The sequence below is a fragment of the Poecilia mexicana genome, unplaced genomic scaffold (genome assembly GCF_051168715.1).
Source record: "Poecilia mexicana isolate PSO_F unplaced genomic scaffold, ASM5116871v1 scaffold_5, whole genome shotgun sequence".
Classification (NCBI taxonomy): Eukaryota; Metazoa; Chordata; class Actinopteri; order Cyprinodontiformes; family Poeciliidae; genus Poecilia; species Poecilia mexicana.
The window spans coordinates 32,498,161-32,614,541 of NW_028263374.1; the positions used below are offsets into that span (position 1 = coordinate 32,498,161).

At 41.1% G+C, this 116,381-nt stretch overlaps 1 protein-coding gene and 2 long non-coding RNA genes across 3 annotated transcripts; 2 read left to right on the forward strand and 1 right to left on the reverse strand.

Moving 5' to 3' along the window:
• Positions 1-15,407: 15,407 nt before the first annotated feature.
• On the reverse strand, positions 15,408-56,242 carry LOC106912176 (uncharacterized). Its single transcript, XM_088006005.1, has 3 exons — positions 55,852-56,242; positions 16,129-16,260; positions 15,408-16,048 (listed from the first exon to the last, which is right to left on the reverse strand). The coding sequence occupies exons 1-3, from the start codon at positions 56,240-56,242 to the stop codon at positions 15,408-15,410; spliced, it is 1,164 nt and encodes a 387-aa protein (XP_087862131.1).
• A 4,497-nt stretch (positions 56,243-60,739) lies between these two features.
• On the forward strand, positions 60,740-61,274 carry LOC148159844 (uncharacterized). The gene is made up of 3 exons (XR_015762968.1): positions 60,740-60,859; positions 60,953-61,106; positions 61,183-61,274. It is a non-coding gene; the product is annotated as an uncharacterized LOC148159844 (long non-coding RNA).
• Positions 61,275-87,324: 26,050 nt separating this feature from the next.
• Positions 87,325-91,195, forward strand: LOC148159845 (uncharacterized). Its single transcript, XR_015762938.1, has 2 exons — positions 87,325-88,000; positions 89,430-91,195. It is a non-coding gene; the product is annotated as an uncharacterized LOC148159845 (long non-coding RNA).
• The last annotated feature ends 25,186 nt before the right edge of the window (positions 91,196-116,381 follow it).

Genomic DNA, 116,381 nt, shown 5'->3' on the forward strand with positions numbered 1-116,381 from the left:
CTCCACTTGATGATGACGACAGTCTTCACAGTGTTCCATGGTATATTTAATGAACTGGAAATTCTTTTGTAGCCTTCACCTGACTGATATCTTTGAATAATGAAATCCCTCTGATGCTGTGGCAGCTCTTTGTGGACCATGGGTTGTGCTGGATGATGTGGCTACAAAAATGTCAGGACAAGCCTACTAGAACAGCTGAACTTTATCAGAGGCACTTTAATCGGTGACAGGTGTGTGCTGACTCCAATTTAACATGAGTTTGAATGTAATTGGTTAAATCTGAACACAGCCACACCCCCAGTTCTAAAAGGGTGTGCACACTTATGCAACCAAATTTTCTCAGTTGTTTATTTTTACTTCACCTCCCTGGAAGATTTCTGTTTGTTTTTCAATTGCATTGAACAGGTTATAGGTCACATTAAAGGTGGAAAAAGTTGGGAAAATGTTTGTCTTGCTGTCATTTTTTTACATCACAAAACCCTGGTATTTGAACTGGGGTGTGTAGACTTTTTATATCCACTGTATCTCATGCATATGCAACCAGTGAGTTCTAAGCCACATCTCCTCTGTTCCTCAATCCCAGCTGCATTCTCAGAAAGCACACACTGCAACAAGCTCTTCTTTGATTGATTAGGGTTCATTTACACCAGCTCTGTGTAGTCTGCTTTAATTGGTCTCTAGTTCGTTTGCCTAAAAAGTCTGGTTTCTTTTGGGAGGTGTGATTTTGCTCTGTCACACAAACATACAAATAAAATACACCAACACTTGTGATTGTAGCATGAGAACAATGTTAAACAGTCCAAGTTGTGTGAATACGGTCTCAAATGCCAAACTTTGAAATATGGGAATTGCATCTTGCAATGTAAGGTATAACGATTCCATCAGCCTCAATGTCAATGTCAAATTTATTTATATAGCACTTTAAAAACAGGTGTAAAACTGCACCAAAGTGCTGTACAGGAATGACAATAACACAAACTGATAAAAACAGAGTATCAAAACACTTCTTCAAATAAATATCAAAGAATAAAAATTAGTTTTCAGAAGCAATTTAAAATGATCCAGGCTGTTGGCAAATCTAATCTGGAAAGGTAAATTGTTACATAGAATAGGAGCCACTACAGAAAAAGCCCGATCTCCTTTCCTCTTAACTCGAGTTCGAGGAACTGTCAGTAATAGCTGATTGTTTGATCCTAGGGTTCTGGACACAGACTGAAATTTTAAAAGGTCCCGAAGATATGGGGGGCCTAACCCATTTAAGACTTTATAAGTTAATAAAAGAGTCTGAAAATCTATTCAATAAAAGACAGGCAGCCAGTGAAGGCTTTATATGGTCATTCTTCCTGGTTCCTGTAAGAAGCTGTGCCGCTGCATTCTGTATCATTTGAAGTCACTGCATCTGTGATTTATTCATGCCTCTTTATAATGAATTGCAATAATCCAAATGAGTTATAATGAAGGTTTGGATAAGTCCTTCAAAGTCCTTAAAACAAAAACAAGATTTAACTTTTGCTAAAATCCACAGGTGATAAAAACTTGATTTGATGACAGAGCTAACTTGTTTATCTAGCTTTAAAGAGCTATCAAAAGTGAAACCAAGATTCCTAGCAGAGGTCTGAAAAGCCAGTCTCCACAACTCCAGTCTGATTGGTTCTGTCTCTTTCTGTTCACAGCCCCGAACATCTGCTTTAATCTCCCCGTACTTAGAGGTACATGTGTGTACGTGTTTTTCAGAGCAGGATGAATTGGGGGGCAGGGTTGATCTGCCTCTGTGTAATCCCATGCAGTCTCTTATCACCTCTCGCCAGGAAAGCAGCGGTTTGGGGAACAAAAGGTCCCGATCCTCCTTGCATCAGCAGAGCTCATCTTCTTACATTATAAAACATTCATATTTCCATATTTAATTGAGCCCCCACCGCTTCTGCAAATCACAGGCTACTTAGTATTCATACGAGAATGGGATTTGCTTAATGGGTATTAGATTTGTAGATGGTTATCCTGTGGCTATGTCTTTAGTATGCCAAGCCGGTCGATAAGTCAACCGCCATGCCTCTTTCCGAGTGAGGCGGCAATACCGATCAGTTTGTAGTTTGATGTCTCTTTCTCTCTTCTCAATCTGAATTGTCAATGCAGAAACTCTGCTTTTAAAACTTCTTTCTTTTTCTTGGTAATCTCAGTTCCAAGAAGATGTTGGAGTTGGCCAGTATGCTGCAACACACCTTGCTTCAGAAGAAAGATTTGGAGCTGGAGCTTGATGAACTTGAGAGTGCGGCGAGGATCGTGGTGGAGGAAGAAGAACAAGCTTCTACAGAGAGCAGCAGCAGTGATTCATCCAGCGAGAGCGAAGAGTCTGTAGCTGAAGAACAGGGCTGCTCTGACTCCAAGCAGGGAGGTGGAGAAACATGTAAAGACAGCCCCTCGGAGCCCAGCTCCTCCCCCTCCTCTCCCATCCCCGCCTTATCCTCCGTTGCGCTCTCCCCATCAGTAAACAGGAAAGCAGGCGTTGAGAGTTCAGACTCACAGGGCCGCAGGCAGCTGATCCAGGATCTGGGGAGACAGATGACAGAGGAGATGAGGATCTCTGCAGATTCCTGCTCCTCTGGAGCAGGAGAGATGTTGTTCGCTGATGAGTGACGCTGCAGCGGAGGCAGAGGAACCATCTGGGAGCAGCAGCAGCTGTAGTAGTTGGACTTTATTAGAGGAGAGTCCTTGCAAAACCCCCCTGCTCATCATTTAGACCAAGGCTTCATTAGCTAGATACAAAACCATAAGGAAGTTCAAATCTTCAAGAATTAGTTCTGTTCTTGTAAAGAAAGTTATTTTTGTTAAATTCTTTCATATTTTATTGCTATACATATTTGACTTAATGCAGTAAAAATATAATGTTGTAACTTACATACTTCGGACTTTATGTGCTTCAAACAAGAAATTCATAATGACTTACATTTGATGTGTGTTTGTAAATACCAAATGTATCCAATCTAGAACTTCATCAGCTTCATGCAAAGTTATGTCAGATTTGATGAATTTTGGACTCTTCTAATAAAGAACTTTGGAATTTCAATGTCCTATAAATTTTTTGTTGTAGTTTAGATTTTATGCAATAATTCATCTTAGAGGGTTATATTCCACTGTGAAAATACTAATATATTTAGCATAGCTGTCAATTCATTCATAAGTCATTTGAAATAAATCCTTATTGTGCGTGCATTGGCTGACTTAATTTGGTTAGAAGTAGAGATGCGCTAATCAGAACTTTGTGGCTGATTTTAAATAACCAGTCACTGGTTGTTGTAAAGGTTTGTTTGACCAAAGACAATTTTTGCTGAAAACATAAAAAGAAATCAACTTTGCAATCCGGTGAGCGGACACTGGCCAGAAAGAGAGTTGGAATCGGTGCTTCCTAGGTTTCAGCTGGGCCAACGCTCCCGCCCGCTTCCCCCTCTTCTGTTTTTGGACACAATGTTTCTGTTTGACCGTCGGTCCTCGTACTCTGCTATGCCAGTCCGTTGTCCTCAGGAGCCGCTGTCTACCAAGTGCGTTTAACAGCCGAACTGTCTTCAATAGACATCATTCAGTTAGGCGGAGCTGTACTTTAGCCGTGAATTAAAATAAGGCTTAATTCTGGGAGCTGGAGAAGCCTCTGTACCTTCTCCTTATATATGTAACCGAATCCTTTCTGCGTTATGCTGGTTTTATTGATTGATCAGGCCGTGACACAGTTTGTCTTTAAAAGGATGATTCTCGGTTTATTCTGACAAGAACAACATATAGAAAACGACTGTGTTATAGGCTGCCCGCTCCAAGTACTACATAAAAACACATAACAAAAATTAACTTAATAAATCTATAAATAAACTGGATGTATTTAGATGAAAAATAAACAGCACACACCTCTCCCGCAGAACATGACAAAAGGGGAGGATCTAAGGGGCGTAAACAATTTAAAGACAATACCACAGAAGAAGAAATAAAAAGGAGGGGCTTCTGATCTTAAAGTAACATTACAAATACCCCCCCAAAAAAAGAGATTTTGTGTACCGTATTTTCCGCACTCTAAGGGCACCCCATTATAAGGCGCATAGAATAGACGCTATAGTAGAGGCTGGAGTTACGTTATGCATTCACTAGATGGAGCTGTACTAAAAGGAACAAAACAGTCTGACTCCGGTCGGCGAGGAGAGCCTTCCGGACTGGGCCGGGGCGTGGCCGGACGATGGTCACCCTTCTCCATTCCGCACAGCATGTTTGTGGAGAACGTGGTGCTAAATGACCTGCAGACGACCTGATTCTAGACGCTAGATAGGTAGATAGGTCCATAGACATAATATAAGCATAGACGCCTCATGGACCGCTCCGGCGCAGGAAATACGGCGGCCATCTTGGAGCGGTATACCCTCCTACTTTGCTCAATCAAAACAGCAGAAGATGCCTCAGCACTGAGGGATATTGTTGTTCGGATCGATGGATTATTGATGCGAGGGCTCCACAGACAACATTTCACAAGTAAGATGGACATATTATTGTGTATATTTTGTGATTAGAATATTACTTTACTGTATTTATGTCCACCGGCGAGATACCAGCTAATATTAGCTACAGTGCTTGGTGTAATACGGGTTCAGCCCCGCTATGAAGGCTGACTGAGATTCTGTAAATCTAAAAAAATTAATTATTCTCTAACATTGAGTTAGATTATCTGACACAAGGGCCTATATTAGAAATGAAACAATATAACACATATTATAAAACTTATATTATGTGTTATAACATTCACCGGCAAAGTTTACACAGGTGGTAAAGACTATTATTTATATTCTTTCACTCTGTCAAAAGTAAGATACATCCTAAATCTTCCGTTTTTGTTTTGAAAGTTTCATAAAGACACGATGTGAGGAAGAAGAGGGAGAAATCTATAAAGACAGACGGATTCACTGCAGCATGGATGAATCTCACATCGGATTTTGGACTCCTCGGCTGGAAAATTTATATATATATATATATATATATATATATATATATATATACTGCTCAAAAAAATAAAGGGAACATTTCACTTTAATTTTGTGTGTGGCTCCAAATCCAGGCCTCCATTGGTTAATAAATTTGATTTCCATTGATTATTTTTGTGTGATTTTGTTGTCAGCACATTCAACTTTGTACAGAACAAAGTATTCAATGAGAATATTTCATTCATTCAGATCTAGGATATGTTATTTCAGTGTTCCCTTTATTTTTTTGAGCAGTGTATATAAAATTCAGTATTAATCATTATTTATTTGTGCCATTATTAATTTTTATTTATTAGTGTTTGTATAGTTATATAAAATATGTATTGATATTACTACATAATTTATTAAATAAATTATGAACGGCTGTGTGCTTTGTAATATGCTCTTCATACATCGATATCAGAATATTCCATTCCTATTCTATTGTTATAGCCACTAAGCATATTTAAATATGATGAACTATGTATTAAAAACATACTTAAAAAATACAATTGTTTATAAATGTTGCTTTGATAGATGTTTGAATATGGTTTACAGTAACAAAAAAGTGTGTTATGATCGATTAAATGCGCTGATACATCATTGTGCTGCTAAACACATAACGCTGAGTGGAGGGGTGTACCGCTCCAAGATGGCCGCCCTAAATCTCGTCAGCGACAATAGGCGAGAGCGGTCCATGAGGCGTCTATCCTTATATTATGTCTATGGATAGGTCAGTCAAACTTTATTAATAGATTACAAACCAGCGTTCTAACAACTATCCCAGCATGCACCAAGCGCTTCTTCTTCTACGGGAGAAAATGAAGTCGGCGGCTGCTTACCGTAGTTGCTAGACCTGTTGTGGCTCAATATTGGTCCATATATAAGGTGCACCAGATTATAAGCTCACTGTCGGCTTTTGAGGAAATTGAAGGATTTTAGGTGCGCCTTATAGTGTGGAAAATACGGTAATTATAACAAAAGAGAAATACAACCAGGTTACATCTAGTAATCTGCCTCCATAGTAATAGTAATATCAACCTCAGGAGATGAGTGAGGGATGAAGAGACTGATTTCTGATTCTGCAGTTCCCCTCCCGATCCATTCTGTCTATCATACAGCAGCACACTGCGCCACAACACACTTTTTTTTTTGTCGATCGATGTACACACTATCCATCCTAGCTGACATTGTTCGACTTATAATGCGAGTCTTTTCACTCACGTCTGTATTTTTGAAAGTGTTTTTTCCTCTAAGGACATGTAATCGGGTTTTAAAAAGACGCGGGTTAATAGCAGCTCACCGTGGCTGCGTAGTGTCCGTCTCTGGGCAACCGTGAGGGCAGTGTCGGTTCGTCTGGGGGTCCAAGCCATTTTAACATAAATTCGGTTTCATCTGTCTACCCATAATTACATTCCAGATATCTAAAAATGCATTTTGACTAGACAAAACTACATTTTGACAATTCGGAATGATAATTTAAGATATCTGTATTTACATTCTGACTAGTAAGAATAATAATTCAAGATATCTTCAATTACATTTTGACTAGTCAAAATTCCTTTCAAGATATTTCAGATGACGTCACTGGATCTGTCATTTGACGGGACACAGATCCGTAATTAAGATTTAAGATATCTTCAACACAATTATGACTAGTCAAAATTACAATTTTAGATATCTGAATTAAGAATGACGTGGAAGCCCCTTTGTGGTGTCCAAACAGTTGCCTGCAGATGTTTCCTGCACAAAATTGTCAGTAAATGCTACAAATTAGAAAGAGCTCGACAATGTTGGAAATGCAGAGATATCAAAACTTTATAAACTATAAGTCTGCTTCTGATATCTGCAAATAATTTCCTGTTTATTCATTTCCGACGAACCGAATGCACTTAACAACAGTTTTGAAAAGCTAAAATTGCTATTGTCAAACCATTTTCAACATGAAAGTAATGCATTTTCTAACATCTTTTTTGTTTTCTCTTTTTTTCATTGTTTTATTAAACTTTGAAATTGCTATCTAAGTCAGGGACGTTTTGACTAGACAGAACACTAAGTCAAGATATCAGCATTGTCATTCTGACTAGTCGGAATGTCCATTTAAGATATCTTAAATAGAAAAACTGTGTAATTCAAGATATCTCTAACTCAGATATCTTAAAAGGAATTTTAACTAGTCAAAATTACAATTCAATATATCTTTAATTTAGTTTTGTCTAGTCATTATTTGCTTTTAAGATATCTATAATTTAGTTTTCACTAGTCAACAAATCTCCTATCCAAAAATACATTTAAGATATCTTGAATTATGGACTCATTAGAGATATCTTTAATTAGAATTATGACTAGTCAAAACCAAAATCGAGATATCTTGAATTTTCTTTATGACTAGTCATAATTTAATTGTATGGAGAGCCATTTCAGCCAAAATTAAATAAATAAATAAATGGGTGACCCAACATCAGCAGGTAAAGTGGGTGGTGTGTCTTGCCCAGGGTCACAAAACGAGAGCAGCCAGACCAGGAATCAAACCTCTGAAGCACCGATTGCAGGGCGAACTCCTGTCGCTATCATCCCCTGAAAAATATACTATTTCTGTGCTGAACTTTACATAAGCTGTATTAATACACTAATTCTTCAGATTGAGATATTTAAAAATACACAAAAAGTGCAAGAATAAAACATTTATTTATTATACTGGGAACACTGGTCACAGGCAGGGCTTCAGTCTGCTGGTCACTGAACTCAATGACTTCTGAGACGTCCTGGTTCACAGGCTAAAGCCAAGGATAAAAGAGAAATTATCCAAAAGTGTAATAGAAAATATACGTTTCCTCCACATTCATAAAAAGACATTTTCAGCATGTTGGGCTCTGACTCGTAGCATCTTTATAGCTAAATACCGACATGGTGAAGCTGAGCTGGAAACAGACTGAAGAACAGCAGCTCCAGCTCTGATCCTGACTGATCTTTCCTCACTAAATCCTCTGGTTTCTAATGAACTTCTCCTCTAACAGCGGTTTCTCATCATCTCTCTCTCATTAGAAAACAGTATGAAAACATTAGCTGCTAAGCTAACAATCAGCGGTTACTTCGGGCCAATTTAACTACATAGGAAATATTTTTCAGTTGTTTAGAAGCGAATTTCTGGCTTTAAAGTCAAGTAATTCTGATCTTTCATCCTTACCTGTGAAAGGTAATGTGAATGAATCCAGTTTGTTTCGTAAAACGGTTGAAACAAGTCCTCACAGCACAGGACTTAAGGAGCTCCGATCGCTCTGCTGCCACATAGAAGATGGCGGACGCTGTTACGTACAATTCAGCGCTCCATGAGTCGCGGCGGTAAACGGCAAGCCGTTTTACCGCCCTTACATTCCAGATAATTGTTTTGCAACTCAAACTCTAATCAGAGTAAAATCAACTCTGAAAAGTTAACACTGAGAGCAGTGTAACTTTAACACTGTACAGGGTGAGAGTACATGCTCCCGGGCTCAGTTTTGAAATGGACTCTGTTAGTGTTTTGACACTGCTCATTTTACTGTGTAGGAAGGCAATCTCTCAGCTAAATATTAGACAGATTTTTTCATCCAGGTTCATTTCTAAACACCTCACAGATACCAAAACTTTTAACTTTGGGTCCTTCAAAGTTAGCTATAGCATCCCATGTGGATGCCATTACTGAAGGAAGAGGGAAGAAGTGACGAGTGTCTTTGTGGGACCACTTACTATACCATGTTCATACAACATGCTTAATTAGGCCCCGTCTGTGAATATGTGTTTTAGTTCACCATGCAAGCTGCATCTCCAGGCTGTTTGAATAAACAGAAGAAGCTGCTGCAGATGGCTTTACACACATTAGCTTTACTCATTCCTCCATGCCACTCAGCACTCTGAATGTGCAGAAGACACAACCACTTTAAAGGAACCATTCTTTACCTAATAAATAGCAAGAAAAGCACTAACCCTTTCCTAAAGCCCAAGCAGTGATTGAAGTGGCAAAGACTCTGCACTAAACAGGGGAGCGGAGCACCCAGGGTGATTGATTCATCTGGAGCGAACGGAGAAGCGCCGCCGACACAGCTCAATATCATTGGCCGTGTCTAACAGGCGAGAGAAAACAAACATGGGAGCACATGTCAGGCAGATATATGAGGGCTGCAAGCGAGGTGTTTGTCTGAGAGATAAGAGTACCCGGGGGTGAAGGCAGCTGCCAGATAGGGTGACGGACGCCCCGCAGAGACATATTGACCAGCTCAAGCATGGATGTTTCTGTCTTACCCAGGGGTGAAAGTAGGGGGTAAGGTAGGGTACTGCATACCCCTAAAAGATTTAGCGGGGGTACGCAGTACCTGTTTAAGAAGGGAGCAGTTGGCTGCTGTAAAAAATTAACAGGTTCACTGTGCAGCTGTGAGTGATTAGTTTTTCAAGAACAATCTAAAACACGACTTAATCAGTTAATAACTTTTCCCCCCCATTTTATATTGTTTCTGAACTGTTCGTGCTTTACTAGAGCAGGGCGCAATATGCCGATCGCGGAAGGTTTTGAGTCGATCTCGGCGGTAGGTGACGCCGCCAGGATGCTGAGACCAGCACGTCCTCCTCTGACTCGCTTAAAACGTTCGTAACTTTATTATAGAACAACAAAAAAATCTACAAAATGTGTTCAAATTAATGACCCAACAACAATAATAGGAGTAACCCCTTGGGTTCCCAGGAATATAAGTTGCTATTGTTGTTTTGTTTTTTTTAAAATAACATTTAATGTATACAACTTCATATCTTAAAATAAGATATAACAATTTCCAAATCTTTTGGTAGAAGATTGAAATGAGCAAGAGTTCATTAAAAAGAAAATAAACAGTTGGAGTAAAACTTCTGTTAAAATATTGTGTTATGTCACTTTAAGAACAAACAATATTGTGTAGTTTGTATGTAATGTACAGCTCAACACCAGGTGTGACAGACTATAGTGCTGTGTATATATTTTTATTGGTTGTTCCATAGACATAATATAAGCATATTATATATTATATTATGTTATGGAGTAAAGCTTCTTCTCAAACAAGACGGAGGCTCGTATTTCTTTTACTGAACCTTTCTGTTCAGTATTTATTGAAGAGGAAAACAACAGTGTCAGCTGGTAACAGGCAACAGCTGTTCGTAACCAATAGCAATCAAAAGTCAACAAAGCAAGATAGTGACAAAACAGTAACAGATCCTTAAGCATTCTTCAAAATAAAAGACTTCCTCTATTCAAATAAATCATGTCTTGCACTGAAATATATTTCACTTCACCTTTGTAATTATATACAATCATGTTCAATACAATTAATAATAATCATCATGTAAATTATGCTTAACATATGATTGTAAATCAGTCACTTATCATGCAAATATACCGAACAACATAAGTGTAAAAAAGTCACAACATATTATATTATGTCTATGGGTTGTTCTGCCTAAGGTCAGTTGATTACACTTGATTACACTTTACCTGAATTCTGATTGACTGGGGGGCGGGACTAATCTGAAGGACGGAGGGAGAGGAGAGAGAGACGACAGGGAGACTCCGTGGAGAATGCTGGAACTTTGGTAACTCGTTTTGGGGACAAAACATCTAAAAAGTGCAACAACGTAAATATGCACTAGCGCCAAGGGACAGTTGAAGGACCAAAGAAGAAGCATTTGGTGAGCTGGATGCCAAAAGTCTACACAGGAGCCGGTGGAGAGGAAGAGGCTAGCTACGCCTGCGCTGGGCCCGCTGTTTTGGACTTGGCTGCGTTTCCTCCGCCTTTACCGAGAAAGGCGTGGATTAGCTGACTGTTATCTGGAGAGACAGTCACCAGGACCTTATAAAAACCAGCCACTGTGGATCTTGGACCAGTGGTGAGTGTCGTCAGAATCAGGCCTGCAACGGGGGTTTGAATGACTATAATGCCGGCTTTTATTTGTTTTATTTAATGGTGGGCCCACTAAGGGGTGGGCCCTCATTTATTTTAAATGTATTTTGTTCAGACTAAAGGACTCTTATGTGTTCGGGACTGTTCAGAATAAGTCAGTGTAGAACTCTATAAGCGTTTAAAAGACAGTGAAAGTCCCTACCAGGTATTTGTCAAAGCCTGTTGTATTTTTATTTGTATTTTCCTGGTTAGTAGGAGGTTAAAGAACAAACACTTTAGGCTATTCATTCAGGCAGACATAAGGTCTGCTGGTGACCATATTCAGTATGTTTTCACATGTGGTCTACTTTAATTTGCATTCTGAAGTTTGGTAAATAAAAGCTTTGCCTTTATGAAGTCTCCTTATTCATGGGTCAGACATCTGCAGTTAACTAAGATGAATGCTTTATAACAGTGGTTCATGGGAAATGTAGTGAAACCAGTTTCTTGGGGTGTAACCGTAAATAGATAGAACCCAGAGCGCTAGATCTAGCCTTAGACACCAGAAAGCGCTACATAGGTAACACTTTATTTGAAGGGGGGGGGGGTGAATAAGACTGACACCACACTGTCATAAAAACCTGTCATGAACATGAATAAGCTTTCATGAATATTTATGACTGGTAGACTGGATGTTCTGTTTTAGTGTTTTTGCTACTTTTTGTGTGGGAAATGTTTGCTTTTTGGTTTTGATTCCCCTGATTGGTAATCTCTGCTCTATCTGCTCTTTGAGCTGTTGTTTGTCGGTTGCCATGGCAACGGGTCGTGCGTAATACCGACATACAGAGCGACAAAAGGCAGAATAGAAGTTGTTCGAGCAATTTTTTCTTTATTTCTTTATCCATTTGAATTTTGTTACTTTATTCTTAAAATTCAACCAATAGGCGACCTATAGGCGCTGTCCAGTCCAGTAATATGTATCAATTAGCAGGAGTATGAAAGACGTAAAAATAATTAACTATTATTTGGTCAACAACAGAAAAAGACAAAATAGTGATTTGAGTCTTGTTTAATTCTCAGTGTCTTCCAACAAAACCAAAAATCGAATGAATAACAACCGTTGGTGTCTTCACACCTCACCTTCTCCCCTTCACAATAAAAGCATACATTCTGGTGTGAAATATATACATTGTATCCGGCACAATATATACATTGTATCCGGCACAATATATATATTGTATCCGCCACACAGGCCCCCCCTGAACACACAGAATGTCACAAACACAAAAAACCATAACATGCAAAACAACATCACCAGTATATAAAGAAAACAGACACACAACGGAAAAACTAAACAGCAGTGACAAACAAAACAATTGAACTACCTAACGGTAACGGTTAGGGAGCTTAATAAGTCGGCCACCACGGCTTCTCTTCACAGGAACAGGGGTTGAAAGTGAAAAAGACTCTCCAGATCGACTGCTACTGAGCTGTCCATCTGAGGGGGACAAACCAGCTGTAAGGGAAGGATCCGGAAGAGTGGGTAAAGAAACTGGGGGACCACCACGGCGAGGTGGCTCAGCCAACTCAACTGGGTCCCCTGGTAACATGTGAGCTGGCTTCAAATGGTCCACAGAAATACTCTCCTGATTACCCCCCAACTCCACCAAAAAATCTTTAGGTCCCCTTTCCAAAACATGGAATGGACCATCGTAAGGAGGCTGAAGTGGTGAGCGGTGTGAGTCATGGCGGATAAATACATACTCAGCAGACATAAGGTCCTTTGGCACAAACACCTGTGGAAGGCAGTGATGTGCTGCTAACGGGGCAAAAGATCTAGCTTCCCATTTAGAACCGTTCTCTTCCCCTGGGAATCAATCGAACCGGACAGACCGGGAAGAAACTCCCCTGGTACCCGTAAGGGCTGGCCCAGGACCAACTCAGCTGAAGAAAACCGTAGGTCCTCTTTTGGGGCCGAACGCAGGCCCAACAAAACCCAAGGCATGCAATCTATCCAACTATTATCCACCAATAAGGCCCGCAATGCAGCCTTCATTGTGCGGTGGAACCTCTCACAAAGACCATTGGCCTGCAGATGGTAGGCAGCAGTATGGTGGAGTTTAACCTCAAGGCTCTCTGCCACTGCAGTCCACAACTCCGAAGTGAACTGGGGACCTCTGTCAGAGGTCAAGTCCAATAGCACACCAAACCGGGACACCCAGGAGGAGATAAACGCTCGAGCCACATCAGCTGAAGTGGTTGATGACAGAGGAACTGCCTCCGGCCACCGAGTAGTTCTGTCCACCATCGTCAGGAGATAGGCAAAACCTCTGGAAGGTGGAAGCGGCCCCACTAAGTCCACATGCACATGTTCAAACTTCCGTTGCAGAACAGGAAAGTGCTCCAGTGGAGCCTTAGTGTGCTGTTGGACCTTGGCACGCTGGCAAGCCAAACAGGAAGCCGTCCATGTCCGTACATCTTTCCGGAGTCCCGGCCACACAAACTTTGCCCCTACCAATTTAACAGAAGCTTTGACGCCCGGGTGTGAAAGGGAATGAACTGCCTCAAAAACCTGCTGACGCCAACTAGAAGAGACCAAAAGCCGAGGTTTGCCAGTCTAGACATCGCAAAGAAGGGTTGCGCCACACTCATGAAAGGAGACCTCCTCTAAATGCAAACTGGATTCAGCTGCTTTAAAGGCCAGAATATCCTGGTCGGTCAGTTGGTCTGTGGCCATGGCGAGGTAGTCCACACCTAAATGCACAGAAGCAACCCTTGCTCTGGACAGACAGTCAGCCACCAGATTAGTCTTGCCAGCCACATGTTGAATGTCAGTGGTAAACTCTGAAATGGCAGACAAATGTCTTTGTTGTCGAGCTGACCACGGTTCAGAAACTTTTGCCATAGCAAAAGTGAGAGGCTTGTGGTCAACAAAAGCAGTAAAGTCCATGCCCTCCAACATGAAGTGGAAATGGCGTGTTGCCAGAAAAAGGGCAAGCAGTTCTCTGTCAAATGTGCTATATTTTTTTTCAGCATCCCGGAGTTTCCTGCTAAAAAAAAGCAAGGGGTTGCCAGGCACCATCCACCCATTGCTCACAAACTGCCCCAACTGCATAATCAGAGGCGTCAGTTGTTAGAGCCACAGGAGCAACTGGAGATGGATGGGCCAAAAGCACAGCATTAGCCAAGGCCTTCTTGGCATCATCGAATGCCTGCACCCTCTCGGGGGTCCACTCTATCTGCTGGTCCCCTTTTTTGCCTCGAAGTGCTTCATACAAGGGGTGCATGAGGTGAGCTGCCCGTGGGATGAAACGGTTATAAAAGTTAATCATCCCCAAAAACCCCTGCAGGGGCTTCACTGAGGGAGGGCGGGGAAAAGCGGAAACTGCTTCAACCTTTGCAGGCAGGGGAACCGCCCCTTGAGAAGACACTTTGTGACCCAGGAACTCAACAGCAGGCAGTCCAAATTGGCATTTAGCTGGGTTCACGATCAGGCCATGTTCACTGAGCCTAACAAACAGCTGATGAAGGTACACCATGTGTTCTTCCACAGAGGGACTAGCCACCAGTATGTCGTCCAAATAGACAAACAAAAACAGGACCGAATCCATAAGCCACTGGAAAGTCTGCGCTGTGCCTTTAAGACCGAAGGGCATCCGTAAAAACTCAAAAAGACTAAAAGGCGTGATAACTGCGGTTTTGAGTACATCTAAGGGATGCACTGGAACCTGATGGTAGCCTCGCACCAAGTCCACCTTAGAGAACATGATTGCTCCAGCCAGGCGGGCAGAAAAGTCCTGAATGTGAGGAACTGGGTACCTGTCATTACTGGTTGCGTTGTTAAGGTGCCTAAAATCCCCACAGGGTCGCCAACCCCCGTCTGCTTTGGGAACCATGTGCAGCGGAGATGCCCATGGACTTTCGGAGCGCCGTACAATGCCAAGACGCTCCATGTTTGCAAACTCCTCCTTCGCTATCGCTAACTTAGCGATGTCTAGGCGGCGCACTCGCGCAAAAACCGGTGGACCGACAGTAGTTATACAATGCTCCACTCCATGCTTAGCCACGGTAGCAGAAAATGTGGGAACCGTTAAAGATGGGAACTCTGCTAACAAACGCTGATACTCATCACCTGTGGCAAGCATGTTGGCGAGAGGTCGTTGGCTGGGACCACCAAGTTTACAGGGGTATGTATCAAAAGACACAGCATCTATTAAGCATCTATTAGCAACATGCACCAATAACCTAAAAGCACACAAAAAATCTGCACCCAAAATAGGTAAAGACACAGAAGCTATCACAAAGTCCCACTGAAACTGACGTCCGTTGAAACACACAGTCACCAACCTCGAGCCAAAAGTGCGAATCGGGGTGCCGTTAGCTGCGTCCAGTGGCGGTCCGTTACTTTTGCACAAAACGTCCGCTGCCAAAACTGGCATGATGCTCTGCTGTGCACCTGAGTCCACCAGGAAACGTCGTCCCGAGACCTTATCCATGATGAAAAGCAGCTTGTCCGAGCTGCCAGCACACACAGCTGCTAACGAGCACCGGCTCTGTTGTTTCCCTGATGCACGAACGAACATGGAGGAATGCAGCGCTTTGCCTTCACTCCGAACCGGCGATGGTAGAAACAGAGAACGTTGTCCTTCCGTCGCTCTGTCACCGCAGCCACGGCATCAACAGGCTCCGACTCTCCTTGAGTCAGAACTGGTAGAAGTGCATTCATACTGTAGTGCCTGGAAGCCAACAAAATCCGGTCCGCTTCTTCAGCCAGGGAGCGATAATCCTTGGTGCGGATCAGCGGGGAGCTGGCCAGCGCGGTGCAAACAGGTGGGGGAAGCTGGCGCAGAAACAGATGTGTAAAAAGGAAAGAGACATCTCCCGAGCCAAGTAATGCCAGCATGTTCTCCATCAGCTCGGAGGGTTTGTGATCCCCCAAGCCATTCAGAGAGAGCAAGTGATCGGCCCGCTCCGCGTCTGACAGTTGGTAGAGCCGAAGCAGATTCTCCTTGAGAGCGCCGTATTTGTTAGCAGTTGGTGGGTTCCTCAGCAGACCCATCAGACGGTGCATTGAAACGGAATCCAATGCAGCAACTACATGGAAGTACTTGGTCTCATCTGTGGTTATCCTCCGGAGATGGAACTGGGCTTCCACATGCTGGAACCATGGTTCTGGGTCTTCTTGGTCAGGCAGGCCAGGGTCAGAACCAGGGAATCCAAATCAGGGTGGCAATTCCAGATCTCAGGGTCAGACAGACAGGGGGTCAGAGCCAACAGGTCCAAATCCAGATCAAAACGGGTTCCAGATCTCCGGGTCAGACAGACAGGGGGTCGAAGCCGGAAGGTCCAAAGCCAGTGGTGGGGGTCAGGATCGGGGACAGGAGAGGCAACTAGGCAGAAGGAAGAGACAGACAGGTTAGTTACTGGGCAGTTAGCTCAAGTCACTACAGCAGGCCTGAAAGTGTTACCGCTGAGGGTTTCACAACAATCTGACGCCGTGCAGGGGGAAGATCCGTCCTTATATAGCAGCAGCTGGGGATCAAGGTGATGATTATCAGGTGTGAGTGGTCACAGCTCAGCAGCAGCTGTGACAAACAGAGCAATAATCACCAAGCACATTTTAAGTTGTTGAAATAAACTAAAAAATAACATTTAAACAACCAGTTCACACTTTAGAATCCCTCATGTTTGTGCCTTGGAAGGACTTTTTGTGCTTCCACAACTTCATTTAATAACAGTACATATTTGGCCCTGCAGCACAGACATTTTATACAGATCAGTTTTAGGGTTGATAAATTCACAGAAAATGTATCCATTCTTAAAATGGAAATTGTTAAATACAACACAAAGTTTATTTTTTGTCAGCCATTTTTTTTCAGTTGAATTTTTTAAAAAAGACCACAATCCTCCAGCATCTTTCATGGAAGAGTGGATTTGGACGCATCTGTTCATTCCACTTGCCAAAATACTGCACGCTCATTCAAAGACTGAGTGACTTATATTTGTTTCTTGTTGAAAGAACAGTTTAAACCCCTTTTGTTCTGATCAAGCAGTCTATCTCCAGTGGTCATTGGGTACACCCTGGACAGGTCTGCAGTCCCGGATGTTAGCCTGTAATGACAGGCTAACACAAATACATACAACCATTCAAACTAAGCTACACAAAGAACAATTTAGAGAGATCAGTTAACCTAAGTCATGTTTTTGGACTCTGGGAATGAAAAAAATGTCCCCCATAAAGACATTTCAACCAACAAATGTAGCCCATGTGGCAAAAAGTTTGAACACAACCACTCTAAAGTAAATGTGACTGAGACTTTTTTTTTTACAGGGCAATTTTATGTAGTATTGTTCGGGCACCTGGTGTCATTTTATAACAACATTAAGTGACTATTGCCCCTTTTCCACTGACTCTACATTGGTCGTTGATTTTAACTACTCATTATGTTTAATTATGATTCATCTGAGGTTCAGATTATCCTGAACATTAATAAAGCTGTGTTCCTTCCAATCTGACTGATGGTTCTAGTTTTGATCAATGTTGTCACATATTAGCCAATAAGACTCGATTGGGGGCTTAAAAGTTTATACTCATAATCTTCAAATAACAAAATAACAAAATGAAATCCAGTAATGAGTTCAAGGTTTGGACACATTTTCTCACTTAGGGGCTGTTAGAGATTTTTTGGTATTATCATTTTGTTATTACTTTAGTTAATCAATAGTTAATCAACATTCAGTATTATTGTGATTTTCAATTTAAAGTGTTCTCTTCCTTATGTGTGTATAAACTGACCTGGAGGACACATCTGCCTGTTCGTCTTCCTGTGAAACAGTTATCTGTGTGTTTCCCAGACCTTAAATTACTTTCCACAGGTGCCTCCTTATCAACCGGAATACTCCCTATTTTAGAAACTGTCTGTGTGCAGTAGTATTTTTTGTCTCTGCTGTCTTCCTTACCTGTCCTCCCCGTTTTTGCTTGATAATAAAAGACAAGCTGTAACCAAGAGTCTTTAGAACACTCAGTGAACGGCTCGGAGGAGCAGTTTGCTGAGACTTCTCCTTTTGCAAAAGCTTGGTCATAAAATTCATATACGTTGTCTGTGGTTCTTTTAATGAAGGTTCGAGGAAAATACCCATCATCACTTGGTGCCGAAACCCGGGATCTCTCATGCCCCCGCTGTCAGGCAGAGGAAGACACGCTGAATCCATGCATGGCCAGAGTCAACTGGACCTGGAAAGAAAGACCCAGGAAGCAAAGTTCTACGCTGGGCCAGCGACGTAGGTCCGACTTTGTCTGCCAACGGCAGAGTGACGAGATCCAACTGGACAACCTGAAAACTACAGAAACGTAGGTGAATTTTAAAACTAAAGAAGTTATAAAGTCATTCTAAGCACACGGAATGCTGTAGCCGTGCAGGGAGTACAAGCTCCAGCAGCCACCCCTCTCCCCGCCGCTGCAGCAGCTCTGTCTGCCCCAGTATCAGCTGCTGCAGTCCCAGCAGCACGACTGTACCCCTCATTAGAGGAAGGTGCACAAAACATATATGTTTTTACACCCTGGACCTTAGAAGAGGTCATTAAGGCTGTGAAAGGATTAGATGTTTTTCACCTGGATGAATTTGGAGCTTTAGAAACCTCTGCTTTTTCCAGCGGCCAGACGAAAGGACGCGGAAGAAGCAGAGGCAGAGGAGGTCACAATAGGCGACGACCCCAAAATAACACCCCACAAAATCCACGGCATTTAAATAGCTGCTGGACTTGTGGCAATACTGGCCACTGGTCAAGAAACTGCCCTTCAAAGAATGCTGCACAGGGCGACAAGAGGGGTGATGGAGTGAGGGGACCACAAACAGGAGAAATCCTCAGCACTCTACCACACCCCAAAAAGACACACCACCAGACTAAATTGATGAAATGGTGGACACATGTTCAGCTTGTTACACGTTAAGTAAAAAATAAATAAATAAATAAAAGAAATTGAATTTCGGTACAAAACCAGTGCATGCAAAATAATTTTTAATGTTACTAAAAATTAGGTTTAAACCTCACAAGTCAGAAATAATTAATTTTAAGAAACACTGGTGTTTGTTTTGTTTTGTTTTTTTTAGCATTCCTACACGTTCAAAGAAAAACCAGTTGAGAGACGTCTCACTGAAATAAAAACATGGGAACAACCTTTTTGTATGCTAAAAGTGGAATTATGACTTTCCTGAAGGAGGAGAAGCTGAAAGATAAAACTAAATAATAAAATTCTCCTCAGAGAACAATGTTTAATGTATTGTGTCGTAATTAGATTATAACACCAACTTGGTGAAACGATCCTTTGGCTGTATAACTGGAGGGGTCAGAGGTCAGAGTAAGGTACCGACCTGGACATTATCCAGCCTCATGTCTTTCTTAGGCTTTGAGAGGAGGGCTGCCCGCTGACCTCACAGTCTGCAGTACTAAGATCAACGAATTTATAGAAATCCATTGTTCCTCTGTCTGAGCCTCACTGCGGTGCATCTGACCTGCGACCTCAACTCAGACCTGTCCGGCCGATCAGATGACGTCCCTCCTTCATCACCAGCCAATGACAGTTGATAAAGAAGCGAAAAAGAACAGGTTGATTTCTGCCACCTGGGTACCGAAGGCACTGACGTGTCCGCTGATCCTGATTCCTGGACATCTGGGAACTGCTATGCAGCAGACTACTGTATGGAGTCCTGCTTGACGTTTGGACTGGAACTAAATCTCTGTGTTTGACTGCAACTGAAGTTTTACAACCCCCGCTGGTTTACTCTTTCCAGCGTAGAGAAGGAAAATAATGTGTTTGAAAGAAAATGCTGTGCTTCAGAGACAAAGACAGCAAACTGAACTGTTTTTTGCTTGTTTCATTGGTGGACAACCCGGACATTCACTAAGGGACGGTCTGGACAACTTATAAATAATCCAACACCAGAGCTAGTTGGACGGACAGGGAACTGGAGGAGAGACGGAGGGAGGACCAGCTGCAGCGACGCCAGCAGCAGGAGGGGGAAGCGAGAAGCGAGACAGAAAGGATAAATACGAGATAAGTTATACACACACTGCTGTGATAAAGAATGTGCTTAATAATCCTGTTTGCATATAGGAATTATCTACCCAGAAAATAACATTTTAAAGGTTTTTAGGTACAATGTTAGACAAAATCATTCACTTTGTACCCGTTAACTCAGTCCTTAACAGAAGGACCAGTGATCCTCTTAGGGCCCGAGCCATAGGTTGGGAAACTGTGAAGGAAAAAACTGTAATGACTAAAAGTTAAGAAAGAAAAAAAAAAACTGATAGTGTGATACGGCTAAATTACAACCAACTAAAAATTATTACAGATTCAAAGCTAATAATGATTTGCAAATGTTTTATTTTATTTTTTCCTTTAAAAGAGATACTAGTTTGGAACTAAATTAAACATCTTTAAGTGTTGAAAACAATTGATATTGCAATGTTGAAATATTATGAAATATTTTGTTGAATTTAACTGAAAGATTTAATTTAGAGTTTAATTCTATAAAGAATCTACAAATCGATTGTTTTTGTGGGATTTTTAATATTGGAATGAATGAAAATTATTATGAGAAGAGAGAAATGTTACTACATAATTGAGTAACGGATGAAACTATTGACCATTTAATTTAAAATATAAAAAACTTATGTTGTTAACTTGTCTGAAATGCAAGGTTAAGTGAAAGTCTGAGACTTTAAGCAACTTGGTAGATATAAATGGCTACTAAAAATTGATGATTGTGAATAAAAGCAACATTTTTTAGATTTCAGTCTAAAACATTTTAATCTAGATTTGATAGTCAATAAATTCAAAAAGAAAAATCTTGAATTAGAGGATTTGAGATTTGGTTTAAATTAAAGATGGTCATTTTTATTTTAGAGAAATTAAATAGAAATGTTGAAAGCTGCTGAGTTTAACAAAGAAAAACCAAAAGATAAACCTGCAATTAAAAGACGTGTCTGCTAAAAGATCATCTAAAAGCAATAAACCTGTGAGTTCACCTGAATTAACTATTAATCCTCCCAAATTCTTACATAAAATTTTTTGTTATGAACTTTTGAGTTAACAAATACTTTTAGATAATGATTGATGTTTTTTCTAAATGGGTTGAAATAGTTCCAGCAAAGCATGCAGATGCTTTGACGGTAGCTAAGGCTATCTGCAAAACTATTATCCCAACACACGGTATTCCACAGACTGTTTATAGTGACAATGGACCGCATTTTGTAAACCAAGTGATACAAAACATGGCTACTCACTTGGGAATGACATTGAAAAACCACTGTGCCTATCACCCTCAGAGTGCAGGGCTAGTGGAAAGAACAAATGATACTGTGAAAAGCAGATTAAGAGAGTGCATGGAAGACACTGGCCAATCCTGGCCAGAATGTCTGGACTTGGTGAAGCTCTTTATGAGAATCACCCCGACAGCTGATGGTCTAACACCTTTTGAAATAATTCATGGGAGAGCTTACAGATTGCCTCTGTTTGCTGCAGACTTATAGAAAGCTGATGAAGAACAGACATTAGCAGATTATATGATCAGGACTCTTAAACTGAAGGAAGTATCCAGAGCAGAGAGCAAGTTCTGGCTACACAGGGGTTCCATTTTTTTTAGGGTGGTTGGTCTCAACGCCAGTGAAGAAACTCGACACATCCTCACTCTTTAGTTTGGGGGTTCTGACATCTCTGCGTGCCGAGCAGCAATGGGGACTTCATATGCCAGATGGATCTTCTACTGCGCTGCAGCATGTCTGATGTTTGGAGGAGGAAGTGACCTCACTTTTCACCCACATGACTACAGCACCAACCTGTGGTGGCAGCTGATGAACAGGACTGCTCACAAGGAGAACGAGGTGAACTGCTATGTGTGTGTGCAGCTGCCATTTGCCACACACAACTCAGGTCTGCACCCAGGGAGCATCACTGATGACAAACAGATGTGTCTCTATGGCCTGAGCACACAACCACGACTCAGCGTCCCCATGCCAAAGGGATGCAAATGGTGCAAAAAGGACTATTCTGTTCTACTTCGGACAGGAGATGTCGCGAAAGGACTTTTTGGATCTATGAACTGTTAATTTAATGCTGACATACTTCCATTTCCACCGTTTCCACAAACCGTATGGAAAATACCAGAGACCATTTCTTTAGCAGGAGCTAAACCCGGGTCTCTGAGGAGCTGTGTGTACAACAACGGACACGTTCCTTTTGGGATGTTACCTTGGAACCTGTGTAACAAAGTTTACACCTATTGCGAAACGACACCGGATTACATCAACTGCATCGCCTGCAGGGGTCAGAGGGCGACCCCCGACTGTAGAGTCTGGAAGGACAACCCAGACTGTGACAACTTGCTTTGGGAGAAAAAGTTATGCAAGGCATGTTTTCATGGGTTGGAGTAGGTGAGATTCGAAGTCACGTTGAGATCAACAGATACAACTCAGCATCAGTGATCATGCTATCATGGCTATAAGAGCAACCATGAGACCCAATATCCACCATGGAAAAGACGGTTAGAGGCTAAGATCAAGATAACAAGGAGGGAAGTGAGCCAACTGTCTGAGCTCCAAAGGGGTGCAATGAAAAGATCAGTACCTAAGAAGTACAGCCAGATGCCCATACCTAAAGCACTCGAAACAGCCAAACAAAGACTCCAAGCCTTGGCCAGCTACACATGAGAGAATGAAGCCAGGAGGATTAACCGGCTCTTCTCCACCCAACCAGCTAAAGTGTACTCTCAATGGCAGGGTACTAACAACAGAGCAGACCCACCAAGGCTGGAGACTGAACAATACTGGAAAGGCATATGGGAAAAGGAGGCGTCCCACAACAGCAATGCACAATGGCTAACCTCTCTACGAGAGGACCACAGCAACCTCCCTGAACAAGCCCCAGTAACCATCACTGTGGCAGATGTCCAAGAAAGAGTCTCGGGTATGAAAAACTGGACAGCACCAGGACCGGACATGATCCATGCCTACTGGCTAAAGAAACTCACTGCCCTCCATAAGCGACTGGCAGCTCAACTGAACCAGCTGCTACAGAATGGGACTCACCCTGAATGGTTAACTGAAGGGCGCACAATCCTGATACAGAAGGATCACTCAAAGAGTTCAGTCCCATCCAACTATCGGCCGATAACCTGTCTCTCTACAACATGGAAGCTCATATCAGGCATCATAGCAGCTAAGATAAGTGGACACATGGATAAATAAATACATGAGCACGGCACAGAAGGGCATTGGCATAAATAGCAAAGGAGCCAAACACCAACTCCTTGTAGACCACACAGTCGCCCGAGACTGCAAAACCCGACACACCAACCTGTGCACCGCTTGGATTGATTACAAGAAAGCCTATGACTCAATGCCACATACCTGGATCATTGAATGCTTAGAGATGTACAACATCAATAGGACTCTAAGAGCCTTTATTGCAAACTCGATGGGGCTGTGGAAAACCACCGTTGAAGACAACTGCAAACCACTTGCACAAGTGTCCATCAAATGTAGCATATACCAAGGAGATGCTCTGTCCCCACTGCTGTTCTGCATAGGCCTGAACCCCCTCAGCCAAATCATCAATAAGACTGGCTACGGATACCTACTCAAGAATGCGGCCACAATCAGTCACCTCCTCTACATGGATGACATCAAGCTGTACGCCAAGAGCGAGCGAGACATCGACTCACTGATCCACACCACCAGGATCTACAGCACTGACATTGGGATGTCATTCAGACTAGAGAAGTGTGGCCGGATGGTTACAAAGAGAGGGAAGGTCGACCACACAGAAGGGGTCTCACTCCCAGAAGGAACAATAGCAGACATAGAGCACAGTTACAAGTACCTGGGAATACCACAAGCAAATGGCAACCTCGATGAGGTCACAAGGAAAGGAGCCACATCCAAATACCTCCAACGAATAAGGCAAGTCCTGAGAAGCCAGCTCAATGGCAAGAACAAGATCCGTGCAATAAACAGCTATGCCTTACCAGTAATCAGATACCCTACCGGAATAATTAGCTGGCCAATGGAAGAGATAAAGGCCATGGATGTTAAGACTCGGAAGCTACTAACCATGCATGGAGGGTTCCACCCCAAATCCAGCACCCTGAGACTGTACACAAGCCGTAAGGAAGGAGGCAGAGGACTAGTGAGTGTGAGAGCCACTGTCCAGGATGAAACATCCAAGATCCATAAATACATCGAGGACAAAGCCTCAACGGATGATGTACTCAGCGAATGTCTCAGACAATGGGGAACAGAGGACGAGGTGCTGGAGGAACCATCATGGGAGGACAAGCCCCTACATGGATGTACCACTGTCAAATAACTGAAGTGGCTGATATCAGGAAATCCTACCAATGGTTGGAAAAAGCTGGACTCAAGGACAGCAGAGAGGCCCTCATCCTGGCCGCCCAGGAACAGGCCCTAAACACCAGAGCAATAGAGGCTCAGATCTACCACACCAGACAAGACCCAAGGTGTAGGTTGTGCAAGGAGGCCTCTGAGACAGTCCAGCACATAACAGCAGGGTGCAAGATGCTGGCAGGGAAAGCGTACATGGAACGACATAACCAAGTGGCAGGCATAGTGTACAGAAACATCTGTGCAGAATATGGACTGGAATTCCCGAGATCAAAGTGGGGGACACCCCCAAAGGTGGTAGAGAATGACCGAGCTAAGATCCTGTTGGACTTCCAGATCCAGACAGACAAGATGGTAATGGCGAACCAACTGGACATTGTGGTGGAGGATGAACAACAGAGGAAAGCCATTGTGGTGGATGTAGCAATACCAAGTGACTACAACATCAGGAAAAAGGAGCACGAGAAACTGGAGAAATACCAAGCTCCCAGGCCTCTGGTAGAGGACCTGAGCTCAGAGGATGAAAAAAGAGAGCACCCGCGGAGGGTGAGAAGGGAATTTTATATATATATATATATATATATATATATATATATATATATATATATATATATATATATATATATATATATATATATATATATAGCATTATTTTAACATTGTCTCTAAAGTACAGAGGCCTTTTGGGAGGCTTGTACTAGGAGCTCTTTTCCATACAAACTACAGTATGTACAATAATGTGCAGAGTGGGTATAAAAAAGAGACTTTGTTCATTTGAGAACAAAACGGCATTTATTTTTCATCTCTTGTTTGCCTCAACTCTTCTAAATGGAGCTCTGCCATCTCAGTGCTGGTCGCTGCTTCCTCCTGAAGGAGATCCATCCAGGACTTGCTGTATGTTGCTGATGGTTCTCCTCATCGTTCACCATCATGTCAGCATGTTCCTCCTCTTCTGTTCCCTGGGAAAATCAGATGTTATAGTATATAGCACATATATAGATCAATAACATACTTATGTGTAAAATACGGAATCGTCCTGTATTTGTCTGTTAAATGTTGCGTCCCATATTGAACCGATATGGGATGCCATTTGTTCCGTATTTCTATAACTTTCCGCTAGACATCTCTATCGCACACATATCAACACTAACAATGAGCAAAATAAAATACAGGAAATATTAACGTCAGCTAAATTGTTATGGTGGGACATAAATTAGATCGTTCCAGAAAGCTACGAACCTGTGCTAGAGACGGACACTATGCTGCCAAGGCCACTAATATATATGGAAGGTGACATAAATCTTCATTGACATCACATGGTCAAAAAAGTAAACATGTTGAATTTGCTAAACTTCACTATGCCCATTTTTAAGTATGGTGGAGGATTTGTAATGCTGTGGGATTACAAATCCCACAGCATAAAGAATATTGTAACCTTGCCCATGCAATTCCACATGACTAAACAAATGTAACCAGTAAAATATCAGCAAATGTGGATATTTCATAAAGCACTAAGCTGCTTATTTGGTCAGATCCTGCTACAACTTAGGAAACTTATTCAACTGGTTAATCACACACAAATTCCTGAAAAACTAATCCACTGCTAATTGCTGGGTTTCAGACATGTGACCAGGATGACGCGCGAAATTCAGATGGAGGTCCGGAAGTGAATTTCTCCGGTCGGTTCAAAGCAAAGCAAAATGGATCACAACGAGTAGCTAATTCATTAAATAGGCTGGAACAAATGAGGTATCTCAAAAAAAACATGCATATATTTAAGATATGATCCTTATTATCTCAGTAAAAAAGACTTCCCTTATATCTTGAGGATTTACCAGGTGTCGAAGCGATCCACATAACTAACTGTCTGGTGCTGCAGAGTTCATATTATACGACAAGCCAGAAGAAAGTTTTCAAAAGCCTGGAGCATACAATTATTTAGTTTCAAGTTGGGTCAAGCATTTAGGATCAAAATAAGCATTAAATGACTGTCGACTTGTTTCTGCCAGGTGAATAGTGAGCTGTGCAACTTTAAGTAATTAGTTTATGATAACAATGCTAATACTAACAACAAACTAACCCATGTTATTTCTATGAGCTTGAATGTCTTGGTAAATTATTTAGCTTCTGTAAACCCAAATTCATGCTGGAGTTGTATGTTAATGTTGAGTCAGGATGCTGGAATCAGGTCCAATGTAGGTCAACTATTTGCTGCGATCTACAGAAACCCCTTGCTCATGTCTGGCCATGAATATAGTTTGTGTCCAGACACAAACCATGTGGGGGAATAGTCACTGTGACTGTATGGCTGGACAGGTTATATTTAATTTATTTAGCTTTTTCTTTTAGCATGAAAATCCCACTGAATGAACATTAGATTTTCTGTCTGGGACTCGGCACTGAGTTAACATTAGCACTCGGGAACTACCAAGCTAACTGTCCAATAAAATATCTGAAAATACATTATTACAAAATAAATTATGCGATTGTTACCTGTTAGAAAGTGGGTGCTGCAAACTCTGGCATTGTTAGTTTCCGTTCCTGATTTTAGCCGTAGATTATTGATCCATTTTTCACCTCTTTTTTTCGGCACGTTTTTTAAAATGAAAAACGTACCAAAAAACGTGCTGCGATCTATAGATCTTCGAAACACAAAAATATTGTTTATCTTTCTCTCTACTAGAACGGTTGGGACAACCGTACAGGACACAGACTTTAGACATTTTGATGCTGGATCAACAGAAGTAAATGGGCTGCGTTTACTTCCCACCCTCCATCTACATTGGGTGACATTGGTGCTAAGTCATCTGAAACCCAGCAATAAGGTTAAGAATGCCTCTGAAGATAAATTTAATCTACGATGGATCAAGGATCGATCAAGGACACATGAACCGATTTGAAATAGTTAACCGTCTTTATTTCACAAATGACCCATAACAGAATATGTATTTGTGACCTTCGTCATCTTGCTGTGAATAGAAATTTTACAGGCTTCTCACCATGCAATAATGGATCCTCCCTCTTGTTTTTGCTTAAATTGGGAAAGGTAGCTCCAAGGACAGTGCCATAGACACCCTCCAGCATGTTGTCGGCATGCTGCACTCAGCCTCTGCTTGATTGTAATAGAAAACTCAATCTCCTGGCCATTCCTGAGAGGCAAAGTGATTCTGGTGCTTGAAATGATTAATAGCCCTCTAGAAGAAATGAATCAGGTGCTTTTTCAGGGCCTGACTCCTCAATGGGCGTGCAAATAGAAATTCCCTTTGTGTGCCATCTCTGTTGCCTTGGCCGTTTCGCTGCTGCATGGCGCGACGCAGCTCTTGTCTTTTGTGTCCTCCATTCTGTGTCATGTTACTCCAGGTTTGGGTGGGTTAGATTCTCACAAGTGAAGCAGGTGGCGGCATCCATCAGCGCAGTCTTTGGCCTTTGTTGTTGGGAATTCTTGAGGTGAGTGGCGTATGATAATGTGGGAGTGAGTGCGTGGGATACATCATTGCCTCTAGGGCTGACAGTGTTGACAGGGAGGGATTATCTAAATGGACTATTTTCATGCCCTTAATCACAAAAGAAACAGTGAAATGCACCCTTTCTGGCAGTGTGTGGGAGTATTTGCTCACATGTATGGCTGAGTGTAGACAGTGGCGGCATCCACTAACGTCGTCAGCACTTACGTCTGCTTGATTCACTCAAATTGGTGTGAGCAATGTCCGTTAAATCACTCCCTAGCTCTCAGTGGACTTGAGATGTACAGCATCTTGATGCAAATTCCCTTCACCACGCTGCTGGAGCTGTGGTAGAATGTGCTGGATCACTAGGAGCTTGTTAGGTGGGCTGCAGTTGTAGGGATATTGTTCGAGTGTTAAGGCGGAGGAATGGTTTCTGGAAGAGTAGCTAAGAGGGGCTAAAGTCTAAAGTCTGAGTTAAGGTGCAGTACACTGCCCAACTTTATTGATTTTTAGGAGGATTGTATGTGATAGACCAACATAAAGTAAGGCATTACTATGAATTATTGTTGATGTTAGTAAGAGACCATTTGACATGTAAAAAAGCCAAGTGGTCAACAGAAGTTATGCAATGCATCATTGGATCTAGGAAGTAGATGGATAGACAAACAAGAAACCTGTCAGCCTTGGCTGACGAGGGGAAGGACAACATTAATCAGTGAAGCAGTCAGGAAGTCCATTGTGGCTCTGGAGGAGCTACAGAGAGCCACATCTGAGAGGGTAGAATTTGTTGGCAGAACAGCCACAAATCCAGCTTTTATGAAGGGATAGCAAGAACAGGACCTTGGTTAATAAAATAAACAAGAATTCCTGTTTAGAGTTCCCTACCAGCTATGATGGGGATACAAACTGGATGTGGAGAGTTATTTCCTTAAAACAGTGACAGTGACTGGTCACATAACTGAGGGGAAGATGGCTGGAGTTAAATACGACAGTCCTTGAGGAAAACTCATTATGGTACGTTTTCACTAGAACCTGTCAATGTGGCTTGACTTGGCACAACTCTGGTCTTTACATTACAGGCAGTTTTCTTTTTCAATTGAGTAACAGCTCTAGTGGGTTACGTCATCATTTACTTGGGCAGCCACAGAGTCTAAAAGGTGGTCATGGAAGCTCTGTTGCCAACATTCTGATTGGTCTGTGGTTTTCTGTCAGACTCGGTTGCTGTTGTGTGTTTTTACAAATGATAGGGTGGATTATTGTAAGAGAGTTGAACTTGTGATGCAACCAGTGGCTCTATCCACTAGCCAGTCAATGACTGACGGTCTGCGGGTGTTGCATTTTCAGCTTGAGTCCACATGCTCATGTTATGTGCTTCAGGGACATAATTATTTTTGACTATTTTTATATACATTGTTTTGTCTATAGACTTTAGTTAAATTATTTTCTTTGTATATATTGCCGTTTGGATAATTCCTTATATTTTGTAATTAACATTTGATTGCTTTAAGCTGTGGCACTGTTCTCCGTCCGCCACAGCCTAAAACAAGGGAACCTTGGCAGGAGTTTGGGACCCTTGTGTAGACCTGCCTTTTCACCTGTCTTGCTTCCGCTTGATCCACCACAACCGTGATGTGTCCTGCCGACGTGTGCTCACATAGCCATTGGCTGTAAGCCACAGCTGCTTTCTCCAGCAGTCAGGAAGTCCATTGTGGCTCTGGAGGAGCTACAGAGAGCCATATCTGAGAGGGTAGAATTTGTTGGCAGAACAGCCACAAATCCAGCTTTTATGAAGGGATAGCAAGAACAGGACCTTGGTTAATAAAACAAACAAGAATTCCTGTTTAGAGTTCCCTACCAGCTATGTTGGGGATACAAACTGCCATGCAGTAGTTTTCGTTAACCTTTGTTTGTTTTTTCATTGTGATTTTGGCACGGTAGGACCGGTTGTCCTGTTTTCACTTCTTTCTTTTGCAGTAGGTTCTTTTTTTTACTTTTTTGCTTTAACCTGGTACTAGCAGGGGTTTCGACAGAGTTGGTCCCATGCTGTGCCTTTTTTGTTCTTTTTAACTGAGGGAAAATACTGAAGGAAAATATTTGAAAATATCAGTTTCTGGGTGTGCAAGCTAGTAGAGAAATACACAAAAAGATTAGTAGCTGTCATTGCAGCTACAATTGAATCAGAGAGGCGGAAAATGAATGCGTGCCCTAAGTATTCTTCATGACATCATTGTGCTCCACTTTGTCTGGGTCTCACAAAAAATCCTAATATACATTTGTGGTTGTAATCTGAAGGCATAAATACTTTAATCTACATCCTCCTCTTCGTAGTGCACAGTATCCCTCTCTCTCCTCCTTTTGCATGGCAGCTTGTCATTACTTCGCACTCTACAACAGTACCTTCTTAATGAGCATGATCCATGTTGTGCTGTCATGAGTTGTGACGCATCTTTTGTCTACAACAGTTGTTTCTTATTTGAGCCAGTCCATGCTCCGCCTTATGTTTCAGTACTTTCGCAAAAAGCTCTAGTCAAATGTCTCTCCTCAAATAGGAGAGCTGTCAAACATGATTAATATTTCACTGAGAAACTGTACTGGAGGGAACATCCAAGTGCTAAGGGAGCTGCCAACAACAAACCAACACTGTAGCTTCCTTTAGTTCTCCCTCTTCTCTGGAGTTCCCTCTTTGCAGACCTGCTTTTATGACCAGAGTGGAAAACTACACCGTGTCAGAAGTAAACAAACACAGTTCCGTTACAGAAGTTTAGGGTATTTTCACACCTGATAATCTAGTAGGCTCGGTTTGATTGAGGACAAAAATTGCATTTGATTTAGTGGTGTGGTTCACTTTCCCACTGCACTGTGTTATATGTACCAATAAGCCTGTCACAATAACAAATTTTGCTGGACGATTAATTGTCTCAAGAATTATTGCGATAAACGATAATATTGTTTGAAGACCATTTTAAACTGATGTAATGGTAATGACATAATAATGCAAGCACATCCTGCCAAAAATAAATACACCTCATTTTCAAATAAATACTAAAAACTGGAACTGGTAAACAAAATAAAACAATCAAAAACAAAAATAAAATGGACTCTCAGTGTCCATTAACAAAAAATGCAATTGAATAAAAACTAAACACAAAATAAGATCAAAGTGGAAATAAAAACTACATTCAACTAAACGAGTGCAGATTATGAAGTCTGTATACTACATTGCCCTTCAATAATCAATAGATTTAGATGGAGAAGACAGGTATATCCGACTACCTAATGCAACAGTTCACCCCTCCCTTAAGCCCAGTTCACGCTACACAATTTTTTTGCTCCAATTTCCTCCCTTACAACAATCTTAGAAAGTCCAACGGTCGTAACAGATCATCCTACAGGATGATCTGTTACGACTACAGATCATCCTAGTACCAGGTTAAGTCGTAACACACTACAGTGTGTTACGACTGTAGTGTACTACAGTGTAACACACTGTAGTGTAACACAGTGTGTTACACTACAGTGTAGTGTAACACTGTGTTAACTGTGTTAACTGTTACACTGTGTTACACAGTGTGTAACACTGTGTTAACTGTTACACTGTGTAACACTGTGTGTTACACAGTGTAACAGTGTAACACACTGTTACACTGTAGTATTGTAGTGACTACAACACTACAGTGTGTAGTCGTGTGTTACGACTACACACTGTAGTCGTAACACACTACAGTGTGTTACGACTGATTGGTCCAGTCAGGCCGCTCTGATCAGGCATATTCAACATGTTGGATTGTCTTGGCCCCATTATCGCAGCGTGTGGAGTTTTCCCAGATTGGGAGCGAGATCGCAGCCTGTTGAATGTGACAGGTAGCCAATCAGAAAGCGTGGAATCCCCTTCGTGCTTTCTGAGGGGAAATTACGAAGGGGAATCCCAAACAGCAGACACAGCTCAACCCAAAATCCAGCGGACATCGGAGATGATATGTGGAAACATCAATTCAACATTTTGTGAGAGGAATATCCACAGAAATGACAAGGAGTGGGGTTGGAGCAAAATTGCTACCGCAGTTGATAAACCCGGTAACTTTTCAGCTGTTCATCGTTAACGTGACATAAATAGGTTACAATGATAAGGCTATAAATGCACCCGCGTTCGTTTACTTTAAATTCATGTCTGATATAGTGGGTTTTTACGGAATCTTAAATCTGAAATTTGGGGAGAGAAATCGGTTCATGTGTGGTGTGTTGCTCTTGTCGTGTGGCTGGACACACGGCATGATTAAACCCGATCGAACCCGTTATACTTACGACTTTTTTGTCCGCTAGTGTGTCTCTCAGGTTTTGAAAACGGGCCAACGATCGGCCAACAATTCCAAAATCGTGTAGTGTGAGCTGAGCATTACACTAAGGAAATGAGGAAGGGAGGGTCAGTGGAGAGCACCAGAGTTGAGCTTTATTCATTCACTGTCATCAATACAAAGAGAAAAAGGCAGGAAGAAACGATAAAGCAGATAAATTAAAATGAGGTCGATAATTTTCTTTTATCGTGCGATTAATTGATTTATTGTTCATCACGACAGGCCTATACCAAACCATTTGAAGAACCTGTTCAACGAAGAGGACACTGAGCGCAACTTCTTTCACCGCAAAAAGTAAACAAAAATGGAGTAGCTTCAGGTTTTAGCAGTTGTAGGATGACTCTTTTGTCTTTGGAAAACGACCACAAGCCATGTCTCCCTCTCAAACTAGACTCTCATGTTTATTTCGGTTATATCTACCCAGATTTCCCTGTGCTATATTTCACTTCCAGCTTTTAGAGCAGTTCACTTTGATCAAACTGAGACCTAGCATTTTAAGGCAGACAAGAGTTTACTTTTTTGTTGCACATCAGAGTTTGATTGCACATTCACATCTCCCCAAACAAACAGTTTGATTAAAACAAACTAAACAGGGCTGGTGTGAATGCAGACTTAGATTACTCCGGTATGTATGTCAGAATTACTCTATCTGGTTTCACAATGAGAAACTCTATGTGGGGCTTAGGAGTTCAAGGGCTCCTGGTCAAGAAATAATTCCAGGAATCAGAATCAGAAGTTTTTAAAGTTGAGTTGCAGCTGCTTGCAAGGACATGGAGAAAAGAATCTTCTGGATGAATGTCAATAAAGATTTGTCAGTCATCCCTAGGAATACTGTGTGAAATGTAAATCAAATTATCAATAGCACTGTAAAAGAAACTGTGCAGCAGAGTACACAGTAAGAGTAACAAACCCTTCATAGATTGTTGATACCTATTTCTTGCTACAGAGTTTTAATGTAGGAATGGGTTCATAAGCTTCACAAGTAATTCTTAGTTTTTTTAAAGCCTATTGGCCAATGTGAGAGGCTGCAGCTCAATGGGAAGAATAGTCATTGTATAATCTGAAATTTGTGGTAGCAATTCTAGCTTCCTGGCACTTGTTGCTGTGCTATACGTCACTGTGCACCTGGGCACCTAACCCTAAGTTGCCTACCGATCACTCTATTGGTGTATGAATATGTATGTAAGCACTCTATTTCCCTTTTTTCTTACTATTCATTCTCACAAAGACAAACATGTACGCTGCCTAACCCAAACCATATATGACTCCCTTTCTGGCTAGCCTCTGTCCTTTCAGAATGCCTCCCCTGTTCTCTCCTGTCATAACTCCACAAAATTTAAATCCACATTCCTCTTAATCTCATGTCCTCAAAAGTGTGTCTCCCATATCTGTGTCTCTAACACCTCTCATCCATATCAGAAAACTCCCTGCCTCCTCCCCCTGAAAGCAAACACCCATGTATCACTACACCAGCTCTGTCAGCACGTCACAGATCAAGTGCTCAACATGATTCAATTGCAGCTCTTTGGCACACCGAGGTGGAGATTACATCTACATGTTACAGTGCCTTGCCTCCCAGCAAGCGTCAGCAGAGAGAATCATGGCAGTTATGGGAGGGGTGAGGGGAGATGTGAGGGAAAATCAGTTTAAAGAGAAGGAATGGAGCAAAATCACAGTGTGACTTCAAAGAAAGGTGGCTGTCTGAAATTCCCACAGATGCTTTCTTTAAATGTCTTCATCAAAGAACTCAACCCCAAACCATCCAGAAAGCATGTTAACATCGTCAGAAAGGGCCTGCAAAAAATTTCGTTAGGTTTGCAGAAAGTGGCAACCGGGTTCCTGCATCCACTTCACACGAGTGACAGCGCATTGAATCGTCTTGACATCAGAGCAACTAAATATGCATGTCGTATGTTAATGCAATGACAAAGCTGAGAAGGGTGTCAGATCAGATAAGAAACGATCATTTGGATAGTGTTATCTGCAGGCCAACAGCATGCGTGACTCAGCATGCGAGAGCACAGGAGAAGAGTCAGAAAGCACATTTCTTCTTGGATCCACTTACTTGTACACAAGGACGCTGGTGACTTTTGAACCTTTGAAAAGTGGCTGCTTGTTGTTCTTTTTCTGACCTTTAGCTGGTTCTTACAGTGCAGGATGATGATACAGAGCGAGCACTCACTGAGTGTGGACTTTGATCGCTTTGAAACTGCTGAAGAATTAATCAAGCAGAAGCTGAAGACGTTGCGTGGGTTTCTCAATTACCTGACTAATTGAGCAGAAGCTTGGCTAAAAGAATTGTTGCCAGTTTGTTGAAAAGGGCAGAGGAATGTGATTAAATGTATTTAGGGTCACCCACATATCTCGCCCATGCTTTTCCACGGTCTTGCAAAAGGAAAGAGAAATTAGACACAATTAATGTTGCTTCTTCAATTTGTACAAATTTTTTTCTCATTTCTCATTGCTTCTGCAGGATCTTTAAGACCTTTGAATACCACGGCTTGGGTGGTAAAATCTGTTCACATGACATTACTAGTTATGCACTTAAAAATCTGGACTTTATGGAAGAATGGCAAGAACAAAGTTCTTGCTGAAAGAAAGCCATGAAATCCTGTTCGCACAGGTTATTGTAGAGCAAGGTGGCAAATTTTGAATCGGCAAGTGGAGATAGTTATGTAACATATTGTGTAATAAAATACTGCATGGGCTGGAAAGCTAAAATCGCACACACTCTGAATTCAACGTCCCCAATGTAAAACACGGCAGTGGGACTATCATACTAAGGGGATACAAGTCCAGATTACGCAATATTTCCCGTTTACTCTACCAGTCACTCAAAAACCAGTCTCCTTCACACAGTTTGACCAGAAAGCCGGGGCAAAGAAGCTGTCAATAAAAGCAATCCAACTATGGCTCATCCTGGGTCCAAACCCTATGTCCATCGCATAAATGCCTGGTAATCCTAGCAAACCTAGCCTGGCCACTGACCTTCGTATGTTATTCCGCTGAATTCAAACCTCGCTTACCAGCACAGTCTAGGCTTTCTCCCATTCACTTGGATTCCTCCAGTACATTTTCAATTGGGCCAATCAGCAGACAGAAGGGGAACTTGTGAACAATAATCAATTATGTCAGTAACGAATTACAATTTCAAATCCAGTAATCAGATTAAAGTTACTTATCCAAATCACTGTGCATTACTATTTTTTTTTTTTTTTTTTTAGTTATTAATTTCATTGTGCATCTTGCTGAGCGACCGCCATTTCTATGCAACAGTTATCAGTAGCGACAGAAATGTAAACAGTGGAGGGAGGTGAGACAGGCTCGTTTTGTTGCTGGAAAAACAGGAACTATTTCGAGTTTCTGTTGCAAAATCTGATTATTATAAGCAGTTTTGGGCTTGTTTTTTTCTAAATTCACTTGCAAATTTGATGAGTCGCAGGTTGCGGTTTTTTGGGCTTGTTTTTGAACGTGAAGTTACTTATTTGGGCTTGGAAATAAGCAGAGACCCATAAAAAGCCCCAGCATTTGTCTGACATCCAGGTAGTTTTAGTCAGGCTCTGCTGTCCATCATTTCCCGGATGGTCCTCGAGACTACCATAATATGAACAGCACAATAAACGTGAAAACGGCTACGAATGAATGTGTCTGTAAGGTTGCGCAACTAAACTGTAACGTTAAAGCAAAATCAGCCAGAACCCAAAACGGAGCCAACAAGTGTTCAGTTCACCAAACGTTTTATTACAAAAATTATGGTGTTGAAGGGGCTCTACAGAGTGTGGGCACACTGGTAGGTCAGAAATGGGGGATTCACAGGGGTCGGGAAGCCAGCCTGGGGAGGGGAGGGTGAATGGGCAGTGGGAGGCCTTCGGGGCTCAGGGGACAAACAGATGACGGGGACAAAATCCACCAACCAGAGGCTCAATTGTCGAAAGGATCCAGGGTCATGCATGGGAGGGTCTCAGGCAATGAAAATCCAATAATCAGAAGACTGGAGGCAGGTTCAGAGGCAGGCAGGGTTCAGCAACAGGAGGTCAGAACTCTTCCTACAGCAGAAGGACTAGGCAAAAATATGTGGTCAAAAAACAGGCAGGATCAGAAAACCAGAAAAGTCTTTAGAACATGAAACAGGGCTTGAAAGCTGCGACTGGGGCAACAGACGATCACACACTGAGCTGGTGAGGAACAGCTGCTTAAATAGGGAGCAGCACAGTGCAGGTGAGGGTAATGAGTAATCAGCACAGTCAAGGTAGAGCTGAAGGGCTGAAATCATTACATAAACGCTATTATAATTATTAATATTAAGATAAGTGTCACAAATCTGTTCACTTATCTGAGTAGTGGAGCCGCAGGAGACATCAAATGCAGAGCTGTAACACAGAACCTGGAGGTTAGGGGTTGGGGAGGAGACTCTAAAATCCTACTTTGAGTTTTCCAGACAATAGTGGACCACACAAAAATTACAAAAGTACAATGTTGTTTGATGGTTACAACCACAAAAGTGTGTGTGTGTGTGTGTATAACTGCTTCTTTGTGTGCTTTGGAGTTTCTGTGCTGATTAATTTTTTTGCAAAGTGATAAAAGCTGGTAGCTCTTGAATTGCTACAATATAAAGCTGTATTTCCTCCCTCAACCCACTGGCTGCAATGTTGACACCTTGAGAGACCTAAATTCTGAACTTCATGGCATGGAGTGCATCCCAGTTTTCCATGTCTGGCATATAACCATTCATTTTAGCTTTTAAACTGGTTCTATTGATCCTGTGTCCAGACAGAGGGATAATCAGCAGCCTAGCAACATGACCTGTTTGTTCTGAAGATCCTGCAGCTTCCACTTCTCTTCCTAACATGGCGCCTCCTCACCCTGACTCTCATACTGATAGGAGGAACCACAGAGCTCTGTTAAGTTAAAAGCACATCTTCTGAAGTTTGGATATTTTTTAGAGGTGTGCCGATCGATCAGTCACCGATCATAATCGGGCCGATTTTCATGAAAAAGTGCATGATCGTTGATCGCCGATTACGGTCTCTTGTTGCCGATCACAGAAACTGATCACCTGCATCTCATTTCGCAGCCTGTCTGTACAGCTGGTCTCCTCTTTCCTTCACTCTGCGCAAACGCGCAGCAACAAATCCTAAGCGATGTGGAACTATAACGCACTGAGTGAATGGAGAAGTTTGCGTGTAGCGGTGGAAAATTGAAGCAGGTCAAAATGCATCAACACAACGAAGCTAATACGACATAAAAACAATGCCATACTTGACGGAGTTTGGCTACATCGAGGCTCACTGCAGTAAAAAAAACATATAGGATCAGATAGCAGGTAAAGCAGCGCACAGGTACACTCACTCACCCGGATTAGCATGACGGTCAGAAAACTAAACAAATAACCTGGAAAATTATTTAAGTCTTTGAGCTGCGATGTAAGACGCTGGTTCTGCTCTAGTTGTTGAGCCGCTGCTACGCTACAGGTAGTAATATTTCACAGACGGAGCTTCGCTTCTGCTCCACCTGGTAGTGACTCTCACACCGAACCAGCAGCATCTAACCTAAAAAAATAAATTTTACATACGTATTAAAACTTTCGCTGTCCTAACATGAGACAGATAATCTCTGAAAAAATAATCGATCTCCTCCCAGTTCTGCATAATTACTCCGCTCACTCAGAAACAGCCAATCAGAACTAGCAGTAACCAGCTAGCCGCCATGCTAACAGGAAGTTTTCATTCAGTAACTCAGGATTGTTTATTGTAATGGATCCTGTTTTTGCCTTTGAATGTTAAGTTTTATACTTGAATTTCTTTGGCAATGTGGAGAGGTTTTATTTTGGCTCTTTGCATTATTTAGCCTCTTCAGAGCCTTCACATGTTTTCAGTCTGTTAAAGGTAGTATTATCCATAGCAGTACAATTTGCACAATGCCTGTTTTGTTTAGTTTTCTTCTTGAAAAAAGTTATTAAAAACAAGTTTTTGTCTAAATTAAGGTGAATTCATGGTTCCTTTTTCCACATAATGTAACCGGTAGTGTTTATGATAAAAATAATAATAATAATTATGTGATCAGTATCGGTGATCGGTATCGGTGATCGGCCCTCATGGGTGATCAGTATCGGTATCGGGAGGAAAAAACCTGATCGGCAGATCTCTAATATTTTTCCTCCTACAGGTTCCAGAGGAATCACCTCAAAGCAGATGTCATTTGTGAATGTTAGTTCCTCATTTTCAACAGCAGAACTATAAAGGTTGAAAAAGGTTATCATTTTGGAAAAAATCTCATCAACATCAATATTTCCACTAAATAAGAGGCAAAAAAAAAAATAGTTTGATAGAGGAAAAGCCTCTCAGAATCGAAGCTCAAAGCAAGATGTCAGAGAGCACCAAACAATTTTTTTTAATATTAGACAATTGATTTAATTTCACATAATTATCATGATAATTATGTGAAATTAGTTATTTTGGGAATGGAACCGAAACGCACAGAATTGGGCAACTCCTTGTTGAAACAATAATCACTGAGATTAATTATATTGTTGTTGGGTTTTGTTGAAAAATCAACACGTTTTTTTTTTTGTTCTTTAATAAAGTTACAAACGTTTTGATAAGAAGTCAGAGGAGAACGTGCTGGTCTCAGCATCCTGGCATCGTTCAGTTTGTCACCTAATGCCGAGATCGACTCAAAACCTTCCATGATCGACATATTGCGCCGCTGCTCTAGCAAAGCACGAACAGTTCAGAAACAATATGAAATGGGAAAAAAGTTATTTATTAACTGACTAAGTCGTGTTTTAGATTGTCCTTGGAAAACTATTCACTCACGGCTGATTAGTGGGAGCACTCACGGCTGCACAGTGCACCAATTGATTTTTTTTTACAGCAGACAGCTGCTCCCTTCTCTTGCAGGTACTGCGTTATCTTTTAGGGGTACGCAGTACCTACCGTACCTGATTACTTTCATCCCTAATTGTAAGGTATTTTTAAGTAATGTGGGATCTTGTTAAACCTTTGTCTCTAAAGGTCCACATAAGTAGGAGTTTAGGTCATGTTTGGTTTCATCCATGCAAGGATTAAAATCATTCAACTCAGGCTTAACGGAGGTCAAGATGGCTGACTTGTAAACTGATCTATTTAAATCCAGAAGAAAAGGTTGAGGTTTCAAAATCTTTCTAAGCTACGAGGTTTCATTTAGCTGCAAGTTTTCTGTGAACAAAAAAATGTGATGATAAACCAAGAAAACAAAGCAATGACTGACATGGTTCTGCCGTGTTTTCAGTGTTCACACAGGTGGAAAATTCCAAAGTGGTGTCACATTTGTGTAGACTAGCGCATCCTGTAAACATGTAGACTGGATGTAGCTTTAGTTCAAAGGTTAATTTGATTCCAAAACACAGTCAGTTTGACACTCTATTGGGATTGTCAAATAGAGTCACTATTCAAAGTCTGCATATAGTCAGGATACACCATACACCATACTGGACTCATTACAGTCAGTTGGTGAGTTCCTCATGGTTCTGTTCTGGTTCTATCTCATGGTATATTGTCTTCCTTTAGGCCAGATAATTCAGAACTTTATTGATGTTTCTTGTCATCTTTTTGGATGATCATCTCTTTGATTATCTGATTAATAAACATTAAACTGTAGTTAAGAACAGCGTTTTGCAGCTTAATCCAGATAAAACTGAAACCTATGATTACTGCACCTAGCAATGCCATATCTGACATTAAACAGGAACTCAATGATTTAGGACTCTTGCATAAGCATAACCTCAGAAATCAAAGTTATTTTTGATTAAACTTTTACATTGGACAACCTTTAAAAAATATGGTAAATATCTGTTTTTTCATCTGAAGAACAACTCAAAACGTATATCAAGGTTGTCAAAAAGTGAATTTAATAGGAAAGGGTCTGGGTCATCTTTAGGTTCCCCAAAACTCTGCTGCGAGACTACTGACTTGCTCCAACAGAAGAACTCATGTACACAGAAATGGTTCGCCTGCAGAGAAAACTTTTGACTTTCCTTTTATCAGGCTTCCCCAGTGCTGGACTAAATGTCCAGTTCGCTACAGGCAGCCTGAGTTGGTCCCACTGCTATGGGTCAGAACCACATATAATGATATAAAGAAACGGTACTGCGATGCATCTCAAAACCATGATATGGCCTGCTCACTGTTTGCTCTCTGCTTCACCTTAACCTAACGTTACTACAAGGCAAGTTAGAGTCGCTGCTGATAGATCAGAAAAGACCCCATGAAGCCCAGGCAAAACATCTTCTGTAGCTCAACTATCACGAAACAGAAAAGCCTCGTCTGCCCTTCCTAGTGCCTCATAAATAAAATCTCCCTATTGGTCTCTAGCATCCAGCATAGAGATGTGCAGCGGAGCAGCTCTAGCCCTTCATGCAGGGGCTGACCCAAGGTAATATGGGGCCTTAGACCGAATCTGATTTAGGGCCCCAGACTCCCTCCTACTAAAAACATCAACATCGCTAACAGTGTTTAAATATAGGTGTAGGGAAGACTGTGAGAAGAGGCGAAGGTTAATTGGTCGAGCTTAAAATAATCACTGATTATTGGCAATATTTGCTGTGATGTATTTGTGAACAACCCAGCTCAAACACAAATATTATAGATAGCATCAGAATGTAGCCATGGTAACACAACAATCAAAATAGCAAGATGATTCTGTGCAATTTTAAAAAGTAAAGCAGACTTATGAAGACACTGTTACAGTAATCGACTAAGCTTAGATGTATGGATGTTTCTCAAGATCTTCTTGAATGACAAAATATAATGAAAATAATTTATCTCTCAGTCTTAAAATTCTAGATCTCTCAGAGATGCTAATATAGAACAATTATATACAGTTAACCCACATATAATTATATATAAAAAAAAAAAAAAAAATCCCACAACATCCCATAACAGCAATGCCAGCAATGCAGAGAGGAACTGGAGAAGGCCTGGAAGGTGAAGACCACAGTGGTGCCTGTGGTCATCGGGGCCCTCGGGGCAGTCATCCCCAAACTGGAGCAGTGGCTCAAACAGATCCCAGGAACAACAACAGACATCTCAGTCCAGAAATGTGCAGTTCTAGGCACAGCCAGGATACTGTGCAGAACCCTCAAGCTCCCAGGCCTCTGGTAGAGGACCCGAGCTCAGAGGATGAAAGAGAGAGAGAGAGAGAGAGAGAGAGAGAGAGAGAGACCACCCGCGGAGGGTGAGAAGGGAATATTATAACATATATATATATATACATATATACATATACATATATGGTCATAACAAAACGGGAGACCGTGTAGTGGTTAAAGTGCATACAAATAAATATTCATTAACAAAACAACAATGGATTGTGGATGTCAGTATCAGTGGTGTAATGCAAATGCTTCGATGTGTTGTATGAGTGCATATGGAAGGGTTGAAGTGCAAAAACAAAGAGAAACGCAAATGTGCAAAAGGAGGGGAGCTGAGGCCTGGCAACAAAACACCACAAGCGTCAAGTGACAGAGTGGACGCCGAAGGCGACCCAGAAGGTAGAGATGACCAGGTTTAAATGCTCTGTGCTCCAAATTAACCGGATCAGCAGCACCTGTAAAGAGGAGGAGCACAAAGACAGACAACAAGACACCTGCAGCCCAGTATGAGAGGCCCCAAGGGCCAAAACCCACAAACTCTCTTACACGTACTATCAAACTCTCTCACATTCACTATCAAACTCTCTTACATTCGCTATCAAACCCTCTCACATTCACAGTCAAACTCTCTTACACGTACTATCAAACTCTCTGACAGAGTTTGATTGCAACGGAAGTTAACTTAAAATTTCAGTTTCTGATTGGACCCCAGGCAGGCTTTTCAAAATAAAAGCGGACCTCCAGTTTATGTTTGATTCAAGTTTCTCTCCTGCGGCTTTAAAAATGTAAAACTTTGTGTTAATTGATTTGCTAAAGGAAATCATGTATCTTTAATAAATTGAAACATATTATGTTGGCAAAAAATTCTGTAAACCACATATGTGCTACCTCAATCAAAATTGCTGACATTTGACATGCAAAAAACTCTTTCAGATTACATAAACAATACCTTACCAGGTACTTTTCTCACTTCAGAATGATACAGGGACAACTACAAGACCAATTTTAACTGAGGTGCTTTACAGGATTTTTTGCCCACACTATATATTTTTTTCAGATACATAATGTTGTTTTGCGAATTAAAACCCTCTCTGGCAGGGGTGCCCAATACGTCGATCGCGATCGACCGGTCGATCGCAGAAAGGTTTAGAGTCGATCTCGGCAGGTGACAAACTGAACGCCGCCAGGACGCTGAGACCAGGACTTCCTCTTCTGATTGGCTTATCAAAAATATTCACTAAGATCCTAAACGTTTGTAGCTTCATTAAAAAAGAATAATTGTAAAAAGTCAACGAAACATGTTAAAATTAATAATCTCAGTAATTATTGTTTCAACAAGGTGTTGCGCAATTCAGTGCGTTTCGGTCCCATTAAAAAAAAAAAAGGAGGAAAAAAAAGCGTCTCAAAGACCGACTGAGAGCAGAGCAGGAGTTTAAATGAGCTACTTAACCACCGCTGTGTTCATGAGAGGCTTATTAATAATTGAGAAATACATATCAAGCCTGGAAACCTAATATTGTAACAGACTGAATGTTGTGTTTTTAAAGCTTCTTAAAGTTTCTTAAAGCTAGAAGTAAATTGGTAGCTGCAACATTCCTGCCACTCCTGGATTATGGTGATGTTTTATATATGAATGCTTCGACTAAATGCCTTCAGTCATTAAATACTGTTTATCATTGTGCTTTGAGGTTTGTAACTGGTAGCAGACGTTTCATACATCATTGTAAGCTGTATGCAGAAGCTAAATGGCCTCCTTTAAGCGTACGGAGAAACAATCACTTGATGATCCTGATCTATAAATCTCTACTCGGATTGGCTCCAGCATATTTAAACTCTCTTTTACATAGAGCTGTTAGTTCCCATTCTTTACGTTCCAACAACATTTTTCTTTTGCATGTTCCACACTGCCGAACTGAAAAAGGAAAGCAAGCTTTCAGTGTGATGGCTCCTTCAGCCTGGAATCAGCTTCAGTCTGAAATCAAGATGTCAGATTTGATTTCACTGAATTTATTTCGAGCGATTCTTAAAAACAGGCAACGAGAATCTTTTAGACAGTGTCACTGTTTTTAAATTGTTTTATTCTGTTTTATAATTGTGTATATGTATTAATCAATTTTGTTTTGTAACCAGGTTCCTATGTACTGCAGACTTCTGCCCAGGTCCCCCTTGAAAATGAGATCTAGATCTCAATGGGGTTTACCTGGTTAAATAAAGGAATAAAAAAAAAAAAAAAAAAAGTAATCTTTGCTCGGCTTGCGGGGCGCAGGCGGTTGTCACGGCAACGGGAAACGACAGAGAGAGAGAAACAGAGAGAGAGAGTAAAAAGGTAGGAGTGGTTTTGAGTTGATCGTCTGTTCGGGTTGTTTTACCTTTGTTTACCTTTGCTGTGGCTCATCACACCTGCTGTAGTTTCTGAACGTTCAATAAACGACAAACTTGGACTAATTACCTCGTTCGTTTGTGAGTATATGTCACGATCCGTATTTCTGTATGTTTATTTTTGAGTTTTCTGTGTTCAGTCCTGTTTTCCTGTGAGTCTGTCCTGTCCTCCCCGTTGATTGCTCCCCAGGTGTGTCTCGTTCCCCTGATTACCCCGTGTGTATTTAAACCCACCTGTTGTCTGTGTTCCTCGTCGGGTCCTTGTCTATGTTTAAGTTTTGTCAAACGTTCTAAGTTTGTCCTGCCACACTCTCCAGTGGAACTGCATTAGTCCTGGATTGTGTTAGCTCTCGTTTTCAGTCCTGTGTGTGTCAGTTGCTACCGGCATCTAGCTGTGTGCTTGCCTCTCGCCGTGCTGCCTGTCTTGGACTGTTTTTTGAGCCTTATCTTATCATTAAACCATCATTAACTTCATACCTGGGTCTCTGCGTTCATCTCCTCACCGCAACCACCACACTCCTTATGACAGTATACGTCACAACAAACATCAAAGGACAAATATATTTCATTAAGTTTTAACAAATTCTACCACGATAATTATGTGAAATTAAATTAATTATATCCCGACTTCAGAAGATTTGCCTTTAGCTTTTCTGGGCTCTTTGGTTAGTTTCTCACATTGAGGTCATCAACCCAAATTTCAGATCTACCATGACTGACTGACACCTGCTGGCCTCAGGTTTGCAACCAGCTTCTGACTGTGAAACCAGTAACCTCCTCCCAGTGTCAGAATCTCACTGAGGAAGAAACTGCGTTAGGTTTTTTGTCACTTTATTATTTCTGCTATAACTGATGTATATTTGCATATAAAATAAGTCAATAGAGTTTAATTTGCAATTTTTATGTCTTTGTGTCATGAGGTAGATCTCAGGCGGCTGGTGAGAGAAAAAGTAGATCTTGCTCTCAAAAAGTTTGGGCACCCCTGCTCTATGGTATGGTGTTGCCCTCGGGCAACAAACCACATTTCTGTACCTCACGTTGCTCCTTTATTTTATCTTTGGGGGGGAATGATTTAAAATACCTCGAGACATATTTTTGTCCAAATAAAAGAGGTATTGAGGTTCATGTGACCTCTTACCTAGAAGAGGAGCAGTCCTTTTTATGAAGCGGAGGTCCATGCTACACCTTGCCTCCTACTTCTAAGTTTTAACTAAAAATATTTTAATATCTGTGAGTATGTAAAGAAGCATTATAGAAAGGTAAACTGTTTAAACTTTACCTTTAATAACATAAAGTTATCTAATTTTTAAAGTGCAATCAGTAATACTTTTATAACAAATTTATAACAGTAATGATTTATTGGTTAATGTCAGGTTGTCATCACAAAGACATTTTGAATAATGTCAACTTTGTATTAAAAGTGTCATAATTTACCGAATGACGCTTTATGACAACAGTCATAAATATTCATGAAGGCTTATTCATGTTCATGACAGGTGTTATGTCATGTTTATGACAGTCTTATTCACCCCCCTTCAAATAAAGTGTTACCACATATTTCTTATAAGTCATTCATCCAGAGAACTCTCACTGCATTCTATGTACACAGCAGCCCTCTTGGATACAACATTCAGAGCTGCTTGGCAAATTCCCACTACAAATTTCAACTTCATATCAGGGATGTGCACAAATTTCCCCATACAGGGGGCATTCTTTTGGGAACTCGCCAAATAAAAAGCCACGAAAAACAGCAACCGTATTACACTTGGTCTCACTTGGTTAGATAGCACTTGGTGAGACTATGTGATGAGTAATGTCAAAATAGCATTTTAATATCGCAAGATATGCCAGTCAATGAACAGATTAAATATACCATCTACAAGATTTTCTAGAGTTTTGGGTAGGCAGGTCTCCACACTGCCTTCCAGAATCAAGATCTGTTCTTAGTTAGAGGCTGCCATAACGCCTTCTGTCATATTCTTCAAGCCTCCAACAGGCAGCATGTGTGTGAGCTTTGCCAAGCTTTTTCCCTTGGCCTGACACTTCATTATATTTTGCGCTCCATTTGTTCATCTATTTCTCTGAAACAATGTATACAATACACAGTTCATTACATATTTTTTTTAAATTTTATTATAGGGTTGAACAATATTATCGGCATGGTATCAGTATCAGGCACGTGCAGAGGGGGGAGTTAGGGGTGTTTGAGCACCTGCCCCTTTTGCTCCTTTACCCCCAGGTGCCCTTTTGGTCCAATTTTTTTCTTTTTTCTTTTTGTATTATTTCCTAAGCCCTCTTCTGACACGTAATAACATGTACTAAAATTATTTGTTTTTTTGTTGGGTTTTTTTTTGTACAACATAATAAGCCTTCCAGTCACCTTGTTACCTTTGACCTTTTGCCCGTAACACATGACGCAGTTGCCTCTCACACAGTGAGATAAAGGGGCTAACTGGAGCTCAACGTAGCGAACGTTCCAGATTACAGAACAGTTTTTGGTGAATTAAAAAAAAACGTTTTTGGTGAATAAAGTGGAGTAGACTTGCTACTTGTCAGATGACAGAAAACGTTGAAGTATCGTTTCTGCTTCAGCACGGAGTCGCGGTTTAAGAAGGGTAGTTAGGTTGTAGTTAGGTTTAAAGTGTATGTTTCTCAGCGAGCAGTGCTAATGTGTGCTAATCTTTGAAGCATGGAAATTGATAAGGCACCTGCCCACACACACAACATTCAACATGCGCCTTTCCCTCCCCACTCCCTCAGGAGAATTGAGCCTTCACACATCTGTAGCATGTTAGGATCACTTGTGGATTCACAAGTGTGTCAACATACTCACGCATACACACACGCCCCTCTCCTAATCCTGGTGGTTTACATCGGGGCACACTGCCTGTTCTATTATGAATCTTATCAGGAGACAACATGACCTTCTTCAAGAGCATACAAATATGAGATAATATGTCCCTTTCCCCTGTGGAGATGACTACAAACACTCATTTGTTTTAGTCGGTATGACAACCTTTTCTCATGTGAGTAGTGAGCAATAGCCAACACCGCAGCCGTGAAACCACCAAAATCACAGGAGCAAACCCAGTTGTGCAAACGATGATGAATGACGAGCAAATCCTTTTGTCAACACACTTATCGTAACTGCTTTTATGGCATTCAGAGAATGCTGCACCCTCCTCAGGGGATGAGGAGCACAACCAGAGGCGGGTGGAAACAGCTGGTCTGGCTTTACCCTGTCCATAGGTGAAATTCCCAACCTGGAGAGAGCACAAGTGTGTGAGAGCTCACGTCATTTGCTCTGGTGGAGTGCGCCTTTCCCTCCCCACTCCCTATTCAAACCTATTTCCATCGAGCCCTCCTTGTGCCCCGTCAATCAAAACTGTTTATTTAATATGGGGAGAGCTTGATGTATGACTGAAAAGAGAAGCAGCCAGTGTGAAGAGGTCTTTCTCTAATCTGCTACTGTCTCAGAGTTACGCTGACACTTCAGTTGAGAGACCTTTGCACTCATTTACCGCTATACGACATAATGGTGCTGATTTGTCTGAGGTCTAAATGGTTGTCTTAAAATACTTTTGTTAGGTTATAATTCACTGAATGGCTTAGGTCCTAAAAACTTTAAAGACCTTGTTGTTGTATCAACCTTCCAGTCCACTCAGGTCTTCTGATTCTAGACTATTCTGCATCCCCAGAATCAAAACAAAACATGGAGAAGCAGCTTTTAGTTTTTGTGCTCCACAAATCTGGACCAAACTTCCAGAAAACTGCAAAACAGCTGAAACACTGAGTTTCTTTGAATCAAGGCTAAAACCCCACCTGTTTACAGTTGCATTTGATTAATAACTGGAACATTGATCAACATATTTGATGTACGGTATGTTTAATGATTTTGATGACAGACAAAATGTAATGTGACTTGCTTGTTTCATATTTGGTTATGAACTGCCTTGCTGCTACACAAATGTCAGTTTGAGTCCAATGTGACACTTGTCTGACAGCACCAGTGTGGGTGCTGTCAGACAAGCTATAATTTCTTTAAAAGGTATTTTATACCATTTTGAACAAATTTATTTTGTGGGGATTTTAAATCAAGTTGCTCATCATTGAAAAGAGGATGACAAATGAAACACAACTGAAAATGTGTTTAAAATTAAATTTCTGAAAAGCATGCCATAAGAATTGAGCAGGGACAGGGAAGTTGGTGGGAGTTAATGGGAAAATGGATGTACAGGTGCTGGTCATAAAATTAGAATATTGTGATAAAGTTCATTATTTTCCATAATGTCATGATAAAAATTAAATTGTCATATATTTTAGATTCATTGCACACCAACTGAAATATTTCAGGTCTTTTATTGTTTTAATTTTGATGATTTTGGCAAACAGCTCATGAAAACCCAAAATCCCTGTCTCAAAAAATTAGAATATTATGAAAAGGTTCTCTGAACGAACAATAAAAATAATCATCTGAATCAACAAAGTAACTCTAAACACCTGAAAAAAATTCCTGAGGCCTTTAAAAACTCCCAGCCTGGTTCATTACTCAAAACCGCAATGATGGGTCAGACTGCTGACCTGACTGCTGTCCAGAAGGCCATCACTGACATCCTCAAGCAAGAGGGTGAGAAACAGAAAGAAATTTCTGAACGAATCGGCTGTTTGCAGAGTGTTATATCAAGGCACCTCAGTGGGAAGTCAGTAGGAAGGAAAAAGTGTGGGAGAAAACGCTGCACAACGAGAAGAGGTGACCGGACCCTGAGGAAGATTGTGGAGAAGGGCCGATTCCAGACCTTGGGGGAAGCAGTGGACTGAGTCTGGAGTAGAAACATCCAGAGCCACTGTGCACAGGCGTGTGCAGGAAATGGGCTACAGGTGCCGCATTCCCCAGGTCAAAGGTCAAGCCACTTTTGAACCAGAAACAGCAGCAGAAGCGCCTGACCTGGGCTACAGAGAAGCAGCACTTTGGACCACTGTTGTTCAGTGGTCCAAAGTACTTTTTTCGGATGAAAGCAAACTTTGCATGTCATTCGGAAATCAAAGTGCCAGACTCTGGAGGAAGACTGGGGAGAAGGAAATGCCAAAATGCCAGAAGTCCAGTGTCAAGTACCCACAGTCAGTGATGGTCTGGGTGCCATGTCAGCTGCTGGTGTTGGTCCACTGGGTTTTATCAAGGGCAGGATCAATGCAGCAGCTATCAGAAGATTTTGGAGCACTTCATGCTTCCATCTGCTGAAAAGTTTTATGGAGATGAAAATTTAATTTGGTCTGGAATCGGCCCTTCTCCACAATCTTCCTCAGGGTCCGGTCACCTCTTCTCGTTGTGTAGCGTTTTCTGCCACACTTTTTCCTTCCTACTGACTTCCCACTGAGGTGCCTTGATATAACACTCTGCAAACAGCCGATTCGTTCAGAAATTTCTTTCTGTTTCTCACCCTCTTGCTTGAGGATGTCAGTGATGGCCTTCTGGACAGCAGTCAGGTCAGCAGTCTGACCCATGATTGCGGTTTTGAGTAATGAACCAGGCTGGGAGTTTTTAAAGGCCTCAGGAATCTTTTTCAGGTGTTTAGAGTTACTTTGTTGATTCAGATGATTATTTTTATTGCTCGTTCAGAGAACCTTTTCATAATATTCTAATTTTTTGAGACAGGGATTTTGGGTTTTCATGAGCTGTTTGCCAAAATCATCAAAATTAAAACAATAAAAGACCTGAAATATTTCAGTTGGTGTGCAATGAATCTAAAATATATGACAATTTAATTTTTATCATGACATTATGGAAAATAATGAACTTTATCACAATATTCTAATTTTATGACCAGCACCTGTATGTGACAAAGTGGTTCAGTTTGTGTTTGCCACTTGTCCCTTATTTTTATTTCTGATTCACTTACTTTCTATATTTGGTTATAATGATTAATTTAAACATTGCAACTTTGCTTCACTTACTATCCCAGGTTTGTGTTAGCATTATGTTGCAGTGTCCATCTATGTATGTTTAGGTTAAAGTTATGTTACACTGAGAGGTGTGGTGTGGAAGGAAAACTCAGTGAAGTTGGCTGTAGCATACATAAAGGTGATTTATTAGGCCTCCTTCAGCACAGCATAATCCACTCACAAGACAAAATGGCATCTTTTCCAGCAGTCTCTCAGCTCTCAGTCTCCTTATATGCTGTTGTCCCTGCCTTCTCAACTACCTAGCCAATCAAACATGGCTCTTTCTATAAAAGAGCTGGGTTTGAGGCGGGCCTCCTCTTTGGTAGGTTCCAAGATGACCGCTACAAGGACACACCCAAAAAGGTAAACATTTCACAAACAAAAGGATCACATACACACATTCTAGAACTTAAATGTTGCAGAAAATATTATTGCTTCTTAACATTTACTCACTTCCTCCCCCTCTGGTTTACAAAACTCAGGCAAATGAGAAAGGTAGTCAGCAATAAGATTTTTCTAACCTGGACAATGCTGTATGGTGAACTGGTATGGCTAAAGGGCAAGGCACCAACGTAATATACGGGCATTCTGATGCTGCTTGGAATGCATCCACTTCAGAGGTCTGTGATCAGTTTGCAGAGTAAACTCCCTTCCTAGGAGATAATATTGTAAAGAGTCCAAAGCCCACTTTATTGCAAGTCCTTCCTTTTCTACTGTGGAGTACTTTTTCTCCCGGTCAAAAAGCTTTTTACTTAAGGACAGGTTTTTCTTCACCAGCTTCTCCCTGAGCTAGCACTGAACATTTGAAGCATCCACTTGAACAACAAATGGCTTGGCAAAGTTAGGACTCTGTAAAACAGGAGCTTGACAAATCAGTTTCTTTAAAGATTGAAATGCATGTTCACAGTCCTCCTTCCACATAATTTTAGAAGTAGACCTTTTTGTCAACTCAGTCAGAGGGGCTACCAAAGTTGAGAAATGGGGTATAAATATTCTATACCACCCAACTAAGCCCAAAAATGATCTCACTTGCTTCTTCGTTTGAGGTCTGGGAATTGTTTGAATGGCTTTTACTTTTTCAAGTTGTGGCTTTATCTGTCCATGGCCAACAAGGTAGCCCAGATATTTTACTTCTTGTGCCCATGCACACTTGTTCACATTCAGAGTGAGACCAGCATTCTGGATCCTTGCCATTACAACCTTTAGATGCTGTAGGTGATTCTCCCAGGTCTCACAACATCATCCAGGTAGGCAGCAGCAAACTTTGAACAGTCACTAAGGATAATGTCCATCAACCTTTGAAAGGTAGCTGGTGCTCCATGAAGACCAAAGGGTAGAACCGTGTAATGGAATAAACCCATTTCTGGAATCTGAAAGGCTGTGTATTCCTTAGAGGATGGATCTAAAGGCACTTGCCAGTAACCTTTACATAAATCTAAGGTTATGATGTATTTGGCCTTCCCCAGTCTTTCCAGTAGCTCGTCAATGCGTGGCATGGGATAAGAATCAAAACAGGAAATGCTGTTTAACTTTCTTAAGTCAGAACAAAAACGAAGTTGAGTTGAGTCTTTTGTAGGAACCAGCACAGTGGGATTTGACCACTCACTTCTTGATGACTCTATCACTCCCATTATAGAGTGATATCATGTGTTGTTGCACAGCACCTCCCCCCCCCTTCTCTCTCTCTACTTCCTCTTCTGAGAGGAGGGAGATGTTGCTCCCAGCTCTCCGTCTAACGGGTGAATTGAGTTTCCTAAATCTGCCGAGATTTACCCTACCCAGAACTGAAGTAAACTCTGTTTAAGCTGAGTGCGAGAAAGACTAGCCTGGCTTCTAACGACCTCCATCCAGATGTCCCACCCTTTTTCACTCTGTGAATTAGCCAGATTGAGCAGCCCAGAATCAGCTAGTTTCACAGAGCACACCTGTTAACGGTCGCTCTTTCTCTTATTACAACTTGCACTTATTACTGAACCAGGTTGGTTTTAGTGACTCGGGCGAGTCCCAAGGGTGTTGTTTTAGTTTTGGCTAAAAGCAACCTATAAAACATTTTCCACTTTCTCCTCCCAGAATCAAACTTCATAGCTATTTTACAACCATCAAAGAACTTTAAGGTGACTCATTAACTGAATGTCCACAACATCTTTTAGATTTTCTTGATGCTAATTATTTTATTAGTAAGGCAATTTTGCAAGGGTCAGTACAGCTTAAATCAGTAGCAGAAATAATCAAATAAGTAAAATCAATAATCTAGCCTATCTTTCCCTAATGCTGACACTGTGAACTAAAAAAAGAAAACTTTGAGAGAGACGGACGGAGTTTGGCATTTTGAACCCCAGAACTGGCCTGATGATGAAAAAGGTGTTGCAGCAGCAGGAGGCTCCCAGTACAGGAAGAGTACTGAGTCAGAGCGGCAGGTCTCGGGCCTCAGGGTGACTTCCTCATGCTCGTAGCGGCCCTCTCCTTCTTGTCTTGCAGCTCTGTAGCTCCTTTCTCCTCGTCTCACGATCTTTCTGGTCCTTCGAGATGTAGACGAGCTGGTCTCATGGAAGGAACACACCAGTTCTTCCTCTTTGCCTTTGTTCTTTATCTTTGTCTTTATCTTCATCTTTGCCTTGGTCTTTTTCTTTGGGGTCTTGAACCCAGCTGGTGAGAAAAGTGCGATTTGAAGCCACATGTTGCGGGGCTAACGGGTTGGTCCCCATGTGCAGAACAGTCTTCGGTTCTGTGGCCCCGGCTCTTCTTCAGCTGCAGAGTTCTTTGTCCATCTCGATCTTGGCTCGAAGCTGCCTGAAGGATCCAACCAAAGACTCCTCTTTGCACTCACCTTATATAGGATATCCCCACCCTTTTTGGGGCATTGGCATTAGCTAGCTTTGTTGCTGTGCCTGTTTCATTGGCTGACTGCTTGGACCGATAATCTCATATTCATCACCATCTTTGGACATGACCTGATGTCTGTTCTAATGTCCCAGGTTGCTCAACAGTCCTCTTGTGTCTAACCTTCTCTTAGGTAAGTTGAAGTTTAGCAATAAGGCGTTGGACACCTCCGCTCTCCCATCAGTTCCTCTTCCTCCCTGACCTTTCACCTACCATCTACCTCCAACACAACATCAGTGACCTTTAGTTACAGTTACACACTTTACACCATTTCAAGTTCAATGTCAAAATCACATTTATAACCTTTTAGTTTCTCTGATTTAGCATTCACTTATAATATTATAATAACCATTACTTATTAGTTACTCTTATAATCATAATGTGTTATTACAGACATTTCTGAAAAGAAACCAAGAATAACCCATTATTCTAATCATTTGACACCATGTTACAGTTACTTCTTTCACCTGTAAGTATTTCAATAAGTATAAGAGTAAGTGTAAATATTCTTATAATCAAACCAACATCAACCACCGGTTAAACCAATATTAATTATCGGCTTAATCATAAGTTATCATTATTAATTTAAGTATTTTACTCTGGGTTTTATTCAATTTCTCAAAACGTCTAGAATTTATTCCTTAAACCTTTAATGCCCAAAATGAGCAGTTTGAACTATTTTTATTCACTGCAGGCTGGAAACTAGGGCTGAAACGATTCCTCGAATGATTCGAGTACCTCGATTACTAAAATTCCTCGAGGAAAATTTACCTGCCTCGAAGCTTCGTTAATTTATGTTTTATTAGTTAGCGCACCATGTTCCGGCCGGGACTTCATTTGCGTTGCGCGGAGCTCTCACTTCCGCCTCTGAGTTGTTGACAAAAGCTAAGTCTCAGCGGCATAAAGTCCAATCTTCAAGATTGGCCCGTGGGGATTTTATTGATTGATGATAATGCCCGACTTTTTATCGTTTTTGGGGAACCAATAAGCATCCTTAAAATGACTGGGGGAATGCCTGGAGTACGGCAGCATTTCTCCTCCGGGGCTGCTGGTTGAAAGCGAACGGCGGGAAGAGCGCTGAGGTGAGCGGATAGCCTGAACAGGGCGGGCGGCTGAGTAGCTGATGCTTACCGTGTAAATGTAGCTTTACCGACGAACCGCACAATAAATTTCATATCCCGGTCTGAAGAAACGGGTGGCGGAGCGCATCGTACATGGCTGGTAGATGAGTTTCTGAGTGTGACCAGTGAAGGTGTCGTAAATATCCCGTATTGCTTCCCCCCGTGTTCGTCCCCCGGTCTAACGGTTCGTCAGTCCGCTGGTCTATTTCCTCCCCTCCATCTTACGTTCGTTCATTCGCCCTCTCCTCCCACTCCAGGCGGCATTTCCCGTATTTTCAAACCCAAAGCGTGACAGGTTAGGTGGCAAGGTGAGTTTAATTAATCTATTAAACTCACTGAAGATGAATACATAAACTAAAAGCTGGATTGTAGACATTTTTTATAAGCATATTTGTGAGCCTGCCTCTTTATTAAATTCAATATAATTTCAGATTTTTCTATAACTTTTCTTCTGGTTAACTTAGAAAGTGAGCTATTATTGTTACAGGTTAGTTTTCTAAACTACAAAAAAGCAACTGTTAGGGATGCTCAAATATGAAAAATTGGACTGATATTGATATCTGATAGTAACACCGGTATTATGCCAGATTTACCAATATTTCATTTTATAATTTTTTTTATCCGATTACTCGATTAATCGTAAGAATAATCGATAGATTACTCGATTACTAAAATATTCGTTTACAACAGCCCTACTGGAAACTTCCTCTTTCTCCAGGAAACCTGCTTTTCCTGTTGCATAACTCTCCTTCTGTCTGACTATAATTTTTTATGATTAAATAGAAAAAAGTAGAATTAAAGCAGGACACAATAACAACACACACAACCAGATTAATTTTATTACCATCTGACTCTACTGTTGGGTCTTGATGTCACCTGTATAATCAGTTTTAAAGATAACTTTATTTATTGTTATTATTAAACTAAAATCTCCAGCATGGGGAAGTGGGCTGAGCTCGACTTTTCTCGACACATGGGAGTGATATCACTCTATGATATGACCTCTTTTCATCTTTTCCAGATGAAAAGAGGTCATCTGGACCTCTTTTCAGTGGATCCATCATTCTTTCTGGAATCCTGTAAGGCTTAAGACGAACAGGTGTTGTATCTTTCAATGTTATTTTGTGTGTTATAATTTCAGTTCACCCAGGTACATCTGCAAACAGAGATGGTAAAGACTGTTTAATCTCACCCAGCTGTTGCCACTGATAAGGAGTCAGATGCTTTGGAGTCTCTTCAGATTTGGTCAATTCTCTGCATGGACTCATTTCAGCTTCCCCATCTTTCAACATGGCACTGTCTTCAGGCTGAACATCTTGTACCATCAGGATCTGCTTCACATCCATTTCTGGAACATTTCTTTCATGATTGAACAGGTTTTTGCCTGTCCTAAGTGCCCTGACCATGGTACAGTGTGACCCAAATGCAGAATTACTGAACGGTATTCTTTTGGCACAAGAAGTCTGGGTTCATCAATGTCTGCTAGATACAAAAGTTTATCCCTTATAATGAAAGGCTCTCCTGCTAAACTTTTAAACTCTTTTCCACCATCGTTGTGTGCTTTATTAAAGAGAGGTTTCAAAGATGGATAGATGGATCGTTTTCTTGTCTCTCTTTAAAGTTATTAGGAATTTTCCACTGGAAGTCAATACATGGAGTTAATGGTAATGCAGGTTCAGGGAGTTTTGACCTGTTTTCTTATTTTTCTCCTGTCTACGCCGTCGTTTTGATTTCCTGATTTTATTTCCTCCTTCATACAGATCATCATACATCTGGCAAAGGTTCTAAACCCTTTTTCATGGAACGTGTGGTGACAGCACAGGAATAAGCCACCGAGTTTTCTTGAACCAAACTGTCTAGGATTGGTAAATCTTCTCCTAGTATAACATCATATGCTAACTGATTCAAAACTCCAACAGTCAACATAAAAGCTTGTCCTTCAACATCAATAGTGACATCAGCAGTTGGATACTCTGACATCTATGAACACAAGTAATGTTTACTGGTTTGTTAAAGCTAGGCAGTACATTACTCAACAAAGAAGATTTCACCAGAGTTTGTGAGCTACCCGTGTCTGCAAGAGCTTTTACTGCTTTGCCATTTATCATCACATCCACCACATGTTTATGTGGAATCATGCCATCAGAAAGTTCATAATTATGTTCTTTGGGAGGCACCACACATAACTCTACTGATTTAGTTTTTCTTTATGGACAATAAGAAGCTTTGTGACCAGGCTGCTGACAATAGTAACAAATGAGACCATACTTTAGTCCGGACTGTGTAGGCTTCTTATCATCCCTCTTGTCCAAACTGTCAACATTAGTTGCACCTGGAGGTTTTACCTCCATAGACCTTGGTCTCCCAGTCTCTCTTGACTTAGAAGGTTCTCTGTGAGCAGCCAGGTAACGTTCAGCCAGGTCTGCCGCTTCCTCTCCAGTCTTTGGATTGTTCTCCTTCACCCATGTGCGGACTTCTGGTTGAAGCACACATAGATACTGCTCCAAGATGATTGTTTCCCCAATCTCTTCTTTACTCCGACTGTCAGGCCGCATCGATTGCTTGTAGAGTCCCTTTATCCGACTGTAGGTTTCACGTGCACTCTCTCCCACTGGTACATTGATGCTTTGAAACCGGTATCTGTAGGTCTCTTCTGTTACATTAAACTTAGACAGCACAGCAGCTTTAATAGAGTCATAAGAGTCAGAGTGGTCCTCATCCATTCCAGCATGTGCCTCAAGGGCTTTTCCAGTCAATAATGTGACCACTTTAGCAGCCCATTCAGCTGGTTGCCATCCCCATGTTTTAGCAATGCGTTCAAAACATATGAAAAAAACTTTTAGGATCTTCACCCTCCTTAAAGTCAGGTATTCTCGGATCACCTCCATAGGTTGGTTCCACTCTTTGTGCTGGAGCTCCTTGTGCTATATGCCGCTGAAGCTGCGCAGGAAGTGGTTGAGATGGAGAATGAGGTTCAGCTTGGTAATCAGAGGCTCCGTGGACTTGCTCTGTTGCAGACAGCTGAGACAGTGTCCTAGTCTCTCGCTTTGGGAAAGCTGCTTCTGTAGAAATGCCAGTCCCGATAGACAGCTCATGTTCAGCATAAACATCACTTTGCAGCTTTGGCACGTTACTGTGCAACTGTTTATTCTGGTCAAACAGTATTGCTTCTGTTCATTTAGAATGTCGCATAAATTCTCTTATTTCATCAAAGATGTCAATTCCAGAAAGTTCTTTACTCACAGTACCAACTGTGGTCTGTTTAGGCCGCACAACCGGTTCAAAAATTTCTTCACCAGCCAAGGCTCCTTCAGGTAGTGAATCTGGCTCTGCTGTTCCTCCACTCTAGCCTTCTTCCATCTCAGAAAGGGTTTTTTCTTTGTCCCATGAGTTCTTCCACGTCCTACTCCTCTCATTTAGCCTGTTGTCTTCCTTCATTCACAGGCATAAACGATCCCACTTCTGGCACCACTGTTACACTGAGAGGTGTGGTGTGGAAGGAAAACTCAGCAAAGTTGGCTGTAGCATACATAAAGGTGATTTATTAGGCCTCCTTCAGCACAGCATAATCCACTCACAAGACAAAATGGCATCTTTTCCAGCAGTCTCTCAGCTTTCAGTTTCTCAGCTTTTTTGTCTCTTCTTCTTCTGATTTTATTGGCGGGTGACATCTAACGTTAAGATGTATTATCGCCGTCTACTATGCTGGAGTGTGGACCAGAGTATCTCCCTTTAATCTAAATTCTCATAAATAATCTTGTTTCCTTCAAAAAATTTATAACTGCTTTATTTATTTTATGTTTAGTTAATATCTTATTTAATTTTAATGTCTCTATATCATATTTCATAATTTCTCGTTTTAGCTTCTCTCTACTTGCTGCGTACTTTTCACAATGAATTATTACATGTTCTACTGTTTCCATATCCCTACCGTGCTCACAACTACCTGTTGGATGTTTCCCTATCAAATGTAATGTTTTATTTAATCCGGTATGTCCAATCCTCAATCTTGTCATTACCACTTGTTCTTTTTGGTTTTTTCCAATTATTTCCATATTTCCTACTTTCTTTTGTATATTAAATAAATGACGACCTTTAGTTCCTTCCTCCCACAATTGTTGCCATTCAGACTTAATTTTTCTCTTAATAACTGATTTTATTTCAAATTTACAATACGCTATTTCCATAATTTCCTTTTGTTTTAAAGACTCTTTAGCTAAATGGTCTGCTATGTCATTCCCTTCTATGTCCTTATGAGCAGGTACCCACATAAACCTAATCTTTATTCGAATTTGTTATTCTAAGTATTACTTCAAAAATTTCATATACTAATTCCATACGAGTTTCAGATGACCTATTTAAAATTGACATTAATGATGATAATGAATCTGAACATATAAGAACATTTTCAATTCTATTTTGTTCTATCCACTGTAAGGCCAGCAGGATTGCTAACATTTCCACTGTATAAACAGATAAATAATCAGATGTTCTTTGCTTCTTAACTATACCTAGTTCAGGAATAACATAAGCAAATCCTGTTTTATTTGAACCTAAATCTTTTGATCCATCTGTATATATAACTGTAAAGGATTTATACATATTCCTAATTCTGTTATTCACAAAATTTTCCCAATTATTATTTTTATTTATCTGCATTTCTTTATAAACTTCTAAATCTACATTCACACATGGAAATAGCCAATAAGGTGTATTTGAATATGGCACCGCAGCAGAGTACGTCTTTCCCTGTATACCTATTTCCTTAATGCATTTATCTGCTGCCCAGGCAAAACAGTCTATTTTAGCTTTTTCACTCTCCCAGCAAGGTTTCAGCGTTCTTACTGCTGTATTGTTTTCCTCCTTATGCCCCTGCAAACTTACCCAATAATTCAGCATAATTTGCTTTTGCCTCAAATATAAAGGAATCTCTCCCATTTCCACCTGTACTGCTAAAGATGGAGATGTCTTTAAAGCTCCACAACATACTCTCAAAGCTTGATTCTGAATAACTTCTAATTTATTAATCATTGTTTTTGGTTGCCACCACAATTACAGCATTTTGGTTCCCTGCTCTTATTGCATTCTTCATACTCATGGTCTTCCCCACATCGTGCACATCTTCTCTTTCCTTTACATGTCTGAGCTGTGTGGCCAAATCTTTGACATTTAAAACGTCTAATTGGTCTTGGGACATACTCTCTTACATTATAGGACACATATCCTAAATAAACTCTTTCTGGGAGTTTTTCTTCATCAAACTCTATCAGGATACTTTCACTGTTGGTTTTTTCTCCATTTTTAAAGGTCTGAAGTCTTCTTACATTTTTAATTTTTCCTCCTCTGAGATTTGATTTTATTTCCTCATCTGAAACCTCAATTGGGATCCCCTAATCACCAGACTCACACTTGTCACTTTATATTTTCCTATTTCTTTCATCCTACATGCTCTATCTTTTTGTTCTTCTGTATTACAACTTATCATCAAGTTTCCATCTCTTAGTACTTTTGCATTAGTGATGTCTCCCACTTGGTTCTTCAGAATCATCGATAATTTAACTGGACTGATAGTTTGCAACGCCTTCTCCTCGTTAACTCTAACAATCACTTTGAACTCTCTTACTTCCCTCCATTTCTTCTTCAGATTCATCCCAGCTTTTCACTACTCTTCCCTTCTTTTCTACACCTGCCATTGCTGAAGAATTTCCTCTTTTTGGACTCATCCTTTCACTACTCGATGCCTCGGGACTCCTGTCACTTTCACTATCTATACTATTACCCCACTCTGATCCATTCACAGCACAGCTGAGTCTACCCGCCGTAGTCTTCGTCCAAAGTTCTTTCACTAGTCCTCGGGATTTCCCAATAGAGTCTTGAGCATTTCCCCGACGCCGACTTCCAGAAGTCCGAGGTATTCTTAACTCTTCATCTTCTCCTTTTTTAGTTCTTGATTTCAACTTTTTAACCATCAATCGCTCAGCGTTCCGACGCCTATCACCTCCTCACTTCCTTAGGAGCCCTCCTGCCTCCGACCTCCTTCTAGCCTTTTTTGTCTCTCAGCTTTCAGTCTCCTTATATACCGTTGTCCCCGCCTTCTCAATTAACTACCTAGCCAATCAAACTCCAGCAAACATGGCTCTTTCTATAAAAGAGCTGGGCTTGAGGCGGGCCTCCTCTTTGGTAGGTTCCAAGATGGCTGCTACAAGGACACACCCAAAAAGGTAACAAACATTTCACAAACAAAATGATCACATACACACATTCTAGAACTTAAATGTTACAGAAAATATTATTGCTTCTTAACAAGAAGTTACTACTTCTGGATCATAGATTGAATTTGTTTCAAGGTATATTTAAGGTATTTGTTTTCCTTTGAACTCACCATCGTTTGCCCTTGTAGATCTACAGCAGGGCAGGAGTATGGGAGGGCCAGGCCCAGTACTTCCTGCTTAAATGGCTGGGTGATGTCAGTGATTACCTTGCTGGGTTCTACCAATTAGAGGGTTTTCTTTTGTGTATTGCTTTGTTAGTGTTTTCTTTGAAGTAATTTTTTGAAGAAAAAAAACAAACAAACAAAAAAAAAAACTCTCTCCATTCTGCAAGCTTTGGCCAATGACCCTAATTTACAACAAGAGCTACAATGGAATGTTTCAGATCAATGACCACATATAAGTCCAGACCTAAATCCAATTGAGAACGTGTCATAAGGTTTGGAAATTGATATTGGCAGACTTGCCTGATCCAGTTTGACTGAGATTTGGAAAAGGAATTAGGAAAACCACCATATAGATGTCTAAAATTTCAAGGACTAACACTTACAGTGTGCTGTAAATGCTAAGCAAACATTTCCCAGTTTGATCAGAGCACATTGAGTACCATACCTTACTAGACCTATGTGAGCTCAGAGATTCCACATTCATCCAGGTTGGCTCTGAAATCAAGCTGGATTCAGTATAATAAACTAGGGATGCACAATATTGGATCATTGGTCGATATTCGATATGACCAAGGGATCCCATCTCATTATTGGGGGGACCATAAACAGGGAAATTTTTAAAGAGCAATTATAGGGGGGTCAGCAAAATTATAGTAAAATGTGGTTTAAGTTTTTTGTTTAAGCTGCACCATCAAAAATGACTAGTAAGTGTTAGGTACCAGGCTGGTGGGTCCGCCATTTTCCTTTACAGATCATCCACCAGAGGGCGCCAGATGACAGCAGGTTCCTGGAGGCATGCCGGCAGGCCCTAATCAGACGCACCTGTAGGGAATTGCCTTCTCCTGGAGGTGTATATAAGCAGCTGGCTGCCAGCACGTCTTCGCCAGAGTGTTTGCCTTGACTGGTACACCGAGCCCTCAGAAGTCACGCTGAGTTTCAATAGTTGTTCCTTCGAGTAATCTAGCGACCTAACTTATCTCTGTGATCCTTTTTCCAGGACGCCTTCAGAGCTTTCCAGGAGATCTCGAGTTTCCCACCTCCAGGATATCTGTGCTGTCTGGAATTGCCTGTTCCGCCCTCCCACACTCTCAGAATACCCACCGCCTGATGCCTGACTTTGCCCTCTCCTATCCAAATCTACACCACCTAAAGTAAGATCACCTGATTCATTTTCCCTGAGCCGTACACCTGTCATCACCCAAGACTCATAATCTCTTTCTCATACAGTGAGCGGTAGCACCCGGATCCCTTTGTCGTGGAGGAGGACCTGACAAATCTGTTTAACTGAGTTTTGTGTTTAATAAACCTTTGGACTTTTCACTAGTCTCTCCGCGGGTGTTTCTGCATGTGGGCAAAGAGTATCAAACCCACCATGACAGTAAGTAGCAATGAATAGCAAAAGTGTTTTTCTCGGTAAACAACCTGTTGAGACCCGTAGAAGTCAAACTAAGATTCAAATGTTGCTTAGATACGAGTTTGGTTCAGAATCACAGATCTAATCTCTGCTGCACCTTTACAAAAACTTAAGGCTCTAAATAAAAACAAGTTTTAATAAGTAACTTAATGAATTTCATAATATTAATATTGATTTATTGTCGTGGCTCTCAATACATACAAGTTATGTGTTATTTAAATTATAACTTAAGTTGCTTTAAACTTTTCTCCCTTTTTTATGTTAAAACCTATATGTAGGAATTGAATATTTTGGAAGTGTCATAACTTAAACTTAAAGGTCAGCACCAGAGTTTTCTAGAGAGCAGTTAACCCTAACCCTAGAAAAATATCCAGATTTTATTTTGTGGTTTTAAAGGCTCTATGTTGAAGATGATAAGAAATAAAAGCATACTTTATTTTGATTTATTGTCAGCTGCAGTAGCCCCTCTGCTCCCAACTCCCATACAGAGCTGTTGGCTAGTGCTAACGTTCATCCGCTCCCTCCAGTTTCAACCTCTTATTAAAGTAACAGTTAGAGAGCTAAATGTAATTGAAATAATGGCTACCTTCGACAGAAAAAGGAGCTAAGTCTATGAAAGCAATGTAGCAGTTTAGCTAGTTTTGATTCCCAAGGCATAAGGTGGCAGTTTATCATCATTCAGCCAAAGTAATGAAATAACAAACTGTTTATTGTCGATGTGTTTCTTCCTATTGAGCAGTGAAAGTCAATACGTGTTACATGTCTTTTGCTTTAGGTATTTACTTACTGGAGGGGTTTTGTTAGTGCTGCAGAGCTACAGCTAACAGCTAGCTCCTCACTTAGCGGCTCTAACGGAGCCTGTGTTGTTCAGCAACACAGCTGTTGCTCCACCTACACTTTGGACTGAATGAAAAATGAATTCATATTTTTTTCTTAGATGAACGGCAGATTTACTTTGTTCTTTGTTTCTTTTGCCTTTTTTTATATTGGTATTGTTTAAATACAAGGGTTTCTTTCTTTGGGGGGCACCATTCTAGACTTTTCCACTTTAAAGAACTTCCACACCTCTGACAATTTCAATTTGTCCTGCTCTCCTGCTGTGATCAAATTAGGTGAGGTCATAACTCACCACCTCTTATATTGGTGAGTTATTTTGACGGAATGTCCAATATTTAGTTTAATAGCAAATCTCGGCCAATTCTGATGCCATGCCGATTGGGCAGGTGCTCAAACACCCCTAACTCCCCCCTCTGCACGTGCCTGATACTGATACCATGCCGATAATATTGTTCAACCCTATAATAAAATTTAAAAAAAATATGTAATGAACTGTGTATTGTATACATTGTTTCAGAGAAATAGATGAACAAATGGAGCGCAAAATATAATGAAGTGTCAGGCCAAGGGAAAAAGCTTGGCAAAGCTCACACACATGCTGCCTGTTGGAGGCTTGAAGAATATGACAGAAGGCGTTATGGCAGCCTCTAACTAAGAACAGATCTTGATTCTGGAAGGCAGTGTGGAGACCTGCCTACCCAAAACTCTAGAAAATCTTGTAGATGGTATATTTAATCTGTTCATTGACTGGCATATCTTGCGATATTAAAATGCTATTTTGACATTACTCATCACATAGTCTCACCAAGTGCTATCTAACCAAGTGAGACCAAGTGTAATACGGTTGCTGTTTTTCGTGGCTTTTTATTTGGCGAGTTCCCAAAAGAATGCCCCCTGTATGGGGAAATTTGTGCACATCCCTGATATGAAGTTGAAATTTGTAGTGGGAATTTGCCAAGCAGCTCTGAATGTTGTATCCAAGAGGGCTGCTGTGTACATAGAATGCAGTGAGAGTTCTCTGGATGAATGACTTATAAGAAATATGTGGTAACACTTTATTTGAAGGGGGGTGAATAAGACTGTCATAAACATGACATAACACCTGTCATGAACATGAATAAGCCTTCATGAATATTTATGACTGTTGTCATAAAGCGTCATTCGGTAAATTATGACACTTTTAATACAAAGTTGACATTATTCAAAATGTCTTTGTGATGACAACCTGACATTAACCAATAAATCATTACTGTTATAAATTTGTTATAAAAGTATTACTGATTGCACTTTAAAAATTAGATAACTTTATGTTATTAAAGGTAAAGTTTAAACAGTTTACCTTTCTATAATGCTTCTTTACATACTCACAGATATTAAAATATTTTTAGTTAAAACTTAGAAGTAGGAGGCAAGGTGTAGCATGGACCTCCGCTTCATAAAAAGGACTGCTCCTCTTCTAGGTAAGAGGTCACATGAACCTCAATACCTCTTTTATTTGGACAAAAATATGTCTCGAGGTATTTTAAATCATTCCCCCCCAAAGATAAAATAAAGGAGCAACGTGAGGTACAGAAATGTGGTTTGTTGCCCGAGGGCAACACCATACCATAGAGCAGGGGTGCCCAAACTTTTTGAGAGCAAGATCTACTTTTTCTCTCACCAGCCGCCTGAGATCTACCTCATGACACAAAGACATAAAAATTGCAAATTAAACTCTATTGACTTATTTTATATGCAAATATACATCAGTTATAGCAGAAATAATAAAGTGACAAAAAACCTAACGCAGTTTCTTCCTCAGTGAGATTCTGACACTGGGAGGAGGTTACTGGTTTCACAGTCAGAAGCTGGTTGCAAACCTGAGGCCAGCAGGTGTCAGTCAGTCATGGTAGATCTGAAATTTGGGTTGACCTCAATGTGAGAAACTAACCAAAGAGCCCAGAAAAGCTAAAGGCAAATCTTCTGAAGTCGGGATATAATTAATTTAATTTCACATAATTATCGTGGTAGAATTTGTTAAAACTTAATGAAATATATTTGTCCTTTGATGTTTGTTGTGACGTATACTGTCATAAGGAGTGTGGTGGTTGCGGTGAGGAGATGAACGCAGAGACCCAGGTATGAAGTTAATGATGGTTTAATGATAAGATAAGGCTCAAAAAACAGTCCAAGACAGGCAGCACGGCGAGAGGCAAGCACACAGCTAGATGCCGGTAGCAACTGACACACACAGGACTGAAAACGAGAGCTAACACAATCCAGGACTAATGCAGTTCCACTGGAGAGTGTGGCAGGACAAACTTAGAACGTTTGACAAAACTTAAACATAGACAAGGACTCGACGAGGAACACAGACAACAGGTGGGTTTAAATACACACGGGGTAATCAGGGGAACGAGACACACCTGGGGAGCAATCAACGGGGAGGAGAGGACAGAGACTCACAGGAAAACAGGACTGAACACAGAAAACTCAAAAATAAACATACAGAAATACGGATCGTGACAGTACCCCCTCCTTAAGGGGCGGCTACCAGACGCCCAAACAGAAAAGTCCAAATAAACACAAAACAACCCAACAAGGTGGGTGGAGGGGCGACGGAAGGAGGGCCAGAGTCCAGAAACTGTCCAAAACAAAAAACAACCCAACAGGGTGGGCGGAGGGGCGACGGAAGGAGGGCCAGAGTCCCGAACAGGGAAAACCAGTCCGGGGGCCGCCCACGGCACAAGAGGCAGAGCCTGGACCGCGGTGGGCGGCGTCTCCGGCGCAGGAAACGGAGACGTGGAGGCGGGTCCGGCGGCCTCCTCCGCCGGCGCAGGAAGCAGAGACGTGGAGGCGGGTCCGGCGGTCTCCTCCGCCGGCGCAGGAAGCAGAGACGTGGAGGCGGGTCCGGCGGTCTCCTCCGCCGGCGCAGGAAGCAGAGACGTGGAGGCGGGTGCGGTGGTTCCCGCCACCGCAGCAGGAGGCCCTCGGGCCCGTGGGGCCGGCTGGAGGCCCTAGACGGCCGGCAGAGGGGCCGGCCGGCAGGAGGCTCGGACGGAGCACGCTCTGGAGGTGGGAGATCGGGGGGCTGCGCACCGGTAGGAGGCTCGGACGGAGCACGCTCTGGAGGCGGAAGCTCGGGGGGCTGCGTACCGGCAGCGGTTTCGGGGAGTTCTGGAAGCTCGGGGGGCTGTGCACCGGCAGCGGACTCGGGGAGTTCTGGAAGCTCGGGGGGCTGTGCACCGGCAGCGGACTCGGGGAGCTCTGGAAGCTCGGGGGGCTGCGCACCGGCAGCGGACTCGGGGAGCTCTGGAAGCTCGGGGGGCTGCGCACCGGCAGCGGACTCGGGGAGCTCGGGGGGCTGCGCACCGGCAGCGGACTCGGGGAGCTCTGGAAGCTCGGGGGGCTGTGCACCGGCAGCGGACTCGGGGAGTTCTGGAAGCTCGGGGGGCTGTGCACCGGCAGCGGACTCGGGGAGCTCTGGAAGCTCGGGGGGCTGCGCACCGGCAGCGGACTCGGGGAGCTCTGGAAGCTCGGGGGGCTGCGCACCGGCAGCGGACTCGGGGAGCTCGGGGGGCTGCGCACCGGCAGCGGACTCGGGGAGCTCGGGGGGCTGCACTCCGGCAACGGACTCTGGAAAGCTAGGTGGCGGGCTCTCTGCAGCTGGAGACTGGGAACCGGCGTGCTGTTCAGGGGCTAGCCGTACAGCCCGGAGCGCAGGAACCTGCTGTGCGGCTTCTTGTCCCGAAGCCAGCCGTTCTGGCCGGCACTCGGAAGTTTGCCGCACAGCCAGTCGTGCTGCCTGACGCCCAGGAGCTAGCCGAGCAGCCTGAAAGCCCAGAACCAGCAGCACAGCCCGGAACCATGGGGCTACTGCTGCCATGTGAGGCAAGACGACAGCAGCAGCGGGGAGAGGCGCAGACAGAGCTGAAGCAGGTACCGGGTCGGCTGCGGTGGCAGCCAGAGGTGCGGTGGTTGCTCTGGCAGGGACGGACACTGGGGCTGGAACTGGCGGAGGAGACAGGCAGACTTTAACGGCTGGAGTGGATGCTGGAGAGGGCAGAGGAGGCGTGAACGGTGCTGAGGTGACGGAACGGAAAGACGGAATGGGAACAGGTGAGGTGAATCCTTTCTTGACCAGAAACTCCTCATGGAGTTCCTGGACCAGGTCCAGCATGAATGGGTCATTACGAAACATTTCGAGGAGATAATGAAAATCCTCCTCATACTCAATGTTGTAAATGTCGGGAGATTTAAGGAATGGGAAGAGCGGCGGAGTTGTGGGGGTGGTTTCCGGGTCCATGATGGTAGTAGCGTTCCTCACCGTAGTTTTGGTCGGGTCCTTCTGTCATAAGGAGTGTGGTGGTTGCGGTGAGGAGATGAACGCAGAGACCCAGGTATGAAGTTAATGATGGTTTAATGATAAGATAAGGCTCAAAAAACAGTCCAAGACAGGCAGCACGGCGAGAGGCAAGCACACAGCTAGATGCCGGTAGCAACTGACACACACAGGACTGAAAACGAGAGCTAACACAATCCAGGACTAATGCAGTTCCACTGGAGAGTGTGGCAGGACAAACTTAGAACGTTTGACAAAACTTAAACATAGACAAGGACCCGACGAGGAACACAGACAACAGGTGGGTTTAAATACACACGGGGTAATCAGGGGAACGAGACACACCTGGGGAGCAATCAACGGGGAGGACAGGACAGACTCACAGGAAAACAGGACTGAACACAGAAAACTCAAAAATAAACATACAGAAATACGGATCGTGACATATACTCACAAACGAACGAGGTAATTAGTCCAAGTTTGTCGTTTATTGAACGTTCAGAAACTACAGCAGGTGTGATGAGCCACAGCAAAGGTAAACAAAGGTAAAACAACCCGAACAGACGATCAACTCAAAACCACTCCTACCTTTTTACTCTCTCTCTCTGTTTCTCTCTCTCTGTCGTTTCCCGTTGCCGTGACAACCGCCTGCGCCCCGCAAGCCGAGCAAAGATTACTTTTTTTTTTTTTTTTTATTCCTTTATTTAACCAGGTAAACCCCATTGAGATCTAGATCTCATTTTCAAGGGGGACCTGGGCAGAAGTCTGCAGTACATAGGAACCTGGTTACAAAACAAAATTGATTAATACATATACACAATTATAAAACAGAATAAAACAATTTAAAAACAGTGACACTGTCTAAAAGATTCTCGTTGCCTGTTTTTAAGAATCGCTCGAAATAAATTCAGTGAAATCAAATCTGACATCTTGATTTCAGACTGAAGCTGATTCCAGGCTGAAGGAGCCATCACACTGAAAGCTTGCTTTCCTTTTTCAGTTCGGCAGTGTGGAACATGCAAAAGAAAAATGTTGTTGGAACGTAAAGAATGGGAACTAACAGCTCTATGTAAAAGAGAGTTTAAATATGCTGGAGCCAATCCGAGTAGAGATTTATAGATCAGGATCATCAAGTGATTGTTTCTCCGTACGCTTAAAGGAGGCCATTTAGCTTCTGCATACAGCTTACAATGATGTATGAAACGTCTGCTACCAGTTACAAACCTCAAAGCACAATGATAAACAGTATTTAATGACTGAAGGCATTTAGTCGAAGCATTCATATATAAAACATCACCATAATCCAGGAGTGGCAGGAATGTTGCAGCTACCAATTTACTTCTAGCTTTAAGAAACTTTAAGAAGCTTTAAAAACACAACATTCAGTCTGTTACAATATTAGGTTTCCAGGCTTGATATGTATTTCTCAATTATTAATAAGCCTCTCATGAACACAGCGGTGGTTAAGTAGCTCATTTAAACTCCTGCTCTGCTCTCAGTCGGTCTTTGAGACGCTTTTTTTTCCTCCTTTTTTTTTTTTAATGGGACCGAAACGCACTGAATTGCGCAACACCTTGTTGAAACAATAATTACTGAGATTATTAATTTTAACATGTTTCGTTGACTTTTTACAATTATTCTTTTTTAATGAAGCTACAAACGTTTAGGATCTTAGTGAATATTTTTGATAAGCCAATCAGAAGAGGAAGTCCTGGTCTCAGCGTCCTGGCGGCGTTCAGTTTGTCACCTGCCGAGATCGACTCTAAACCTTTCTGCGATCGACCGGTCGATCGCGATCGACGTATTGGGCACCCCTGCCAGAGAGGGTTTTAATTCGCAAAACAACATTATGTATCTGAAAAAAATATATAGTGTGGGCAAAAAATCCTGTAAAGCACCTCAGTTAAAATTGGTCTTGTAGTTGTCCCTGTATCATTCTGAAGTGAGAAAAGTACCTGGTAAGGTATTGTTTATGTAATCTGAAAGAGTTTTTTGCATGTCAAATGTCAGCAATTTTGATTGAGGTAGCACATATGTGGTTTACAGAATTTTTTGCCAACATAATATGTTTCAATTTATTAAAGATACATGATTTCCTTTAGCAAATCAATTAACACAAAGTTTTACATTTTTAAAGCCGCAGGAGAGAAACTTGAATCAAACATAAACTGGAGGTCCGCTTTTATTTTGAAAAGCCTGCCTGGGGTCCAATCAGAAACTGAAATTTTAAGTTAACTTCCGTTGCAATCAAACTCTGTCAGAGAGTTTGATAGTACGTGTAAGAGAGTTTGACTGTGAATGTGAGAGGGTTTGATAGCGAATGTAAGAGAGTTTGATAGTGAATGTGAGAGAGTTTGATAGTACGTGTAAGAGAGTTTGTGGGTTTTGGCCCTTGGGGCCTCTCATACTGGGCTGCAGGTGTCTTGTTGTCTGTCTTTGTGCTCCTCCTCTTTACAGGTGCTGCTGATCCGGTTAATTTGGAGCACAGAGCATTTAAACCTGGTCATCTCTACCTTCTGGGTCGCCTTCGGCGTCCACTCTGTCACTTGACGCTTGTGGTGTTTTGTTGCCAGGCCTCAGCTCCCCTCCTTTTGCACATTTGCGTTTCTCTTTGTTTTTGCACTTCAACCCTTCCATATGCACTCATACAACACATCGAAGCATTTGCATTACACCACTGATACTGACATCCACAATCCATTGTTGTTTTGTTAATGAATATTTATTTGTATGCACTTTAACCACTACACGGTCTCCCGTTTTGTTATGACCATATATGTATATGTATATATGTATATATATATATATGTTATAATATTCCCTTCTCACCCTCCGCGGGTGGTCTCTCTCTCTCTCTCTCTCTCTCTCTCTCTCTCTCTCTCTCTCTCTCTTTCATCCTCTGAGCTCGGGTCCTCTACCAGAGGCCTGGGAGCTTGAGGGTTCTGCACAGTATCCTGGCTGTGCCTAGAACTGCACATTTCTGGACTGAGATGTCTGTTGTTGTTCCTGGGATCTGTTTGAGCCACTGCTCCAGTTTGGGGATGACTGCCCCGAGGGCCCCGATGACCACAGGCACCACTGTGGTCTTCACCTTCCAGGCCTTCTCCAGTTCCTCTCTGCATTGCTGGCATTGCTGTTATGGGATGTTGTGGGATTTTTTTTTTTTTTTTTATATATAATTATATGTGGGTTAACTGTATATAATTGTTCTATATTAGCATCTCTGAGAGATCTAGAATTTTAAGACTGAGAGATAAATTATTTTCATTATATTTTGTCATTCAAGAAGATCTTGAGAAACATCCATACATCTAAGCTTAGTCGATTACTGTAACAGTGTCTTCATAAGTCTGCTTTACTTTTTAAAATTGCACAGAATCATCTTGCTATTTTGATTGTTGTGTTACCATGGCTACATTCTGATGCTATCTATAATATTTGTGTTTGAGCTGGGTTGTTCACAAATACATCACAGCAAATATTGCCAATAATCAGTGATTATTTTAAGCTCGACCAATTAACCTTCGCCTCTTCTCACAGTCTTCCCTACACCTATATTTAAACACTGTTAGCGATGTTGATGTTTTTAGTAGGAGGGAGTCTGGGGCCCTAAATCAGATTCGGTCTAAGGCCCCATATTACCTTGGGTCAGCCCCTGCATGAAGGGCTAGAGCTGCTCCGCTGCACATCTCTATGCTGGATGCTAGAGACCAATAGGGAGATTTTATTTATGAGGCACTAGGAAGGGCAGACGAGGCTTTTCTGTTTCGTGATAGTTGAGCTACAGAAGATGTTTTGCCTGGGCTTCATGGGGTCTTTTCTGATCTATCAGCAGCGACTCTAACTTGCCTTGTAGTAACGTTAGGTTAAGGTGAAGCAGAGAGCAAACAGTGAGCAGGCCATATCATGGTTTTGAGATGCATCGCAGTACCGTTTCTTTATATCATTATATGTGGTTCTGACCCATAGCAGTGGGACCAACTCAGGCTGCCTGTAGCGAACTGGACATTTAGTCCAGCACTGGGGAAGCCTGATAAAAGGAAAGTCAAAAGTTTTCTCTGCAGGCGAACCATTTCTGTGTACATGAGTTCTTCTGTTGGAGCAAGTCAGTAGTCTCGCAGCAGAGTTTTGGGGAACCTAAAGATGACCCAGACCCTTTCCTATTAAATTCACTTTTTGACAACCTTGATATACGTTTTGAGTTGTTCTTCAGATGAAAAAACAGATATTTACCATATTTTTTAAAGGTTGTCCAATGTAAAAGTTTAATCAAAAATAACTTTGATTTCTGAGGTTATGCTTATGCAAGAGTCCTAAATCATTGAGTTCCTGTTTAATGTCAGATATGGCATTGCTAGGTGCAGTAATCATAGGTTTCAGTTTTATCTGGATTAAGCTGCAAAACGCTGTTCTTAACTACAGTTTAATGTTTATTAATCAGATAATCAAAGAGATGATCATCCAAAAAGATGACAAGAAACATCAATAAAGTTCTGAATTATCTGGCCTAAAGGAAGACAATATACCATGAGATAGAACCAGAACAGAACCATGAGGAACTCACCAACTGACTGTAATGAGTCCAGTATGGTGTATGGTGTATCCTGACTATATGCAGACTTTGAATAGTGACTCTATTTGACAATCCCAATAGAGTGTCAAACTGACTGTGTTTTGGAATCAAATTAACCTTTGAACTAAAGCTACATCCAGTCTACATGTTTACAGGATGCGCTAGTCTACACAAATGTGACACCACTTTGGAATTTTCCACCTGTGTGAACACTGAAAACACGGCAGAACCATGTCAGTCATTGCTTTGTTTTCTTGGTTTATCATCACATTTTTTTGTTCACAGAAAACTTGCAGCTAAATGAAACCTCGTAGCTTAGAAAGATTTTGAAACCTCAACCTTTTCTTCTGGATTTAAATAGATCAGTTTACAAGTCAGCCATCTTGACCTCCGTTAAGCCTGAGTTGAATGATTTTAATCCTTGCATGGATGAAACCAAACATGACCTAAACTCCTACTTATGTGGACCTTTAGAGACAAAGGTTTAACAAGATCCCACATTACTTAAAAATACCTTACAATTAGGGATGAAAGTAATCAGGTACGGTAGGTACTGCGTACCCCTAAAAGATAACGCAGTACCTGCAAGAGAAGGGAGCAGCTGTCTGCTGTAAAAAAAAATCAATTGGTGCACTGTGCAGCCGTGAGTGCTCCCACTAATCAGCCGTGAGTGAATAGTTTTCCAAGGACAATCTAAAACACGACTTAGTCAGTTAATAAATAACTTTTTTCCCATTTCATATTGTTTCTGAACTGTTCGTGCTTTGCTAGAGCAGCGGCGCAATATGTCGATCATGGAAGGTTTTGAGTCGATCTCGGCATTAGGTGACAAACTGAACGATGCCAGGATGCTGAGACCAGCACGTTCTCCTCTGACTTCTTATCAAAACGTTTGTAACTTTATTAAAGAACAAAAAAAAAACGTGTTGATTTTTCAACAAAACCCAACAACAATATAATTAATCTCAGTGATTATTGTTTCAACAAGGAGTTGCCCAATTCTGTGCGTTTCGGTTCCATTCCCAAAATAACTAATTTCACATAATTATCATGATAATTATGTGAAATTAAATCAATTGTCTAATATTAAAAAAAATTGTTTGGTGCTCTCTGACATCTTGCTTTGAGCTTCGATTCTGAGAGGCTTTTCCTCTATCAAACTATTTTTTTTTTGCCTCTTATTTAGTGGAAATATTGATGTTGATGAGATTTTTTCCCCAATAATTTAAAACTACTTTCACCCCTGCTTACAATCAATTTACACTTGTTTGTAAAGCTTTGAATTCCTTTTTGTAAAAAAGATTTTACATCTTGTGGAAACATTCTCCATGCTATATGCTCAACAAAGAATATTTCATGTGCTCAAACTGTGCTTTGTGCCGATAACATGCCACCCCTGTAGTATGTGTCCTGATTTCATCACACTGTGGTGATTACATCTTAGCTGCATGAGCCTTTGTGTTTAATGTTTACTCCTGGGGCAAAGAAAACACAGGCACTGTGGAGTGTTTCATGTGTTTCAGCTGCATGAATGAGCACGACACACATCATTCTTCCTTCATCCATTTCCACCAAGCAAGCAGTCTCTTCAGTTGACAAGGACAAGCTGCAATCTTCCTACATGACAGAGCAGTGAATCTTACACAGCTGCTTGACTCTTAACGGTGCGTTTCTTTGCAAGACAGACCTCTTCCCAGTGTTATGACTGTAACGTTTTCATGCTGTTTGGGGCCATTAAGACAGCTGCACACTTGTCTGCCTCTTTGACCTCCTGGGAGATAAGATATAAGCATCTGTGTTATATGGAGCATTGTGTAAATAGTTTATGATGGCTCATATTAAATCAGTAGCAGCAGTCTGGGACCATGGGAATGCCAAGTTTTCTTGTGTAAAGTGAGTCTTCTTCATATGGCGGTGAAAATTTACTTGAAAACCAGCAATACTAACAGTTTTAATCATAGACGTAATAAAGAATAGACGCCTCATGAAGCGCTCTTGCCTATTGTTGCTGACGTGACGTAGGGCCGCCATCTTGTAGCGGTCAACCGCTCCACTCAGCGTTATGTTTGGCAGGTACAATGGAGTATCAGCGTGTTTTATTAATCATAATTCGCTAAATGCTAAATGGATTATCACATTTTTTTTGCTGGAAACCTTATTCAAACAGCCATCATAGCTACATGTACAAGGACTTTTTTTGTTTTTTGAATTGGATTGATACATGGTTCAGCATATTTAAATACGCTTAGTGGGGGAAACAGAATAAAATAGGAATATAATATTCTGATTTTATGATGAGAATTTTACATCATAATCCATCCATCCATTTTTTGTACACCCTCGTCCCTAGTGGGTTTGGGAGGGTTGCTGGTGCCTATCTCCAGCGAGACATTTCGGGCAAGAGGCAGGGTTCACCCTAGACAGTTCACCAGTCCATCGCAGAATTTTACATGATAATGTTATATATATTTATTTAGTAATATAAATACTTATTTAAATATACAAACACAAAATAATACACATAGAGAAACAAAGATGATTCAGTAATGATTAATACTGAATAATAAATAAGTAAATATATAATTATATGCACATGTATATACATGATGCATATATATCTATATCGTTTTTTCATGTTTTCCAGCCGAGTCATTCTAGCTTCATAGTGATTCAGCAGCTGAGATTCTTATGCAGTGAATTCTTCTCTCCTTAAAGACACTTCCCACTTCTTCCTCACAACATTGTCTTTAGAAAACCTTCAAAAACAACAACAGGAGATTTGGGAGGTATCTTACTTTGATAAATAATAGTCATCATCATCAGCTTTATTAAAGATTCAAATAAGTCGATAGTAATAATTTAAGAGGAATAAAAGAAACAATCACATAAAAAGATAATAATCACATATACAAGTCACTGATTTACAGAAAGGCTAGACCGCCAGTGATTCCACATTCTGGACTTAGACCTGACTGAGCTTTGTGAAATATCTGTTAGTATCTGGATGATGTTTGTAGAAACACGTAACTTCCACATACATCTGTACATAAGGTTTCCTAAGTCTTTCCCCCCCTGTGTAAACTGGTGAATGTGATAGAATATTAAAATAATGTTTGTAATACATATTTTAATGTTTTATTTGTAAGGCTGGCTCTTGTGTCAAATAATCTAAATCAATGTTAGGAAATAAAACTTTTTGAGATTTACAAAATCTCATCTAGACTTCATAGTGGAGGTTGAACCCTGGTATTACACCAATCACTATAGCTAATATTAGCTGGCATTTTGCCAGTGGACATAAAGTATAGTAATATTCTGATCACAAAATCTTAACATGTTCATTTCTTCTAGTGTCTTTCATAGGAGGAGGACGCACTTTCTCTGTCTCTCTGCCCTCCCCATCTTCCCTGCTCAGCATCTGTGTCCTGTGTTTTTAGAGTCTTCTTTGAATAGCTTCCAAAGTTGCAAATTGTGGATCTGGTCAGCTCAACGCAATTGATACAATTTTATCCACTGGGAAACTGGGTAAAGGGGAACCCTCGTGTCCCGACGGGACATTCTTTGCTGGATACACGATGGATTCTGGATGGAAGTGGAAGACCGTGTGTCTGACGATGCTGTCAGTCGAGGATGTTGAAGATGTGTACATGATTGGCTTTATGACAAGTTTTTTGCTTATTGGAGTTGGCGGCTTCCTGGTTTATCGGAAATTTTGGAAGATGCCGGTGGCCATTTTGGCCACTTCAAGGGTGCTGGGTACGGTTGATGGGATCTGCAGAGTGACCAACACTCAGACTGAGATGATACGGGAGCTGAGCTGCAGACTGGGTGCAAACCTGGAACAGGACCGTGGCCGGGCAGCGGATCTCTGACTCAGAACGTGAGTCAGACTCAGAACGTTCTCCAAGGTGTGACTTTGGAGAACGTTGTTCACTCGGATCAGGCGGAGGACCCTAAATTTGGCTGTTTGGATTTGCCCCTGAGAAGCACCAGCGAGACTTTCAAGGAAGGCAGTAAACTTATGACAGCCTGACCTAAACAAATTTCTGCTATTGGAATCTGGCTCCACAGGCTGGCCTTGGCTGGCCAGCTATCCTCCCCTGGTTGTTATGTCTAAAGAAGGCTCTGTTCTGTTACTCCCAAACCCCTCCCTGAGGACATCTGTGGCTCTGAACTGATAAAGCTGGTGGTGAACTCCAACATCGTACTCACAGACAATCGCATGTTTCAGTTGGGGTTCATGGTCTGACACACACAACTCACATGAGACCCATATGGACGTCACACCTCCTCCTCGTACCCTGCTTGTTTTGTCTATATGTCCATATGTGCCGAGGTTTTTTTTCTTCATCTCAAACTCTGCCCTGCAAAGAGCAGAGTGTGAGACAGGCCGTATTTTTTCCTCTCCTTAACTGATGTTTTTCTTATTTTTCCCCTCATTTCCTCTGCAAGGCGGCACCTGTTGGGCTGCGAGGCCTCAGCCAACTATATCCCCTCTCCTGCGTCCCTCCCCCCCCATGTTGTTGTGTAATGGATGGTTGTACTGGTACTGCAATTTTGTTGTCTTTCTGACAATGACAATGAAATTCTTCTGATTCACTTGTGAAAAGTCATCCCTTGAGCCCTCATGTCAAGTCGGTTGATTTAAACAAAAATATCCCACAGTGCTGAGGCACCTTCTGCTGTTTTGGTTTAGCAAATTAGGAGGGATGACCTCTCCAAGATGGCCACCATGTTTCCTGTCAATGCGGGGTCTACTTTATGATGTTAATACTATTTTTAAAAAGTACAGAAATGGGGTGCTCTGGTGGCACAGGGGTAAAGCACAACTCGCGTAAGGAGGCCTTAGTCCTCGACGTGGACGTCACAGGTTCAATTCCCATCCTGATTACCTTTCCTACATGTCTTTTGTAGCACTACTTAATGTACTAAGGGACTAGATGGCATATGATATTCAGAAGACTAAATTTATCTACTGGAGCTGTTTTCAATAATCAATAAAAATACAAAAGAATAACTGCTTTCAATACCATGTATTTTAAAGAAGAGAAAATTAAAGTGAACATCACAAAACATACATAGAACCTAAAAAAAATAAATACAAAATATATACACAGTACTGCAGTAAATCGTCCATATAAATGTGCACAAAGGTCCTAAATTTCCCCACCAGTCAGCACAGTGTCTCACTGACACACATTTGAAAAGTCCATGGTTTAATTGTCCAGATATTTGAGGTGAAAATGTCCAAGCGCAATTTGTTTCCAATGGAGAAGAGATGAATAATGGATTGTGTGTCTGTATGGTGAGATGGAGGGGGAATACTGCAGACCATCAGCCTCCTACCAGACCAGTATGGAGTGAGTTTCAGGTTCTCCTGGCTCCAGCCAGTTCTCAGAAACTCACCATCCTTTAACCTTAAAAAGGGTCACCGGGCCTGTATTGAAATAAACAGGACCAGTAAATTACCAGCCTGCTAGTTAACTAGACTTTTTTCAGTTATATACAGAAATAAATGCAATTAAAGCTCCGCGGAGCCTCAAGCGGCCCTCGCAGCCAAGCGCCGCTCAAGCCTATAGCCACCGTGGATGTTCCAGCACCGCCTCCTGCCAGCCACCGCCGACGCTCGCGCGCCGTCCTCCACGCGATCCGCTTTGATGCCTTCGGCAGCGTTCCCTGGCCATGCACCCAAAATCTGGAGTAGATTGGGCCATGTGGCAAGGAGATACAGCTGTTTGATTAACCTAGGGGGCGCGGTGGAGTCAAATTGCAATTAAACTCTATTGGGCTCCTTAGAGGTTCACAAGTGTCACTCATAAAAAGTCTTGTGCAAATAGGATGATGCGTCTGTGAATAAGAGACGATTGTATGCATATGGCGAGGGTCAGCCATTTTGTGACGCCCCCACAAGTCTGTAGGCATTTGCAGAGTTCATCATCATCTCATTTTATGTCAGTCTGCACAGGGTTGGAATCCATGACACACCAACATGTTTTAGAGTGTAAAAGTAAGACATACAGTAGAAAAAACAGGTGACTTCCTGTCGGAAGTGGGCGGGGCTAAGGTGATGTCATCAATCGACCACCTAACTGTGATGAAGGCTGGTCTGTAATGAGACATAGAAAGTCTGATGCAGCTATGACCTTGTATGTTCATGTTATGTCACTTTAATGTATTAAGGCGAATAGTCAAAGTTTGGGACTTAGCCACGCCCACATGCTTTGACATACAAAAATTCCTGTGATAACTTTGGACCTTTAATGTCTCAACTCTCTGCTGACTGAGTTTGAAGTCTGTATCTCGAAAGCTGTAGGAGGAGATAGATCAGATGCGACGTCTATGAAATAGAGGAAATGGCGGATTTTGATCCAAAATGGCCGACTTCCTGTTGGGTTTGCACCATGGCTCTAAGAGACTTTTTTGTAGGTCCTGACATCATACACGTGTGTACCAAGTTTCATAATTCTAGGTTAAAGCATGGCTTGGGGCTGATCATTTGAAAATTTCTAGGGGGCGCTGTAGAGAAATTAGGCCACGCCCTTCAATGACTGTTATGGATTCCTGTTCGGGGATGAATAAGGACGCATCCTAGTGAGTTTGGTGCAGCTGGGCTGAAACATGTGGAATCTAGAGCCAAACGTATGTCGGCGGCGTTCCCTCTGCTTCGCCGCGCTGCCACGGCCACGCCCTCTACTGAAAACTCTTGGCGCTTTAAAGCAAGTGAGACCAACATGTTATCTGTCATCCAACACAGAATCATCTTGATTAGGTCGAGAGAGCCATAGATGGAGCTTTACAAGTTAAAAAAATGCACTTCCTGTTCTGAGGGGGCGGGGCTTAGATGACGTCAGACTATGACGACATAGGATCGTCAGGCATCCCACCAGGATCACTCATGTCAAGTTTGGTGCAGCTGGGCTCCAAATTGTGGAATCTGCAGCCAAACGTATGGACACGGCGTTACAGGTCAGTTCGCCACACTGCCACGCCCACCTGCTCCATCAAAACTAAACAGGGTTGGAATCCAGGACACACCAACATGTTTTCTGTCTGTGGACACAGTTTCATGTTGATTAGGTCAAAGGGGTCAGATAAGGACCGTTCACAGTAAAACATGACACTTCCTGTTCTCAGGGGGCGTGGCCTAAGTGATGTCATCATTAGACCATTGGGTGTTGTAGGGGACCTGATGATGATCAATCACTGAAAGTTTGGTGCTGCTGTGAGTTTTGTTGTAAAAGTTATAACCGTTTTATTTTTCATGGCGACTAGGTGAACTTTGACCCCAGGTAACTCCAATTAGAAAAAAAAAAAACGCAAACCTGTGATAACTTTGGATCGGCCATGCCTTATGAACGATCTGACCGAGTTTGAAGCCGATCGATCGAAGTCCCTAGGACTAGTTCGAAAAAATGCGAACCCTGTAAACGGCCAAAATCGGGTCAAAATCGGAACTTCAATCCAAAATGGCCGACATTCTGTGATACTTGCACTATGACATTAATTGTAAATTCTGAGTGTCTTGGGGAGCTCTACAAGTGTACCAAGTTTCAAGTCTCTACGATAAAGTAAGTGAATAGGAAAGGGTCTTTTGAAATTTGCTAGGTGGCGCCCTTGAGCCGTTTCTTGTGCAATTTTTCTGGGGACCTTAAAATACGTAAATTTTCACCGGGCTCTGGAAGAATAAGAATAATTTACAGCACAGTTTCAATAGGCTCTCGCAGCGCTTAGCTGCTCGGGCCTAATTATATGCACAATCAAATCTTTAAGATAAAATATAGATATCAGCATTTATCTCATCATCTTAAACACATGTGACAATTGATGATCAAACAATTAGCATTGGGTACCACCACCAACATACTAAACAAAACATTGTGCTCACTACTCACCAATTCCATATATAGTTCAATGCATGACAACTTCATGGTTCCAAGCTCACTGGGTATTCAGATCTAGATGATTTTTATATTGTGAGCTTTAAAAGTGCATAATAAACAAAGAGATGAACTGATTGTTTGGAAGCACCAACCTGTAGCTCCTTTGTCTCCAGCTCTTCCCCTCACACCTGACTGGGAAAGCTGTAGCAGGCCTGAATAACTACCTCAGGTGCATCAATTGGCTGAATGCATTGTGTGACTGACTGTCAATCTAACCAATGGAGCAGCAAAGGCGGGAGTAAGGGCAGTTTTTACTTTTTATGCTGGGTTACACTTCCTCCTTTCTTACGACCTACTTTCCTGTCCAACCATTCTCAATTAAAGGCCACTGGAGACAATAAGACCTTTAAAAACATACAGAAATACAAAAAAAAGCTGAAAAGAAATCCCTACTTATAACACACAGACTTGTGGTAGTACTGCAGCACCGCTTGCCACCACATGTTAGAAAAGGAGCAACTGAGTACTCACATAATTTATTGCTTTAGAAGCTATGAAATTATTATTGATTTATTCATCTACAACACATACCACGACTGGAAAAACCTCAACAATGGCTTTCAAACATAATATAGCTACCTGTTCAATTGCCTGGTAACAGAAATAGCAAATAAGCCAATCATATGCTAACATGAATTCATATAGGTAACTTGACATGATAAAGACGACATGTCAATTTTCAACCTTATCATCAGAATGGGGAAGAAAGGCAATTTAAATTACTAAAACCACTGTAGTTGTTGGTGACCAATATGTATTCCTGAAACAGCTGATCTACTGGGATTTTCCTGTGTAGCATCACTTTAAGAAAATCTCCTGAGAGGAACATTTCTGTAAATAAAGAGTACCCTGCCGAATACAGAAGTCAGAGAAGAATGGGTAAAGAGGCAAGACGAGGAACCTTAAAGGAGATAGGACTCAACAACAAGAGACTCCACTCCCTCTAAGAAAAAGAAACTCAGTCTACAACTTGCAAAGTCTCACTTACTTCTGTTCACCATATTCTGAACGTGTTCTTTCCAGAAAGAAGTTCTTCTTTTCCTTTTGGCTTTTTCCCTTTAGGGGTCGCCACAGCAAGTCATCCGTCTCCATGTAACCCTATCTTCCGCATCTTCTTTTCTCACACCAACTACCTTCATGTCCTCTTTCACTCCATCCATAAAGTTCCTCTTTGGTCTTTTTATCTAGGTCTCTTTTCTGGCAGGTCCATCCTCAGCATCCTTCTACCGATGTATTCACCGTCTCTCCTCTGTATATGTCTGTTAGTTTGCAATCCAAAAATTACTGCCCAGTCCCTCTCGGGCCACTGGTATGCCGCTGCCAACCTTTCAAAGGTTGTCAGGTATTGTTCAATGTCATCCCCCTCCTCAAACTTTGGAATATCAAACTGAGTTCATGCTCTTTGTACTGGCTCACCTCTAGATTGATGCTGAGAAGCTGTCTCTACATCATCTTCTGAAGATGGGCCTGATTGAAAGAAAACTTTCTGCTGCTTCTCCAGATCATCTCTCAGATTGCTAACTTCAACCTGTATCTGGTGCCATCTCCTTTCTTGCTTACACTTTTCTTTGTCCCATCTGTCAACAAAGTCACTCTGGGACTGAAGACATTTTTTCAGCACGTCAGAAATGGTGTTCATGTCCACAGAAGCCGTTTCATCACTGGACTGCAAAGTCGGCTGACCTGTAGCTCCATCCTGCTCTGCATCCTCCACGGGAGCTGCTTCTGCCACTTTGAGGCCTTTTGTCTGCTGCTTTGGACCCATAATTAGCTCTTATCTGGACATCAGCGTTGCATCCCACTTCTGACACCAAGTGTTAGTTTGAGATCCAAAAACCAGACAAAACCCAGCAATTATTGAGCTCTGAATTTTTTCTTTATGTAATTTCTTCAAGCACTTAATTCCAGTTCACAGCATGACATGCATTCACACAACAGGAGGGAGAGACCCCCTCTGATCTAAACCACCTGGCTTTTAAAGGATTGGCTCCTACTAGGACTAGTTAAGGGGTGGAGACAACAGATACATTTCCAGAAAGGAAAAAGTCTCATTTGTACTAAATTATATTCTCAGAAAAATATTTACACAATTACAATTAACTAACAACTTCAAAACTAAAACAAAAACAATCTGGGCCCAAACAAAATCCAAAAACATCTCCCCTCCCTCTCAAACAATGGATTTTCCCAGTGAGGCTGATTGAAAACACCAGGTCCTTGTCAGCACTGTTCACGGGCGTGCTTCCATGGCAACACATGATCAGGTGACCTCAAAGAAAAGAGAGAATGATTACAACAAAATATTAAATAGTCAGTTACTTCCTCCAATCAAAAATACATTTACCAGATAAATTAGAATATAGAAGTACAAAAACAGCACCTGTTAGGGAGGGGGCAAATCCCTCACAATGTCCAAACCATCTCAGTCTGGCTTCTCAGACTTTATCTCCTACACATCTGACATGAGCCGTTTCTCTGATGTATTCATTTCTGATTTTATCCATCCTTGTCACTCACAAAGAGAACCTCAACATCTTCATCTCTTCTGTCTCCAGCTCTGCCTCCTGCTTCTTCGTCACTGCCACTGTCTGTAAACCGAACAGCATTGCTGGTCTCACTACTGTCTTATACACCTTTCCCTTCATTCTTGCTGATACTCTTATATCACACATCACACCTGACACTTTTCTCCACCTGGTCCACCCTACTTGGACGCGTTTCTTCACTTCTTTTCCACATTCACCGTTGTTCTGGACTGTTGATCCTAAGTACTTAAAATCTTTCACTTTCTTTATTTCTCTTCTCTGTAATCTCATTGTCTCCACTTGGGTCTCTCTCGTTCACATACATGTATTCTGTCTTGCTACGGCTAACCTCCTTTCCTCTCCTTTTCAGAAAGAACACTTCCTGTAATTTATGCAAATCATACTTAACGGCCATGCAGAACTCACACTCCTCTGGAGAACAGGAGGAGTGCTGGTATCTCCCTTTTTTGGAGTTTAGCGTCTTTGTAAGTTAGACCACGATTATGTTTGATTCCAGAGCACGTCAAAATGGATTGTCACTCAGTGACATTCTTTTTACAGGCCCTAATCTAAGCAACAACCTCTTAGGTGTTCTAATGTGGCTCAGAGAAGAACAAGTGGCAGTGACCGCTGATATCAAGCAAATGTTTCACTGTTGTGGTCAGAGGCCCACGGGAACCTCTTATGATTTCTGTGGCATAAAAACAATGACATGGAACAACCAATTGTGGAGTTTTGCATGACAGTACATGTTTTTGGCAAGCCTGTTGCCTGTAGTTGCACCCTATGGGCTTCATCCTGCATCAGAAGACCAAGAGAACAAAAACAACATGACAAAACATCTTGTAGAACATTACATATGTGTTGATGATGGCCTTACCTCTGTTTCATCCAGTGATGAGGCAATCTACATATATTGTCAAAAATGCTCATCAAACATTGGCTTCATCCAACTCAAGGTTGCACAAGATTGCATCAAATGACATTACTGTGATGAAAGCATTTCCCAGGGAGGACCTGGGAAAGGGTCTTACAGATCTCAATCTCAGAGCAGACCCTCTACCATTGCAAAGCAGCCTTGGAATAAGTTGTGACATTAACACAGATGATTTTATTTTTCAAGTCTCAAGTGAAAAGAAACCTCATACTCGTACAGGAGTGCTGGCAGCTATAAACAGGTTTGCAGTCAGAGTGAGTATTCAAGGAAGAGCTCTTCTAAGAGGGCTATTGATTGAAACCATCAAATGGGACGATCCACTTCCAGAAGGCAAGCTAGAGGTGCATGAAATAACATCTTGAACAAGTGAGGATCCCTTGACAGTATATCTCCTTATCCTTTCATAATGCAGCAAATAAAGAGCTGTGCATATTCTGCAATCCCTCTACTAAGGAAATTGCTGCTGTGGCTTATGTCAAAATTTCAGATGCAGAAGGCAAAAGTGAACATGGCTTCATGTTTGGCAAAGCAAAATTTGCTCCACAAAAAGAAGTGACCAATCCGAGATTAGAAGTTTCTGGAGCTGTCCTTGCTATTGAGATTGCTGACATAATATCTGAGGAGATGGATGTTCCATTCCACTCAACAAAGTTCTTTACTGACAGCAAGGTAGTTCTCAGCTACATTCAGAATGAGTCCCGGAGATTCTTTGTAACTGGGTGCAAAGAATCAAAGAATGCTCATGCCTTGGAGAACAGCAAGTGGTTCGCAGGATCAGATTTCCTACTGACACAAAACAAGCACACTGAACAAACTGAAACCTCTTTCAAACTAGTCAACCCTGAATCCAACCCAGAGATTCATCCTACAGTGACATGTTGTGTAGCAGAACTCACAGACTCTTTCATGGACCCAAGTCATTTTGAGTAATTTTCATCATGGTAGTCTCTGTTGAGGGCCATAGTAAGATTGTATAAGAAGGAGAATCAAATGAGCAAATGTCAAGGTTGGCATATGTGCAAGGACCTCAGTCCAGATCATTTTCTAACTGAAAATCATGTCATTTTGGGCTACCTTCAATGCAAACACTACACTGAATTACTTGCATGTATTAGAGATCAGAAGGAGATGCTTAAACATAGCCATCAGTGGAAACTATCACCCTATACTGATGACTCAGGTTGCCTCAGAGTAGGAGGCCATCTCTCACAAGCCAATCTCCAAAATGATGAAGCAAACTCATATATTATTCCTAGTCATCATCATCTGACAGCCCTCCTGGTATGTCACTATCACCAGTGCGTACAGCATCAGGGATGTCCATTTACAGAGGTTGCTGTGAGATCAGTTGGCCTTTGGATTGTTGGTGGAAGACGATGCTTCAGCTCAGTTACATATCACTGAGGGTTAGTTGAGACAGAGTTCGAAAGAACAAAAGGTGGCAGACCTATTAATAGATCGTACCACAATCTCCCTTCAATGCATAACAACATTTATGTTATGTTATAGTCAGTGCTTTTGGAACCTTCACCATAACCTCTCGGCGAACATGGGGAGACTATATAAACAGTAAAAGTTGGGCTATCATCTTCAGCTGTTTAAATGCCAGGACATGTTGAAGTGATGGGATCCATAGTTTCCTCAAGCCTCATCAATGGTTTTCAAAGATTAATTTTCATTCATGGACTGGAGCAATTGAGATCCGACTGTGGAGCTAACTTCATAGGAACATGCAAGAAGCTTAGCATCGCTCCGACAATCAAACTGCGACAATAAAAAAATCCATGACTTCTTAAATGAAAATGAGTGCACATGGATTTTTAATCCACCTCATGCCTCATATAGGGGAGGAAGTTGGGAGCGAGCGCAAGATTGGCATCACAAAGTGCATATTAGATTCCATGTTAAGTATCCCAACTCAGCATCTCATCCACGAAGTGCTAGTTACCTTTCTAGCTGAGGTGGCTGCCATTGTGAACTCTTGACCTTTAACTCCTATCTCTTCTGATCTTGACTGTCTCTTTCTTCTCACACCTGCTACCCTCCTTACCAAGAAAACCGGTGATTCCTCCGTGCCTCCTAGAGACTGAGAGTAGAGATCTTCACAGACATCAATGGAGGCAGGTGCAACATCTCTGGAATGTTTTCTGGCATCACTGGAGGAGCCAATACTTGCCCATCTTAATGCTTTACAAGAAGAGCTGTAAGGTCCTCACTTATTCCTACCTATCTTTGTTCTGACCACTTGACTTTTAAACAAGGTTTCTTTTGAAAAATGTTTTTGCTGCAGTACTGGTCTTTTTTCATAAGTCAATGAGCATGAAGAATAGGTGAAACTGAAGGAGATGGCATACAGGAAAAGGAAACAGAACCCTAGATTAATGACTGTAGAATGTAGACTTCTCATATGGTGCACATACTCTACTACTAAGCTGCCTTTCTGAATATTATTTCTGATGCGATTCTGATTTATGGTCCTTGAATGCATGCCATTTTCTGTTGTCACTACCTGCCGTTTCAGGAAGAGTGAATACTGCAAGTCAATGACTCAGTGCAATCTGCTGGATTTTCTTAGAAACATTTTTAAACTATTTTTGAATAATTAACTGTGCTTACTGTATTGTTTGATAACTAGGATCAGTTGGAATATATGTTTGATTGAACAGAAATAATTTCTGTAATGTGCAAGACGACATTTGTTGTGAATGAGTGGACAATCTCAGAGACAAACTCTTATAGCAAGTAAGCAAGCATGTCGAAGCATGTAGTGACAGAGAGCAAACAATTGCTATATATATATATATATATATATATACATATATATATATATATATATATATATATATATATATATATATATATATATATATATATATATATATATATATATATATATAATGTATATAGACAGACAGAGAGAGAGAGTGAGATGGAGAGAGAGAGGGGAGTGGTGGAGTGGGCTTTCTACCACCGACTCAAGATGTACAAAATTTAACTTCTGGATCAAGATAAAATACAGTGCAGTCCCACACAAAGCACTGACTGGACATGCATAAAAATAACATAGAACTTGTTTAATGTTCTTCATCTGGTGCTTGTGAAATCCCCACACCCCTTCATGAGCACATGCCCAGGACCACATTGGGCAACTGCCTATAAGGACAATATAAAAGAAACATCACTATACTTGGACTATTATACATTATACATTACTCTAGTATGTATAATTTTGACCTTACATTTATAAAAAAAATTGCTTTGCTCATAATGTTTTGAAATCCATCTTGTATCATCATTCTACTGTGAAAATGCATTAGTAAATGACCCAAGCTAAAGTTCTGATCGACACCGGTCAGCCAAGAATACCAGAACACAGTATTCCTGCACTTTTATATCCATGAGGAATATTAGGAACACCTTCTGTCTGATGGGAGTTGAGCTACTACAGTCCACCATGCTCTCACTTAAACTCTGCATTGTTTTGTCTTGCTGCCTGCTTCATTACTGGGGTAGCTGTATTTACATGGGTACTTAGATCCAAGTGCAAAGTGTTAGAAACAGTCTCTTAATTAAATCAAATGCATTGTTGCACTCTTGTCTAAATGTTCTCCCAACAGACAGTAAAGGGCAACTTGTGCCCCAGTGCAAAGGAAATTAGGTGCATTAACAAGTCAATGAGGAATTCATGTGTGTATAATTTCACAGTGAGCACATCTGACCTTTGTTAATGATGCCACTCAAAACTCTGCAGGTGGTGTTTCTGAAATAAACTCCTGGGGGATCCTACGTGCATCGCTGGAGCTGCGCGCCCTCCTCCTGACGCACGGAGGAGGAGAAAGGAAGAAAACACATTCTATTACAAAGTGAAAACAAACAGAGAGCATTGTCCATCAAAACTCAGCAGGTGTTTGCTTTATTTTTTATTTTTTATCGCCGTTGTCTTCTTCCCCTTTGAAGCATCAAAACAGAAATTATGTGGGGGCAAATTCCTGTGAGGCATGTTTTCATTTGAGAGTGCTCATCTGTGAATGCATGTTTATTTTTTTATTCCTCTCAGCAGAAGACAGAGAGAAAGGAAGCGCGTGAGAGAAAGATGAAGAGTGGGTGAGGGGTGGAAGTGCTTAACTCATTCACAGGCTGGCTTTCTTCTCCTGCAGAGAGAAACAAGAAACAAAGAGAGTGCATGCCCAGGGTCCTCCATTCACAGTTGCTTAAATTCACTCCTGCGCTTTTGCTCAGGAGTGCTTTGCTCATCTTGAGATCCACCTCCAGCCCATACTTGTCAAGTTTTGGACTTGAGAATATGGGAAATATTTATCCGCCGGGCCTGCGTCCTGGGTGTTGTGAAGGGTTTTTTAATGTTAATTTTTCTGTTAATATTGTATTTTACACACTGTATAAAAATTGCAAATGTACTTTGTTGCATTGTCAATAAACAATTGACAATGAATATATTGTTTATAAACATAATAAGAAAATATATTTTTTCCGTAGCCCTCACCCTCTTCTGTAGGAAAGCATTTATTTAGTTAAGCTTTTAATGATCTGATAATATTGGCACAATATTTCAAATATTACCTACTTGGTAGATTTGGGAAATATCTAAATTCTTACTGTATGTTTTGCATAATTATGCTTTTCTGTATACTTGTTCATGACATAATAGATTATAGTTGGTATGCTAATGCTATTCAGAAAGAAAAAACTTAAACAAAAACTATAGGGTTTGAATGACTGGCAGAATGTTCTGTTCGCGGTTTGAGCATCTCAAATTGTAGTTTTTGAGCTAGAGCAGATTAAAGATTGTCAAGCTTGTGAAAAATTGGGTGGACTAGCCCTTTAGCCATTTATTGAACCAAAAGAGTATAGGGTAAGAGTATAAGGCTTTCTCTGTGAAGGCATCATGATCAAATTAATTGCACGGCGCTTTGGACAAGTTTACAAAAACATCTCTATACAGTGTGCAGGGCAGAAGGAACTTCCGGGTCAGACCCCTTGTCAAAAATTGTGAAACCATGGATTATTTAGGAAATGGCTCCCTCTTCAGTTCCGGAGTGCAATGGTGCCATTTCCAAATATGGTGTAGGATTTATATCTGATCTGTCCTCACCCCTTTCTGTTTGCTGCAGCAAGGTCTTTCTCAGTCAATCAGCGAACAGAAAGAGAAGTGTTCTGTTTTAGAGTCAGTCTGTAGTTTTGGCAATGGTAGAGGAGGATGATAGCTCTAAGCCTAAGGCCTCTCGCATTGATTACCTCTTCTTAAGGGACTGCACCCTAACTGATGCGAGATTGTCAAAGGCTTTCTTTTCCAATCACCTCCTCCTGTCTTGCATCCTTTCACTTCCTTCAGGTGCGACGACCGGGAGAGGTCTGGAAACTCAACCGCTCCATGCTGGAGGACCAGGTTCTGATCAGCCAGTACTGGGATCGGTACCGTGAGTGGCAGACCCTCCAAGACCTGTATGAAACACGAGCACAGTGGTGGAAGATGGTGAAAGGTAGGACCCAGACTTTGTTCCAACAAGCAGGGAAAAATAAAACGACTAAAGAACAGAGACGCATATTGGGGCTGCAAAAACGACTAAAGAGATATCACATTTTAAACTAACAGGGCATGGATTCTAATAAAGAAATAAGAGAAGTAAAAAAATCAAATGAGAAATTTAGCAGAGATAAAGAGTAAGGGGGTGATTTTAAGAAGTACAGAAAGAGAAATAGAAGAAGGTGAAAAATGTACAAGATAGTTTTTTAAGAAAATAGTAAATAATACAAGTTTTATCTCTGAACTGAAGACAGAAAAGGGAAAAATAGTAACAGAATAAATGAAAAAAGTGATCGAAACATTTTATAGTGAATTATATACACAAAAAAACAGTCAAAGAAAATATAAAAGAAACTTTGGAATTCCTTGAAAAAAGTATAAAAGAAACTAGTTTTTTAGAGCAGGATTTTACCCTTTTAGAGCTTTATCATTCACTGAAGAGTTTTTAAACAGGAAAATCTCCAGGCTCAGACAGACTCCCTCTAGAATTTTATTTAATATTTTGGGATATTTTAGCACCTGATTTACTTGTGTTTACTGATTTTAGCAAATTAGACAAACTCCCAGATAGATTTAGAACAGGTATATTTACACTTTTATATAAAGACAAAGATAAGAAAGATCTTAAAACTGGCGACCTATCACTCTTTTAAACGTGGATTGCAAACTTTTTAGTAAACAGCGCCATGTGTTGGGGATTTAATCCACCCGGGTCAAGCCTTCACAGCGCTGGGAAGGAAGACCAAGGACAGCCTCATACTGATCCGAGACACCATGTTTGTGAGAGATAGAAACATTTGGCTGCTAGTCCTAAATTTTGATTTTGAGAAAGCTTTCGATCGGGTCTCGCACCAGTACCTTTTCCAGGTACTGCAAAAAATTGGTTTTCCTGGGAGGTTCATGGGTGGGACTGCTGTACCCAGACATCACCAGCAGATTTCTGGTTAATGGGTTTCTGACAAAAGCAGTGAAAGTGAACTGTGGTGTCTGTCGGGATTGTCTGTTATCTGTTCTTCTCTATGTGACCTGCATCGAGCCACTTGCGCAGATCTTGAGAAGGGACCCACAGATTTCAGGTGTAAATATACCAGCGAGTGGGAGCAGGACCTGTAGCTGTTTTTAGGAAGTCATTACACAAGTATTCAACAAGCCATGGACATTTCCAGTAATAAAAAGACCAATGCAATGACCAGATTCTGGCTTGGATCCTATCTGAGGAAACTAAAACTGACTTTGACTGTGATTTTAGAACCCCTGTAGCTTTTAACCTCCCCCGGCATATGCTTTTATACAGCAGAATTTCTAAGAAATTCTTAGAACGTTTTAAACTGGAAGAAGAAGAGATCAGGATTTTAACCAACCATCATTTTATTTCTGTTGTGCAGGACCGGGAATCAATGACTCCAGTGCGCGGCCTCCTGTACGGAGATGCCACCACAGTTTGGCGCAACGTGAGCCATCCCGTCCTTCCAAACAAACTCCAGGACCTGTCATGGATGGTGCCTGATGGGATCCTCCCGGTCAGAGCCGTTATCCACTCCCACTGCATGTCACCAACGTCCATCTGCCCTTGACCCGGTTGTGGCGCCACGCGCCGGAGTCGGTGAGGCCCCTGCTGTGGGAGAGCAGCGCTGCTGTGGACCTTTGGGCAAAGGCCGACTTCTTGCAATTCCCATACTTCCAGCAAGGGAGGTCCTTCATGGACAGCTGTAAGGGGTGCTGTAGGGGTGAGCCACCGGAAACTAGCGGAAAAAAACTTTGCAGAGATGTGGTTCACCCTAGCCACCATCAAAGACGCCATATGTGTCATGAAATGCGGGTGTGGTGGAGGTGAGAGAACGCTGTGGACCAGGAGATGAAGATGAGTGGAGATATAATCATAAATACAGCTCGATACAGTCCCAACACAGGCAGCACAGTGAGCGGAGAATAATGCTAACACTGGTAGCAACTGACAGAGACTGAAAACGAGAGCTGCAGCCGACACAGGACTTCACAGTTCAACTGTGACAACTAAACGACTGCGACAACATACGACCACATTAGACACATACGACATCTGACTAAGCCAAGGATCCGACAACAGACAGAGACAACGGGTAGACTTAAATACGCTGGGATAATCACGGGAACGAGACACACCTGGGAACAATCAACGGGGAAGACATGACAGCACAAAGACTCACAAGAAACAGAAGCTAAAATAAACACACAGAGAACTCAAATCACCACAGCACCTCCCCTCCCCCCGCCCTCAAGGGTAAATAAGTAAATTCTTTTAGCATCTTGTAAATTTAACTTCACAGCATTTAAGTTAAACATACTTATGCCTAAATGTTGGATTTACTTAAGTGAATTTATTTGTCTTTACTTAAATTATTATGTTGAAAGTAAATGTGTAACATTTAATTAACAAGGTTTAGTGGTAACAGTTGACATAACTTTTTTTCCCCAAAAACCTGTTTATTGTCTTTTATATTTCAAAAACAGACAGACAAGTAACTCACAAATGCACAAAACACCAGGCAAAACCAAAATAAAACACATGAACAACTTAAACCTTCAAGGTGACAAACATAAGTTGATTGCAGTGAGACAGAGTACTTTAAGTTTGTTATCTCAAGGATGTATGTTGAGACTTAGTCCAAGAGATTTAATTGCAGTCCACAAGATAGGTGTAAGGTGATGGCCTTGGCCTCCCTGGATTTAGGCATGCAGACATCAGTGGCTCAGTTTTGTACATTATTCGAGCAAATGAGTATATTTGGAGTTAACATGAAGATAACAGACTTATAGCCACTATAAGAGTAAAAACAAAAGCAAAATTAGCTAGAATACGTTCAGTCATTCATCATTATGAGTATTTATATTTTCCAAGAATAGCAAAAACTTTTCCCATATATTTTTGAACACAAAATATTTACCCTTAATCATAAAGGTGAGTTTCTCCAAGGCATGAGAGTTACTTGACATAACTTTAAGCAAATTCAACATTTAATTTCTTATTGTGTAGGATTGTCAAATAAAGAAAGTTTGTGCTATCCGTTTGTATTCTATGACAGCATATTAGCACTACTAATTAAAAAATAAAAAAATAAAAATTTCAAGAAAAAAGCCATAACATTATGAGAATAAAGTTGTAATATTGTGACTATGCTTTTGTTTTCATATCCCATTGGAAAAAGCCTACCAAATAATCTTATTTTCAACAGCCTACAGGGGCCATCAACTTTTCATGAAAGTGTCATGAATTGTGGTGTGAGGTGGTGAGGCAGATACAGATGACCCAGGTTGGAGTGAATAAAAGAAATGATGATTTTAATGAAGATGTCAGCAACAAAATCCAAAATCCAGGCAGCACAGATAGAGCGGAAGGTTAAGAGCTTTCATTCTGGTGGCAGCTGGTGACAATAAAACCACTGACGGCAGAACAGACGTAAGACCAGAAAGATATGACAAGGACCCAACAAAGACACAGAAACCTAAAATAAACACACAAAAACTCAAATCACCACAGTAAGCAATAGAAAAGTTAATCAAAGGATGAATGACAGATAAGTTGTTTTTTTTCTGGTGCTTGTACGCCCCTCCTGCCCAACCCTTCAGTACCTAAACCACACACACCTCTGCCTGCCCTAACTGGTGTCACCCTGAGAAACTGCCCATATCGAAAAGCGGTGAAGCTAAAAAATGGGAAAATTACTTCATTGTACTGACAAAAACTGCTGAAACTAGTATATTTTAAATCACTTTTAAATTTAAAGACATTTCTCTGTTGCTGTCCCGGTGTGAAAAAACATTGACTTTGCACTGAAAGTAACAAAATGTGTTTAGTTCAAGAGGTATACATTTTTTACAAGGCACTTAAAAGCGGAAATTAAAAGGACACCAGGTGTCCTTTCAAGGTCAAAACGGTGCACAATTCTCATTTGAGAGACCTGAAATAAAGCATATTGATTACAGGACTGATGACCCACCATCTGTAAATACGGCAATCTACCAAATTAAGAGAGCCTCCAAATGCATCATGTGGATCCAAACACCTGGATTCACTCACAGAAACCAAAAACATTGGCCTCAGTCAAGCTGAAAGCTTTCCAGAGAGTCTATGATTTGTAATCCCTGAGATCTGGTGTTTCAGCCCAAGTGTGGGAAATAACACAGGCTGTGGTTTAAACATGTCATGTTTAAACCATGTCACTTTCCTTGGTTCATCTGTGTGTACGTGTGTATTTATATGGATAATAGATATTATTCATTATTGTAAACTGATGAGTCTATAGGGCAGCCATAGATTCAGCTTATTCATTCTTTGGTAAATTATTATTATCGATAGGTTCCACTGATTACATGCGTACACATATGAATGGACAGGAATAGGTCAAAAGGTGCTGCATAAACTCTGACCCTCACCAATCTGATTTTGATTAGGTTGCAGCCTCAGGATGCTGAAACCATGAGCATACTGGTGTGATGTTTGGCCTGACAAAGCCGCTGCGCTGTGGAGTACAATCTGTCATTTTCAATGGCTGAACTCTTCAGCCCCAGTGCTTAGCCCTGCAGAGACTGCTGCTGGCTCACCTTAACCCTGTGCATGCGAGGACTGAGGCAAATGTGGAGGACTGTGACAAATGATACAAGTTTTATGTGTGTGGGGTCGGTTGGACCCCATTTGTAAACACAAGGGTTAAGGTAATCAATTAAGAGCCTTCATGAAGTCAATGTAGGTTGCGCAAACTACAATGCGATGTACAGATCACATGTTTTGATTTCTGCGACTCGTCCAACACAATTGAGCAGTCACTGTGATGCTGGCAGCTGTGAGAAACCCAACCGACTGGATTATTGACCACTTTACCTCTGGAGAGTGTGGTCAGCTCCGCAGGAAACCAGACATTCACTGTTTTTCATCACTGTGTCCATCTCAAACTTACTGTACATCGCAGGAAAAATATAATTTTCTGCAGTTTTCACTAGCAGTCAGCAGGTAGACAATAGGGAATGGGAATCCTCAATCTAATATTTTGCAACAGTGGCTAGCACTATCAGGACAAAAAAGCCTGAATAAACTGATTGGAAGAGTTTTATCTGCTAATTATGATTTTCTCCCTGTTTATTAATTTAAAGCATTAATAATGATAAATACATTTTAAAATACAATTACTGTGTGCAGTTTAGTGATACAAACCTCACTTCTTCATGAGACTGCTGTTCTAAAGAAGTGCATTACAAATAGGATTGCTTTTCAAGAGCAGCATTTGTTTGTCAGGTTTTAATTACTGTGACAGTCCTGCAGTTACCTAAAAAGATGTCGAATATTTCTTCTTGTCACTTTGATTGTTATCATAATAGTAAGTCTATATCGCCCACCTTGTATCTCGTATTCATGTACAAGCTTCTCTGTGTAAGAGAATGTCTGATATTCACCTTCAAGCATGACAACAACCCTAAATATACAGTCAGATTCATATATTATAATGTTATGTTTGACTAGGACATATGTTACAATGTCCTAGTCAAAATTATGACTTAAATCTACTTGACAACATATGGCAAGTCTTAAAGATTGCTATTTAAAGACACTGTCAATAAAGTTCAAGCCCTTTTGCTAAGAATAATAAGCATATCAAACTTTAAGAATTCAGCAATTAATACAATACCAATCTAACATCAAAGATTGCATGATGTGTCATAATTTTCAGGTCAACATTTAAGCCAGTCAGATGTCTGCTCACAGGGTGAGGACCAGGAGGTTCCTGTCACCGTGTGGAAATGCTGGTGAAGAGTAACTGAGACGCCTGGTTGTACAAACTGCAGCCACCTAACTCTCTGCAGCTGCATGATGTCAGCATGAGTAATGATCCAAAGTCAAGCCAAGTTCTTTGGCTGACTGGGAATCGGATAGATACAAGTTTGGATGTGGTTTCATGAACCTATAATGCTTTTTGTGACAGACTCATTTACCTATAATTCTCCAGGAGTAAAAGGCAAGAATTATTGGCCAAATAGGAGAAGCACAAATCAAGTCTGCAGTAAAACCTCAAAGGGCAGTATTATGTGTTTTCCAGGCACATAAAGCCATTTTATAGCACAATCAAGTAACCCTACTACCTCCAGTTGTTATAAAAATGCTGTATATATATCAATCAAATATGATTTAAAAGAAACTTGACTTCATAATTTAATCCCTTGAAATTGGGCACCTGCCTCTTTTAAATCTCATACTCCTTCTGAAACTCCACCTTCAGAAAGTCGTTACAACTATTAACCCTTTATCTTTTTTTATCGCCATTTCCCTGAGAAGTAGCTTCTATAATGAGGTCAGCAGATGTGCAGGTTCACTGGGTGTTTGCTAATTGCTGTTATCTTTCACTCATATTTTTATATTAGCAAGATTTTCTTCTTTTCAGAGAAGGTTCCTACTTTAATCTTCTCAACATGTTGCAAGGTAAATAAATCAAATTTTTCTTAAGAGTGCCATTTTATACCATTTTAGATAAGTATGTTACCTTCTGTTTTCAAAATGCTTCATTTATTATATGACAAAAGAAATTTTAATTTGTAATTTAATGCCTTAAAATTGGGCCTCTATCTTGTCTTTGGCTCAAGCAGCCTTTATTTCAGAGTGGTTAGATAGTAAGTAATGAAAGGAGGGAAGACATGCGGCAAAGGCCATCAGGTTGGGACTTGAACCTGTGATGTCCATGTTGAAGACTAAGGCCTCCATACATCAGCTGTGCTTTACCCTTGCGCCACCAGAGCACCCCAGGGGCCTTTGTCTCTTTAAGAAACTCCTGCTTTTTCTGAAACTCCACCTCAAGGAAGTCATCACAACATCACTCCTCAACAACATTTTTACCAGTGTTTCACAGAGAAGAAGTAACTTCTATAAAGAGCTCAGCAGACGTGCAGTTCTACCATGTGTTTGTTAATTGCTGCTGGCTAGTCTGAATGAGCTGTGTGTGGGAGGGCTGCTCTGTGAGGAAGAAGGTTGGAAACTGCAGCTCCAAGGAGGAACTTCATGCTTGAAGGTAGGGCTAGGTCTACCCCAGGCATTGCACTGCGGAATGGTTACCATGGAGATTAAAGGATTTCTCAAACAGGCATGAAAGATTCAAAGTATGTTTTTGATAAGGGAATAATATAACATGATGTAAAGCTCAAAGACATAAATTGGGAATATTACTGGGCCTTAAAAGACTGCATCCATTGGTACATGTGTAATGCTTCCATGTGTAATGCTGCCATTACACATGTACCAGCTTTCATGTGCAAACTGTTAAAACTGAGGTAGTGAAATTGTCAGATATTTAAGCAACAGGCTAGTAAATGACAAGCAAGGAGTGACTTTTTTGGTCTTTATTATGTATTATGTTTAAAAGTTAAAGCGTGAGATTGGGTTGTGCGTTTATACGTTGAACATTCTCAGCTTGCAGGCCTTTTGCTCTGAGGCTCTTTGTGGAATCTGCCTCAGATTCATAGAAACTCGCTGCTGCTTAGCGAGTTGAAGGAGCTGCTTCTTTACACACACACACATACACACACACTGATACACACACACATATACAGCACATGCACAAAGGCTCAAGCTCTGCCAGCATTTTGTGGGATAATCTACCTTCCTGAAGGTTTGCTAAAGCACCCCTCCCATCTTCTCCTCCTCTTACCCCTTCTTATCAGCCCCCTGTAAGGAGTATGTGGTTTCCTGTCAGCTTCTGGTAGCAGTGAACGGCCTCTCCAAACAGGAACACGCGTGAAAACATTCCAACGCTAAAGGAAACTGTGTCCTCAAATGTCCCCCGTTCCTTCCTCATATACCTACTTGTCCCCCCCCCACAGTGTTCCTCCAGACATGTCCACACGTCTCATACTGCTCGTTCTGGAGTTTCACTATGGCAAGACAGGGCACAGCAATCAATGAGCATGGAGATAAAGATGGTTGTTGGTCTGCCTGAAGAGCATGTCGGAGATGAGAAGTAATGGTATGAAGCAGAGTATGTGTCTATGACTCTAAGCCAGGGATAGTCTAGTTTGATTTGGGACCAAAATTGCAACATTTGTTACATTTTCAGCTGGTGCAGTTCACTTTCATATTTTGAAAAACCTGTTTCCTCCCCTTGCCTGTGGTGGCACTACACCATGAACCACTGAAGGACATGCCACAAAAGCCTCTGAAGAAGACACTGGGAGTAACTTCCTTCCTCACAAAATGTGAACAAATATTGAGAGGTGTCAGATTTTCAGTCTTGTGTTCTTTCATAAAAGAACACAAAATATTTCTTCCAATAGGGAGAAATATTTTGGTTGAAGTGGGTGGAGCTCCACTAGGGTTGCTAGGTGGGGGATAGTGTTCGCCAATTGTGATGTCAGTGTTTAAGGGATTTTGAAACGGTATGTTTGTGTTTCTAACCTGATAGAATGTGGAAAAGTTCAAGGCAAATACACCTTTCACAAGGCAATGTTTTTCTTGAAGAGAAGTTAAAAACTACGATCATCAGAATGTCTGTTCTCCAGAGCAGAAGTGGAAACACTTCCCTTCTGGGTGCTTGTTCACCCTACTATTCTTTAAGTTGTTGGAGAGCTTGTTCGAACTGTACAAGGTTGTATGGAGAGCCGAGTCAGAAGTGGCTGTTCAAAGCAAGCATGGCAGCAAAGAGCTGTTTGAGGGTCTGTTTGAAGAGTAAATTTGTTTAATGTCACATGAGATTGATCTCTGAAACCAGACAGAAGGTGTGGATAAAAAAGGAACACGGGCAGAAAAAAAGCAAGCTAATTATATGAAGGCAACAACTCCCAAAGCAGGCAGAGGCAGCGTCCCGTGGACGTTTTCTGGCGGTTGAAAGAGGGAGGTCATGTAGATCTACATGGAAACGTAGAGGACTCTGGACGCTGTCACGATAACGCCGACTGCATAAAGTCAACAAACAATTGGTTTCATGTCAGCATGCATGCCCCAACATAAGGCTTTAAAACCGGGTCAATCTCTGCAGGTTTCTCTCCTGGCGTGTCAGGGAGTTCTGTGAAATGTGTTTAATAACAACTTATTTTCTTTCAAAGAGTGCCAAATAGATAAAGGTAGAGCAAGATGTCTTCACTAGTCTTCTGCATTTTTAGTGTTCTAATCTTCCACTCATTCAACTTATCTCTTTAGTTGGCTGATTCTGGAAAGCGGAGAGAATAGGGACCAGGCCGAGATGAGGAAAAAATTATTTTTCCTCTATTTTTCCTGGGTACGGCAGCGTTTTCCAGACTATGACATGCTGCAGCATCTTTCTGAGCTCCCACATAAATGATTCAGTAGCATATTGAAATTACACAGCGTGCTCCTCTGTTTAAATTGCAGAGCTGCTCACTGCTCAAGTACTTGAGAAAAGAGGGCCTTTAGAAAATGGAACAGACTTTGCTTTATTAAATTTAATTGCCAGACTGTTTGCTGCTTGAGCGTAAGTGATGATGTCCTTGTGCAGATTTTTTAATTCTTGCTGTGGTTAGCCTATGAAAACCTATAAGAATACAGTTGACTGAAACTAACTTTTTGGATATGGCCATGTAATATTCTGTGCAGGGATTTGGGAAAAAAAAAAGATTTAAAAAAACAACTAGAAGCAGACATCCTTCAGGAATACCTCACTTGAGCTTATAAAAGTTTAATTCTGGAGAATGTTTTTTTTTTTTTGCTGTTTTAAAGTTTTCTTCTTACATTCACTATGAAATCTCATCATCTCCAATAACTGAACTTGGCACAATTTAATTTATTCCCCTTAAATTTACGGTGACAGGTTTCAGTGTGGAAACACTTTTTTTCTCATCACATGATCATCAACTGGAGGTTGATACTGGAGCAAACCACGAAAACTACAGGAAGTAGAAGGAGGATCATGGCACAGCATGTCTTTTAAAGACTTATGGCATCTCTCATTTAATGGAAACACCACAATTGTAAAAGTATATTTTTAGCAAAATATTGACAAAGTTTTGCACATATTTGTAATGACATAGGCGAGTAACGAAAATTGCGTCATCTTGTTTGTAGGGAGTCGTCCACCACCTTTTCTTAACACCAGGTCCGGATTAAACTATTTCACGCAAAGCTCTCTGCAATGTCTTGTGTGATTGGTCAGATTTTTGTGGCCATGTCTTATGCAGTAATGTTGATATTTCACTTCCACTACTGTTTTTGCATTTGCAGGCAACATGAACACTTTTGAGTAGAGTTTATCAGATGCAGTAAAGAATAACTTACATTTGTACAATTCTTCACTAAATGCCTACAAAGATTGTCAAATAACTGTAAAGCCCTGGATGAAAATTGGACAGACATGCACTCCCCAAACCGCAACTTTATAAAGCAAGAGGAAAAAGAAAGCAATTGTTGAAAGAAATCCATAAGATGTCCCATTTCCAGTTTGCCACAACTCGTATTGTGAACACAAGGAAAGAAGTACATGCAAAACACTATGTGCGGGTGGAAAAAACCGCCTTGATCACTCTAATTCGCATGGTAAAATATGGTGGTGGCAACATTTATGCTGTGGCAATGCCTTTTTTTTTATCAGGGTCAGAGCTGGTGGGGAGATTGAAAGAGCTAAATACAGGGCAAACCTGGATGAAAATGTCTCAGTTCTTGGGTTGTTGTGACTCTTTTTCCTTCCTGCTTGGCACCATGGTGTGTACATGGGGTTCTCCTACTGGATTCTGCTTCACACCTGAGAGTCATTCTGCATACCTCGGTTACAACCGAGGTATGCAGAAAAGGATCTCTGAACGCACAACATGTTGAACCTTGAGGTGGATGGGCTACAGCAGCAGAAGACCACACCAGGTGCCAATGCTGTCAGGGAAGAACAGGAAACTGAGGCTACAATTCACACAGGCTCACCAAAATTGGACAATAGAATATTGGAAAAACGTTGCCTGTTCTGATGAGTCTCGATTTCTGCTGCGACATTCGGATGGTAGGGTCAGAATTTGGCATCAACAAAATGAAAGCATGGATCCATCCTGCGTTGTATCCATGGTTCAGACTAGTGGTGGTGCAGTGGTGAGGGGATATTTTCCTGGCACACTTTGGGCCCATTAGTACTAATTGAGCATCGTATCAATGCCACCTGAGTAGTGTTGCTGAGCATGTCCATCCCTTTATGACCATAGTGTACCCATCTTTTGATGGCTATTTCCAGCAGGATAACGTGCCATGTCATAAAGCATGAATCATCTCAGACTGTTTTCTTGAACACAAGCTCACTGAACTCAAATGGCCTCCACAATCACTAGGGGCCTCATGTATAAAGCATGCGTGCGCACAAACAATGTGCAGTGCCATATTTTACACGCAAGTTGGCATGTATAAAAATTAACTTTGCGTCAAAGTTTGCGTAAATATACGTACACTGTATCGCTGGCATGAAAATGTGCGGCAGCAACGCAAACTTTTTCTGTGAACAACTACAACTACAAAGCGTCAAAATTCACCTAAATACACTGAAATCTGACAACATCCAGTTATTTAGACAAAGAAGCCTTGGTAACACTTTATTTGAAGGGGTGTGCATAAAACTGACATGATACTGTCATAAACATGACATAACACCTGTCATGAACATAAAGAATTCTTTATGAATGTTTATGACAGTTGTCATGATGCAAAGTTGCTTTAAAACACGTGTCAAACTCAAGGCCCGCGGGCCACATGTGGCCCGCCATGTCATTTTATGTGGCCCGCCCCAGCATTTTATAGGCCGATGATTGACTTAAAATAGGTTTTGAGCACGAATTGAAAACTACATCTCCCATAATACATTCCGATTGTTACCAGCCAACATTACGGCTTCTCGCCACTAGAGAGCAGCAGAGTCACCTCAAGCTGCTTATTGATTTTCCCAGCGAATGGGCTCTTTGCACCTACAGCGTTGACATCACATCTCCAGGAGCTAATGCGGCTCACTTGTTTCCGCTTTGAGTTACCATGACTGGTAGAAAACACTAAGTCGTATTTCAGATGCAAAAAACGCAATACTATGAACATTGCTGTCTTCCTAACATAATGGGCTTTTAAGTTTTCATTCATTTCCAAGCGATCTAGAATAAGCTAAGGTTAATGTTAACCACAATGTTTAAGTAAAACTCACCTTCGTATCAGTGAATGTATAACGAGGCGTACATCTAAAACCTTTCTCCAGCTTACTTATTGGGGCTTCGGATCGATGTACAAACCTTGGCCAAGCCCTGCAAGCACCTAGTGTAAAAGGCCATTTTCAATAGATCGGAAACAATCGAGCCGCTTTTCCCAGAACGCGGAAGCGGAGGTGCAAAGAGTCCATAAAACTGAGACATCGACAAGCTAACATCAAAACATCCAAGAAAAGAAACATCGATTTACAAGTAAGACTGTGAATGAAGATGTGTGAGTTGGTGTCAGGGCAGCACACGCGCTAGACGTTATCTTGACCGACAACATAAAGAAAAAAATCTGTCATGAACTACTTTTATCCGTGAAATTACAATCATAGTAACATCGGCTATTTAGCTGCATTTTATGCGGTTTAGTTAATATTCACCGTGAATCCAGATCCTATCACAAATTAAGCTGTATTTTTCTCCGTAGTGACAAAAACCACTGACTGAGGCCCCAATAACTTTTAATAAATTAAATTAAGCGACTTCACTTAAATTAGCATCACTTCACCCGCTGGGGTCTGAACGCACTTTCTCCTGGTTCCCATCTGCAGAAAAATCTGCGCTAATTCGTTGGATCTGTCTGATCCAAACAGATCAACTGAACTCTGTGAGTGTTTTACCCTGCGCAGTCCGGTGTGCGCTTTTACCAGGATTTTGTTTTGTTTGTTGTTTTTTTTTGCGTGGTTTCGCTTTTCCGAAACGGCAGTGGCGCAACTACACATTATTCAGGTGGATGCGAAAACATAAATTTTTATACATTAATGCTAGGGGTGCCCAAGTCTAGTTTTCCAGAGCTTCCATCTGCAACTTTAGATGGTTCCTTCTCTAACACACCTGGACCATTGACTCATTATAAGCCAGAACTGAATGAGGGAAGTCAACCTTTTGTCTGGGGTGTGTTTTAGCAGGGATGCACTCCTGATTTGTACCGTCAATGTGGCCCCTTGAGGGTGGCCAATATGCTGAAGTGGCCCTCGGTGAAATTGAGTTTGACACCCCTGCTCTAAAAGTTGCATTAAAAGTCCATTAAATGTGCCAACTTTGCATGATTTTGTAAATTATGATAATTTAATGCAAAATTGGCATTTTTAATGGACTTTCAATGCAACTTTTAGAGCATCTTTGCATTGTCATTATTTACCAAATGACACTTCATGACAACTGTCATAAACATTCATAAAGACAGATTGTGCTGTGGTGGCGCAGGGGTTAAGCACAACCCATGTATGGAGGCCTTAGTCCTCGACACAGCTGTCGCAGGTTCGATTCCCGGCCTGGCGACCTTTGCGGCATGTCTTCCCTCTTCTCTCATTACCCACCTTCCTGTCAATTAACTATCAAATAAAGGTCACTAGAGCCTAAAAAATATAAAGGCTTCTTTATGCTCATGACAGGTGTTATGTCATTTTTATGACAGTGTCATGTCAATCTTATGCACACCCCTTCAAATAAAGTATTACAGAAGCATCAAACCTGATGTTATTTTCATGATTTTAATATTTTATTTTTTAAACGTAACGATGAAACTGAACCATTTTTCCTCAGATAATAACATAACACGCAGACAAAATAAAGGAAATAAAAAAAAAGGATGTGAAAACTTCACTCGAATGTAAATAATACTTTTCCTCAGTTTTTGTCTCACAAAGATGTAACGCATTGGTCTGTGCGCCAGAGCGCATGAAATGCATCTATGGGGTAATTTAATTCTCACAAAAAAATGTCAATGGAAGGGTTCAGAGGGAGATTGATCAGAGAACATATTGATCTGCTGGCAAATGTTGATAATGGTTTATTAGCGTTTAGATTGCCTGGACTGATCATCCTGGTGCTCCGAGCAGAACTTAAAGATGGAGCCGTGCAGTACTGGTACCGACTCAACTGAAATCATCCTTCAGTTGAGCTGCCACTTTGTGAATGCGGCTTTATGGACAGAAATCATCTCTATTATGTAAATGTACAACTTTTGCACATGATTCTACTATTTGGAATAAACGTCCACATTCCCACACAAAGGACTCTCTGACACTGTAATTCTTTAAATCCCTGCTGGACGCATTACTGTTCTAACAGGCATTTGCACAATCTCTTTATTTATTTGCGTAATTGTGATTTTTTTTTTTCCTTTAAAATGTATTATTTTTGTTTTTGTGAGGTGACCTTGTGCCCTGAAAGCACATTTTACATAAATTATAGAATTATTAGTAGTAGTATGGATACTTATTCTGCTACAAACAAGGACGTTGCCATGGTTACTGCTTCACGTGGTGGCAGACTTCCAGGTATTCATATAATTTACATATGTATTTATGGGTGGTCACAGGGCGGACCAGCAGCTGCGCTATATTTCCCGCAAATTAGGATTTATAAAGGAAAGGTCCACAGCCATGTGCATGCACACGGCTTTATGCATCCGATTTTTTTTGTGCGCCGTATTTTTCTAAATTTTTCCATACGCCAAGTTTTAGTGTGAAAACTGCGCACTCTTTTATGCATGAAGCCCCAGATCTCAGTCCAATAGAGCACCTTTGGGATGTGGTGGAATGAGAGATTCGAATCATGGATGTGCAGCCGACAAATCTGGAGCAACTGCATGATGCTGTCATGACAATATGGAGCAGACTGTCTATAGAATGTTTTCAGTACCTTGTTGAATCTATGTATTAAGACAGTTCTGAAGATAAAAGAGGGTCCAGCCCGGTACTAGCAAGGTGTACCTAATAAAGTGGCCCATGAGTGTATGTAATGTACAAGTTCTACACTATGAAACTTGTCAAAAATTGTCTGCGCTGTGAACAACCATTTTCCACTACAAAGAGAGAAGCGCGAAGCCAAATGAGGCGACTCTTAATGTCAATTCAAAATTTTTAAGTGTGGTCAACACGGACTCCTCCTCTGCCATTGCTAAAACTACAGGCAGACTACAATTCTAAAACAGTGCAGAAAATCAATGTCATTGTTCACAACTTCTCCTTCTGTTCACTGATTGGACCTGTATACATTCTAATAGAGGTTTCCAAGTAAACAGGAGGAGGCCTAGACTGAGCTGTGAAAAAAGATTAGAATTGAATGGAACTGTATAGGAAGGCAATGGCATAGCTAACTTTGAACTGACTTATTGCTGAAACATGCTATACAAATAAACTTGAGATAACCTGACCAAGAGTCCTACTCTGAAACCACCTCATTAGTCATGCTTGCCAGTCTGGGAATGTCCACCTACGGCAATCTGAGAACACCAGCAGTCCCTGGTCCAACTAAACTTTAATATCCAAGTAAGTACTAGGGGTTGCACCAATTAGTCGACTAGTCGACTCGTCGATTCTTTTCTCTGCACTGACTTTTTTCTGGGCCAGTCGACTAGTCGCAATTACATGACTAAACAGATTTTTCCAAAAAATGAAAGAAGGTGGACTAGGTGAGTTCGTCAGAAAGCTCAAATTGTAAAAAAATGTAAATAATTTAATAATTACAAACTGTAAATTACAGCTTAGGCTACCGTGCGCGGCGCAGTGGTTAGCGCGGCGTCCCGCATACAGAGACTTTAGCCCGCGGTAATCAGGAGTCCGACTCCCGTCCTCCATTCGCTGGGCCCAGGCCTCTCTCCGCTCTCTCTGCCCCCTTACAGTCAGGTTGTTGTCAAATAAACTAGTGCCGAAAAAAATCCTTAAAAAAAAATAAATAAATAAAAAAGACTACCGGAGTAATGTGTTACAACGCGTCATGATGTCAGGCTTTTTTATCCATCCAACTGATCAGCGTCACCCTGCGTATTGAAGCTTTTAACCTGGCAGCTTTACGCTCTTATAAAGATATGGTTTAACTACATCTGGAAACTAAGTCCAAGCTCCATCCTGAGGATCTGATAGAGGCGATCTCGGCCGCCGTCTGCATGTCGGTTCAGAGAGCCGCTGCTGAGTCAGCAGAGATCATGCTGCGCATCGGGCGGGGGAGCAGCAGGAGGTTTCGTTAAATTCAACTGTAACCAAACGGGATCCGTTCATAATAAGTTTGGTTTGTGATGTTCCAAAAGCACCATTGTGGTCAGTGTGATCATTTGACTCCTATACGAGTAACTATCCAGAGATCATCAGCATCAGCCGGTGTTTGGAAAAAAAAAAAAAAAAAAAAGTCAGACCAACGTTGTACAACGAACTTTTCTCCCTGCTCACGAAGAATGATCTGTTTATTGCTCTTTTAATTCTCCATAATAGACTTAGTAAAAGCAGGAGAAGGGGAGTGTGTGTGTGTGTGTGTGTGTGTGTGTGTGTGTGTGTGTGTGTGTCTGGGGGGGGGGGGGGGTCCATATTTGCCGTGAAAATAGCTGATAAAGTAGTTAAGGGTTTTTGCGCTTACGTCACTATGACGTCACCGCGACTAGTCGACATCGACTCGACTATTATCATGATGTAGTCGACCTTAAAAAATATGTAGTCGTTCAACCCCTAGTAAGTACACCTAAATAATACCTAAGTAATTAAAAATATATGTACCCACTTCCAAATACATCAAACACACACCTTCACTCACCATCACACTCAACTATTCTCTCTCAAACTCTCTCCTTCACTTCTCCCAAGAAACTAATCCCAGGAAGCATGGTTCTGAAACAATATCGCCAAATATATTATTTCCCAATCAAGCATGAAATATTTCATTATGTTTGAATGTATCCACATGTAGATCTACAAGTTTCAACAAACCAGAGGCTTCAAAAAGCTTGAGACTGAGGAAAATGTTTCGTACACCCAAAGCTATTAGTGAATGGTCCAGATCAAATCATATCCAGAATCCCATTGAGACTGAGTGATTTTGCAAAAAAAGACCTGGGGCCTCATGCATAAGAGAGCGCAGTTTTTACACTTTTTACACAGCATGTGGCTGTGCACCTTTCCTTTATGTGGTAGGAAGGAGGTGGAGGCAGCATCTGCTGGCGGGGTAATTGCAAGCGAGCCAATAGGACTGGAGGGCCCTCAGTATAAAAGCTGAGATAAGCTGCGGACTGACACTTGTTGTTTGCTGTTGACACGTCGGGTGCCGCACTTCCGTGTTGGGCTGTCTGTGTGCCGAGTACAGGTGAGGTTGGCTGCCTGCGCACTTACAACTGCTTGTTCATTGTAGTTATAGAGTAGTGATGGGTCCGGCAACACTGATGCGTTGGCACATGTGTCAAGTCCATAGACCAAAACTCATGTCGGTGCGCGTTTTGGTTTCAGCAAGTCACATGTCCAATACAGGAACTGTTTCAAAATGACATTAATGACCCAAGATGTGTTTATAAGCAAGTGAATCTGTGTGGGATCATTTTGATCTTATATTGGAAAATAAATGTGTTGTCATTTCGTTGTTGTTTCATCTGGTTCTTGTCAGTTTCTTCTTGAGCTATCTGAATCCAAATTCAGCTGAAATTGACTCTTAGTTTACTTTCATATTATGTTCTGCAGGTTAAGTGTCTCATATGTTTGACTAAACTGTCTTATTTAAATAAATCCACCTCCTCAATGTTGAGGCATTATGAGACCAGGCATGAGAATGAAATCCCAGATGCACCTAGGATAAACTCAGATATACAGCCATTCTACAAATTACTCAGTTGCTTTTTATAAATTATTTCATATACAGTGAAACCTTGCTATAACGCAGTTCACCTTTCAAGGTATTGCTCCTTCGCAGATTTTTTTGTGCAGTTTTTTTTTTTCCACAGTGTTCTGCATCCTGATTGACCGTATGATTGGTAAAAACAGTCTCCGCTCTTCTTCTCTACCTGAGTGCCATTAAAGTTATGGTATTTTAATACAGATTGGCCATTCAGGAGATGGAAACTGAAACTTTGAATGCCTGCTGGAAAAAAACTGTGGCAAGAGGCAGCAGAACCTGACCAGAGGCTCGTTTGACGAGATCCATCGCTCTGCCGTATACAGCTGTGAATCTTGCAAAGCAGATTGGAAGAGACGCTTTAATGACATGACTCCGGATCACATTAAGGCCCGATTAATACACACGCACATCTGCTGATCTGAAAACGGGTTAAGAAAAACAAGGGCTCGCTATAAATGTAATGTTTACTTCATTTTTTTCTACAGCAGGAGAAGTTTTGTCAAAAAAGCTTAACAAGCTAAATTTCAAAATGTAAAAACTTTTTTTTTTAAATAAAAAAATGTGTGGAGGAAAAAAAAAACAGTCCACCAGGGCCGTGCAGAGACCACTAAAAGGGCAGGTGCTCAAAAAAAAAAAAGGGCACATCTAACCGCATTCTAGAACAGAATATTAACAAAGCCACACAGCTTTCAGAGTTTAATAAACAATGATAAATTACAAAATTGTGAAATATACAATCAAAGCTATACAGAGAATACAACTATGCATATGTAAGAAAGATATTTTATTAGTAATTTCTTTCTGCAGGTCTATTTTGTTATAGGAAAGTATTGCAATATTCAAACCCGCTATTTAGCAAGATATGTAAATCAGAGCTGGTGGTTTAGTTCTGATTTACATATTTTGTCTTTACAGAATTACACTATTAAAAATATAAACAAGGCCCAACGCAACCTTTTAGTGACTGTAATCTATAAAACAGAGCTGCCTGTTTGCTGCAGTGGAGATGAAGATGGTCCATTCAGGAAAGCAGAGCTGCATCAAACTTTAAGGTGGAACTGCAGAAAAAAGAAAAAAACAAAAGCAAAAATTGAATTGTTAATATATGTCACTATGGGAAAAGCCTGCTGAATTTTGCTTACAACTTTTTTAAACATTTAAATCACACATTTGTCTCATGAAGTGAATTTTTTTTTTGCAAAACAAACTTATTTGCGCATGTCAGAAATCTTTTCTTGATATTCTAAGTTTTTGTTTGTCTCAAAGTTTTGCTTGTGATTCTCACATGACGTCATGGGCAGGACCCAAAATCGCAACAAAAGATTTCTGATGTGTGCAAATAAAAGTTTGTTTGGCAAATAACTTTTTAAGTTCACAAGACAAAAATTTGTTATTTAATTAAAAAAAAGTTTTTTAAACAAAAGAATTTGTGTTTAAAAAAGAAATCATTACAATTCCAAAAGTTTTGATTGCAATTTTATTTTACTTAACTGAGGTTAGTTTATTTTTTCCCATTGAATAATTGGGGAAAAAATTTAACTACATACTCTGCGAACCAGACCCTAAACTTAAAGTCTGGGTTGAGTTTTTTCCCCTTCATTAATGACATACATTATATCTATCATGGTAATTCAGGGTGAGTTATTTTTAATTCTAAATGAATATCCTTGTTGGACTTTTATTTAAGTGCTATTCTCTTTCAAGATACATTTACTTAACGCTAGAATAAATGCAATGTACATGCAGCAAAGGAAATTAGAAGATCGGACATATATCCATTATGGAGATGATAAGTTTTGGACGGGCGATGTGCCTCGTACACAGGGAAGAAGCTTTTTAGTTATCTAACTTTGCTAGCAAAGTCGTAGCTAGCAGCTAGCTAATAGCACAACAACAACAGCCTAATGTCTGTATGATAAAAATACTGAATCGATAGATAAGAACAGTTTTTCCTCACCTGGCTGTCTCCTCCCGCTCAGTAGTTCTTCAGAGAAAGGCAGACAGAGGCCTGTCAGTGTCTGTTGCATTTCATTACCTCTCTGCTTAAACCGCTACTCCGTGCTGAAGCAGAAACGATATTTTCAACGTTTTCCGTCATCTGACAAGTAGCAAGTCTACTCCACTTTATTCACCAAAAACGTTTTTTTATATATATAATTCACTAAAAACTGTTCTGTAATCTGGAACGTTTGCTATGCTGAGCTCCAGTTAGCCGCCTTATCTCACTGCGCGAGAGGCAACTGCTTCATGCGTCACGGGCAAAAGGTCAAAGGTAACAAGGTGACCGGAAGGCTTATTATGTTGTACAAAACAAAACCCCCAACAAAAACCAAATAATTTTAGTACATGTTATTATGTGTCAGAAGAAGGCTTTGAAAATAATAATACCAACAAAAAAAAAAAAAATTGACCAAAAGGGCACTTTGGGGCAAGGAGCAAAAGGGCAGGTGCTCAAGCACCCCCAGTCCCCCCCCTCTGCATGTGCCTGCAGTCCACAAGCATCCTCATTCCAAACACATTCACTTAAATGTTCACTTTATGGTACATATTCACATTTTTTATTGACTGTATATCAAATATATTTTAAATTTAACTTAAGATATGACATAATACAATATATAATATTCAATAAAATACAAAGACTTAAATCTTATTGTATAGACTAGGTCAGTAGTTTCCAAACTATTTCTGGGGCCCCGCTATGACTTACAAATAGCTGTCTGGTTGAATGACGTGTATGAGCGAAGGGGGGGAGGGGGCGATTTTAGAGACTCCCTGTTATACTCAGCCCCAGCTCCAGACAAACAAGAGGGGGGAATCAACTTTTGGGGGGGCAAAATGAATAGTAGCTGAACATAGACAACAACACCAGTAGCCTACAAGTTACTTGTTAACAAGTAACTTGTTGCCAAGAAGAACAAACTGGTGAGCTAACCATTCCAAGAGAACTTGTGCTTAAGGTGCTATATTGATATTAGCTAGTCATCTTTTAGCTAACATTACCTGCATCCAACAGCTTTACTCAACTCAGTCAGTTAGTTTGGGGGAAAAACTTGAAAGTTCTTTGCCTTTTGCTGGTTTGCTGCCATGATTCTAACACGCCTGCGTAGCTCTGTACAGCAGCAGCAGGTCTCCATCACTTCCACAGGCGTAAACCCAGCGCGAGTGTGGTAGCGCTCATGTTGCGTTTAAATGCGGCTCGGAAAAACAGGTTAAGACATGTTAACAACGGATTAAACAGTTTTAACTGCTGATAAAAGTGACAGAAGACACAGATATGGGAAGTGCGGAAGCCCCTACTGTATCAAATTGACAGAGGATTAACAGAGAGTTGGCCACTCTAAGGTAAAAACCCAGCGCATACAGCGTTCATGTTTTTTGGGGTTTTTTTCCATCGAGAGGACTTCTCCCCCCCCCCCCCCCCCCAATGGCATGGCGCCCCCCCACCCCCATAGGGGGCAGTTTGGGAACCTCTAGACAAGGTCATCAAATCAAATCACGGGTGTTTGTTTTGAATTTTTAATGTCCAGCAGGTGTCAGTATTCAGTGACACAGTATCGACACAGAATCGACACAGTTTTGCTATGGGTCGAAACGATACACGACACCTCACTATTATAGTGCTTTTTACCAGCAGAAACGTACTGGCGTATTTACCTCCACGTTTGATCGTGGGTGGAGTGGTTCCTGTCACAAGGGTATTCCTGGTTTGGCTGCTGGAGGGAAGTGGAACTTTGTAAACACAAAATATAATGTGTGTGTAATATAGTGTACTAGATATTTACAAAAATATATACAGACAAACACTTGAAATCTTCAATACCATGAAATCCACAGAAAAGTTCGTTTCTCCTTTCCTTATCCAAGGCAACAGTTCACAGTTCAACTCCTTGACAGAAGTAAAGAAAAGGGATCCAATTCGGTTCAGTCCAGAGAGAGAATGAGAATATGGATGTGGCTTCAGGCTTGAACACCTTCTACCACACTGGAAGGAGGAGAGGGGATGTGACAGTTCTCTTGGTATGGTTAGCTCACCAGTTTGTTCTTCTTGGCAACAGACGGGATCAGAGTCAGAATCAGGAACAGGATCAAAAACAGGAACCTGGCCTGTACAAAACAGACATGACAATAAAATAGAATTTTAATTCTATTTATAAAATGAAAATTATTCTATTAATATAATCTATACATGTACATGTTTATTTTCTTTTGACTATGGTTTATATTATAAATATAATTAAACTCGTGAGTTCTCAATATTCATTAGTATTAAATATCTTAATATTCCATTTTAGCACACATAAAATAGTATTTCACCACAGTACTTTCCATTTAAATGCTTCAATGTGACATAACATATTCAGATTAAGTTAGCATTGATTACTAGTCATGTGATAATGAAATTACACGAGAACAAAGACACTGAATGGTGTTAGTTCTAATTTGGTTTATTTTGTGCTTAAAATAGATTAACCTTATATTGCCATTTTTATCACATTTAATACATGAGTTTATGTGGCCTCTTTTTATGCACCATGATCAATACTTACCCAAGCAATCTATTGTATATAATTTGAGACATGTATTCTGCAATCTATTGAATTATCATTGTACTGCAGGCAGAAAAAAAGTTTTTATTTCTCTTTTCAAAATGTCTGCTCACATGAGATTAGTCACACGTGTTTTCCAGGAATGTCTTTGTCAATTTTAGATAACTTACAGTAAAAATAATATATACATTGTTATTCGCTTTTTAAAATTAATGCTTTATGTTTTGAGATAATGCACAATTACTTAGAAATGTATTTGTTATTACATTTAAATCATGAAATGTGTGTATAATATCTGGTGCTTCAGGTATTTAAGATGGTTTTTCACTTAACATGCTGTGACTTGTTCAGTCAGATAATGTAATGTAATATTTTTATAAAGTAATCTATGTCATACCAGCCACAAACTTTTTTTTACTCAATAATTATTAAAGGTCATTTCAAAATAAATGCTAGGTTCTTTCACAATAGTAGTTATTCTAAAACCATAGTCCTTATGGTATTTCTACTAGTTATTTATGTATATTTTAGATTTAGAAAAAGAGTAGAGGAAGAAAAGAGAGAAAGAAAATACTTTGAAAAGTCATCAACATGACAATGTATGGAAATTCAAGCTACATTGATCTGTTAGAAGATTATGAGGATTATAATGAGGACTAGACTCCCCCAACCATAGATGATAAAGAATATTCAGATACGAACAAGACTATCAGAATCAAATATCAGACCAATATGGTAGTTGAGGTCCAAACAACTACTCTAGACACAGTCCGAAATTAATCAATGAAGACCAAAGTGAAAAGCAAAGAATACAAATGGAGAAAAATGCTGTCAAGGTCAATATGTTGATGTCATTGCCAGTGTTGAGTAAGGCACAGAGAACAGGTAAAGCTGACTAGGAAAAACTACCTAAAGTGTTCCATAGTTTCTAAATATTATAGGCAACATTTGTTTTTGCGTCTAAAACTCACATTGTTGAGAGCCAAAAGTTCTAAGAAAAGCCTGCCATATCAAATGTGATTCAAAAAATATATCATAAACTAAATTATGTGGCAAAATATTGTTTTAGATTTTGCTTCAAGTCTCTATGAAGATCCTAGTTCTAACAAATACATTTTTTTGATGGGTTATGGAAATGAGGACTTTTTAAATAAATCTTTAAATTAATAAAATTAATAAAAAATAAATAAGTCTTTAAGAAAATTTATTTTTGGGAATGTAATTTCAACAACAAAAACAAAATGGTAAGTCAGGCTCATTTCTGGTGAGAGTTGGACTCTGCCAAGGCTGCCCTTTGTCACCGATGCTGTTCATTACTTTCATGGACAGAATTTCTAGGCACAGCCGAGGTGTTGAGGGGATCCGTTTTGGTGGCCTTAGCATCGCATCTCTGCTTTTTGATGTGGTCCTGTTGGCTTCATCAAGTCGTGATATGCAGCGGTTCGCAGCCAAGTGTGAAGCGGCCGGGATGAGGATCAGTGCCTCCACATCTGAGGCCATGATCTTGACCCGGAAAAGGGTAGAATGCCTTCTCCAGGTCAGGGGGCTTGTCCTGGCATCTGCAGTGAAGCGGGCACTGTACCGGTCCGTCGTGGTGAAGAGAGAGCCGAGTAGGGTTGCCACCCATCCCTTAAAATACGGAACCGTCCCGTATTTGGCTGTTAAATGTAGCATCCCATATTGAACCAATATGGGACACAATTTGTTACATATTCTACAAATGTGTATGTATAATAATAAAGAAGTGGTCCCCGAGTACTTTATATAGTAGGCTTCCCCAGTCATTGTTTCACTAACGGTGTTAGTGTTGCGATATTGTGCGCAACTGCTTTCTGGGTAATACAGACTAAACGACACGCTGCCGCCGCAGTCCTCCCCCCCCCGCCCGCTCATGAGACTAGGACGACACGCATTAGTGGGCATCCCTTATTTTGATTTCTGAAAGGTGGCAACCCTAGAGCTGAGTCAAAAAGCGAAGCTCTCGATTTACCAGTCTATCTACGTTCCCACTCTCATCTATGGTGATGAGCTTTGGGTCATGACCGAAAGAACAAGATCACGGCTGAAATGGGTTCAGCCGTGAACCCATTCAAGTGGCTGAAATGGGTTTTCTCCGCAGGTGTCTGGGCTCTCCCTTAGAAAAAGTTTGCCAGGGAAAAACTGGGGTGAGAAGCTCGGTCATCCAGGAGGGACTCAGAGTAGAGCTGTTGCTCCTTCGCGTCGAGAGAAGCCAGTTGAGCTATCTCGGGGATCTGGTCAGGATGCCTCCTGGATGCCTCCCTGGTGAGGTGTTCCGGGCACGTCCCACCGGGAGGAGGCCCCGGGGAAGACCCAGGGCACGCTGGAGGGACTATGTTTCTCGGCTGGCCTGGGAACGCCTCGGGGTTCCCTCGGAGGAGCTGGAACAAGAGGGTGGTGAGAGGGAAGTCTGGGCCTCCCTTCTTAGGCTGCTACCCCCGTGACCCGATCCCGGATAAGCAGAAGAAAATGGATGGATGGATGGATGGATGGAAATAAAATGGTAAAAGAAAACAATATATATTATCATCATAAATGGGAAAAATTACCCTGGTCACAATTGACTCAGGAGATTTTTATGCTAATGACTGCCACTCTTTTCAGATTTTGTTTTATGAAGTAGTGTACAATTTCACTCTGTAGCTATAAAATACTTTGTATTGAAATGTAAAATCTCAATTAAAATACATTGAAGTTGACAAAATGCAAAAAAAAAAAAATTATGGCTATCAAGAACAAAGCACGGTGTCGGTGTGTTTAAGCTTCAGCTGGGTGAACAGTTGGACCACTTTGTGTCGGTTAACCCTGAGAACAGAATTTTCTAAGTTCCATCTCCTAGAGTCAAATATGAAGAAAGTTAAGACTGTGCTATTTTCACTCTGCCTTCTGCAGAAAATTTGAGCAGTACCAGGCACATGTCACAAAAGCCTTCACAAATTCATCAATTTCATACAACCCGGTTGTAGATTTTGGTAGAACAGTTCACTTCCAACACACTTGGAAGTGAAAGTGAGGTTAACTAAAGGTGAATGGCAACCACAAGTTTTTGGGTCAACATGAAGACTTTGTTTTGTGCTGGGAAGAGAGAAGTGTTTGCCGACTAGCTGAAAAGCCCCTTTACCACCCCCCTTTGACTGCTGTTCAAACATCTGGTTGCTGATCATGTGACTCGTGATGTGAAAAAATTGTTTCCAATAAACCCATTTTGATCTGGCCAAGAGAACCACCTCATCCTACCACCAGAACTCTTTATTGAGATTTTACATTAAGGAAATTTATTTTAGAAATGTCAAATTACGTAAATGTATGTCCAGTGGAAACCCAGGGCCCCCCAAAATTTGGGTCCCTGCCCCCCTGTAAGGCCTTTCTAAAATCTGGCCCAAGTCCTGGTTTTGACACAACAAAAACATTGAAGACAAATTAGGCCTTCATGTCCAACATCGTCTTGGAAGAATGGTTAAATATCTCCATCAGTGCTAGCAGTCTTAAGCTACTGACACAAACCACGAGCAAGAAGATGACAGGAAGTGGATCATGTTTTTTAGTGACATATTGCGTGAACAAACTTAACGTGTGATTTTAATTGCAATTTTTATTTAATGGAAATTGCCAAATTTAGTTTTTTCAACATTATTGGAACATTAGCTGCTTTTCCATTTATCTTAAAATTACATAAGTGCTTACAAAGATGCTTACACGGATTATAAATCTAATATTATACACGCACAGTTATTGAGACTATTTTCTTCTCCATGAAGATGTCACTTAAGTTGATATGTGTGAGAAGACAGTTGTCTTATAATGCAGCGATACTGATGTTGGTGCTTAGACTGCAACAGAGGCCCGACCTGGCACCTCTCAGCACTTTAGAGAAATGTTACATCATACATGCCCATAAGCAGTATCACCTCAATCTTCATTGACCAGACTCTTCTGCAGCAGCTCTTTGTAAGAACTGGAATTCAGGTCCGCCTCGCACTTCAAACAAAGCCTCTGCTCAAGATGACCGACACAGTCAGATTGAGAGGGGTACTGAATTTTAGATAAAACAATACCCTGACAGTTACTAGCAATTTCTTTAAGCCCTCTCCAGGGAATTCAATTTTGCAGTTTTCCCCACTGGCATGAATGGGAATTCAGTCATCTTTTTTTCCATGATAAAACAAGAGTCTTTAAAGTTCTTTCACAGCAGGCCAGAAGCACCTTGTTTCATTGTGTTGCTGGAGCTTCACACCTCTTATAAATAATGAATGAGGACTAACTGTTTGCCTTGTAAAATTGTTTCCAAGTAATGTAAGCCCCATCTCAGAGGGTGCAGTCAGTGAGGGAGTAATGTATCTGCACTTCTTTCACCTTTGGACCAGCTGCTCTCAATAAATGTTTCTAAATGTCTCTTTTACTACACACCTATCTTCCCTTTACCACCTGTGATTTAAACAATATGCTCAGATTAGTTGTTCTTTCTTAGAAAATAAAAAAAAAAACATAAAATATTCAAGAGCTTTTCCAGTGAATACAAATTAACTCCATCTGGTATTTATTGTTAGCCTGATTAAAAGCTAGCCTTTTGCTCTACCGTATTTGCTTTGTCTAAATGATCTGGGCTCTTGGTTATTGAGAAACGATTGCTTCCTGGAGGTGTGGACTCTGTTGAAATTTAAGATTTTACCTAATGTTGGTAAAATTATAAATTTTTCCAACATGGCCATGGCTTATGCAATGCACCAGGACAACGCTATGTAGCTTACAGGAAAATACTCCTGCCAGTGCGGATGTGAACAAGATGGCTGTTAATGTTAGTTCAATTTTTGGAAGAGTGACCAACATGGACTGAATAAACTTGTTCACTTTCTCTGCTCCCATTGTTAAAATTACAGGCAGACCACAATTCTAGACTATAATGGAGTTGCACTGCAACATACAGCTACAGTGCAACCAGTCATATTCTTTGAACTTTTCACAGTTTTGAAGACATTTCTGCTCATTTTTTCTTCACAAAATTGGAGAAAGCTCATTCATTCAGACCGGATAGAGGATCAGTAAAAATATAATATTGCTACACATTCTCAATGGCTTCATGTGGATCTCTGCAGCTCATTCAGAGTAAAGTCTGGAACATACTCCAAAAGACCTGAAAAATTAGTTCTCTTTCTTAGAGAAGGAACTCATTGTTTCCCTTTAACTCTGGTTTGTGAGTTTCTGGAACTAGTTGTTGAAACATCATTATTTTTATTGTGTGGAGTTGGATAACTCCAGAAAGACGGACAAGAAATGTGAAGATACAGCAAAAAAAAAAAAAAAAAAAAAAAAGCCTTGTAACTCTCCATTTCAGTAGTTCTGTCCTTGGTTCTTGTTCTTGCCACCCCGAGTAAATGCTCAGCTGGTTGCAACTGATTGTATACAGAATACTAGGATGAATACAAATGCACACCATACTTTTATAACTACTTTGTAAAAATGTGAAATGCCACATCATTTACCTTGTACTTATAACAACAATGCATCAGCTTGCCTTAGTTTATCATATTAAATTTCCACAAAGTCCTTTGAGGTTTGTAGTTGTAACATGTGAAAAAGTTAAATGGATACATGAAAAAGTTGAAGTTCTCAAAACACTTAAAAATCTGGTCAAAACAGTTGAAACCTCCCTTTAAACAGAGTAGGAAAGTAAAAAATAATTTACCAAATGATCTGCAATCATTTGGTTGTAATTGTGTGATGACAAACATGCTGATCATGTTCTGAAGATGCGTTATGGGGGAATTTGAAAGCTGTCGGTTTCAACAAGTGGCAGAGAGAGAAGTGACATTTAACAGCTGAGGTCAGAGACCCAAAAGGTAAGGTATTATTCATACGTAGCTTCCTGGTGCACCTGCTTCAGTTTGAATGATATGTCTGTTTTACAGTTGCCCTTTTGACATGATCTTTCTTTACCTTTCTGTATATTACCTATTATTTTTTGCTTCGTTTTAATAGTCTCGCCTTCTTCTTTGG

Bases quoted from the DNA above. Each gene is read 5' to 3' on its own strand.
- LOC106912176 (XM_088006005.1), bottom strand. From the start codon at position 56,242: ATGGATGAGGACCACTCTGACTCTTATGACTCTATTAAAGCTGCTGTG. The intron at 16,261-55,851 runs GTGCAACTAATG...CCTTCTGCCTAG, and splicing joins TATGGAGGTAAAACCTCCAG to TTGCCTCTCCTGTCCCCGAT. The intron at 16,049-16,128 runs GTCTGTCTGACC...CTGACCAAGAAG, and splicing joins CCTGTTGGCTCTGACCCCCT to ACCCAGAACCATGGTTCCAG.